The following is a 144,179-nucleotide window of genomic DNA, read 5'->3' on the forward strand; positions in this document are numbered from 1 at the left end:
TGAGGTTAAAAGTATAGATAACATGATTAAGGTTCATCCAATAAAATTAAACCATACATTACATTCAAACTTTCATTAAAACTTAAATCATGCATCTAATTTCATTACATACTTTAATTTCATTATAAACTAAGGAATATTTTCCATGCATACTTAATTTCATTGTCAATAACTGAATACATTCCATTATTCTAATCTACATTCTTTCACGATCTAAATTACTACATTTAATAAGATGACTACATACATGGATTTAAGATTAACTTCATCTAATCCACATTATACATTCTAACATAATTCCATCCATACATGCTAAACTAAAAAGGAAACATAAGAACATAAACATCACATAACACCGAAATGATATCGAAGTTCACCCCTAGTGGGCTACATCTTTGGGTCTGCTCAACTGCAAGACCCCTCTGATAATTAAAAATAGTGAAGAATACACAAGGTTCACATCATTTACAATCCTGCCATCAAGGCGAACATAAACCAATAATACATATGACCACATCGGTCAAATAAATACATGAATGATCCCTGAATAGGAAAGGATGCAACTGAAAATAATAAGAAGCAATTACAAAGATCAATTGGAGCATCCACGAAACTAAATCTTCGTAATCCATGGTCTAACATGAATATCAGTTCTCACAAGGGCATAGACATCTGGACAACTCCACAATAGTGATCCTATCAAGGATGACACAACAACACACTAGCGAACATAAGGGACAAGTGTCATCACATAACCTAGTATGGTTACCATGGCAGGTCTTCATAGGCTCTGACCCTATCCACTGGGTTACCCTGGCAACCTATTCCAAACCTCCAGCCCATCCAAGCCCCATGTGGACCCACACATCCTTTCGTGAAGACAAGGATGATGGTTTGCCATTTCAGGCCTTCTCACTGCATGCCAAGTCTGTACTAGCACTCATCCCATACGTGAGGCACAATTAACTTAATTAGTGATTCATTAACTAACTCTCTAATATGCTATTAGGTTATCATTTATTTAGACACACTTTCGATGGGTTACCCAACAACCACTTTGGGCGCGACCCCCAATCGAAAGTCACTTTCCCATATGACACTAGACCATAAACCAACAAATCTTAAAACCCAAGAATACACAAGGTCAAGCATATGAAGTTCAAAACGGAAGGAACACCCACTTAGTCAAACAAGACTTCATACGAGGTGCACTGACTGACGGTACTCTAACTATAGACCTGACCAGCTATGGTCAACCACGAATCAACATTCAACACTCGCATAAAGGACATGACCAATTACAATACCATCACAAGACAACAGACAACGTTTGAGATCAAGGACATAAACAAGTACCCAAATCAATCATACAACAGTAACCAACAATCATAATCAAGGACTTGCCATTTCATAAGCAAATGTGAATACATAAATTTAAACATGCATAGGCATAAACTGGAAAGGACAATCCTCTTTCTTATTGTTTAAACATTAAAATCCATCCAATTTTCTAATTGATCTAAATTTGATTGCAGTTTGTCTACCTTGTCTAGGTACATGACGCTCATGGTTTTCTAACTCACTAAAGTTCATCTTGCATCAGAAAATAATATAATCACTTCATCTTGAGTTTTCAACCAAAATCACATTAATATAAAAATAATATACACAAGACACTCAATGATATAAAATCAATTATCCATTAATCACATAAAAATATGATATTCATTTTCAAAATAAAACATCATTTTCATTCTATCTTGACACAGTTTATCTAAACTTATTTTCTTCTCGAAACCAAGATATACTTTCCAAAAACTAAAAATATGCATTTAAGGAAACAACAAAAAAAAAATAGATAAACATTTCCCAAAGAGATACCATTTCCTTGCATATATTAAAACAAATATACAAACTAAAGATATTAATTAGTATATATATCTCAATATATATACCTTAATTAATAAATTAGTAACTGACAACAATTAATATATATTTAAAAACATACACTAATTAATAATTAACAAAATAGAATTTGAATATTAATTAATGTAGATTCACCTTTATACAATTAATTAATAACAAACTAATCATAAATTATTATTTAATGAATAAATTAAATAATAATTAAAACTTTATTTAAAAATACTATTATTATATTATTATATATATATTTTTAACAATAAAATATATATAAAAAAAAATACAAAACCCAAAAGGGGTGGTGGTACCCACGTGGGCCCCTTGGTAGCCCATGCTACCATTGGTATTGGTAGCAGATCACTACCATTGGTAGCGTTGCTACCAACTGGTAGCAGCCTCTCCCTCTGGTAGCCTGCTACCTCCCCGTGTGGTGGGGGTTTTCCCTGCCACGTGGGGTTAAATTCATTTTTATTTTTAACTTCTTTAAAAAAAATACCAAACTCCCATTAATAAACAAATAGTCTTAGACTCAGAATTTTTTGAGAACAAATTTTCATTTTCAAATCCTCAGACACATATATAAGCATTTTTTTTATTTTTTATTTTTTATAATTTCTAAAAAACAGAAAATCCCCCAAATTTGCAGAGTCTATAGACCAAAACAAAGAAATAAATTTCCAGAACTTCTTGGTTTTCACATATTAAATTTTTTTAGAATAACCAGAATAACCGGACTAAAACAGACAATCTTTCCTCAACCAAATATTATATTTGGGCAAAAGAATCATTTCTCACACAATGATTCTAGCAAAGAAATTAAATTAATTCTATTTCAAATAAATTTAAATCTTTCCTTTCCAAAAGCATAAATAGAATAAATTTATCATTTAAAATTAACCATTTAATTGAACTTGCTACCAACTTGAATTGAGCAATTCTAATTAACGATTAATCACATAAAAAAGAACCTATTTAATTTAGTCCCCAAAATACTAATGTGTAAACACACATTAAATCAAATTAAATACTAAGGATTAAATACTCAATTTAACCACACACAAAACATGCAACCCAAGAAAGCCAAACAGACAGACAACCTGCATACCCAACCAAAGGGGATACCGACGGACGACTAACGACTGACGACGCTCACTTGAGCACAACTATGGTCAAACGAGGGTCTTATGACCACCTAATCCAAAATCTAAGGACTAAAGAGGTACACTCAAACCTGCGAATCCAGGCGGAGATGAACCTCGCACCCATGCGGTACTATACCTGAAATATCGTACAACCAAGAGTCATACATGTATACATATATATATTTAATAAAAGTGTTAGCCTGAGATTAATAACACGAATCAAGAGAACTAATAAGCTTCCATACAAATTGATGTGAAAACCGCATTAACCGATATGCACAATAATCAAAACATCTGACTACAACATTATAACATGATAAACTAACCAAGGTCAAACCAAAATTAGAATCTGATTAGGGCAGGGGTACTACACATTTGATGATGATCTAATCTGGCACTTGTTTTCCTAGATTTATATGGCATGTTAACTACTAGTATGCATATGAGGGATGTATTATGTGTTGTTATATGCATGTGTATATAATAGATGATGACTCCCATTGCTCTAACACAACTTTTCTCAAATGCAGGTATTCATGATCAAGGAAGCTACAGATGGATGCAAGTTGGGCGGTGAACCAAGGATAACACAAGGGAACTCAACTAGGACTCTTCATTCAGGCAATGACGAGTCACCCTCTCTTATGTACATTTATATTTTATGCATTTATAAATGCATATTGTTTTCCTTATGTGCATACATATTAGTTAGTCTCGCGGCTTGTTCGAGACATTACACATTCATATCAATAAAGACTGTTCTTTTTCAGAAAAATGTGTACTCTCATACTGTTCTGAATTGAAATCATGGTTTTTCAATATTCTTTTCTCTTTTGGTGCACACGAATGTATAATAGTAGAATAAATATGTACTTTTTTATGTTAAAAACACTAAAGCTCTACCTGATTGAGCTTGCTAGAAAAAATAGGTAATAGTTACTCCTCCTTCTCAATCCAACATGTCCAATTTCAATTCTTCTACCGAAGATACCATCAATAGTCTAGCCCAGACAATGTCTTCCTTGCAGAAACAAATAGCTTCCATGAACCAATCTAAGTATAATGTGCCCACATTTGATGTAACAAGCCCATTATCCAATGACATTGTCTAAGTTGTCCCTCTTAAACATGTGGAAGTCCCTCAATTAGAGATTTATAATGGAAAAGGTGATCCATTAACTCATGCGAAAACATTTCAAACTTTGTGTAGTGACTTTTCTCATGACCAAAGACCGTTGGCTAGATTCTTTTCTAGAATATTAAGCGATAAATCTTTGCAATGTTATTGTTCTTTGCCTCCTTATCCTATTACTTCATTTCAACAATTGGCTAATGCTTTCATTCAACAATTTCACAATAATATTGGTCCTAAAATTACTTTGACTAATTTGATGTATTGTAAACAAGGTTTTAAAGAAAACGTGACTGATTTTATTGATAGATATTAGAGATAAACTTCTCTTTTATGAGTTTACTTCCTTTACGCAGTCGTGTGCATTACTTCACAATTATCAACTTACCATGAGTCAATTAGTACAAGCCTCTTCAATGGCTCTAAGTGATAATTTAAGTGAAAGTGATCAACAACCTTTTGTGAAGTTCAAATTGAATAATAGATTCATCAAATTCAATGACAACAACAACACTCAAGTAGCAGCCGCAACAATAGGTGTGCCTCCTTTGTCCAAATACTTTAGAAAAGAATTCACTCCTCTTAATGAATCTTTGCATAGTATTGTTACAAAGGATTGTGTTGAAACTTACCCCTATTAAACCAGTTGATACAAATAAGCCTTGGCCACCTTCTTATGATGCCAAAGCCTTTTTCCAATACCATCATCAACCTAGTCATGACACTGAAAAGTATTATTCTTTAAGGAGTAAGATTCAAGACTTGATTGATAACAATACCATATTTGTGGCTGGTGTGAATGATAAAGGAAATAAACCCGTAGCTCCTCCTAATCAAAACCTTCAAATTTTCATTGATCCTTTACCTTCCCATTCCACTAATGTGATTGAGATTGTCTTGCCTTATCTCCTAATGATGTTGGCCTTGAGTCTAATAATGTTGTCTTTGCTATTATTCCTAAATCCAATGAATTTGTGTGAAGTTGGTACATCCTTGGCTCTCTTCCATGAAAGCGATCTCTTCTACTATTCATAAGTGTTTGAAATTTCCCCGTAACAGTAAAATCATAAACTGTTAATCATAGAATATATCAACCTACGGTGAGGCATGGAGATGTTTTTCTTGATTATTTTTTGTCTGAACAATTCCAACCTCTTCAACTTATAAGTGATGCTCTATTTAAATCATATCAAAAATGGAAAAATGAGATGATTTTATCCTTGAGTAAGCCTAGAAATCCAACACTTAATCTTACTCCAACTGATGATCATGTGCCTCTTCTTACGGTTAAGTCTATCCTTCCTTCTAAGTAATGCGATATTTGTTTTCCTAAAGAAGAATCTATTCCTTATCTTAAGGATGAGTCTATTTTTCCTCCCAAGGATAGAAAATTTCTTCCTCCTAAACGTCAATCTATTACTCCTTCTAAGGATAAACATACTATTCCTCCTAAGAGTAGACCTATTCCTCCTCCTCATGATGGACCCAGTCTCCTTCCTACACCTCCTATTCCTCCTTTATATGGTGCAATTCTACCTCCTACATCTTACAAAGGGAAGCGACTGACCTCTCCTATTGTTCAACCTAAAAGACCTTCTCCTATGCTTCCTCCTTCAAAGAAGAAAAGAAGCCTATGCCTAATGAACCTAAACCTTCACAACCTTCAGCTAAAACTAAAAGAAACTGTTGTGCAAGAGAATACCGATGGAGACGTCGTGCTAGAGATCATGAACTTGCTTCCCAAACCATTTCTTCTCCCAAAACACCAACTCTTGACATAATCACATTTCCTCAACCTTCTCCTAACCAAGAGGTTTAGTCGAATTCTCCAAGATGCAAAATGATTAAGACAAATGATGGTTATGTTAGGATAACTGGTGGACAACTGAGAGGGGGGGTGGTGAATCAGTTGTCAATAGATTATATTAATCAAACCACTTTATAACCATTAATCGGAGCACATAAACATTGAATACCGGAATAGCAAAAACAAATACCGGTAAGCAATAAAACTTAAGAATGAAATAGAGAATTAACACAATGCAACCATACCACATAACACCATGATTTGTATGCGGAAAACCCTATAAAGGGAAAAACCATGGTGGGAAGCCTACCCATAGTTAGATGATACTTCTATAGAAAGTATGTGATACAATAAGGGGCCTACACATGCAGGAAGGCACACTACCTAGAGCGTACTGCTCATTACAAAGGAGTCTCACTGACTATAGAGAGGTTATAACCACCTCAATATAGTTAGACACCAATCCAGAAGAATGAACTGCTAGAGATAGCATCTACCATGCCTGATTATAGTCTTGGTTAAGCTCAATGCCAAAGGCCTTTGACCTCTTACTTAAACCTAATTCGATCACCTATGATCGACCAAATCTCTTTCTAATATGATATTTCATTCCACGACCATGGACATTGCCACCACCATGATCTACAATGAGATCTTACATCAATTTATACAAACCCTAAGGCCTAAACCAATTAGGTCGGCCACCTAAAAGATATTACAATAAGATCATTACATACATCCATATTACAATGATATGCCATGTTGGCTTTAGACCAAAACAACATTAACCAAACCATAAAACATCCCGGTAACGTGTAGAGAACACGTTAACATGATACCGGTCCATAACCTAGATAGGTACCGAACCTAATCTAGGTCCACCACACCAAAATTATGTCTCCAATCACTCGATCATCTTTTGCATCCCGAATTCCATCTAGAAACCGCACCAACACCACTTATGCATCCTATCAAAGATTCTTAGTAAAAGCTCTGCCGGTAAACCTTAAACCCTTACTGGTAACACTAGTTCTTCTACTGGTAACCAGAACCTGTCTGCCGGTAACCAACCATAACAGCTAGTGTTGACATCAATGACAAAACATCAATGCAACACATAATCAATTCCTCCATATTGCCAATAGGTTCAAGTTATATTCCTATTAGATCTCCTATTTTTGTTAATCTTGATGAAGAAATAAGTGAGAATGTTGTTAATGATGAAAATGTTGATCCTAATTTTTATGATAATGAATATGAATATGTTGATGTTGACAATGATTTATCTGAGAAATTTTCAAGAGCATTAATCCTAGCTCCTAGTAACAAACAAAGTGACTCATAATTAGAGCATGGTCCTTGTTTGGAACTTGTGATAGCTCTATCTACTATGCTCGATGTTTCTCTTCTTGTGTGTTTTCCACCTTCCCGAAATAATGATCAACAAGATCGGGGGGTGGGCGACATGCAAGTTGATTAGCTTCATTAGAACTGTAGGTTCTCTCTCACTTGCTTGTTTGTGACCTTCTATTTGTCTATCAATCCTTCTATTTGTTGTCCCTAATTTTGTCTACTTGAGGACAATGCAAAGCATTGAGATCTCTTTTGGTCTCTCCTATGTTGATTCAAAAGACACACGTGCCCTTCTTCCATGGTGGTTTCCTTTCATTGGAGGATGAGGATAATTCTATGCATATATACACACATGATATACATTGGTTATCATAAAAAGCATACCGAATCCAAAGTTAAGTGAAACCACCACGTGTTTTGTGATCATTATCCTTTGATTTGTCCTCTCTTGGGGGCTTATTATTGTGATAATGTGCTTGTCTTTTTTAGTGTATCCTACCTTAAAGCAACAATCGCTTTAATGTGGGGGTATACACTCCACTCAATGATTTTATCTCTTGCATATCTTTATACTTAAAGTTACTTAGCGAACTTTGTCTTTTGCTTTGTAATTTTTGGTATTTTTTCTTTTCATGACTTATAGTAAGAGAACCTTACTAGTTTGTAGTCATGGTTATCTCTCTCTTTCTCTCATGATGTCCCTTTTATCTTGTTATTGAAGTTGTGAGATCCTAAAGTCCATTGGGGGTTTGGTGTATCTTTCCTCCTTGATGACTTGGTGAAAGTTTTTCAATATGAACCTTTTGTACTTTATCAAGAGTATGATTGACTCATACTCCTGCTAAAGTGGGGGCTAAGTGTAGCGTCCTAAAATTGCAACCCTTTGCAATTTTGAGTGCATTTGGGTCTTCACCTTAGTGTTTACGCTCCTTGGCTTATTTGAAGATCTGATTATGGTCATACACCTCAAAAATACCAAAAACCTTAATTTTCCACTCATTATGCACCTTAATCCTAACCCAAAATAGGGTAGGACTAGGGAGTAGCACCTTGGTCCTCACTAGGACCAGGGAGCAGCACCTTGGTCCTCCCTAAATTGGGCCCTTTTTAAACCCATTTTGGCATTTAAAAAATGAGCAGGATTCCCCTCTCCGTGTTGGCTTATGTCAAAAAATTAGCCAATTTTTTCGATGGACAAGTATATACAGGGGATTTCCCTTCTCATTTGAACATCTACAAGCAATAAAAGGAAATGAAGCACACATGAGATCAATCATTCAAGCATTCGAGAGAAATTGAGCATTAATCAGTCTTCCTAGAGCCTTGGAGCAACAATAAAGTCAAGATTCAAGCATTGAAGAAGATATTATTCATCCATATTTGTTGAAGACTTCATAAACCCTAATTCCACGTGGAGGCAAGAAAAACTTCACAAGTAGGTAGAATAATTCAATTTTCAAGCATAATTTAGCATCTTCCTCAAAAGGAGAATCTTTTATTATAGTCATTTCAGTTACATTCATTTCAATTTCATGGTTAATTCTGAAATCGGGGTTTGACCTAAGGCAAGCCCCTATTCCCAACCTTTTTCTCTTCTTTCTGTGTGAAGGAAATAGGTACTGAGTTGAGATCTTCAAAATAAGCATTATTTGCAAAGATGAATCAATCCTTTTCAGCGTGCAAAAAAGTAGGAGGACCAAGGTGTAGATCTAAATCTGTATATACTACTCAAATATAGGTGCATGCAAAAATCCGACATCTGTAGCTCAATGTTTTCTCAATTTTACCTTCATTTTCCAACATTTTACCTTAATTCAACATTTCAACTTACAAAAGAGGAAATCCAAAATTAATTTCAATCCATTCAATATCCAGGCCTTGTTTGACTTGTGACTAAATCTAGTGGATTCCCTTCCTCTTTTGAATGTAATGTCCTAAGCGAAAATATTTAGTGGTTTTCATCCCTCTAATGGTGGAAACCCTAAATCAATTTTTCCACATTACAATACCATCTTGGATTAGTGTAAAATTAGCAGGTAGAATAATATCCATATTAGATATAGTTTGCAGTAGAAAGGGGGAGCCTTCCCTTATAAATAGGGGAGACTGTATCTTGCCTTCTAAGAGATATTGTTTTGCATACTGTGGTGAAATCCATATATTGTAAGCCTTGTCGATTTTACAAAATTTTCTCCCAACACTCCCTCAAAAGCATAGGAAAAATGAACAACATAAATTGAAATGATTACCTTAGGTGTAAAACCCCTTCTTGAATCTCATGTAAGGTGATGTTGACTTACTCTCATGAAGTCCCGCAAAAGGTTAGTACGTCATGATGATAATGATGAATCATAAAAATAATAAAAAATACTTGATAATAGATCATTGGATTCTTGATGATGCCTTCAAAATTATTCACTTGATTGCTCTTGAATTCTTAGGATTAGAGAGAGATATTATTAGAAGGGAGATATCACTCTCCTTTATCTTATCCCTCGTAATTGATAAAATAAAATAAAATGCTATCATGTTGCTCCTCGCTATTTGATGTTTGTAGCCTTATATGGAGCTCATTATCATTCATGGTGGTATAATATCAAGTGCAATCATTCCTTGTCTATGGTAGCAACATCATATTATCTAGTATGGTTATCCTCATCTATAAATTGGGGGGGGGGGGGGGGGGGGGCGCAAGAATAATTGGTTTTTGAAGTTATGTATCCTTCTTGATTTCCCCCTTCTCTTCTCTCTCATGTGCCTTAAAATATTTGCATAGCAATATTCTAACATTTTAAGGGGGGCATATGGCTTCCTTAGCTATGATCTCATTTATGTGCCCCCTTTGTGGTGGTGTTGTTTTAATGATGCCCTCTAAGACATGCTTATCAATCCATCTCTTGTAATTTCGGTGGTCTATGAATCACCCAACATAACACAGATTATTGGCTAGTGCTATTCATATGATTCACCTTGATCACCTAGTATAACGGAGCTTGCTAGTTTGTGGCTATTGTTATTTTTTGCACTTATAGAGGCATTGGTGGTATATTAATCATGTAGCATAACATGACTTGCTAATAGTGGAGTTCATATAACTTAGCAATACACATTCATCTAGCATAACACAACTTGCTAGTTTGTGAATCAGTGTACATTGTGATCACCTAGCATGATGTCGCTCACTAGTTTGTGAGCATTTGTTTATGCTCCCTAAGGTGTTGGTCATCCATGGTAATCTAGCATAATGCAACTTGATAGACCCACGAGGGATTTTGTAACATGCTTGAACCCTATCAATAGAGCAAGCAATTGCCAAATTCATGTATTGTTGTTTGTTTATACCAACTAAATTCTTGCATATTTCTAATTATTTATTTCCTAAATATGTTTATGTTCTTCTATTAATTTCTTTCATGTTTTGTTATATGTATTCATCAAGTTCCTCCATGTATTTGTTACATTATAGAGATGATGCTTGGTATTGAAACAAATTTTCATACTCAGGTCTCCTTACATCATTGACTTGGAATCTTTGTTTTCTTTAGTGTTTATTATCATTTCCATGATATAGTTCACCATAACCTCCTATATACTTTGTTTTGTGTGTGTATGCTTTGTGCCTTGTGTGTATACTTCATTTCTTGTGTATTTTTTTGTGTATCTTGCATGTTTTCTATGTTTCTTGTATTTTTTGCTTCATGTTTGTTTCATGTATATTTCAAGTTTTTTTTGTACTTGTTCTATATTTATGCTTATTTTATGCCTTCTATGAATAAGTTTCATGTTGTGTATGATTATTGAAGAAGTTGAGAAATATAACTTCAAAGATCCCAAGAACACCTACGAGCAAAATACCTATCACAAGAGAAGAATGGAGGCAAAAGAAAACAATAATGGCTCTAAAAAAAAAGATTATCCTTCAAAGAAAGGAGAATATGCAACCCTAAAGGGATACTGTGTATTTAATAATTAGAATAATTATTAAATACCTACAATATTATTAAATGCCTAAGTTTAGCTTAAGTGTAGAGGATAATAGACTAATAATTAAATAAATAATTATTAGCTAATACATGATAACTCTAACACCCCCCCTTAAGATGAACTTAGGGAGTAGCTAAAAACAACTAAGGATTAAAAATGCATGTAAACAAAATGCATGAAAGTAACAATGGGTCCCGATAACTAGGCCTGATGAGGTACCCAAGTACAAAAGATCTCTCAGAACTGGAGAAAAGGAGAAAACCTCATGGGAAAAACTCCTCTCCTAAAGAGAGAAATACAAGTGAAGGACTGAAGAAGCCTCCAAACAAGAGAATGTCCCAGAAAAAAGGAACAAAGGATGAACATGAAGAACACCACTGAAGCATGAAGCTGCAAACACTGTCGAAGAATAACTGTTGATCTGAAGAACCTCCACTGAAATAGAAGATGATGAGGTAGAGAAGACTGCAATATGCATGAGTGCCCTTAAACAACACTACTCGAATCAGATGACAAACAAAGGCAAACAACTGAACTTGAAGATACAGATGCCAAAAAACACCAAAGTCTAAAGAGTTGATCAATCGAAGATGGAAGGTTGCCTCCAAAAAAGAGGAATGAAAGAATCTCTATATGGTAAATGATCCATCTCACCGAAAAAAGAGTGTCCATATGGTAAATGATCCATCTCACCGAAAGCATAGGTAACCAACCACTACATCCACCTAGTACATAGGAATAAATACTTAATACATAACTCACTCCAACGAACCAAGGAAGCATTAGAACCAACAACCAACAGGAGAAACCCCCCCATAATGCTGACAAGGGAGAGGTGACAGGTACACTGAAATTGAATGCCAAAAAAAACTGCATGACAAAGAACCAAAAACATCGAGAGTGCAGTAGAAAGTACAAACACATATAAAGGCTAGTGTCATGGAAGGAACACTCACTTTACACACATCATGAGGCTAATGTCATGGAAGAAACACTCGCATGACAAAGGTAGAGAGAAAACAAAGGCAAACATCAAATCCCCCCATGACACTTTATAATGGAGTGCGAGTACAATAAGGCACAAAATTGATGTGCAAGATCCCATAATACATATGCAATACATAGGCACTTTATCTTAGGGCATTTGCAAAAAGGAAAATGCTTATAAAATGATGTATAGAATGCTCAAAGAAGACAAAAGGATGGAAATACATGAATAACAGCCAAAAACAAGTAATCCCACACAAACAAGAAGCTTCCACGATCTCATATGTCCAAGTAATTCACCAGAGTGTGAAAACACAAAAAACTAAATAAAATATACCTAGAGTAAAATCTATAAAAAGTGCATGGATGGTTGTGAAGAGCTTTGAAACAATATTCCAATGCCGTTGAAATCGCGAAAAATGAAGAAATTGGCGAAAAGATATGAGCTCAAGACTGAAAACAACACCTCTGACTTCAAATGGCTATAAAATGTACCAGTAGAAAAACCAAGTGATAAAACCCACAAATATGGAAAGTAGACGAAACCAACTTTCCAACGATATCTCATTTGCCAAAAAACAATATCATATGCCCAAGTTATGGTGAAAAGAAAAAAAACCCCTCTTTTAGGGCATAAAGAGGGTCACAGGGGGCCATTGTGCAGTCCGTACTACTGACATCAGCAAATTTTTCTTGGAATATTCCCTGCCTGCTAGAGAAAAAAAAATTCGTTGCCTGAAAAAAAAAGTCGCTAGAAAAATTCAGCAGCTGCCGGAAAAGACGTCGGCCGAAAAAGTCACCAGCATCGGAAAAAGCTGTCGGTTCTGGAATTGTCACTAGTGTTGGGAAAGGGCCGCCATAGGCATTGGTGGAGCGGATGGGAGGCCGGAGGCCTAAGGGCACTTTGGTGGCAGTGGCCGGAAGGCGGCTGGGTCGGCAGAGCGGGCAGGAGGCCAGAGAGTGGCAACTCCTAAGGCACGAGCGGTGAGGGCAACGCCTGTTGCAGGTGGTGGGGTAGGGTCCATGACCTGCTGTGGGCCATACAGACTTGCAGAGGCCGTTGACCCCCCCATGTGCTTTAAAAAAAAAATTTTAAAAATAAAATTTCACAATTTTTTTTTCATTTCGGCCTGGGTATGTCGTAAAACTGCCCAATTTTTTTTTAGTTTTTTTATTTTTTAACGAATTTCCCAAAATTGAGCAAAAACCAATTTTTTTTCCAGAGGCCAAAGTTGTCCAAATTGGACAAATTTTATATGAAAATGGGGGTTTTTGGGGTGTTATGAGCTCAACGGTGAGGTCCGTTTGAGCCCAAAATTACCCAAAACAAAGAAGTACCCCAGATCCAAATAGAGAACTTTGAAAAAACTTGAAACCCTAGCCTCCAAAAATCTTTTGAAAAAACAAGAACAAACAACAACAGATCTGAGCTCTGATACCATGAAGAAGTTGAGAAATACAACTTCAGAGATCCCAAGAACACCTGCAAGCAAAATACCTATCACAAGAGAAGAATGGAGGCAAAAAAGCAATAATGGCTCTGAAGAAAAATATTATCATCCAGAGAGGGAATAAAATAAAAAGTACAATACAATCCTTATAAAAGGAGAATATGCAACCCTAAAGAAACGCTAAAGGGATAATGTGTACTTAATAATTAGAACAATTATTAAATACCTACAATATTATTAAATGCCTAAGTTTAGCTTAAGTGTAGAGGATAATAGACTAATAATTAAATAAATAATTATTAGCTAATAGATGATAACTCTAACAATTATGAATGACATTTTGATTTGTTAAGTGCCTTGACCTCAACTGCTTTATACTATACCATGGGTATGTGCATAAGCTAACATCCCACTAAAGTGGGAGATAAATGTAGCATTGTAAATTGTATATCCCTCACAATTTTAGAGTATCATAACAAAAAACACAAAAAATACAAAAAAAAAGTAAAAGGGAAAAAATTGATCTATGGTGAAAACTATTTCGATGGTGCCTTATTGTAGTTACCTTTATGAAATCTTAGCAAATAGGTATTGGTATGCCTTGTATACCTAATCCCATTAGTTTCCTTGTCTTGAAAATATGGGTCCCTCTTTTTGCTTTCTGTAGCTTTGTTTTTTTTAGTTTCCGCCTAGACACCCCGGAGTCCCGAGGAGTCCTTTGTTTGTTTTTGAAGTCCTACCCTGGAACCCCGGAGTCCCGAAGTAGGAGTTTGTTATGTTTGTTTTGATCCTGGAACCCCGGAGTTCTGAGGTAGGTTTTTGTTTGTTATGTTTGTCACGACCTCGGAACCTCAGATCCCCGAAGTCTTGAAGTCATGCCTTGTCTTTTTTGTATCGTTGAAGCCTTGGGACTCCAGAGTCCCGAAATCCCGAGTTCTTCATGTTTTGTTGTTAGTCACTTCGGAACCCCGAAGTCTCGAAATTTTGTTGTCTAGAAAATCCTGGAACCTCGGAGTCTCGAGGTTGTTTTGCTTTCTTTCCTTTTTTCACCTCGAAACCCCGAAACCCCAGAGTCTCGAGGTCTGTTTGTGTTTTTTTAGCTTTCACCTTGGAAGTCCGGAACCCTGGACTCCCGAGGTCTTGTTTAAGGCGACCGTACAAACGAAGTTTGGGGGGTATAAATAGGAGGAATGAATTTTTCTAAGTTCATTTGTGCACTCAAGTTTTTCAAACCTTCCAGTTGTGACCTCTCAACTTTGTGCCTCCGTGTTGCTGAGTTTTTGTGTGTTTTCTCCCACCAGGTTGGTAGATTTTTCTCCTTCCTTGTGTTTTTGTGTTTAGATCTTTTAGTTTTTTTTTGGATTTTCCTTTTTGCTTTCCTCGTTTTGCATGTTTTGTTCTTTTCACACACCCTAGATTTTCCCAACACCGGACCGCCGAAGTTCTGGGCTTAGTAGTTCTCATAAACCTCAGAACCCCAGATCCCCAGAGTTCTGGGCTTGGTAGTTCTCTCAACCCTGGAACCCCGAAATCTCGGAGTCCCGAGGTTGATTTCTTTTGGGTCATTCTTTTACCTCGAAACCCCAGAGTTCCAGATCATCTCAAAACCTATGAGTGAACTACCCCCAACCTCGGAACCCCGGAGTCCCGAAGTCCTTTTCTATTTGGCCACTGTTTTAACCTTGGAACCCCGGAGTTTCGAAACATCCTTTTGGTACTCGATTGAACTATCCGAGGACTTTGGAATGCCGAAGTCCCAAAGTCATCTTTTCCCGTTCATCCTAGAACCCCGAAGTTCCAGACTTAGTTTTTTTTTAGGCCTATACTAACCTCGAAACCCCAAAGTTCTGAAGTTAGTTGTTTTAAAAGGAAGTTATCTACCCCGGAACCTTAGAGCCCCGAGGTGGATGATTTTATTGATATTTTTAAGTATGCAATGGAATAATTTGTGATTCTTTCTTGTAGATCAGAGCATTTAGATGGACCCAACCTCCAACAAGAGAGGCAAGGAGTTGGAAAAGCTTCCTATAACCATGAAATATCAATATCAAGGGCATGTCTATGTTTCAAAGCTGGATGACCAAATCAAATGGGTGACAGATATAGATGTGAGGCACATCGAGTTGGAAGATATCAAAACACAATTGGACTGACCAAGACCAGAGGCCCCGCTGAGGAGAATTAAGAGATCAGGTCTGGTAGAAGCAATCATTTTCCCGCAATCGGTCCAAGCACCTGAATTCATTATGAGCATTGCATAATTCTATAATGCAGATACTAGAAAGTGCATAGATGATTAGGGTAGAACTCTGATTGATTTATCAATGGATATGTTGGGATTTGTGTTTGGCATCCCTATGAGGGATGAAGTACTCTTGACTACGGAGGAAGAGGCTGCTAAAGTATGGAATAAGAATATTGTTTCATACAAAAGACATGTGAACAAGAATTGGTTGGAAGAGGAAAGGAAGATAGGGCTAAAAGCCACAAACATTTTGAGGGAATATTTCAAGGAGCCACAACGAGACTTAATCATCATGCTGAGCAAAGCCTCCAGCAAGCCAGATTGTCGGCACTTCCATCCTTGGATGTTCCATTTTATGACAACTATACTAATAGGGAAACAATACTTTCATTGGGCCCAAATTATTTTTGACAACATACATAAGTAGATAAAGGAGGTGCATCAAACAGAGAAATTCTTCTTTACGTCCTATGTTATCTGGGTGGCTGTCCGAGCAGGTAAATTCCTAGGATTGCAAATAGAGGGCCAGCTAGGTGATGAGGAAGGGCAAAAGAAGGTGTGAGAGTATTACTCACAACTCCCTCTAAACAACACAAACACACATTTTAAAAAGAGTAAACAATGCCTTCCTTTTACCTATCATCATCAAACTCACATGTGATACAGGTTATAGGATAATCCCAGAAGCAATGACAATCATCAGAGAATGGGCATGTTGGTTCATTCAAAACCAACACTCTACATATATCAAGGTTAGTGGATTCACATGGAACCCTATCTTGTTGTCGTGATACTGCAATGATCACATTATATTGTTAGAATATGTTAGACAAATGCTCAGCCTTCAATCACTTTTGTCTTCAAAACACAACGTGTGTATAGATTTTTTAGTTTCTATTGGTTACTTCTCTTGTTCCAAGATTTAGGTAGCAAAGACAACAGAGCAGGAACTTCAAGATTTGAATCTTAAAGAATTTAATTATACAAGGGAGTACTATGATCCCTACGACAAGCTAAGACAAATCATGCCAAAAGCATATGAGGCGCATAAGTCTAGATTGGAGGATTTTTGGGCAAACCTCCAAGACAGTTTTGAAGTTAGAGAAACGAATTATTATAGACTGTCAGTACCACAAATAAGAAATTTTGAAATAGAGACCAATCTCCCTAAAGAACTAAGGGGTGATGGTGAATTATTAGATTCTGCATATAAGGAGTGATGAGTTGAGATATTAGCTCCTTTTATTCTTAAAATTCATAAGCTTTTACCATATTTTAATTCGTATAATGGGATAGTAATGATGTATTAGAGTTTGACTATATGCATTCTAGATGTTAATTGAACTCATTAAATCTTGTTTTGTCTTGGCTAATTATTCTTGTTAGTGATATCATGTGTGAAATGTATAAGTGTTTTGATTAATTAAATAGATATATGTGTATGCTTGTATGTTCTATATTTTTAATTGCAGGAATAAATAAGATGTTGCAGTGGCAATTTTTGTGTCACATCATGAAGGCAGCTAGAGTTATTCAAGGGGTTGTTAAAAGTTCAAAACAACAAAGAGAATAATGGGCGTAAGGAACAACAAAGGAATAGCAGGGCACACAAGACTCATTTATGTCTATCTTCAGCAAACATTAAATCTTGTAATACCGCCATGCTATATTCTTGGTTGCGGTTTAGTAGAGATCCACACTTTTAGTGGCTTAACTCCGTTTGTTCTCTTTCATAAATATTCTTCGCCTTGTTTCATCAGCATGACCTAGATTGTAGGGAGTAGTTGTAGTTTTCTTTTAAATAAGATTATGTGCCTCTTCTCTGAGGTTAGAGAAAGAGAAGGGGAAGAGAGACAAAAGATTTAGAAATAAAGTTGCAGAGTATTTTTAGCTTTCTTTCATTTTGTATGTTGTATCCACCTTTGAAAGACAATGAATAAAGTGATGCTATTCTAAGTATTTATAATTATCTTTGGAAGCCTGGATACACTCATCCAAGGGGGCCTAGTTGGTGAGTATTCTTGTGCATTTGTTAACTTAGTTTCCCTTTCTGCTGCAATAGTCGTTCTGGCAATTGACTGTTCCTACAGCCACTGGAAATAGATCCTGTGACTATTCTTGTAGCCACTGGAAATAGATCCTGTGACTATTCTTGCAGCCACTGGAAACATATCCCATGACTGTTCCTGCAGCCAAAGCAAACAGAGTAATTCCTCTTTGTCAGCTTTGGACTTAGTTAACAGTTCTTTAATTAGATTTTATGTTAATACAGAGTTTTCCCGTAGCCATTCAGTTGTTACAATTCTTGCTTACTTATTTCAAATAGGTTTAGTTGCTGCAGTAATGCATAATAGCTATTGCAGGAACTTAGTGCATATATAGTGCAGACTCATTTCAAGTAATATGTCCCTAGGTTGATAAACAAATGAACTTCAATTATGGAGATAATAACTTTACAGAGTGAATGTCCAAACTTCGGGTCTAGACTTTAGCTATAGTTATTGTTCCTATTGGTGAAGCAAACATTTTTGGCGCCGTTGTCGGGGATGGTTTCAAACTAAGAACCTGTTATGGTTATTAATTTTTAGCTTTCAGTATAGTTGTTCTTAATAACTCAGTTTGTTTAAAGTAATTCTCATGAATTTGCATGCATAGACGAACAAGAGATGCTCAAGGTAGATTCCTTCCCAGTCATCCTAACCATACAAGACTCAATCCATATGACCCCCCAGATGTAAATCCTTTTGCTGCACTATACCAAAATCCAGATAATTTGAACCCTCTTGAATTTGAACTTCTAGAGAACAACCTCTAGTTCCTCTTTGGAGCTCCTGAAGAGGAACTTCATTTAGTAACTCCTCCTCAAAGCCCAATGCAAGGAAATCCACCCCCCGGTGGGAATAACCCACCTCCACCCATGACTCCAACATTTGAGTTTCCTATTTTTGATCGGCATGATAATGTTGTTGGCATTACAGTAAGGGAGATTGTTGATATTCAGTAAGAATATTGAGAAGGTTGTTGAAGATTATTGATATTACTGAAGAAGGATGATAACTATCTTTATAACATTATTTTATCATTGATGTCAAGAGATTGATTATCTGATTCAGTACGATGTTGCCATATCTTGATAAGATTGATTAGAAGAGAATTAAGATGTTGGTAAAAGACACAGAAAGAATGTGATGAGTAAGGGGAGAAATAAGTTATTCAATGGGCAACTATTACCGAGTTAGACAATGATGAGATCATGATGTTTAGATTGTTTTGATATCCTACATATGTTGATGATTGTAAGGTTAATACTATACTATGCAACCGAGCAAAGAACCTAGTCGGTAAACCCTAAGGAACCTAGTCGATAAACCCTAAGGTTATCAATATTGGTTAATGAAGGCGGAATGTCTATCGAGTAAAGTTTAGTATTTACCGAGTTGCAACCGAGTTATGACAAGTGCGCATTGGATGGATAAAAGCATTATTTAATGAAGGACAATGATTAGTTGGAGATGTATAAATGATTGGTATGTCGTGCATGAAATTTGTTAAGTATCTATGGCAAAGGAAAATCGGCAGGAAGATCTATAGCGCAGATTGAACCACAATAACCTTGTGCAAGTTCCAAGAAAGGACTACAAGTCCTGAGGAAAGGTAAAACATTTTCAGATCAAAAGGATACATTGAACCTAGACAAGTTTGAAGATCTGATGGCTAAGATTGATCATGGGAAATGTGATCAAGGAGATTAAGCAATTAACAATTGTTTATAAATAAGGAATTGTTGATAAACAATGGATGTGGGCAAGTGTATGCATAGGGGATGCTACATAGTGATTACCGAGCACATAAGCTTGAAGACCTATTTGAATAATAGAGTAGAGAGCCCAACAGAGGGACAAGATAAGTCCTATGACTAGATTGTTTTGAGCAAATAAGAATCTGCTTTAGCATTTTAGATGTGAAGTTGCAGATAGATTTTTATTACTGTTATTTTGTAAGTGACAGAAAATCTCTTAACTGAGTGGACTTAACAATCTTATTTGTAAACCCTCTAGCAAGGTAACATTCTAGTTGAGTGTTTGAAATCCTTTAACAAGGTCACTTCTAACAAAGTGAAGATCCTAACAGATCGGAGGGAAATCCCTTAACCGGGTCACATCTAGCAATGTGTTTGTAATCTCTAATAGGATTTGCTTTTAACCGAGCATACTCTAGAAGAGTATATTTCTTAGTGGGTCCGAAATCCCACAGTGGTTTTTCCCTATTTGGGTTTCCATGTTAAATCTAGTGTTATGAGTGTTATGATGATTATGTGTTTATGAGTTTGCATGTTTAGCTGTTTTTGGTTATATTGCTGAAGTATAAGTTACCGAGGTTGAATCTATTGTTTTTATGGAAGATTAAGTTTGTACGATTCACCCCCCCCTCTCATCTTGTTAGCTATTGGTACTTGTACTTTACATTCAGTATCAAAACTATCAATTGGTATCAGAGCTTTGGACTCTAGAAGAAAAGTTTAAAGGTACTTGAGGCAAAGATCCAAAGATGTATAAAAGGGATGCACCGAAGTTGAACAAGTCAAGTTTCTCCACATGGTAGAAAAGGATGAAGCTGCATTTATCAGGAATTGGAGAATATGCAACATATTATCTGGAGAATGATTACATTGCACCGAGCACCAATCCTATGACCTTGGAAGAGATAAAGGCAAAGCAAGAACATATTCAAGCTATGATTGAAATTACATTAGCATTGATCGACTCTGAATTTAATGATCTAGAAGGCTGTAATGATGCAAAAGCAATGTGGACTAAGCTCATATCTGTGTATGGAGGTGATGAACATGTTCAAAGAGCAAATGTAGATAGTCTAAGAGGACAAATTGAATCCATGAGAATGAATGAAAGTGAGAACATAACCCAATACAGTACAAGACTAAAGGAGTTTGTCAATCAAATTAAAGGAGCAGGTGGAACTATTGAAGAAAAGGATATAACAAGTAAGTTGTTGAGAACCCTTCTACTAGCCTATGCTATTCGAGTCTCTGCAATCAATGAATTGAGGTCTGTACCTAACATGCCAGTTTTTTTAGTTGCTACTATTGGTAAGTTGCATGCATCTGAGTTAAGTAATTTTGATAACAGTGGGTCTTCAGTAAATAAAGTTGAATCTGCATTCAGTTATTTTCATATTAGTGAATCTGATGATTACAATGATAGAATGAGTAAGTACTCTGAAGGGAATCATAGTGGAGCAAGTGAAAGATTTCATAAGAATATGGAAGAAGTGCACAAACTGTATGAGGAAATCAAGAAGCAAGAAGAGTTTGAAGCATTATTAGCCAGAAGGTTACCGAGAGGAAAAGGTAAGTATAAAGGGAAGCTACCTTTAAAATGTTTCAATTGTGATAAGATAGGACATATGGCTTCTAACTACACTGACAAAGAATCTAGTGAAAAGAGAGAATACCGAGATAACAGGCAGAAAGACTACCAATATAGAGGACACCGAGACTTCAGAAGGAGAGATAGAAAGACATGTCTAGTAGCTGATGAGGAATCCAACGATGACAAATCTGATGAAACTGATACTGAGGAAGTTGTTTATGTGGCTATTAAGGGTGGATCTGATGAAGAGAGGTATGAAGAAAAAGCTCTAATATCTCACATAAATAATAATGATTCTTGGATCATAGATAGTGGATGCTCACATCATATGACAGGTGATAAACACAAGTTTGTTAAATTAGAAGACTATGATGGAGGCTATGTAAGATTTGGTAATGATGCACCATGTCTGGTGAAAGGTAAAGGATCTATAACACTTCTTGACAATGCTAAATGTGATGATGTATACTGGGTTGAAGGATTGAAATATAATTTGTTGAGTGTAGCACAGCTAAACAATACAGGATACCGAATAGAATTTTAGAAAGGAATTGTCAAAGTTCATGACAAGCATGGAAAGTTAGCTACTATCGAGACACAAACAAAAGGTAATACATTTCATCTTGACTCAACTCAGAACAAGTGTCTTTATGCAAAGATAGATGATACCTGGTTATGGCATAAAAGGTTTTGTCATGTAAATTTTGATAATCTAATCAAAATAAGTAAGAAGCATCGAGTGAGAGGTCTACCAAGTCTTGAAAAACCTGAGAATGCTATGTGTTGAGGATGCCAGATAGGTAAGATGACAAGATCAAGCTTTACAAGTAAGTCCTACACTTCTAAAGGAATTTTAGATCTAGTACATACTGATCTTTGTGGTCCTATGAAAGTTCAAAGTTATTATGGTGATAAATATTTCATATTATTTGTGGATGATTACTCAAGGAAGATGCCAGTCATGTTTTTAAAAGAAAAATCAGAAGCTTTTCAAATGTTCAAATGGTAGAAGGCAAGAGTTGAAAATGAAACAGGAAGACAGCTGAAATGTCTTAGATCTGATAGAGGAGGAGAGTTCACTTATGATGAATTTAACTTATTCTACAATGATCATGGTATAAAGAGGCAAGTATCTGCACCGAGAACACCTCAGCAAAATGGGATAGCCGAGAGAAGAAATAGATCAATTATAGATTGTGCCAGAACCTTGATGATAGAAAAGAGGGTACCTCAAACTTTTTGGAGAGAAGCAATCAGCATTGCAGTTTACACCCTGAACCGAGTTCAACTAAAGAAAAGAACTATGAAGACACCATATGCGATCTAGTATGACAAGAAACCTAATGTAAGTTATTTTAAAATCTTTGGAAGTAGATGCTATGTTCACAAAGATGATGGAAATGGAAAGTTCGATCAGAAAAGTGAAGAAGGAACATTTCTTGGTTATTCTTCTAGAAGCAAAGCATTTAAATGTCTGATCAAATCATCTAACAAAATAGTGGAAGTGCAAATGTGAAAATTGATGAATTTGCAGAAAGAAATGATGAAGGAAATTCTAAAGAACTAGAAGATTATGAAGAATTCATTTATGTTCAACCGAGAAGTCCTATCGAGAAAGCTGCTGAAGAAAATGAAGATAATGTCCAGTTACCGAGTGATGAAGAAGATCATACAGAATCTACTAAGCCTATATTAGCCAAATATGTCGGAAGACATCATGCATCAAGTCAAATTATAGGAGATAAGGATGATCCAGTGATGACAAGGAACAAACTAAGACAAAACACATGTTTGATATCTGAATTTGAACCGAGAATAGTGAAAGAGGCATTTAACAGTGAAGATTGGGTAAATGCTATGACATAAGAGATTGATCAAATCAAGAAGAATGACACATGGACACTAATCCCAAGACCAAAGGACAAAAATGTAATCGATACTAAGTGGATTTTCAGAAACAAGCTAAATGAGAAAGGTGAAGTCATTCGCAACAAAGCAAGACTAGTTTGCAAAGGTTATTCTCAAGAAGAAGGAATAGATTATGGTGAGACTTTTGCACCTGTGGCTAGACTTGAGGGAGTAAGAACATTGTTGGCATATGCTGCTTTCAAAAATTTCAAGGTATATCAAATGGATGTTAAATCTGCATTTTTGAATGGTATACTAGAAGAAGAAGTTTACATTGAACAACCCGAAGGATTTGTTGAAGACAAGAGTAAAGATCAGGTATGCAAACTGAACAAAGCTTTATATGGTCTGAAACAAGCACCTAGAGCATGGTATGAAAGATTGCACTCTTATTTAATCAAGATTGGTTTTATAAGGACAAGTGAAAATAGCAACATGTACATGAAGAAAGATGAGGACAATGGAATACTGATCTCAGCCATATTTGTTGATGATATTATATTTTGTGGTAATGACTCATGCAAGAATTTTGGAAATGAAATGTGCAAAGAATTTGAGATGTCACTAATCGGTGAGATAAAATATTTTATAGGTTTATAGATATTGCAAATGAAAGATGAGATTTTCATTACTCAATACAAGTACATAAAGGAAATCTTGAAGAAATTTGGAATGGAGGATTCTAAACCAGTAAGTACTCCTATGACTACTAATTGTAAACTATAAAAGAATGATGAATCTACATCTGTTGATGAGACACTTTACCGATCTATGATTGGAAAATTGCAATATGTTGTGCATAGTAGACTGGATACAGCACATGCAGTAGGTATTGTAGCAAGATTCTCTGTAGATCCCAAGGAAACACATATGACAACAATCAAGAGAATTTTCAGATACCTGAGAGGCACTGAAGATTATGGCTTAGTATATGAAAAAATGAATAATTTTGATTTAAAAGTTTATACTGATGCTGATTGGGCAAGCAACATAGATGATAGGAAATGCACAAGTGGTGGAGCTTTCTTTGTGGGAGTGAGTTGGCTTAGCAAGAAACAAGGATGTATTTCACAGTCAATAGCAGAAAGTTGAATATGTTGCTGGAGCATTGAATTGTATCGATATAGCATGGATCAAACAACTGTTGGAAGGTATAAATAAGAAAGTTACCGAGCCAGTAACTATATTCTGTGATAATACTAGTGCCATTAACATTTCAAAGAATCCAGTAATGCACTCTAAGACAAAGCATATATTTATAAAGTATCATTATCTCAGAGAAGAAGTTCAAGACAAGAAAGTTGTGCTGGAATATATCAGTTCAAAGGAGCAATTAGCAGATATCTTCACAAAGCCATTTCCAAGGGACACTTTTGAGTATCTCAGAAGCAAGTTAGGGGTCCTACCCCTATCTTCTATTCACTGACCGAGTTCAGTGAAAGCATCAATTCGATGAATCTAAATAATATTATGTGTGGATTGATGCTGATTTACGCACTTTAGAAGGTTTCCTAAAGGTGTGCAAAAAAAGTGAATAGAGACAAGTTGCTCTGACCGAGATTGAGATAATACACAACAAGGCAAATCACTTCACAGAGGAAGAAATCATGATTTAGTTCTTTTACTTTTTTTGTGTTGTCAAAGGGGGAGAAGACTAAATGGTTGGAAGGCTAAATAGTTGACTGAATGAAAGCCCTGAATGATGAATAACAAAAGACTAATGATAGGGGAGAAGATTGCAAAAACGGAGAAGACTGAATACTAGTCAATAGCTTAGAAGCCTAATGAAGAAGGGAGAAGACTTCAGAAGATTTTAACAACTCAAGGATAACAGGAGAAGTCTAACAACAATCTAAATCCAAATCAATTTGAATATCTTGTTGGTATTACCATTTAAAAGTTGGTTTTGCCATCAATGCCAAAGGGGGAGATTGTTGGCATTACAGTAAGGGAGATTGTTGATATTCAGTAAGAATATTGAGAAGGTTGTTGAAGATTATTGATATTATTGAAGAAGGATGATAACTATCTTTATAACATTATTTTGTCATTGATGTCAAGAGATTGATTATCTGATTCAGTATGATGTTGCCATATCTTGAGAAGATTGATTAGAAGAGAATTAAGATGTCGGTAAAAGACACAGAAAGAATGTGATGAGTAAGGGGAGAAATAATTTATTCAATGGGCAACTATTACTGAGTTAGACAATGATGAGATCATGATGTTTAGATTGTTTTGATATCCTACATATGTTGTTGATTGTAAGATTAATACTATACTATGCAGCCAAGCAAAGAACCTAGTCGGTAAACCCTAAGGTTATCGATATCGGTTAATGAAGGCAAAATGTCTACCGAGTAAAGTTTAGTATTTACCGAGTTGCAACCGAGTTATGACAAGTGCGCATTGGATGGATAAAGGAATTATTTAATGAAGGACAATGATTAGCTGGAGATGTATAAATGATTGGTATGTCGTGCATGAAGTTTGTTAAGTATCTATGACAAAGAAAAATCGGCAGGAAGATCTACAACGCAGATTGAACTGCAATAACCTTGTGCAAGTTCCAAGAAAGGACTACAAGTCCCGAGGTAAGGTAAAACATTTTCAGATCGAAAGGATACATTGAACCTAGACAAGTTTGAAGATCTGATGGCTAAGATTGATCATGGGAAATGTGATCAAGGAGATTAAGCGGTTAACAATTGTTTATAAATAAGGAATTGTTGATCAACAATGGATGCGGGCAAATGTATGCACATGGGATGCTACATAGTGATTACCGAGCACAGAAGCTTGAAGAACTATTTGAATAATAGAGTAGAGAGCCCAACAGAGGGACAAGATAAGTCCTATGACTAGATTGTTTTGAGCAAATAAGAATCTGCTTTAGCATTTTAGATGTGAAGTTGCAGATAGATTTTTATTACTGTTATTTTGTAAGTGACAGAAAATCTCTTAACCGAGTGGACTTAACAGTCTTATTTGTGAACCCTCTAGCAAGGTAACATTCTAGTTGAGTGTTTGAAATCCTTTAACAAGGTCACTTCTAACAAAGTGAAGATCCTAACAGATCTAAGGGAAATCCCTTAATCGGGTCACATCTAGCAATGTGTTTGTAATCTCTAACAGGATTTGCTTTTAACCAAGCATACTCTAGAAGAGTATATTTCTTAGTGGGTCCGAAATCCCACAGTGGTTTTTCCCTATTTGGGTTTCCACGTTAAATCTGGTGTTATGAGTGTTATGATGATTATGTGTTTATGAGTTTGCATGTTTAGTTGTTTTTGGTTATACTGCTGAAGTATAAGTTACCAAGGTTGAATCTGTTGTTTTTATGGAAGATTAAGTTTGTATGATTCACCCCCCCTCTCATCTTGTTAGCTATTGGCATCTGTACTTTACATTAAGTATCAGAACTATCAAATGCTAATCTCAAGAACATTCCAGCTTCTTCCCTTCCTAAATTCTATGGATTAGTGACAGAAGACCCCGACACTTTCTTGTTTGAGTTTGATGTCCTCTGTAGGAGTTTTGATTATACTATAGATGCCCATAGACTCAAAATATTCCCTGCCACCTTGAAAGAGTCAACTTTGAGATGGTTTATGAGTCTAGGGAGTAACACAGCCACTACATGGGATGAGATGAAGCAGTTGTTTCTTGTGAAATACAAGGATTATTGTAGAGGGACTGACCGCCATGGGGATGATATTTTTAGAATGACACAGAAAGAAGATGAGAGTCTAGAGGATTATCTAGAGATGTTTCTATTCAGTGTCAAAAAGTCCAAGCATAGTACTCCAAATGAAGAGTCTCTTAAGTTAATATTTTTAAGAGGAATCAATGATGAATGTGCGGATGCTTTGGATCTTATGGGAGGAGGTGACATAACACAATCAACATGGAATGACATTGGTCAAATTTGTCAGAAGTATTCCAGTTCTTCTTCTAAGAAGAGTAGGCATTTCAAGCTGGGGGTTTCTTCATCAACATCCAGTAATGGAGTTTCTTGAATGGAGCTTAGCCATTTGCTAAAGGATTTTAAGGAGGATATCATAAACAATATGGCTACTCAATTGGACACACTTTCAGCTAAAAAGAAACATGAGGAAACTGATGCAGTTCTTGCAGAATTCTGCCCACATTGTAAACAAAGGAAAAGAGACTGCAGATGTAAAATGGTTGCAAATCTGGAAGTTCCAGATTTCAAGACAATACAAGGTGATGATGAACAAGTTTTCTATGTTACTCAGAGAAGGCCAAACTTTCCAAGACAAGGTATGCCTCTTGATCCACTTTCATTTTTTGGTTATAGTAGAAATTCCTATGCACAAAATAATCAATGGCAATCTCCATATGCTCAAAATTTTGGAAATTATCAAAATTGGTATAATCCTCAAGGCCAAGGGCAACATTTTGCCAATCAAACTCCACAGTGGCAACATCCACAAGGAAATTGGTCTCAACCTTAGGGACCATGGCAACAATTCCAAGGGAATTGGCAACCTATCCTCAATGGAGAGGAGGTCAGCCATGGGCAAATCAGTCATCTGGTTATCAACAACCTATGCTGTAGCCACAACCACCTGCAATAATGCCTCCTTGTGCAGCCAATACTGTTCCACCTAAACCCACACAACTGCTCACTCAACCAATGCCAAATCCTAATAACAAGCCTCAGCAACAACAACAAGTTTATTCATCTGATCTTAATCAATACTCGACTTATTCTCTTTCTATAAGTGATATTCACCTCAAGTCTGGGACAACTTTACTCAACCTGTCTCCACCAGTTATAACTGAGATACAAAAGGAACAAGAAATCTCTAGTCCAGTAGCCCAAATACCTCAAAATCAACAAATACCCCCATTTTCTCAGAGGTTGCAAGCTAAAGAGATTCTACAGGGAGAGGAACTAAGTTTTGATATCATAGATCAGCTGAAACACGTATGTGTTAAAATTCCATTGTTACAAGCTATTAAGGATGTCCCTATTTATGGTAAGGCACTTAAGGAGGCATGTTTGAAGAAGCCTGGTAGAAAGAAAAAGGATCCATAAACAAGGCATGTAATGGGTCAATTGGCTGATATCATGTTAGGAAAGGTTTCAATTCCTAAATATACTGATCCTGGTAGCCCTATTGTGAAAATAGTCATCAATGGCACTCAGATAAAGAATGCTTTAATAGATTTGGGAGTAGCCATCAATGTAATGACAAGAGATGTTATGCAGAAACTTGACATAACCAGTCTTAGACCTACACATACAGTCCTGCAGATTGCTGACAGTTCCACAATTCGACCTGATGGTATGATTGAAGATGTGGTTGTTACTTTGGATTCTTGGGAGTATCATGCAGATTTTATGATCTTGTCTCCTAAAGCTACATTGGGAGGATATCTAGTTATCTTGGGAAGACCTTGGCTTGCTACAACCGATGCATATATTGGATGTCATTCAGGAGATATGACTATTTCAAATAGAAATACAATCAACACTTTGGCTCTGTATTCTCCTGCTCAGCCCTAACTTGATCAACAACAAGTTGTTTGACCTAATATGGGAGAATAATTTGAGGAAGGAGTTGACTCTGTCAATCATCTTATGATAATTAATAAAGAACCATTCATACAACTTCATGATGATGATTCAATTATGACAAATGAGTTAAGACAAGGACAACAGTCGCAGGAGTTAGTATCAAATATTCCAGCATCAGATTTTCCTGCAACCACTGATATTCTGCATACCCTGTTGCCGCAGGAAGTCTTCACTTCTCATCTTTCTGAGGCATCTCAGGTTGATCTTATTGTCAAAGTAGAAGTTGATCTAAACAAATATTTGAATATCAACAATCAACTCACATGAACTCAAAGAATAACACTAGTTGACTTGCTTAAATGTCATCAACACGCTTTTGCATGAGATTACAAAGACATACATGGCATTCATCCTACAGTATTTACCCACCGTATCTACATAAAAGAGGACTGTAGACCACTTAGACAACCACAAAGAAGAATTAATCCTGCATTAAAATAAATAGTTAAAGAGGAATTGCAGAAATTATTAAATGATGGATTTATCTATCCTATCTTGGATAGTCAATGGGTGTCACCTCTAGTGATAGTTCCAAAGAAAGGAGGTAAATGGTGGGTATGTGTAGATTACAGAGCTTTGAACTTAGCAACCAAGAAAAATCATTTTCCATTACCATTTGTAGATCAAGTATTAGACTCCTTGGCAGAGAAACGATACTTCTCATTCCTGGATGGATTTAATGGCTACAACCAGATTCAAATTGCTCCCGAAGATTAGGAAAAGACTACATTTACTTGTCCTTGGGGAACATATGCATATTTTGTTCTTCCTTTTGGATTATGTAATGCTCCAGCTGCTTTTCAAAGAGCAGTGATAAGCATATTTTTAGATAGCTCTCAGGACAACATGGAGATCTATATGGATGATTTTACCACCTATGGTTCAGAATTTGAAGAGGCATTGAAGAATCTGAAGAAAATTTTGCAGTGGTGTGAAGAGTACAATTTATCATTAAACAGTGAAAAGTGCTTCATGATGACGCAATAAGGTATAGTTCTTGGTCATCATATCTCTATCAAAGGAATACAAGTTGACCCAACAAAAATAGAAGTCATTCAAAACCTCCCTGCACCTGTAAAGCAAAAGGATGTCAAAAGTTTCCTTGGTCATGCTAGATATTATAGGAGGTTTATCAAGGATTTCAGAAAAATTGCAGGCCCTTTATATTCTCTTTTACCAAGGATATGGAATTAAATTGGACTTCCTCATGCAATGAAGCTTTCTTGAATCTCAAATATGCATTGACTCAAGCACCAGTGCTCAAGGGTCTGAACTGGTCCTTACCTTTTCATATTCATACAGATGCATCAGATTATGCCATAGGAGCAGTTTTGGGATAGAAGATTGACAATTTGGAGAATGGAATTTATTTTATCAGCAAGAACATGCAAGGGCTTGAGTTGAATTACACTGTCACTAAAAAGGAGATGTTACCAGTTATATATGCACTCAACAAATTCAGGCATTATATAAAAGGATATACGATATTTGTGCACATTGATCATACAACAATCAAATATCTCATGAACAAACCTTCAATTACAGGAAGATTAACTTGCTGGTTACTATTGATGCAGGAATTTGACATTATAATTGTTGATAAACTAGGTAAATCCAATGTAGTTGCAAATTATCTTTCTAGGTTTCAATTGCAAGATGATCCTGCAGCCATAGACGATGCTTTTCCAGATGAACATTTGTTCCTTATAAAAGCACACACACCCTGGTATGCTAATATTGCAAATTATTTAGCTGCTAATAAGATGCCAATTCATTTTTCTCCTAAAGAAAGAAGACTGTTAGTTGAGAAAAGCTTTAATTTCTCATGGATTGCCGATTGTTTATTTTATACTAGAACTGACCAAGTCATGAGAATATGTGTAAGAGAGGATGAAACATATGATATCCTTCAGCCATGTCATGATGAACCACGTGGAGAACATTTTGCTGCTAAAAGAACAACAATTAAAATACTTGGCATAGGATATTATTGGCCAACATTATATAAGGATGCAACACAATATACTAGAAAATGTGATAGATGTCAGCGCATGGGTAGGCCTACCAAATTTGATGAAATTCCATTATATCCCCACATATTAGTTCCACCATTTGATAAATGGGGATTAGATTTTGGTGGGCCGATTGATCCTCATTCAAATGGGAAATCTTATATTCTAATATGAACTGATTATGTCACTAGATGGGTGGAAGCATTAGCTATGACACATGCAAGAGATAATAAAGTGGCTGAATTTCTCTATGAAGAAATATTTACTAGGTATGGAGTTCCAAGAGAGATTGTTTCAGACCAAGGACCACAATTTACTTCCACATTGATTGCAGCATTGGTTAATAAATACAATATTAGGCACATGAAGTCTACCCCATATCATCCACAAGCAAATGGTCAAGTAGAATTCACCAACATGGATTTAGAAGCCATTCTTACTAAGACAACAGCTCTTCATAAGAAAGATTGGTCACATAGACTTCCTGAAGCCATTTATGTATACAAAACAACATGGAAGACACCAATTGGTTTTACACCTTTTGAAATGGTGCATGAAAAAACAACAATGATTCCCATTGAGTTTGAACACAAAACTCTTAGAACAACTTTACAATTGAATATGACTCTCTCCGAAGCACAAATAGACTATATTCTGAAATTAAATGCTTTGGATGAGCTGAGGAAGATGGTCATCCAACATACAAAACTTATTCAAAATCAAAGAGCTAAGTGGCATGATAAGTACATAAAGGAGAGAAAATTTAAAACACGTGATTGGGCACTGTTGTATGATTCAAGATATAAAGATACTGAGGGGAAGCTGTAGACAAGATGGTTAGGTCCATATGAAATAGATGAAGTTTTTACAAATGGAGTAGTTCACTTGACCACTATAGATCCAGTCAGATTCAAGCTTCTAGTCAATGGTCATCGACTACGCCTGTATCATAAGCCAACAACCAAAGAATAGTTATTGCAACAATTCACCAACCAAGATAAAACATCAGTTCTTGTAGCAACTGATGTAGTTCCTTCAACATCTGAAGAAGTTCCTGCAGCAACTAGAGAAGACATTAAGGGTGCGATTCCTGCAGCTTCAGCAAGGAGCGTTCTTAGAAATCAATAAAATCTTCAAGCATACTTTCATAAAAATATTTCCATGTCTTATGGAAATATTATTCTCCGATAATAATTTTTTTCATCCACGTCATCCCATTCCATCTCTCTGTCTATCACTTAATTCATGTCACATCATCTCATTTCACCCCTTTTTATTAGCTAATTGTTTCATGCAACATTTATTGGTACGACTGCAGGTATGTACATTGTTTATTTTTTATTAATTATATTTTATTATTTTGCTATGATTATTGCCTATTTTAATCCGCGTACCCTTCCCTCTGTCCTTTTTGCATGTGTGGACACATGCCATCATAAGTTGGGGGGGTTGTTTTGTGGTTTGATTTCAAAGTTGAGTAATTATTCATCCTTGTTAGTAATCTGCTTTAATTTTCCTAACATAATTTTTGAATAAGACATTCTTTGCCATGAGTGATCAGTTCATCCTACCGCCGAAATCATTGAAAGAAACTGGAAGTAAGTAAGGTATTTTTGAGCAAAATATTTTCAGTTCTGTGGGTTATTTCAGTTTCTCATTCTTTGTTGTGGAAATTATTTCGAGAGTCGAAATAGTCATGGGTGGAAATCCTATCTGCCATGAACATGTAATTCATGACATGTTGCTGCAGGATGTCCTATGTGAGCATTATTACCGTATGCATGGGTGGATTGATTATTTTCTGAAAATAACAGATTCCAATGAAGAAATTGCTTCTGAATTCATGCATACATTCAATGAAGGAGAGGCCTCTATCAAGGGATGTTTCTCAAATGGCATGGGGATTATTCGAGGATATACTGCAATTTAGGGAGGAAAATGCTCCTGTTGCAAAAGAATTAGCAGCCCAAGAGGAGGATATCGAAGAGCCCTCATCTCCTAGGGTTTTTGCAGAGGATGAACCTCCTATTGCCAATGAAGCTTTGACTGTTGCAGAAGAAATGGTGATGGAAACAAATATTGAGCAACCCTCCACTCATTTTCAAAGTGGAGCGACATCTTCTAAAGGAAAAGGGAAATAAGTAGAGACACACAAAGAGAGAAACCATAGTGCAACCTCAAGCAACACATGTTTCTCCTGCAACCAAAAAGCGTAGGCTAAAAGAAAGTTCTTCTGCAACAATGCCTCTTGCAAGAACTATTCCTGCAGCCACTCCAAAAATGTATGCAAGAAGGACTCGGCGGATTAAATAGAAAGTTAGTGCAGCAGGGGAAGTAGTGGAAGTCATTTAAGTAGAAACATTAGAAGAAGGGCATGAGATTCAAACAAAGATTAAATCATAGGAAGAACATGGTGCCAACAAACTTTCAAATCTAGTACAAGTAGCAGAACAATTTGGAGAAGCTATTGAAGACATCTCATGCCCTCAGGTAATGACTAATAGACCTCCTTCATCTCTCACTAGTTTGTCTATTGCACTTACATTTTATAGGCAGTGGGAGATAGAGAGGGCTAGGTTACATGAGATTATTGATAAACAACAAAAATAAATTGAAAAGAGGTATAATCAGATTGAGGAATTGAAAGCTAAAGTTGACACAATTGCTAGTATGGTTCCTAAGTTGATACAATGTAGGGCTCCTCCAAGGGTTTATGCTTTGCATCTAAAATAGCAGTATTTAAGTTTTAAGCTAAACCGCATTGTTAGAGACCTTAGTCATTATTTAGATACCCTAGAAGAATTTTATAGTGTTTATCAAACCTCTCCAACAGTTGTTAAGAATTTGTTATGTAAATTATATTTGCATAACTATGCTGTAACTTCTGACAGTGAGTGGAATCCCTTGTTATACATTGGTGACATTCACATAAAAGCATTAATGTCATGGGTGCAAAATGAAATCAGTATGGGGACTTAGGACAAAACATATAGAAATTTAGAATTTGATTGTCCATTACCACTTAGATCTGAAGCTAAGAATCAATGACTTCTTTATTATGATTGGCAGAAAGTGTTAGCAAGACTTGATGTAAGGAGCCAGGTGTTACCAATAAGAGAGAAAACATACCAGGAACCTGAACACTTGATTAAAAATGAAAATACAGCTGCAATGGACTGTTTGGTTCAGCGCTGGAATAATCTTCTAGAAGATTTAAAATAGGGTGAACCTCATTTACTGCCTAAATTTCATGTAGCTATACAAAGAGCCCCTAAATACATCCATTTGGGTAGGGTGAAGAGCAATAACTGGCTACCTTTGATATTTCAGCCACCTATCCTTATGTGGCCATTAATGGGATGCAGGGTTGCAGATAAGCCATATGAGGAGGCTACAAAAGAAGCTAGATGGGCCAGATTGGAAAAAATGAAGGGATTTTAATGGAATTTGGATACATGAGGGACAAGATAGGGAACTATTGGTGACTTGCGAGTAAATGCCCGAATAAGAAATTTTCCTCTTGCTGGAGGATCAACAAGACACTAATTTGGGGGACATGATGAGCTAAGATATTAGCTCCTTTTATTTTTAAAACTCATAAGTTTTTACCATGTTTTAATTCTTATAATGGGATCGTAATGATGTATTAGAGTTTGACTGTATGCATTCCAGATGTTAACTGAACTCATTAAATCTTGTTTTGTCTTGGCCAATTATTCCTATTGCCATGCAGATTATCTTAGGTGATATCATGTGTGAAATGTATGTATTTTGATTAATTAAAATAGATATATGTGTATGCTTGTATGTTCCATCTTTTTAATTGCAGGAATAAATAAGATGTTGCAGTGGTGGTTTTTGTGTCACATCATGAAGGCAGTTAGAGTTATTCAAGGGGCGGTTAAAAGTTCAAAACAACAAAGAGAATAATGGGCGTAAGGAGAAACAAAGGAATAGAAGGGTGCACAAGACTCATTTATGTCTGTCTTCAATAAACATTAAATCTTGTAATACCACCATGCTATATTCTTGGCTGCGGTTTAGTAGAGATCCACGCTTTTAGTGGCTTAACTCTGTTTGTTCTCTTTCATAAATATTCTCTGCCTTGTTTCATCAGCATGACCTATATTGTAGGGGGTTGTTGTAGTTTTCTTTTAAATAAGAGTCTGTGCCTCTTCTCTAAGGTTAGAGAAAGAGAAGGGGAAGAGTGACAAAAGATTTAGAAATAAAGTTGCACAATATTTTTAACTTTCTTTCATTCTGTATGTTGTATCGATGTTTGAAAGACAATGAATAAAATGATGCTATTCTAAGTATTTAGAGTTATATTTGGAAGCCTAGATACACTCATCCAAGGGGCCCCACTTGGTGAGTATTCCTGTGCATTTGTTAACTTAGTTTCCCTTTCTGCTGTAGTAGTCATTCTGGCAATCAACTGTTCCTGCAACCAAAGCAAACAGAGTAATTCCTGTTTATCAGCTTTGGACTTAGTTAATAGTTCTTTAATTGGGTTTTATGTTAATACAGAGTTTTCCTGTAGCGATTTAGTTGTTACAATTCTTGCTTACTTATTTCAAATAGGTTTAGTTGTTGCAGTAATGCAAAATAACTATTGCAGGAACTTAGTGCATATATAGTGCAGACCCATTTCAAGTAATACGTCCCTGGGTTGATAAACAAATGAACTTCAATTATGGAGATAATAACTTTACAAAGTGAATGTACAAAATTCAAGTTGAGACTTTAGCTATAGTTATTGTTCCTATTAGTGAAGCAAACAAGGAGCAAGAAATTGACAAGAAGCCTCTCTCTCCAATAAGGTGGTCAGCACAAGAGGATACAAATATAGACAAAGTAACTCAAACTGTTATAGATAGAACTAGGCAGTGGCTAAGTTTGAGGGTTAGGCCAAGCGCTTTGAAAGGGAAGCAAAAGAAATCTTCTTTAGGTGTTTCCTAGTCAAGGGGTTACAAGGAGTATGCTTGTAAGACAAGGTCTACCTCTCGAAAGAACACATCAACTGACCCAGATGAAACTGCTGAACTCGAAGAAATTATTGAGGAATTATTGAAGAAAGTCAAAGAATAAATGAGGAGGTATGAACTTTTAAAAAAGGCTGTAGATTTTGGAGTGAAAGAAGGGCTAGGAGTTTATGCCACTGGCGGAGGTACATCCTGTGAGGATGACAATTGGACAAACACCAAAAGAGGGCACTCAGGAGGAAGATGAACAAGGGAAAGACAATGAAAGCGCACAACCTCCTCCTCCTGATACGACAAGTGCATCCACTTAGCCTCCATTTACCGCTGCAACGCAAGCTTGAATTTTGACCTCAGTTGCTACTGCCCCTATGCCACCACCAACTAATATTTTTGTTGCAATAATAGTGCCTCCCATGACATAGGTGTTAAGACCTACCACATAAACAGTAAGCGTCCATAATATCAAATCAGATTATAACCAAGAGGACGAGAAACCTATGGAACAACAAGAAATTGGAGGAGAGAAGGAACGAAATGAGGCTAAAGATTCATAGGACGAAAGGTTGGTCTTAACTCCACAGGACCAAGAAGATTTACTGAAAGAGATAGCTGCTGAGAAAGGATGGATGAAATGGATAAAATGGCAAGATGTTCGAAGAAGAAATCAATGATAAGTTAGGAGAGTTACATAAACAACAACAATTGAATGTTGATGCTGCTCTCCAAGCTAGCCTGGCCCGTCAAATTGCTTCACCCCAGGACCCTAAGCATATAGAAGAAGAGGATAAAGATGAAGCAGAAGAGAAGTTAGACGTGTAGGTAATGACCGCTGACATCGTGCCTCATGAAGGTGATAAAGATAAGGATGTGCGCAATGGTTGGATTTCACCTTCGAGAAAAAGAAAAGGAAAGTAGTGCTACCAAAAGTTACACTACAACAGGCAATCACTGAAGAACCAAGGAAAACTAAGAAGGACAAGACCATATATCATTTATCAAGAATAGGTTATGGTGAGGTGATTATAGATATAGCAGTTCCTACACAAGCAAAAGGTCAGAGCTCTCCAAGGTAGCAAGTATCACAGTTGAAACTGGGAAAGCAGACTAAGTGGGGAGAATTAGATACGTTGGAATTGGCTACTAGCACCATCAGGGGGCGAATAGAAAAAGAACACACCTCCCATTCAAAGGTCAAGGCACAACTGGAACAATATAAGTAGTTGTTGGTAGAGATGGGCAAGCCTTTGGATACTTGTGTAAATGATAATTTACCTTCAACCTCGTCACTCCCAGAGGGAGATATAAAAGCATTGGTTGAGGTAAGACAGGTGGCAGCCACTACAAAGTCATAGGTACAAATAAATGCCTCTAAAATTAAACTATTTTTGCAAAACACCATGAAGGAATATAGGAAGGCTATGCAAGTTGGAAAAGCATTAGCTTCTTGCTCTCAGTAGTGGGAGCAGAAGCTCAACACTTTTAGCAAGCAGTTTTGGGTCTTGAATAAAGTTTTGAGTCTTGGGGAAGAAGAGATAGTAAGGGAGGACCTCTTGGGTGGAGACAACTATAATAATTTGTAATCTTACATATACATTTTGGAGTTGAAGATTGAAATGATTCAATAGTATGTGGGGGATATAATAGGTATTCAGTCTCCCCTCCTCAGGGTAGTGGAAAAGTATGAGAATTTTGTAGGATAGATATTAGGAGTTTTTGGGCTTGGAATAACCAATGCAGGAGGTATGGAGGAAGATGAGGTACTCCGCCAGTGGGATGCATATGAGACACAACATTTTGCAGCTCTAACTCAGTTTAGTGTTGCATTAATGTTCAAATATACATATTTGATAACCCAATGTCAACAGGTTGCAGAAGCAATAGAGGAGTTAGAAAGTGAAAGAAAGAATGTAGAGGAAGTTTTGAAAAAGTACAAGTTCAAAATTAAACATGTTACTGATCCTCCTATCGAAGTGATTGCATGTATCATCAGCAATTATAAATCCTATAAAAACAAGTGAAAGATAAACGTGTAGTTGCTAATGATAGCATGACTTTTAAAAGGAGTTTTTGCATGACCACCCTACTGAGACTTCAACTGCGCCTCCAACTTACGCTTTAGTTTTGAGAAATTTTTTGCATGATTACGAAAGACTGACTCATGCTGCATGGTCTTCGTAGTGCTCACCCAGTCTCCATTTCATAATAGTTAATTGGAGTATAGAGGCAGAGACTTTTAAGTCAAGTGCAACTCCTAGCTTTTGAATTTTTAATTTAGATTAGGTTTATTTCCTAGAAAGTAGGGCAGAAAACTCTATAAATTGAGGAGTTTGATTCATTTGTAAGTTTGAGGCCCACTTAGAGATTTTAGATTATTTTTGCAGATTGTTATGAACTTGAGTTATTTTTTGTGATACATTCTTTGAAATTAATACAACAAGAACCTTATAGATTGCCTGATCTATGCATATGTTCTACGAGTTCGTTCTTTGTAATCTAGTAATGTCTATTGTTTGAAATCAACAACTTGTTCTAATTTTATGTTTATTGCTTTATGAATCATACTGCACACATAAGTGGTGTATGAGAATTACTGGGATAGACGATATTGTGGTGATATTGTTTCCATGAGTTTGTGAGGTTGCCGACTTTGCAGGTTTATTGGAGGTCCGTTATTGAATGCTGATTTGGATAATATTTAATGATTTTTGGATTGTAGGGTACTAATTGAGTAGTTCATTAAGTTGTTATTGAATTGGTTTCATTACTATTTTCTTGTTTCCTCATCTTTTGCGATTATTTATAGAAGAATCTTAAATCATAAAAAAAAAAAGGAAGTTAAGTTATTAAAAATTATTGGGATTTAGTTTCAACCTGCAGGCCCCTTAACAGGTACAACCACATCAACCATTGAGTTGCCCATCACCGTCAAGACCCGATTATAGAGACCTTGGGAAAGTACCACGATGAACACTTATTTATAGGCGCCATGTGTAGTAAGCCATATCCACCATCTATTAGATTTCGATTCATTCTATCCATGATAAAAAAAACCTTTCATCGAGACACCTCCCATACCTACCATGGTTTGATGATTGTTGATAATTAGTGTCACCTATATTCATTTCATATCATAAGAAGGTACACCCATCCCATAATAAATAGGCCCTATACTTAATCGAGGGTATTTCCTCAACCTAGTGTTTGGATTGGATACTTAGAGTGAGTATTAGAGGGAAACTTTTTGAATATCACCATAACATCATCACATTTTATCTATAATAAAAATATCTACTTAAAACAAACCATAATAAACCTATCCCATCATCACCAACCATATCCATAATGAAATTTATTTTGCCTAGAGTTGAAAATCAAATTAAAAACAAAATAAGCACTACTTAACAACACTAAGATTTCACAAAAAAATATAAAAATAAAACTATTGCTAAGTTACCCTACTAACCGTTGATTAGTTGTTTGTGCTACCTGCCGAGGTTGCTGGTTTATTCTCCCAAATGTGTCTTCTTAGATGGGTCTGAGACTTTCTCATCTCAGATTCCCAGCTGGTTCTGTGGCCAGGGGTCTTCTTGTTGTATCTTGGATTGGCCTTTTTGCTTCACTTTTTGGGCACTTTGGCTTTGCTAGATGCCGGTAGTTTTGAAGGGCCCAACCTAGCTAGTTATTGTTCTTGTTTTTGGTTAAGGACAAGCTATGCTTTTGGTGACCTGGAGTCTTTTTTGGAGGTTTGGGGGTCCTGGGAAAACCCTTTGCTGGTTTTGGCTACCAGTTCAAAACCCAGATTCAAGGTTTGGGGAGCCTTTCAAAACCCTTTGTTTCTATATTGGGTTTGTATGGTCAAATGTTGTAATTTGGAGTTTATGATGTGGTTATGGGTGCCCAGATTCACCCATAGTTGCAGTTACAGGATAAGGATGCTTCTGTGTGTTTGTTCTTGGGGCTGATCCTTTCAGTCCTGGATTTGGTAGGCCTGCTGGTTTTCTATGTCTATTCTTTTTAGCAGCATTATTTTGCATTAGTTGGAAGCTGAAGAGTTAGATGTTCTGGTTTTTGGCTATGGTTTTCATTGTTAATATCTTTGATCAGCCTGCTTTGTTGGGTTCTAGATCCCGATAAAATCTATTGGGTTTTGGGTCCCTTCAAAACCTGTTGTATGGGGTTTCTGGTCCCCTTAAAACCTATTTTCCCTTAATAAAAAACTATTTATTAGTTGTCTAATCAACTTTATCCATCTTTAGTCCTTGTATCATGGCTTAATGGATGCATCCTTCCTACAATAGATGTTTCCCAACATTATCCTAGTTGAGCATCCATCATTTGAAAAAAAATCTAATGCTTGTGGATTTATATGGTCCATGATTCTTTTTATTTCTTGATTTATCATATGTCATGTTCCTATGATACTCAATGATATCTAAAAAATGATTAGAGGAACGATGATAGGGTAATGCTCATTTATTTTGTATGCCATATTTTGTGGAATCTTCTTGTAACATCTCTACGACAAATATGTTCCTTATGTGTGTTGGAATAACTTCTAGCATAAAAAATCATCCTATGCAAATAAGGTCATCCAATACCTTTTGGATTAGGACTAGATATCATTCTTTAATACTACTTCCTCACATATTCTGATAAGGTTCTAATGTGTCTGTTATGAATGAGAGCTTTCCATCTTGTTTGTAGAGTCAAAATCCATGCAAAGGATACCAAAGTCACAATGATTATGTCATATTTGTGTGTGTGTGTGTGTGATGAAAAAAACAAATAAAGGAAAATTTTCATATCATTTCCATGCCAATTCCATAGAAAATCCATCTCTTGTATATCTATTTCATTTCATCTCATAATTCTCTTCTATCTTCTTACTATTATTATTTCCATCATATCAATCATTATGGTTGTGTCATGACACAAAAAAACAATTAGATCCACTTGCTTTCAGTTACATCCACTACATTGCATACATCAACATGTTAGGTCATAATCATAGATATAATCACATACATAAACATTAGGTCATAATCATAACATCACATCATAAGCCCATAATGTCACCGCAAGCATATCATGAATTAAAGCATTTAAAATATATAATTATCATAACTACACATTATAATCATTCATAGCATGCATGTGCATTACCATAATACATAATATACAAGTGTAAAAAATAAAACAATCATGTAGATCTATCGACACTATTATATAAGATACATACATATATATTATCATATAGAAACCATTAAACATACATATGCACTATCAAAAATAGATCTCATCTCATATATATACAAAAAATACAATGTCATTATACATCATTGTAACGTTTATACATGGGCTATGTGAGCCATAAATATACATATGCATGGTGCCCCACAAACAAAAATGGTGAACAATCTACAAAAATGATACATATCATACACCCCTAGGACAAACTCCGACCCTTTGATTGGGTGGGTGATGGATGTTGTTACCCTACTAGTGCCTATCTCACAATTTTTGATGGTTGTGCCTTGGGATCCCTTGGTGGTTGCTAAATATGGAGGTGGTGGAACCATCAAACCTTGGTCGATTGATCTATGTAATCTAGATACCAAACAACTTTGTGACACAAAATTGGTAGCTCATCTCTCCAAAGGAAATCACTCTCATATAATATCTTATAGTATAAGGCCTCTTATGTTGACCAAGTAATCTTATCTCTAGTTGGTGTCATTGACCTTGCAACTATATCCTTGATTCATTGTATGGAAACTTATGCTCACTGATACTATACCACCATTGCATCCCTCTCAGTTTGTAAGGTATTGCTCTCAACTATATATTGAACAACTAGTGCATATAAGTTGACCACCTAGGCCTACAAGTATCACACTCAGATTGATCTCACTCTACTCAAACCTTATCCTGCTTAGATAATATAGTTGCTAGATACCTATAATTTATCTACTAAATCTCCATTTCCTCCCACCTCCTGCTGCCTAATCTCTATCTATTCCATGGGTCAATCCTCCACCTTCTACGTAACTCCTTGCTCTCTATCCCCTACATCATCCCTTCCATAATCTCCACTTGCTACTATTATGACATAATCTACTATTCCACACCCTTTGACAACCCCTGCTATCTACAACATCCTATCCACTATACTTGTAAATCATACTAGCATATGTGTCTCCCAACATCTCTCTTACTTAGTTGTAATTCCCATACCTATCATATCTAATCACAGATCCCACTATATAGGTGCCAATTCCTCAAAATTGGCTATGGAAATATCCACATTTATCATAGGTCCCCAATCATGCATCTCCTTGTACATGTGTGCAAACATGGTATCTCCCAATGGCATAACCTAAATCTGGCCAAATTGTCATAATACATGACCTACTATATATCACTCGACTATATTCATTGTACACTCAATACAAAATTTATGTTATTGGTAATAAGGTATTTGTTGTGCATCCTTAGCCTACGACTGATAGTTCTGATACTTAATGTAAAGTACAGATGCCAATAGCTAACAAGATGAGAGGGGGTGGTGAATCATACAAACTTAAACCTCCATAAAAACAATAGATTCAACCTCGGTAACTTATACTTCAGCAATATAGCCAAAACTGCCAAACATGCAAACTCATAAACACATAAATATAGTAACACTCATAACACCAGATTTAACATGGAAACCCAAATAGGGAAAAACCACTGTGGGATTTCAGACCCACTAAGAAATATACTCTTCTAGAGTATGCTCGGTTAAAAGCAAATCCTGTTAAAGATTACAAACACATTGCTAGATGTGACCCGGTTAAGGGATTTCCCTTAGATCTGTTAGGATCTTCACTTTGTTAGAAGTGACCTTGTCAAAGGATTTCAAACACTCATTTAGAATGTTACCTTGCTAGAGGGTTTACATATAAGACTGTTAAGTCCACTCAGTTAAGAGATTTTCTGTCACTTACAAAATAACAGTAATAAAATCTATCTGCAACTTCACATCTAAAATGCTAAAGTAGATTCTTATTTGCTCAAAACAATCTCGTCATAGGACTTATCTTGTCCCTCTGCTGGGCTCTCTACTCTGTTGTTCAAACAGGTCTTCAAGCTTCTGTGCTTGGTAATCACTATTTAGCATCCCTGTGCATACACTTGCCCGCATACATTGTTTATCAACAATTCCTTATTTATAAACAATTTCTAACCGCTCAATCTCCTTGATTACATTTCCCATGATCAATCTTCGCCATCAGATCTTCAAACTTGACCAGGTTCAATGTATCCTTCGATTTGAAAACATTTTACCTTGCCTCGGGACTTGTAGTCCTTTCTTGGAACTTGCACATGGTTATTGCGGTTCAATCTGCGTTGTAGATCTTCCTGCCGATTTTCCTTTACCATAGATCCTTAACAAACTTCATGCATGACATACCAATCATTTATACATTTCCAGCTAATCACCGTCCTTCATTAAATAATGCTTTTATCCATCCCATGCGCACTATCATAACTCGGTTGCAACTCAGTAGATACTAAACTTTACTCGGTAGACATTCCGCCTTCATTAACCGATATCAATAACCTTAGGGTTTATCGACTAGGTTCTTTGCTCGGTGACATAGTATAGTATTAACCTTACAATCAACAACATATGTAGGACATCAAAACAATCTAACAATCATGATCTCATCATTGTCTAGCTCGATAATAGTTGCCCATTGAATAACTTATTTCTCCCCTTATTCATCACATTCTTTCTGTGTCTTTTACCGACATCTAAATTCTCTTCTAATCAGTCTTCTCAAGATATGGCAACATCATACTGAATCAGATAATCAATTCCTTGACATCAATGACAAAATAATGTTATAAAGATAGTTATCATCCTTCTTCAATTATATCAATAATCTTCAACAACCTTCTCAATATCCTTACTGACTATCAACAATCTCCTGATATTGAAATACCAACAATCTTTCTTACTGTAATGCCAACAACGACTCACGATCAATTCATGGTTGCAAAAAGAAATAGAAAAGTAATGCCTTAGGTAGAAAGTTATTTAGGAATATAAAGAGTAAAAAAAATAACTAAAATTTGTGATGATCACATAGGGAGGAATTATGACTAAAAAAGGAAATACATACATTAACATCATTAAAATCTCTATGCTAATATAGAACATTGTGTAACCATTAATGATCCTTCATGCTACTATACATGTATACATATGAAAAACACTATCCCCACACTTTGTGCCAAATTGGTATGGTAACAATGATGTCCTCCCATTCCCAAGTGTGAAGTGCAAGGTAACATTGCAAGCCAATCCAACTCCTCCTCGATAGATAAATTGATGCACATGTCCTAATACAAATGTGCTAGTGCATAATGTCCTATGGAAAAATAACTCCATATGATACCATCCTCTCTACAACCCATCTCCATCCAATCATGAATCCCCTCGATCTCCTGTCATGTAACTTAGCATCCCTCCTATGATGCCTAATAACACCACTAAAAATCATCAAATATTTCCATTTCTCAACTCAAATCAATCTCACCATATGATATCCCTAGGTCATCTTTAAGTAATGCACATCTTAAGGCACTCTCCTCACTATTTATGTCACAAATAACTCACTCTTCATGAATGGGGATATGCACAAAATTCTCCACACACCTTTAAGAGTTAGAATAATCTCCCTAGTAGGTATGCAAAATGAGCTATGCTCACGGTGCCATCACTCAAAAATAATGTAATCATGCCAAGATCAGCCCTAATCTCAAGCATGAAAGTCAATTTTCATAGTTCAATTGTGCTTAACAACATACACTCCAACTTAGTAAGCTTATCCCACGATGTCTATGTTGGCAGGTGCTACTCTCTCAACATTAGTTTATCTAGTGCTATAATAAATATGCCAAATTCATTAGTTGTCAAATCCACAACCATATGAAAACCCTAGTTTTGAACAATTGCATAGCATCATGCACAATTGTGCATATGCTATCATGCAATTGCACCATTGTTTGACAATTATGTAGTATCCATATGCAATTATTCCATTTCTAGACACCTGCGCAACATTACCTACAATCGAATAATTACTCATAACAAATGCAATTTTTTGCAAATGCACAACCCAAAAACAAATGTGCAATTATGTAGTTTTGTTGTGCATTTATGCAATATCAAAATATATGCATAGTTTTAAGCTATAATTGTGCTAAATTAGCCCTAGTTGTGCTTTTGCAAAACTTAAATTTGGTGCCTAACCAATGCACCTATGATGCAACCTATGGACCTAAGGGATAGATACATGCCAGAGGCCCATAGTCCTATGGTCGCTTGTGTGTTCGCAATCGCTTTGTGTGATCTACCATAAGAATCCCTACCATCTTGTTGATTTCTCCTCACAACTATGACTCTAGAGGCCATAAACTAGAAAGATTGAGAGAATGCAAATGAGGACAAATGACCCCTCCCCTACCCCTATTTATAGCCCACTAGACCTTTGTCCATTCCTTGTGGCTTGTGTACATATTACCTTACCTTCACTCCAATAACCATTTTCCTTACGCTTTCACTCATTTCACTTTATCTTCTTTAGCCTAACCATTTAACCTAGCATGCCCATCCTTTCACAAGATTAACCTTAAAAAAATCTTGACCACTCTCTCAAGGGGGTATCCTACCTCCATCCCTTAATCCATTAGGGCACACTAGGGCATGCCATCAACAATTTTTATTCTTTTTCTTTGAAACAATGGTACTTTGAACATTGCCTTGGACATGGGCAAAATGTAAACACCTATAAATGACTGAAACATCCTTTTGTCATGTTTCATCATTATCCTTCTAATATTAATGAAATGATTTTTTTTTATATAATAAAGTTAATATCATTTCTCTCTTTCATTATTTGATATATGAATTTTGCCTCCATTTCCTCGAAATTTAATTAACTAATTCTTAATTGTTTAATTAATCCATTAATTTTTCATTTTTTATTGTAATTAAATAATATATAATTATTTTCCTCATGTACAATAATTAAATAATTTAATTATTAATTAAATTCATTTATATTTATCCATTCATAATTTCTATTTCCATTCAATCCACCTTTTCAATTTTAGAAATTCCACATGCTCAATTATTCATCAATTAAAATAATAATCCATTATTATTCATTGATGGACTCAAAATGACAAATTTATATTTTAAGTTGACTTAACTCAAGTCTTCATCCTCATCTCCATCTAATAAATCTATGAAAGTAATCTCCATTCATTTTCATTCCCCAATCACAATCTTTGAGGTTTTGTGTGATCATAATATTATTTTTGCTTGTGATCATAATATTATACTTATGCATCCACCATGTTCTTAAATATCTATTAGTAATTGTCTTTGGTAGTCAATCAGTGTTTAAAATTTTTCAAAATAAAATAAATTTTTGTTTTTTCCAAAATTGACATGCACAATTTTTAACAAAAAATATTTGAAAACATGATTTATTTCTCATCTAATTGGTCTACACTAATTTTAGTAGGCATAAAATTTAATTTTTATCAACAAAAATTTATAGAATTTCCCTCTAATTATTACTACTGATATCATTCTCCAAACATAATAAATATTCCAAATAAAATACTTTGTAAAAACATACAAAATTCCTTGTTAAAAGATGAAATGACATAAACTACTCACGTGCCTGTAGTGCAATTTTACAAAGGTACATTTTAATTAAAGGTTCATAGAGTTTTTTTTTTAGTTATGTTCTCTAAGGCATAAAAGTTTGATAAAAGTATTGGGTGCTAGATGTAGACACCTAAAAATGTCTCATTGATCATGTACTAATTATTCCTCTAATTAGTTAAATAATTCTTTAATTATTTAATTAAGTTAATTAATCTTATTCTTCTAATTTCATATTTCTTCATAATCTTACTAATTATTCTATTTTCTATTTCTATCATCATTTAATCATTTTAATCATTTTCTAAATATTAATTAAATATTTATTATTTAATTAACTCTGATTAATTTCCCAATTTAAATAATCTTTATTATTTAAATAAATAAATTCTCAATTTCTATCTCTAATCATCTAGTCATTCAACCATTTTCTAAATATTAATTAAATATTTATTATTTAATTAATTATGATTTAATTCCTTTAATTTAAATAATCTTTATTATTTAATTAAAAGTCCATTTCTAAAATAATTAAATAGTTTCTTTAAATTATTTAATTAACTAATTGATTCTTCTAGTTCTCCAAATTCTAATTTCATTTAATTTCATATTCTTCTAATTTCTTCCAAATTCAAATACACGTGCATGATTTCAAAAACCAAATTGAAAATCAAAGTCAAGTTCTAAATATATTCAAATACTAAATTGAATTAATAAATTCAATTGTTTGAATAAATATCATGCAAAGATTAAACTGATAATTTAAGTTTAAATGCAAGCACATGCTAAATTAATTAATTAATTAAATCATTTATCTCTTCAACTTCTATTTCCATCTTTTAGTTAGCTTTTTCTAAATTAAGCATTTGTGTCATCTTCTTTATTTCCACCAATCATTCTTTTTCTTCCTTCAATCAACTTTTTCTCAATCAGTTGACTCAATTAATCTATTCAATCTATTGAGTTTCACTCCTACAATCAGCAGTTCAACTATCAATTTTCATTTGAGCTCACCTGAGTTCCACCTCTTGATCAATCTGTTCCACCTTTCAATCAATCTTCTCCAATTTTCTATAAATTGAGCATCCAATCTCCATTTTCAAAAATCACGAACTTTGAATCTTTGTGTCACTTGCAGGTTACCAACGCAATATCTGAGAGCCATCATACCATAGAGAAGAAAAGAGCAATGGAATCGATATGCAATCTTGGAATAGGGAGTTTTAGTTTGATTTGAATGATTTATAATTCTTATTTCTTGATATTGCATCATTTCATTGTCTTGTTTGTTAGATTCTTTGATTAGATAGGGATTCGTGATTTCCCTTGATTTCTAATTGATATTTGAATAAGACCAATTTTATATGCATATACACTAAAAAGTTAAAAAATAAATTATTTAGTATATAAGAATTAAAGACATTTTTAGAAAGTTAAAAAATAAATTATTTACTTTAACTTTTATTTGAAGAGCTATTTAATATTTATATAAATATTATATTTCAATATATTTTTTAAACAATGCATCAAACTTACTTTAAATTTTATTTAACTAGTTATTTATTTTTATTTTATATAAGTAATATATAAATAGTATGTTATGTGTAGATACATAAATCTGTCCACTTAATTAAATGAATATTTGGTATTTATTTGATTATTTAACCATCAATCAATAATTAATTAAATTAATATTTAATTAATTCATCTTAACCCTCTTCTCCTATTAATTAAATAAATTATTCAATTTATTTGATTTAATTCACTTAACCAAATTCAGACCATTAATTAAATAAATAAATCATATTTATTTAATTTAATCTTCTCTCACATTTAAATAAATTAATATTTATTTAAATCCCCCAAAATCCCATATCTCACATTTAAATAAATTAACATTTATTTAAATCACCTTTATCCTCCACCCACTTGCATTTTCCTACAAATGCAAACAAATGCAAGTTGCACAACTATTTTAAATAAATAAATTATTTATTTAAAATCCGATTTATCCTCACCCACTTGAAACCTTTAATGGTTTCCCTTAAAGTCTTCAAACTCAATGGCTTCCTTCTAGAGTCTTCTTAAGCCTTTAATGGTTTCCCTTAAAGTCTTCAAACTTAATGGTTTCTTTCTAGAGTCTTCTTAAGCTTTTAATGGTTTCCTTCAAAGTCTTCAAGCATTCAATGCTTTATCTTCCTTTTTCTCATGTAAATAAATTAAGATTTATTTAAATAAAATCCAAAATTCACATTCACATTTAAATAAATTAATGTTTATTTAAATATCTATCCAAATGCAAATTACACCATTTAATTGAAATAAATGATTTTATTTCAATTGAAAATCCCAAAATTGCTCTCACTTGCATTCTCCTACAAAATCCACTTGCATGCCTAAATCCCTTCTAATTTTTCTAACTCCTTCTAATTAGCCTAATCCTAGCCTAATCATTGTCACATTCTTAAATAAAAGGAAGTCACTTCTCAAAAACCTCCAAAGTCTTCAATAACCATTAAAGGCTTTATGTCTTCAAATGGTTAACCTCTAAAGTCTTCCAAACCATTAAAGACTCTTACATAACCATTTATGGTTAACTCACCTTTTACCTTTGGTTAGAGACTTTCCTCTAACTTAACCATCCTTTTGACTCATGGGTCTCTTCAAAGCATTTATTTCTTTGATTAAGGTAACCATTTAACCCTTGCACATTCATTTATCCCTTGGATAAAAGAAATATCCATTAACCTAACCCTAACCCAACCCCCTAGGGTAACCATCATGTCCCCTCAAGCATTTAATGCTCCTTATCTCTCATCTCAAGCCTCCTCATGGTGACACTTGTCAACATGGGATTGGGTTGAAAGTCTCACATGGATTGAATATATTTCAATCCTAACCCTTGTTAAGATTGCTCAATCTTAACCCTTCATTTCTCCATTTCTTCTATAAATAGAACCCTTATCCTCAAGCAAAGAAGGAAGCATTAGAGTATTGTTGCTATACTGGTATTAACATAGAGCTTTTTCATAGCATCACTATCTACACTTGCATAGCATTTGTTTATCACATCCAACCATCTTGAATCTCCATATGGCATCCATGGCTAATGCTAAAAGCTGAGAGCTACACTCATTTGGGACTTGGAGAGGGGAGAAACAAGGGAGAAGTATCAAAAGGCATCATGGAAGCATCATAGGGAGGCTCTTCTCCTTTCTTTTGTTTTATTAAACTTCTTTCATGCTTTTTGAAATCTCTTTTGATATGTTTGGAATGGTTTTTAGTTCTTTGTATAGGAGTTGAGAAATACAACCCCACAGTAGCCTGGAGATCTTCTGCAAGCTGAATAACCTGTTACAAGGAGAAGCAATGAAGCAATAATCTGAAGAACACACAAAACACAGGAAAAATATTCTCAAAATATGAGAGCTCCAATTCACCAAAAAAGTATTGTGTAAAGATAATACAATGAAAAGAAAAAATAACCTCTAATAGGTCAAGAAACCCTAAAAAGGGAAAACCATAGGCTTGCACATAATAATTAATTAAAATAATTAATTATATGTACCTAATGTTAGCTTAAGTGTAAAAAGATAATTGGGAACTTAAAAGAATTAAACAAATATTGTTTAATTAATCAAGTAAAGACCCAATTACTCTAACACCCCCCCTTAAGCTAGACTTAGGGAGAAGCTAAAACCTAGAACAACTACAAAAAGCATGAAAGATGGGTCCCGACAACAAGGCCTGATCAGGTACCCAAATACAATGAAATCTCTATGAAATGGAGACAAAGGAGAAAACCCAGTGGGAAAAAAACTCCTCTCCAAAAAGAGATAAAAGAACATGCTGAAAGAAGAAGAAGGAAGGAAGGCCTCATAAAGACCCCCCAAGGACAACTTCCTTCACCCCAAGCATAGAGCGCAACTGAAGATAGCGCGGCGATGCAAAAGGTTTCGTGAAGATGTATGCAACCTACTCAGAAGTGGGAATGTACTCCATAATGAAAACACCATCCTGAATCAACTGACAGATGAAATGCATGTGAAGCTCAATGTGCTTCGTCCACTGATGCTCTACCTGGTTGCGGGAAATATGAATAGCACTCTGATTGTCACACCAAAGAATAGTGGGACTATCAGGAGGAAAACCAAACTCAGTCATCAACTGTCGAAGCCATAAGATCTCTTGACTAGCGAGCACAACAACGCGGTACTCAGCCTCTGTAGATGATAATGCATGAGCAGTCTGCTTCTTGCAAGACCATGTGATAGGACCAGAGCCAAGACAAAAAACAAAGCCAGAAGTAGACTTCCGATCAGCGACATCACCAGCCCAATCTGAGTCAGTGAAGCCAACAATGTGAGGTTCCCCTGATGTATAGTGAATGCCATGAGAACTAGTGCCATGAATGTACCTCAAAATACGTTTGGCAACTTGCCAATGACTCTCATGAGGATCATGGGAGAATCGAGAGATAAAACCAACCGCAAAGGAAATATCAGGACGAGTGTGAGTTAGGTACAACAAACTGCCAACCAACTGCCTGTAAAGTGTAGAATCTACTGAAGGAGTGGGACAAGCTGTAGTCAAAACAACCCCTGACTGAAATGGAGTAGAAGCAGGCTTGCAATCAAGCATGCCGAAGCGTTGAAGCATGTCAAGAGCATACTTTTGCTGGTAGAGAGAGATCCCATTAGAAGACTGAATCACCTGAAGACCAAGGAAATAGTGCAAAAGACCGAGATCTGTCATCTCAAACTGATCCATCAAGGCACGCTGAATATGCCGAATCATAGAGGATGAGTTACCCGTGATGAAAAGATCATCAACATATAGCACAAGAATCAAGATGTCACCCTCAAGAAGCTGAATGTAGATGGTGTGATCATAATGATTGTGGGAGAACCCAATGGAGAGCAAGAAAGAGTCCATCTTCTCATACCAAGCCTGAGGGCCCTGTTTGAGACCATACAATGAACGCCGAAGTCTGCAAACCAAAGAACTATCCTGCACAAATCCATGAGGTTGTTCCATGTAGATTTCCTCCTGTAGATCCCCATGCAAGAAGGCACTCTTCACATCCATCTGAAAAACAGGCCAACGCCAAGAAGCTGCAAGAGATAGTACAAAGCGAATGAAATTCATCTTGGCAACAGGGGCAAATGTCTTGGAGTAATCAATACCCTCAACCTATAAAAACCCCTTCACAACAAGACGGGATTTATACTTATCAATGGAACCATCAACAACATATTTAGTGCGAAACAACCAGCAACACCTAACCATCTTTCTGCCCTTAGAAAGAGGAAAGAGATCCCAAGTATGATTCCTCATCAAAGAAGAATACTCCTCCTCTATAGCACAATCCCACTCAGGGTGACCTGTCACCTCTGAAAAATTCTGAGGATCATCTGAAATAGCATGACTCAAAAGACTAGAACCCACAATATGAGAATGAGTGCGGCAAGTATCTGAAGGATCACCAGCCATAGGACCTGCCGCCTCAACAGTAAGGCGAGCCCACTTGGGCATCTGAGGTGGGGATGGTGGAGGTGGGGATGGTGGATCATTAGCACCATCATCATAATCATCCTCAAAAAGATCCCGAAGGGGTGCAGTGGTCGGAGTAGGCAGAGGAGTAGACATTGGAGTCGGGGTAGCCACTGTGGGAAGACGCTCATCAAACTGAACATCCCGTTGAAACAGGACCTCTCTGGAATATGGATCAAACAACCTATACGCCTTAACATCCTCACAGTAGCCAACAAAAATGAGTGGTCGGTTCTTCCGCTCCATGGCTTTCCTCCGAGCATCAGGACTAAAGGCCCATGCCTCACTGCCAAACACTCAAAAAAAGGAAACATCTGGCTTGTCATGAGACCAAGCTTCCTCAGGAGTCATATGTCGAATAGCCTTGTGAGGCATCCGATTCTGAATATAGTTGGCACAATTGATTGCCTTAGCCCAAAAAGACGAATCCATGGACCTGGACTGAATCATACAATTTGCCATCTCCCGTAAAGTTCTGTTCTTGCGTTTAGCGACACCATTCTGCTAAGGGGTGTAGGGAACAGTAAACTGATGCTGCAAACCATGCTCAATGCAAAAATATCTGAAAGCCTGATTCACATACTCCCCCCAATTATCTGTACGTATCCTCCGAATAGAATAGGCAGACTGCTTCTCTACATATGTCTTGAAGATTCAAAATGAATCAAAGACATCAGACTTGTACTTAAGAAAGTACACCCATGTGCGTCTGGAGAAGTCATCAATAAACGTGAGTACATACTTGGCCCCTGGAAAAGAAGGAGTGGGAAATGACATGAGGTCATTGTGAATCAACTCCAAGGGAGCCAAAGCATGAGAGGCTCTTCCCTTCAGAAAGGGATCTCTGTGATGCTTGCCAAGCACACAACCATGACAAACACCATCAGTACAGGAAATCTGTGGGAGCCCAAGAACAAGTGCCTGTGTACTCATCTGCTGAAGATATCTGTAATTGACATGGCCCAATCGCTCATGCCAAAGCTTACTCACTGAATCTGCATGTGCTATGAGAGATGAACTTGTACCCAAAGAGGGCTCAAATTCATCGAATCTATAGAGACGAGATATAGAATCCACACTACCAGTAGCCACAACCAAATCGGGGTCATGGAGGTCCCGAATAGCCACATCATGTGGTGAGAACTCAACTGTCTTACCAGAGACAGAGTGGCAAATCTGATAAATGGACAGGAGGTTCGTCGAGATGTCAGGGACAACTAGAACATCCTATAGAGTACCCCCATCCAAAGAGACAGAACCTAAACCCAAGACGAAAAGCTGAACTGAGTCACCCACTGCAATCTGTGAAATACCACAAGAGGCAAGAGAAGTAACCAATTGTGGAGTGTGTGTCATATGGTGAGAAGCACCAAAATCTAGAATCCATGTGGAGCCATAGATCGAAGCTCTAGCAGTGAGAGCATGACCTTTCCCTGTGGAAGGAGAAGATGCTTGAGGTGAGGAAATGTGATGCTGCAACATGGCTTCCTCTAAAGCCTCTAATCATTTCCAACACCTGAAAACTAGATGTCCTTCCTTGCCACAAAAACTGCAAGTGTCTGATGATTTCTTCTTAGTCTTGGAGGAAGACTCACCAGACTGTGAAGATTTCCCTTGTTTGGGAGGAAATGGTTTTGAATCAGATTTAGGAGTAGGCTTGGAGGAATTCTCACTACCTGCAGAAGGCTTCTTTGGCTTTGGTTTCTGCTTCTATTTCTCCTTCTCCTTAGAGGACTGAGCAACCAATGCTTTGTTCTTGGAGTCTAAGAGTGTATCTAGCTGAGAAAGATGAGACTGCTCACGAGACAATAGCTCACAAAAGACATCAAAGGTAGGCATGTTGAAATGAGTACCCAAGCCATCCATGGTGGAGTAGAAAGCAGAGGCAAAAAACTGAAAGTGATCCCAAAGCTTCGAAAGAATCAAATGAATGCACTCTGTATCAGTCTTGTTCTTTCCACATCCCTGAAGAACATATCTAGTAGTCTTGAATTTGTTCAAAAAATCCTCAATAGTGGGAAAGGAATCAGGTAACAAAGAAGTCAACTCTACCTCAATCTGTAATGCATGAATCTCATTGAACCTCCCAAAGAGAGAATCAAACTTCAACCACATATCTCAAGGAGTAAGCAACTCATCAAGGTGAAATAGAAGACTGTCGGAAACATACAAAGAGATCAAACCCATGGCCTCATCCAACTTATTCCGGTGCATAAGAATCTCATAAGGATGCTACAGGACTGGCTGAACCTCATCCAAAGAAGCCCACAACCCTCGTTCCCTGAGAAACCTTGTGATGCGGGGCTTCCAGGTGTGATAGTTGTGTGAAGTCAACAACTCAACTGAAGGATCTGCCATTAGAACAAAGAAAAATCTGCACCTGCACCTGCTTGTTGGTTGTTTTTATTATGTGATCTTTCAGAATAGACAGAAGATGCAGAAGGGTTTTTTTTTTTGAGAGTTTAGGTGCTCTTGATTTCTGATATAAATGACAGAAAGCGAGAAAAAAACACCCCCCCACAATAGAGAAACCCAAACCCTAGTACATAGTAATGAGAAGGAAGTAGTGCATAAGCAAAAAAAACTTCAAACTGATATCTCATGTACCTGGTCAAAATTCTGAGAAAAAAGATCATAAATCTGAATAGAGCATGCTGAGAGCTTTCCAACGCCTATTCATTTTTGAAAAACGAAGTTCGTTTGCCCATTCTACGGCCCCGAAAGTGCAAAAAAGGAAGCTAGACTTTGACTAGTAAAAAATATAGTCAAACAATAGATGTAGGAAAACAATGTACCACCATGAGGTCTGGCTCGGAATCACCTTTTCGACGTCTATTCATTCGCCAAAATCTGACTCCGGATGCACAATCTAGGCCCAAAAAACCAACCCCCTCTCAAAAAGACTAGAGAGGAGGGGTTGGTGGTGGTCCGGGCGGAGGAGGAGCTCGGGCCGGGTGGAGGTGGTGCGGCCCGGGCTGAGTGGAGTGCTGGCCGGGCGGAGCGGAGCTTGGCGGGGCGGAGGCGGTGCGGCCTGGTCGGAGCGGAGCTTGGCGGGGCTGCCGGAACGGACGACCGACGAGGGGGCTGCCGGAGCCGTCGTTGTTTGTAGCCGGCAGGGACCACGGTGACCGGAGGGTCGGTTGGCCAGTGGGGCCGACCTGATTGGTCCGCAGGCGCCGTACTGTGCCGGACAGTCAGGTTCAGTGTCCGAACCGAAACAAAAAAAAAAACTTTTTTTTTGAAAACCTTTTTTGCCCTGCAATTTTTGTGATTTAAAAAAAAAAAAAAAAAAAAATCCGGTCTGCATGTCGTAAAAATTCATTTTTTTTTCAAATTTTTCTCTTGATTTGCGTGCCAGAGCCGTACGGTTTGGATCTGAGAAAAAATTGCTCCTAGAGGCTCAGGAACCAAAATAGGTCGAATTTTATATGACCATAGGGGTTTTTGGGCCTTCTGAGCACGATGGTGAGGTCTGTTTAGGCCCAAAGTGCTCAGAAAAAGGTCAAACCCTAGGTACATAAAAAATCTTGAAACCCTAGATCTGCTTCCAATGCAAAAAAATCTCAAAAACAGGAACAAGTAGCTGCAGATCTGAGCTTTGATACCATATAGGAGTTGAGAAATACAACCCCACAGTAGCCTGAAGATCTTCTGCAAGCTAAATAACCTGTTACAAGGAGAAGCAATGGAGCAATAATCTGAAGAACACACAAAACACAAGAAAAATATTCTCAAAATATGAGAGCTCCAATTCACCCAAAAAGTATTGTGTAAAGATAATATAATGAAAAGAAAAAATAACCTCTAATAGGTCAAGAAACCCTAAAAAGGGAAAACCCTAGGCTTGCACATAGTAATTAATTAAAATAATTAATTATATGCACCTAATGTTAGCTTAAGTGTAAAAAGATAATTGGAAACTTAAAGAATTAAACAAATATTGTTTAATTAATCAAGTAAAGACCCAATTACTCTAACACTTTGTTTTGGTTTTATGGTTGAAACTAACTTATTAACATTGAACTTTGTTGTTGCCTTGTCCGAATTTCCATGACATAATTATGTTTATGGTGTACCTATTATGGGGTGATGATAAGGGTTAAACCTACATGGTATATTTATTATTGAAAGTTCATTATTCAATCTAACATGATATAGAAGTAAAGAATTTTAGATGATTTAATTTAATCTATGATACTGTATTACCTTTCTTTCACCTAGAATGCATAGCCTTACAAATTATGTGTTTTATACCACTTAATTTAGAAGAGTTGAGGAGAAAAAAAACTATTTTGCTTTATTAAAAAGGGTTAAACTAATTAGGTCAAACTTTTATTTAATCAAAATTAGACAATGAATTCAAGTACACAATTCTATTAATGAAGTTACCCTAATAACAAATAAAATAGAATATACAATGAGTCAATTTAGTCAATGAGTCGATTTTATAAACAATGAGCCAATTTTTTACATATATATAATAAGTCAAAAGTATAATACACTAATGATGTCTCTATCTTGAATCTTCAAGCTATCCCTTCCAAGCTCTCGTTCTCAAAATGGAAGGTAATTACACAATCACATTGAAGAATCTCTATATTCCCCAAACATTACTGTAGCATAAAGTATCTAATAGACTATCAAATTTTTGAAAGTATAGTACACCCGACTTTATTATTTGTAATAATGTTGATCATGATTGACCATTGCAATGTCATCAAAACTTGTACATTACATAAATTAGTTATAAAATGTATTTATAAATGTAAATTTTAAAACTATTAGAAAATAATTTCATAATTGTTTACCATCTTCTATTTCAATTGCATCCACTGTCCCTAGTGTCTGGTTAATATCAATACGAAACGGTAACCTATTTTGTCCACTATTTTGTTGATCATCTAAAGATGCAATGACATTTACATTTAACAAAACAACATAATTAAATTGCTAAGTGTAAGAGTACAACATGTAGTTAATGTTGGAGTTATCTTTTATTAGCTAATAATTATTTATTTAATTATTAGTCTATTATACTCCATGCTTAAGCTAAACTTAGGAATCTTATAATTCTTTAGGGTTTTCACCTTTAAGGTTTTAAGTATCCTTTTATAAGGATTATCTCTTTGTATTTTCATAACAACTGTAACTATTGAATTGCATTCTTGTTGCACAATCAATATGATTCCTCTTTTTTGGATCTCTGAATTCTGGCCTCCATAGCCTTTTTGCTTCTCTCCTTCTGTGACAGGTTTGCATGTAGGTGATCTTTGGGAGCTGTAGAGTTGATTTTTCCTCAACTCCAATATGGTATCAGAGTTCCAGATCTGCATGCCCCCGTTCTCTTCATGAGAAATTTTGGGCCTTGTTCTTCAGATCTGTATATTCAGAGGTTTGTGTAGTTATTTTTTTCTATTTCTGGGGGCAAATGATTTTATGGTACATTTTGGTGCCAAATGTACCTCTCAGTTGGATTCAAGAGGCCGTTTCCATGAATTTTGATATATAATTTGCCCATTTTCGGTGACAGGGGCATATGGGTCATGATTTTTATTGACATGTTTTTTCAAAGTACGAAAAACCATACGGTTGTACTTGCAAATGCGTCAGAAAATTTTCATCAAAAAAAATAATAAAAAATTACCCTTTATGCCCTATAAGAGGGTTTTTTTTTTCTTCTTTTGACCATAACTTGGTCATATGGAGGCGCTTTTTCAAAAACCTTATATCATCGAAAAGCTCTTTCCAAGCTCTATCCAGATCTGGAGGTTTGAACTTTTGATTTTGCTTTTTTGATGGCATTTTTTTTCTATCAAAGCCAGAGGTTTCTTTTTGCACTCCGAGAGACATACATAACTTGAGCATCCAAACTCCGTTTTTCAAAAACTTTATATCATTGGAAAGCTTGTTCTGTGTTCTTTCTATTCATATGATTTTTCTTTCCAGATTCTGCTCCAGGTATATTTTATTCAGTTTTTTTCTTTTCAACACTTTGGTGAATATCTTGGATGTTTCAGGTCGTAAGATCTCTTTCTTTGAGTATGATGTCTCGTCTTTGGTTGTTCTTTCTATTTCCAGTCTTGTATCTCTTCTGATCATTGTATCATTTTATTTATGCAAACACACTGAGATAAAGTGCCACCATGCATTGTATACTTGGGATCTTACACATCTTGTGCCTTACTGTACATGCACTACTTATAAAGTGCCATGGGGGGGTTGATGTTTGCCTTTATTTTTCATCTACCTTTGTCATGTGAGTGTTCCTTCCATGATATTAGCCTCATGATGTGTGTCAAGTGAGTGTTCCTTCCATGATATAAGCCTCATGATGTGTGTCAAGTGAGTGTTCCTTTCACGACACTATGTACTTTCTCTACACCTTCGATGTTCCTAGTTCTTCGTCATGCAATTCTTGTTGGCCGTTCTTTTTAGTGTACTTGTCCCTCTCCCTTTTCAACATTATGGGGAGGTTTGTCCTGTTGTTCTAATGCTTCATTGGTTCGATTGATCAGCTCTTCAGGCTTTGGTGTTTTATGCCATCTGTATCTTCAAGTTCAGTTGTTTGCTTTTGTTTGCCATCTGATTCGAGTAGTGTCATTTGAGGGCACTCATGCAAATCACAGTCTTCTCTATCTGGTCATGTTCTATTTCAATGGAGGTTCTTCAGATCAGTAGTTACTCTTCAATAGTGTTTGCAGCTATTTCATGTTTCAGTGGTGTTCTTCACACTCTTCTTTTTGTTCCTATCTTCTGGAACACTCTTGTTTGGAGGCTTCTTAGTCCTTCACTTGAGCTTTTATCTCTTCTTGGAGAGGAGTTTTGTTCCCACATGGTTTTCTCCTTTTTCTCCACTTTACAAAGATTTTATTGTACTTGGGTACCTCATCAGGCCTAGTTGCTAGGACCCATTGTTGCTTTCTTGCATTTTTTACATGCTTTTTTTAGTCCTTAGTTGTTTTTTAGCTACTCCCCAAGTTCATATTAAGGGGGGGTGTTGGAGTTATCTTTTATTAGCTAATAATTATTTATTTAATTATTAGTCTATTATACTCCATGCTTAAGCTAAACTTAGGAATCTTATAATTCTTTAGGGTTTTCACCTTTAGGGTTTCGAGTATCCTTTTATAAGGATTCTCTCTTTGTATTTTTATAACAACTGTAACTATTGAATTGCATTCTTGATGCACAATCAATATGACTCCTCTTTTTTAGATCTCTGAATTCTGGCCTCCATAGCCTTTTTGTTTCTCTCCTTGCATGTAGGTGATCTTTGGGAGCTGTAGAGTTGATTCTTCCTCAACTCCAATAGTTAATGTAAATAATATTGAAATGTAATTACCTAGAATGGTTTGTTGAAATATTTGATTGGGGATAACATTGATACTTGATGATGGTTGAGTTCCACAAATTGTACCTAGTAATTGTTTCATGAAGTGTAAAAAAGATGTTAGAAATAAATGCTTAGCAATATTACAATTAATAAATTAACAGATTTAAAAGTTATAAAATTACCATCTGTAATTTGCATTTCATTTATTGTCGACTGGTTCAGATCAATAGAGAATGGCAATCGACGTCGTCGACTACTCTTTTGATTGTCAAGAACTACATTCACACATTTCTTACATATTAGATAAAAGAAAGAATTATTACGATGAAAAATCTAAAATAAATTAGAGTAAATCTACTCACTATATTGTTCTCTGATAGTAACCATTTCTTCTTGTATTGCTATGCTTGAACGTCTTAAGACCCTTTTTTTCTTTTGTTTTCTACCACCTGTAGAAGGGAATTGGAATTCATCATGCTCCACTACTCTTTCATTTAATTCTTGATGAATGCCATTTCGTCTTCGATGGAGAGAATGACATTTGAGCATTTTGATAGGGCTAAACCATGGTGGTATTTGTCTCATGGGCATGTTCTCTGAGCCAGGGATCACTGTAAACTTTGAAGAGGAAGCAAGAGACACATGAAACTCTTTTAAAATTTTTTCAACACATTCAATAAAAATGAGTTTTTCATTTTGTCCAGTTGGTAGATTTTGGAGTATTGAATTCATATAGTTAATAGGACTTTGAAATTTATCATTGAAAGTGCTTGATGAATTTCGGCCATCTATGATAAAAATAACAATGATTCATTAAAATAATATTTACAAAAAAAAAATATTCAAAAAATTATGACATTGAAATTTACCAGTTATTTGGTCTTCACTAGTTGCAACCCCAATCACATCTTGATCTTATGATGGATTACAAACATCTGCAATTGGAATAATAGTTTATTAAGTTTAAGAACCACAAAAATCAATAAAAATTTATACCATAAGTCCTAACTTTACCAAGGATATTATTCTCATGACTAGAACTCCCTCCAACATCATGATCATCATCAATTGATGGAGTAACACCATCTGTAATTTAATGAAAATATTTTAGTTAGTGATGCTCTGCAAAAAGGATTAGAAAATCTGTTTGATGGCAACACACACAAGAGCACAAGAAACAAACGTTAGTGTTAGCAACAAAAGATTATCCTAAACAGGCATATCAAGAGAGATATTAAGCATGAAATAGAAAGCATATAAACATAGAATAAAATAGCTAATCAAGATGCTCAGAGTTGCTCCTCCCTTGTTCCTCTCCTCTCCAAGTCCCAAATGAGTGTAGCTCTCAGCTTTTAGCACTAGCCATGGATGCCATATGGAGATTCAAGATGGTTGAATATGATAAGCAAATACTATGCAAGAGTAGATAGTGATGCTATGAAAAAGCTCTATGCTAATGCCAGTATAACAACAATACTCTAATGCTTCCCTTTTTTGCTTGAGGAGAAGGGTTCTATTTATAGAAGAAATGGGGAAATGAAGGGTTAAGATTGAATGGTTTAATCAAGGGCCAAGTTTGAAAGTTGGGGATCCATGTGCACAATTGACACCAATAAAATGGCGATAAGTGTCAACATAGGATTGGGTTGAGAGAAGAGGTTGGAGGCATTAAAGGCCTGAGAAGACCTCATGGTTATCTAGAGGCTAAGGGTCAAGTCCAAATTAAGATTACCCACTGGATTAAGAGTTAATCCAAGGATAAACCTTTGTGCAAATGTTTAAGAGATAATCATTGTCAAAGCATTAATGGCCTGATGAGACCTTTGGGTTGGGTAGAGGTTGAGTCAAAACAAATGTTTTAACCATGTGGGAGGGTTTGAGGTAACCATTAATGGTTATTGGAGACTTTGGGGATTAAGTGGTTGAAGGTTGAAAGCCTTCAATGGTTATCAAAGACTTTGAGCCATTTAGTGGTTGAAGGTTGAAAGCCTTCAATGGTTATCAAAGACTTTGAGGGTTTGAGAAGTGACTTCCCTTTTGCTTAAGAATGTGACAAAGTTTAGAGAAGGGGTTAGGTTATTTCGAAGTGATTAGAAAATTCTAGAAGGGGTTTAGGCATGCAAGTGGATTTTGTAGGAAAATGCAAGTGGGAGAAATTTTGGTATTTTCAATTAAAATAAAATCATTTATTTCAATTAAATGGTGTAATTTGCATTTGGATAAATATTCAAATAAATATTAATTTATTTAAATGAGAAAAATAAAGATAAAACATTAAAATGCTTGAAGACTTTGAGGGAAACCATTAAAGACTTGAAGACTTTAAGGAAAACCATTAAAGTCTTAAGAAGACTTTAGAAGGAAGCCATCAAGTTTGAAAACTTTAAAGCCATCAAGTTTTGAAGACTTTAAGGGAAACCATTAAAGGTTTCAAGTGGGTGAGGATAAATAGGATTTTAAATAAATAATTTATTTAAAATAGTTGTGCAACTTGCTTTTGTAGAAAAATACAAGTGGGTGGAGGATAAAGGTGATTTAAATAAATTATTTATTTAAAATAATTGTGCAACTTGCATTTGTAGGAAAATGCAAGTGGGTAGAGGATAAAGGTGATTTAAATAAATGTTAATTTATTTGAATGTGAGAGGTGGGATTTTGGGGGATTTAAATAAATATTAATTTATTTAAATGTGAGAGAGTATTTAATTAAATAAATATGATTTATTTATTTAATTAATGGTTTGAATTTGGTTAAGTGAATTAAATCAAATAAATTGAATAATTTATTTAATTAATAGGAGAAGAGGGTTAAGATGAATTAATTAAATATTAATTTAATTAATTATTAATTGATGGTTAAATAATTAAATAAATACTAAGTATTCATTTAATTAAGTGGACAGATTTATGTGACTACAGTTAGTTTAGAGAATAAATAATAATCATTAAAATATATAAATGTAATACTTGAAGATCAAAAGAATCTTACCAACAAATTGATCTTGCTAATTTGTTTCTTTTCTCTTAATAAGATCTAAAATCTTCAACACATGCTTGCACGAGTTTCCTCTTTTTGCCCACTGGCAATCACACACATGCAAATTTGGTCCAAATTTCCTTACAAGGTACCATTTTGTTTGATCTGTTTGGCTTCTTATCTTATATGTGTCAGGGAGGAGGCCATATGGACAACAATCCACATCTACTATTGCTTTTGATCTCTCCAAAGCAGTCATGTAATATCTTTCCTTTTTAAAGTTATTTAAAAATCCAGATAACTGAAAATATCTTTTATTCTTATAGAATGGTTCTACCTTGTGAAGAAGTGTATGTATTAGCCAATCCATCCTCCTTGTGCATTTCTTAGAATGATCACTTAAATGGCGACTCTTGATTTGGAAGTGATATGACTCTATGGATGCATTGGTTTCTTGATTTGCATGATAGTTTTTAAGTGATATACTTAAAAACTAGCTGCGAAAACAAAAATCGCAATAAACAAAGAGATGTCACAACCTCTTGTTAGCAAGCGGGACCCACCAACTCGTGAATGCTCGGTCACATCATTGTCACGTCACCCGGTGCCTCCCACTATTTAATTTTTCAATGTTGTAACTAGATCTTTATATCTTTTCAAATATTCTTTTAAGGGATCCAATTAATATTTCTTTTTGAAATATATGCAAATTCAGACTTTTTCCAAACTGATAGTTTGAAAACTGGATTTTTTTATAGCATTCTTCATCTACACTTGAATTTAAGAGCCAACATTAAATTCATTAAATACACATATGACCAAATTAATATTTCAATTGTTATTATATATATTTATATTAAGTATTTAATTTTTTATATATTTTGTATGTTATGAGATTTATTTTAGATTTAAGTATTAATATAGATAATTTTTTTTAATATAAATATTTTTTAAGAATTTATTTTTTTATAAAGAAAATAAACAATACTAACAATCTAAATAGCTAATGTTGAGAATAAATTTATCAATACAAGCGTGTAATTTTACACACAGAACAAAAATCTCTTGCTTTTAAAAAACAATTTAATAGAATAAAGTGTAAAGGTGAAATTATAATTTTTTTTTGTAATTTTGTGCATATTTATTTCATGTGATAATATATTGATAAATTATAATTTTTTTATATTAGGTTTGATACACATTTTGATTTTGATTTATATTTGTTTATCTTCATTCGAATCCATTTTTTTTTATAGATTTATTTTCTATTTCAAAATTGTTTTTTTTTTTTTTTGATTGGCAATGGCCTGAAGCTGATAAAGTGTACATACCCAACCCCCCTTAAGATTTGAACTTGTGACCACTCTTTTAAGAGCACAAGTTCTCCACCACTAGGCCAACTTAGGTTGTACTCAAAATTGTTATTTTAATTTGTATAGATCATTTTCAAATAATTCAAGATTCATAAGAATAAATCCTAAAAAGTATATGATCTTAAAACTCCAAATTCATATTCAAATTTAAACTCCTTCAATCCTTTATATTAATTATTATGAAGTAGTCTAATACATTTTTTATACATTATTTGTGAAATCATGATATATAATAAAATTCAACGTGTATTAAAGTTTATATGGACCAATAATCATCATGCTCAAAAGGGTAATAATTACAAAACAATTAAATTCTAAAGAATATTAAAAAAATTAAATATGTAAGATCATCACATAGGACATTTATATGGTTGCAAATGTCGTCTTTAATATTTCTCATTGTCATTAATTTAATTTACCAAAGGGCTTGGCCTAAGAGAAATTGTTCACTTACCGAATCATTTTTTGTAGACACCACCTTAACATATGCATATATCTATAAGAGAATGGTGAGACACTTTTCATGATTATGTTCTATTAGTACATTCCCACAAAACATAGATCAATTTTGTGTATTACATCATTCTCTTTATCAATTTAGTGTTTGAAACATTCAACAAACTAAGATAACTAATCTTTCAACAATGGCAAAATATTCCAATCAACACCTACATCATCTATCCATCACGAATTCTAAGACTACGTACACCTATCCCTTTATTTAACTATAATACATACTTCAATTTCAATTATCTATTCTACCTCAATTATTAGATAATTATTTTTCTCCATTTGTTTAATCTATTTCTCTCTCTTTTCATCTCCCTCTCTATCTTCATCTCTACTTTTATCTACTATAAACTAACCACGCTATTAGCAGGAACTTGACGCTTTGCGTCTCTTGTTTTAGTATATGATTCTGATTATTTTGATGTATTTATTAGTTTAGAATTTAGTTTATTAAAATATTTTGTTATATTTCTCATAGATTTTTTTTAATCTAACTAGCTTATTCACCTTCAATAAAATTGTAAACTTGCAATTTGTCATTCTATTTTGAAATATATAATTTCACATTTCAAATTAGATAATCCTTAGACCTAACCATTACTCACTTACAAAACTGCTTAGTTTTAATTTCATATATCTAGGGCGAGTATTTAAAAATGTCATCCTGAGACATTTCATATTATGGGTAGTATGATTATAAAAATAATGCTTTGCAAAGGATTGAAAATATTCTTCTATTGATTTTCATATGCCTCATTCAATCTCATCATAATTTAATGAAAAATCAACTTTCTTCTATCAATTGTCATCCATTATCAAGTCATCATGTCAAGGTACACTCTACTACAAAATATCAACTAGCTTACAATAGCAAGATTAGCACTTTCTATAGAGATATTCATTTTCCAATTGATGTAAGGGCACGCGGTTGGAAAGTGAAATCCTACAAGTCATGAAGTTGTCTAAGTAATCTTTAGCATGTGTATGGAAGAAGAAAGGTCATGCAATGTCACACATTGTGTCATGAGTGCTCCATGATTGATAGACCCATATTATATGTTCATAATAGAAAGAAGATTGACAACGAATGGTGATAGTAAATGAAATATCCGCATGCCAATTGCACATGAGTGATAGATGACAATAAAACAAGACCAATAGCTGATTGTTGCATGTCATTGGATGATCCAATCAATATTAACTAATACATTTTTTAGATTAGCAATGAATTTTGTGTCTTTAATGCATTACATAAAGTTTGTAAATTTGAATGTTGGAGTAGGCAAAATTAATGAAAATTAGTGGGTTTCAACCACTAAAATATTATTATAAAATTTAATAAATAGTGGTTTTGTTTAAATAGTCAACATCTTCTCGATAGCCTCACAATAGGATGCAAATATAAATATATAGTTAAACTTGAGTAATCTATAAAGTTGTAATATTTGTCATTCAACTTAAATTAGAAAGTATTGTTTTCATACCATCTCATTGTATTTTCTTCCTTGTTGTGAGTATGTTCTTCATTGCGAGTCTCTTTGCTATATAATTGGGCATACCTTCACTTGGGACCTTACATTACAGTTGTATGCAATTTTGTCTCATGGCCTAAGGTTTTGCTTGTGTAGAGGTGAAAGTGTTATATGGCATTGACTAAAGTTTAAATTTAGGAGATTTTTATCCTCCATAAAATTTAAGGATGTGTAGATGTCCTCTAATCTAGCAAGACACAACTACCCCCTGGCATCCATGTTCCCCTTTTCTTAACCCCATGAGCTCATGGCCTTGCTATTTGTGGTTCATAGTTTAATGCATGCTCTTGCTCATTTTATGTGATAACTTGTGTACTTGTGATGACATTTCAAGAATGATATTAGTGGCTAAGACATTTTGATTATTGAGGTCTCTTTGGCTAGTTGACTTGAGGTTTTATTTTTGGTTTTTAGCTTTTGTGTTGTGTGTCTTTTATCTTTGTTTGTATTTTTTTGTCTTCTTGTCTTTGTCTTGTTTTATGTGTCCTTTCATAATATTGTGCCAATTAATATCCTGAGATTGAGGGCTTGGTTCCCCAAAATTAGTGATGTCTGATCTCCTTGTGATTTCGCTCCTAATTTCTCCTTTCTCTCTCATCATTCTACTTTACCATGAGTATTTGCATAAGCTTATACTCTTGTTAAATTAGGGGCTAAATGTAGCATTACAAATTATCACTGGTCCAGTTTATACCTCATGTTTGTACTCCCACTTTTGTGTGTCCTATCCTAATCCCGTATCTAGGTTTGTCCAGACCTGACTATCCAACTTTGATGTCATGTACACCTTTTGATGGGTCCCCACCCCCTTGGCTACTTGTCTTGGTCCTCCTTGCAGAAGGACTAGGGCGCTCCAAAACACCCTGGTCCCTCTCAAAGGGGCCCCAAGTTGCAATGGGGTAGGAGCTATATCTCCCTGACAACATTTGATCCCCAGGGCTACACATGATTTTTGGAGGTCAACCTAATCGGTAAATTACCTAGGGAACCCTATATAAATACATTATATCAATTTATTTTAGATCTAAGACTCTATCCCTATTATTTGTGCATCTATGAAGCATTCATCATCAAACATCTTTAGAGATTCAAGGCTACATATTCATCATTCAAAATTTATGGAGCAAAGTTACACAAATGTTCATGCAAGCATCTATGTGTGATTAGGGATTTTCATGTTCATGTGTTTGTCATGCCATTACATTTAACATTTGTGATTGCATTCAAAGAGCATTGCATCATCATCAATAATTGCATATATGAGGTATATTTCCCTAACATTTATTTAAGTATTTACATTATTTCATTCATGGTTAATTCCAAAGTTGAGGTTTGACCTAAGTCAAACCCCTATTCCCAACATCTTTTACTTTCTTTCAAAGTGCAAGAAATAGGTGTAGAGCTATACTCAAGAAATACGACAAATTTAATAGTGATGAACATGTCAACTTTTGACGGTAGAAAAGTTAGAGGACCAGGGTGGATCTATGCTACCTAGTCTCAAAAAATTAGGCCAAACTTCAAAGGATGGGTTTTAAACATCTCATTTTGATTAGATCTAGGTTGGTGGTTCTATGGGACATCTGTAGCTTACTATTTTAGTTAGATCACTTCAATAATCCCTCATTCTACCCTAATTTCATAATCAATCAAATTCAACTTAGAAAGAGGATCAATCAACTCCACACCCAATTGAAACGAATCACAAATCCCAATCTCTTTCCTCACAAGGATTGAGCCTAGAATAATTTGGTTCAATCCTCTTTCAATATATATACGAGTTTTTGGGCTAGTTAGTGGTTTTATTATCTTAAACCCTAATTCCTAATTTTTCGGACATTACATTATCTATAGCTAGGAAAGTATGGATTGATGGCATGGTAACTTCTTTTAGTAAGTCATTATGAAGTTTTTACAAATAACATTATAGTCCTATTGAGTGAAAGTAATGTTGAGCTCAAGAACTCATGGGTGGTTTTAGTTTTTATTTGAGACTAGTACTAGTTATTAAGCATATATAACGGTAGATGGTTATAATTAAGTGCTCATAATTAATTGAGAGAAAAGTTAATTTAGTTGTAAAACCAAGAAAAGACTGCGGGAGGTGGAATGAATGATTGGTGCAATCTGGATTTGACACAAAGAGAGCTTTCTCCTTAAATATGTGATATTCCTCAAACTATTTATCTCAATACAAAATCTTTTTAGTTGGATTTTAAGAAAATAGTTTCCCTTCAAAAAAAAAAAAACTCGTGTCTTACCATGAAAGGATTTCAAGAATGAGAATAAATTATTTTAGGCCATTTACATGTTAATGTTCAAGGACCCATAAACAATTTATTTTGATACTTCAAAAGTTTTTCATGATCATGTCTTTTTATTTTAATGCAAGCCTAGATAATTCAAGTTAGCAATTATTTTCTGCTTATGTTGTTAACTTAAACTCTCCCGTACAAAGAAAATGTTTATTTCAAAGACTAACTTCAATCCAAATCCCATATGATTTTGTTAAATTAACAACAATTCCCTCTTCCCTTGTCTAAGTTTACACCTTTTGCATCCATGTCTACCAGGGCTACACCACTTGACAAAAATCCTCTATTGTTTATAAATGTCGACCAAACCATTTACGACTGTAATATGTCCTTCCGTTATGCTTTGATGGATGTCTACCCTGTACAGAAGAAACTCCCATTTTGGCACAGGCACGGAGTACGCTGCAAATAAATACAGATGTAGATGGAAATCTCTTTGTTGCGTACGGTGAAACGTCTAGGCATGAACACTTCAGATTTGAAAGTTAACGACAAGGTTTGTTTGGACAAAACAGACAGTAATGGAATGTTCAAGTGAAAGGAATGGGCCCACAACCACCTAAGCGGTCAAGGCTTAGTGTGTGCTGTTTAAGGTTGGTTCTAATCTAGAGAAGTCGAATTCAAAATGCCCATTCAATCTATTTCTTTGACATCAATTTTAACATATCTAACTGATAGAGATAATAGTTGCAATGATTTGAGACATCACCAACCTTTGTCCATTGATGACAATAATGACAACTCTTGCAGGAAATATCCCCTTTGTCATTGATGGTAACCTCACAAATGACAACCTATAAAAAGCTACTATGTTGTTTAAGAACTTTGCTCCTCTATACAACTCTCCACCTTCATACAACTCCCACCTTTTAACATCAATAGCAAACAGATGGTTAGGCTACATTACTCTTTCAATTTACCTACTCACATTCCTTTCTCCGTTAGTCTTCCTAACTAAATCTTAACCATTTTTGTCATGATACCATGCATCTCTCCCTCTTGGTATTGCATCTCTCCCCCTTACTATAGCACTTTAGGGATGAAAAATATTACAATGATTATCTCTCCCTAAAATTGTGCTCTCGTAAACAACATTTAGTGACAAGAACATAGAGATATCACTCCTAGCTTCCTCCTGAATTACTCAATTTATTTTTTGGGAGGGGCTTAGTGAAGATGTCTATAATATTTTCTCCTATGACAATGTAATCCAACTTGACTTGCTATTTTATCTCTTAATAAACGATACTTGATATGAATATATTTTTTCCTTGAATGCATAATTGGATTATTTGATATGTTTATTGCACTTATGTTGTCACAAATAATTTAAATAGGCTAATCATGATCTACTTTAATGTCCTTCAATATTTGCTTCATCTAAAGCACTTGTGTACACATGATATTGCTGCTATGTATTCTACTACTATGGATAAAGACATAGAGACTTACTTCTTACTTAGCAAGGCACATGACTTTTTCTAAGGAAAAATGTTCCTCCACTTGTACTTTTCCTATCATAAACACTACTTATCCTATATGCATTTGTATATGCTATCGAAGTGAAATATTCACCTCTAAGATACTTTAGACCAAAATCCTTAGTCCCTTTTAGATACCTAGAATTTCTTTTAATTGCTTGTACACGAGTCTCTTTATGTGCAACTTCAAATCTCACCACCTTTCCTACTACTTACATAATGTTAGGCCTTGATGTTCTTACATACAATAAGATACCAATCATAATTTAATAAAAAATATAATTTGCTTCAAGAGATTCATTATCATTGCTCAACTTGCAACCTATAATCATGGGTGTACTCACTAGTTTGGATTTCTTCAACATCTCCTTGATGTAATTGGTTTGTGAAATGAATACATGCTTGTTAGATTGATAAAATTGTAAACTTAGAAAGAATGAAAACTCAACAAGCATGGACCTTTAAAAGTCCTTTTACATCTCTTCTTCAAATTCTTTGCACATTTTGTCATCACTACTTCCAAAAATTATGTCATCAACATATACCAAAACTATCAACTGATACTCACATTCAGTCTTGATGTATAGATTGCTATAAGCAGTTCCTCTTTTAAACCTTCTTGTTGTATATACTTATCTAGTTTTGAATAACATGCTTTAGAGGTTTGCTTTAGTCCATGAAGTAACTTTTGTAACTTGCATACATAGTCCCAATTTTGTGGCAACTGAAACCCTTCTACTTGTTCAACACAAGATTCTTCCTCTAAGTTTTTATTTAGAAATATAGATGAATCCACTTGATAGACTTTAAAATTATTAAAGATAAAAAATGCCAAGAAAATTTTAATAGCTTCTAATCTAGCAATAAGAGCAAAAGTTTCTCCAAAATTAATATCTTCAACTTGAGAACAACCTTTTCTTATTTCTTATCACTTGACCATCTTCATTCAACTTACTGCTAAATACCTACTTGGTGCTAATCAGATTTTTGTCCTTTGGTCTTGGAGCAAGCTCCTACATCTCATTTCTCTTAATCTAATTCCACTGTTTTTCCATAACATCAATCTAATACTTGTCTTTACTTGCCTCTTCAATGTCTTTAGGTTCTATCTTAGATAGTAGGAAGAAGTTTGCATGTTTTGATGCACTAGTAATGTTCTTCTAGTCTAAAATATAGCATTTTTACCACCAAGGATTTTATCAATTAGAAATATTGTCATTGATGCCAAGGAAGCACGAGTAACATGTTAAAAGTTGCCAAACCTTTATGTCAAGATTATTGGACATATTCTATTGGACAATTATTCTCATTGATGTCATTGTGCATAAATTTTGGTTATAATCATGTGAGTTTATTTTCTTGACATTTTAGATTAAATTCCATGATCCATCATCATGAAGAAGAGAGCAAGCCAAGAGAGAATAATAAAATAGATTCTATTATTTTCTCCTATCTTGCTCTCTTCTTCTTGATGATGGATCATGGAGTTTGATTTGAAACATTGAAACATTGAGGAAATAAACTCACATGATTATTACTAGAAGCTATGCACAATAACATCCTGGAATGTGGAAATTATATGTCTACAATTGTCATTGATGTCAAGATGGGATGCCGATTGAAAATTGTTAATATTATCATTACTTATCACTGCCAATAGAGAAGCAACATTGGGAGTATATATCAAAGTCAGCTATTCCTAACATCTACCACAATTGTTGATGATTGGAAGTGTCTATGTTAGGTTTTTGAGGTTTATTACTCAAAAGTGGTAAATTTAATAGGTTACATTGACTTTATTTTTGGCACTACATTATACCACCATTGATTATTTTAGCTTATGGTTTGGAAGTTAAATAGGGCTACACACAAAGTATATTATATTCAAGTTTCGAAAGATTCGCTCTACAAGATAGAGAGATGAAAGTGGTAGAGTGAACATTGTGGTTTCTAGTTGACTATGAAGCATGTGAAGGTAATAAGGGAACAATGGAGTCCATGTTAGGAAGTGCATTATATTTTTTTACTCCAATGCTAATGCATTTGATTTAGGGCCAAGTTGACTACATGTTTCATATTAATTTGAATAAAGGACATTTCTTTGGTCAATATGATGAGTTGCATATGTTGTTTAAATGTTCTAAGTCAGCATAAAATTGATAATATCATAGAGGAATGGGTGTATATCATCAATCATTTTTATGAAAGTAGCAATGAATGTAGAAAGTGAATATACACGGTGAAGTGTACATGCAAAAATGTAACATTTTGTCCAAATTGTGTGCATTGCAAATTAGATCAAATGCGTAGATGATGCAAATTGAATTAAACATATGCATAGTGTGATTGTAAAATATCCTCATGATATATTATTTTGTTGTTACTATATTCACTATAACTAAGGTTGAAGCCTCTTGATTTGAGTTGGTGCTCAGTGGCCACATTGTATCTCAGTTTGAGTGGATTGGTGTCTCATGTAGGTTGGTGCTGAAAATCAAATTGTGAAGGGATTGGTATCTCCTTTCAATATTTTTATTTTCTATGTGTTAATGCTTGAAATAGTTATTGTAACTTTTATATTGTTTTATGGTGTTGGATTTGGACAATAGATCCAAGCAACTATTCTCACTATGGTTTTTCCCTTATGGGTTTTCACATAAATCTAGTGTAATATTGTGTAAATGTGTTCATACTTGTATTTGATGCTATTAATAATGTTTTTATGATTTTATGGATGAGTTGGTTTCAATTAAAAAGTGTTTTAAAAATATTGATTCATCCTCCCCAATTGTTGCGTGTCTAACAATTGGCATCAGAGCTAAGTTCCTTAGTGAAGCCTGACAACTTGAGGTAGATCTTGGATGACACACATGGCAACACAAGAAGGTATTTCCTAAAAAAAGGCACCACTATTTGATGGATCCTTCTAGAGTGTAAGGATGAACGCTTACTTAATGTTATTAGGATTTGATGCTTGGCAATCTATTGCACATGGTTATGAAATTCCTAATAATCCTCCAAGAGATTAGGCAAAAAAGAAAGCTTGTGAGAATAATGTTATATTGGGTGATTTAGGTAATTTTGTCTATAGGATCACAGAGGAGATGTGGTGCAAGATTCACAATATCTATGAAGGTGATGACAAGGTAAATCAAGCAAAATTTAAGACCTACCAAGGATAGTTTGATAGTTTGAAGATGAAGGAAGAGGAGAATATTGTCAGATATCTTTTGTGGTTTGGTGAAGTTTTTAATACCATTAGAGGTCTTGGTGAAGAAGTGAAAGAATTGATGATTGTGAAAATGGTACTAAGATCCCTTCTCTCAGGGTTTGATTTAAAAGTTTATAAAGTTTAGGAAGCTAAAGATTTGAATACTCTAATAGTGGATGAACTACATGGGATACTGACTACATATGAGATGAGGATTGTTCATGATAATGTATGCTAGAAAAGTGGTATCAACCTGTAGGAGGAGAAAACAATTCAAACACACACATGAAACATTGCATTAGAGGTTAGAAATCCAAACAAAACAAAGCTAAATGAATCTAAACTCTTTAATATCGTTCCATGTTCCTCTATCTCCAAGGATCTTCAAGATTCAAGGTGGCTCTCAGCTTGGAAGAGCACTTGATTCTTTAAGATGACAACCTAAAGAACGAGATTTATGATTTTAAGATCTAAATGGAATGCAACCAAGATCCTAGTGATGATTTAGATATGAAACTAGATGATGATAGGATGCAAGATATTGATATGAAGCTTAAACTAGTATGAAAATGATACTAAGATGAAGCTAACATGATATATATAAGATTAGAATGCTATCAAAATGATCTAACATGCTATTCTATCAAAGAGAGATAATATGCTTAATGTTATGAGACTATAAGTTTGATGCACAAAGACTTCATTGTTTTGAAGAAGGAATGGGCTCTATTTATAGAAGAAACAAGGCAATGGATGGTCTGGATTGAAGGATCTAATCAAGGGTCAGGATTGAAAGTTATCAATCCATGTTCACAATTCTCACCAATGAAATGGTGACAATTGTCAACAAAAGATTGCTTGAGAGGAGATGTAAGAAGCATTAAATGCTTGAGAAGACATGATGGTTACCTTAGAAGGTAAGGGTTAAGGTTAGGTTAGGGTTATCCAATGGATAAAGCTTTTACCCAAAGGATAAATTCTTGTGCAAAGGTTAAAGGGATAACTATGGTCAAAGCAATGAATTCTTGATGAGACCCTTGGTTTAGATGAGGGTTGAGTTAGGCAAAAAGTCTCTAACCATGTAAGAAGGTTGAGTTAACCATTAATGGTTTGAAGACTTTGGGGACAAATTTGTAAGAGTCCTTCCAAATTTGGGGGTATTCAACAAGTTAGCTTGTTGAATGGATAAAGGCTTTAATGCATTTTGAAGACTTTACTCCAAATTTGAGAAGTGACCTCCTCAAATTTAGGGAAAAGGGATGATGGATGGGTTTGGGCTAATTGATTAGGATTAGATGGATTCTAGAAGAATTAGGAATAGGATTTAGGATGCAAGTGGGAGATGTAGGAAAATGCAAGTGGGTGAGGGAAAATAGAATTAATTAAAATAAATTGCTTTATTGCAATTTGGTTGCAACTTGCATTTGTAGGATTTTGCAAGTGGGGGGATTTTTAAATAAATTTAGATTTATTTAAATGCAAATGAGATTTTAATTAAATGTAGATTTAATTAAAATGGGAAAGGGGATAAATTGATATCTTTAATTAAATGTAAATTTAATTAAAATGGCTAGAGGGAGGGTATTTAGTTAAATGTAAATTTAATTAAATGGCTTAGATAGAAAAAGGGTATATTAATTAAATCTTAATTTAATTAATAGGAAGAATTAAGAATAACTAAATGAATAAAATTCACTTAATTCATTGTGCAACTTTTAGGTGTCTACATTTTGCCCCTCTTTGAGTTAACCTGTGAGAACATGTTGATTCAAAGAAAATCTATTGGATATGATGTCAAAATTTGATTGATATGATGTTGTGGATATGAAAATATTGATTTGATATGAAAAGTCGATATGATGCTGTGGATATGAAAAATTGATTTGATATGAAAAGTCGATACGATGCCCCAGATTTGATGAGCGATATTGATGATGCCCCAGATATGAAGAATTGATTTGATATGAAACTGATATGAAATTGATGTTGAGATTTGATATGATAATGCCCCCTCAGGAGATCGTTCATGCACAAAAGGCATGAATGATCTCTAGAAAGAAGAAGAATGCTATTTGAAAGATAGAAGAGTGGATAGTGATGACATGCATGGGTTTGATAAGATTGATTAGAAATGTGTGCGGGAAAAGCAGGCCGATAGAACTCAAAATGTGAAAAACGGAGCTCTATGGAGCCTTGCTCACACACCCACAGGACTTCTTGGTGCAAGCTATGGAGTTATGAAGCATAACTCAGCTTCCCAAGGATGGTTCCATGGTTCTCTATCTTGCACGGTCCCTCAAACCAATGTTTCTGCTCTCAGATCACTGAGCAAAAATGGTTTAGGGATGGCAAATGCAAGAACGAGGGATGCTTTTTGTTGATTTAATATGAGATGCATCCTAAGCTATGCATGATGCTACAAATGCAATAAACTAACTATAAGATGACAAGGTTAGCAAACGAACTATCCTAGCATACTATATTAGTTCATGATTTAAACTAAATGATAAAGAACATACTCTAAAATTGCATATTTAGATTAATTCCTATTTAAAAGAGAGGCTAAATGATGAGCATAACATGAGGTATGAAAGCTTGAATGGATTTTAGTATAAGTGTGATGCTAAAGACTTGGATGATCGAGCGTCTAGTTTCAGGAATGATACTGCCTGTATAAGACATGGATGATTGAGCGTCTAGTTTCAGGAATGATATATCCTGTATAAGACCGATCAAAACATTTGGTTTCAGGAATGATATATCCTATATAATAACTGATCAAAACATCTGGTTTCAGGAAAGATACATCTTGTATAAGACATGATAGAAGATAGTTTGGAAGAATGATGAAGATATGAAAGTGAAGAAAGATTCCATGATGATGCGATAGATATGCATGTGGGGGATGCAATGATGAATGATATGGATTATGTTTCAATCTGAGATTTTATGAGGATGATTTGATGCTTAGATAATAATGCTCTTGATTTTGATTATGTTGTGAATGTATGATTCATGATAAGAAAAATGTGATGATGCATTGCTTTGATTTATGAGATGTGAGATGTATCTTGAAAATGAGATGTATGATAATGATAATGATGTGCAACTAAATGAAAGATTAAAATGATATGCAACTTAATGCAAGATTAAGATGATAATGATGTGCAGCTAATGCAAAGCTTAATATGCATTCTCGTTCTCAATGTTGCCATCTATTGTGATCAAAGTGCCAGTGCTTCCTTTGTTTTCATCATCGAGCCTTGATTTGTTGAAAGTTGATACAAGAATCATGGTATAATTGAACCATAACAACTTGAGTATAGCTTACATGGATTTTGATATTGCAAGACGACACAAGCATCGAGGTATAATTGAACCAAGATGACCTGAGTATTGCTTGCGTAAACAGACAAGAGTTAACCTTTGTCCCATACAAATCCGAAATGTCCTCAGCGATATGCCACCTGATTGCTCCATAGGACAAATTTGCATGATAAAAGACTTCACTCACAGATAGAAGACAAATAAAACATCACATTCCTTCCTTGCTTCTCTAGTTGTAAGACATCCTGGAGGTGCTCAGGAGATATTATAAGCAAAAATTAACAACCTCTTGCAAATAGATCTTTGTTTAGTTGAAATCAGTTCAAGTTCGAGATGTCTAGCTTTCTTGCATTGGCGTTTGTCATTTGTTGGTTGTTTGATCCTTGTTGTCTTGCTACATGTTTGGTCTGATGTTGAAAATCTTGAAGGTGAAAGGCCCCCAGCGAGGTCAGAATTTTGCCCTTGTTGTTGATACTACTTCAATATGGATATGTACGCTGATCACCAAGCCATGGTGGTATATGATTTGGATAGCCAATTCAGATAAATCAAGGACAATGACTATGCTAAGTATGTCCAAGATTGATAAGCATTTTGTGAATTTCTGGTGATGTCTCAGATGGGTGGATATGATATGTACAATATGATTTGTGAAACATGTACTGCCATCAATTGGTAAAGATAAAGCTAACTATAATAAAATCCAGTAGTCATATTGATCTATGTCATTGTTTTGATTTGTTTGATGATTGATAGAAATGTCTGGTTTCAAAGAGTGAGTACCTCGTATAAGACCGATCTGTCTAGTTTCGAGTGTACCTATCCCTGTATAAGACATGTTGATCTTGATGTTGATAGATGGATTGATTATCAAGACTCAATGATTTATAGGAATATCTGGTTTCAAAGAATGAGTACCCCGTATAAGACCGATCTATTTGGTTTCGAGTGTACCTATCCTTGTATAAGACATGTTTGATGTTGATGTTTATTTTGAGTAATGAATTAATTAACAAGACATGTGATCAGTTTGATTGCAGACTTTGAGATTTTTCCTGTTGTTGATCTGATTTGATGGATGGGTCATGCTTTCATGTTTTGATTTTGTCGATTTTTAGTTTTTTGATATTTTGATTTTTTTTGACATTTTGGATATTTTGATTTTTTTTAGTTTTTTGGATATTTTGATTTTTTTAAAATTTTTTTTGGATATTTTGATTTTTTTGAGTTTTGTGGATATTTTGATTTTTTTGAGTTTTGTGGATATTTTGATTTTTTGAGTTTGTGGATTAGAAGAAAGATGTATTTGGTTGCCCCAATGTATAGAAAGACAAGGAATATTATGAATGGATGTTTGAACCATTGAGGTGGAAATGGATTTTTTTGTCCATAGTTTTGATCAAGATCAATGATGGAAAAGGGGATATGGATTACAGGATATGGATAAGGTGAAGCAAGATAGCACTGGATTATGGAAGCAATGAATAGATAGGATAGGGGATATGAATTAGAGTGAAGCAAGATTATAGATAGGATAAGGGATATGGATTAGAGGACATGGATAAGATGAAGCAAGATTATAGATAGGACTAGATGATAGAAGCAATGAATAGATAGGATAAGGGATATGGATTAGAGTGAAGCAAGCTTGTAGAAAGAACTAGATAATAGAAGCAATGAATAGATAGGATAAGAGATATGGATTAGAGGATATGGATAAGGTGAAGCAAGATCGTAGATAATGATGAAGTTAGATAAGGTAATGGAGATTGGAGGAAGGATAATGGGAGATATGGTAGGAAGAATAGACTGGATGAAATTTGCCCCCAAGCATAGAGGTTTCCATTTGCAAAAAGGTGATATGTAAGATTGTCACAACATTTAGCATCATCTGAATAAATGTTCTTGAACTTTTCAAAGATAGAGACCCAACCCACACATAGAACCTTTGGAAATTTCAACTGAACATTTCTAGCAACTAGGAAGTAGACTCAAAAGGGAAGAAGAATCCCAAACTGGATCAAGGTACTTAGTCTTTGATTACCCATGTGTGTGCAAGTGGGTTCATTCTAGCTCATATGATCATTGTAATCTTCAGAATCGAACATGGCTAGCTACACGAGTCACCCTGACTTCAAAACCATCTTGGATAGAGCCTCACTGCCAGCGAGCGTCCATAGCCCCGATGAAGTTATTGCTGTAATCTCACAAATATTGCTCCATTGCCAGCCAGGCATGCATAGCCCCGATGGAGTTACTTGCATGTTCCCATAGCCAATCATTTTGATATTGCATTTCATTGCATTTTGCTTTTCTTGATATTCATTTTCTTGCTCATGCTTTTGATATTTCTTTTTTTCTCTTTATTTTTCTTGCATTGGCTTGTAAGTGATGAAACTTACATGGGTTTGATAATTACAGTGGCACTGAAGCAAGATTTTAGATTTTTCACTAGCCATGTCTTCAATTTAAGAGATCATAATGATTTAGAGCAATCAATTAAGTGTATGAGATATAGTAATCAAAAGATGTCAGTACCAAGATACAATAAGTGGTTCTTTTCTAGATTGAGTATGTATCCCAACCAAAGAAAATGTTAAAGAGGAACAACCTCGGATTCTAAAGCATTTCATGAATAGATATCTAAGAAAAAGACTAAACATGAGATTCGAGCATGGGCAAGCATGTGACAAAATGACACAAAATACCTATTTCACAGATGAAAGATTTGTGCAAAGGATTGAATGATAGGGATTGAAGGATAGAAAAGAGGTGTTGGATAATAGATAGAATGTTTGAATATTTGTGCGAGGATAGAGGGAAATGTATTCAAGATGAGTGTTGGTACACAACTTGAGAAGTGATGAAGAGATAGAGGAAAATCAAATTTTGGGATATAAGGACCCAAAATAGATAGAGGAAATGATGGAAGAATATATTTGGGAAGATATTTAGATAGAGGGTTGAAAGAAGTTCGAAGATTTGTTCCTTTGTTGATCTTGCTTATGGATCATTTGAGGTGATGGATTAGTGATGGAGGGAGGTAAGGACCCAAGATAGATGGAAGGGATGAAGAGTTTGATTGTGGAATGAAAGGGCCTAAGATAGATTTGGAGGATGAAGAGATTGAATTTGGAATGAAAGACCCAGAGGATGAAGAGATTGACTTTGGAATGAAAGGACCTAAGATAGATTTGGAAGAAGATATTGACTTTGGAATGAAAGGACTTAAGATAGATTTGGAGGATGAAGAGATTACTTGATCTTGATCTTGACTTGGAGTAGGATCATTTGAGTTTGTACTTTCCTCTTGATTTTGAATTAGATTAGTGGAGGAGATGGAAGGGATATCATGCTCTTGCTTAGGAGGTGGATGTTGAATGCGACTCTGCTCTTGAGATGAAAGGGGATCATCATGGATGGAATACCAAAATTTTAGGGGATCATCATAAGATTCTTGACAGGTGGGATCTTGATAAAAAATGGGATTAGATTGGAGAGCCATGATAGCTTGATCTTGATTTATGTTAGGACTCATTTCCTTTGACTGAGTTTCCTTTTTCTCGGTTTGATGATGAATGGTCATATGAATGATCAAAGTTGATGTTTTTGATAGGTTGATGTAGAGAAATTTACTCCTTTTGGTAAAGGTCTTAGGACTAGGTTGTCTCTTCTTTAACTTAGTTTTGTGATGAAGACTTGTTCGTCTCAAAATATGAGGAGTGGTCATACACAAATGATCAATGGTTTCCTTCGATGTTTGGATTGAGATACTTCATTTGGAAACTTAAGTCTACTTTTATCAAATGAAGGTTTAGATGCCCCCTCACGATAAAGTGTGTCAAATGATATGGATAAAGTCTCCCAATATGGAAACTTGATTTGACAACTTAAGTTTTAAACTTGGTATGTTGTTTGTTTGATAGAATCCATTGGATGGCGGACCTTTTGATCAGTGTGATGATGTAACCTGATTTTGATAGGAAAAAGTGTTATCTTTAGCTAGTTTTGGATTTGACAACTTTTGTTCTAAGACTGACTTGTTTGATTTGGAAATGATTTCTTTGGTGTTTTGATTTGATTTCTTGTGATCATGTTTGATATTGGACCTGAAAGGATACTCAAGAAGTTTGAAAACTTTTTCTAGAAAGGCTTATTTTTCTCTTTGGTTTTCGGAGTTTTGACCATGCGCTAAGCCAGAGACTAGATGTGCTAAAACAAATTCTCAACGCGCTAGAGAAAAGACTCCACGTGCTACGCTACCCCCTGATATGCGCTAACTAGTTTATTTTTCTTTTGCCTTGGTTCAAAAAGGTCATGCGCCAATATGGACTGCCAATGTGCTAACTGTTAAACCCTACATGCTAAAGTTTGGCTTCCACACGCCAAGCTTGATGCTTCAATGCGCTAAACTATTTTCAAAATGCGCTACTTGAAACTGCTAGAATTGGATTTCTATGAAGTGCTAATGTTAAGACTTAATGCGCTAAGGTGAAGGTCTAATGCTCTAAAAGATGGTCCCCACACGCTAAGAAGTTTCTCTCATGCACTAAACTGCCCTGATATATTTTGACTTGGTTGTTTTTCTGCGATTTTTGGAATTTTTAACACTTGTGATTTTGATGGATGATTTTGTTTTTGGATACTCAAGCTTACTAAGTCGAATAGATAAAATCTTGATTACTTGGTTTGATATTCCCCTAATCTTGTTGGATGAAAGTCTTTCCTAAAGATAGTTGAAATGTTGATAACCATTTCAAAAGATGTTTTGTTGGATTTGGAAATCTTCTCCACTTTATGATTTTTCCTTGTTTGAACTCACTTTTGAGTTTGATTGTTGGATACTTTGCAAGATATTTTAACATGTGTGACAAGAATACATAGCACACATGAAGACAATGGTCATCCTAATGCTAAACATTGAGTGTATGTTCTCTTGAGGACGTGTTCAAATCCTCGATGTTATCACTGGTTTGATTTATAACAAAAGACACATTAGATAGACTCTTTATTCAAAGGTCATTGACAATATCATAGCTCACTAGTCTCGATACTCCATTAGCTCAAACAGCCTTGTCACCCCCTAGGGGGCGCCCATTTTTTTGCCTTTTGCTAGAAATTAACTTAAAGTGAATTGCTTCACAATTGAGTAGCTATCTTGGGAGATATATGGTGAGTAATCTTGGGGGCGGATTCTTCCCCACCCTTGCACTATGATATTGGCAATGTTTGGCAACTGACTCGGTTCAAAATTTCTAATGCTAAGGTTCTTAATCAGGCTTCCTATTCAGCCGTCAGTGATAAACTCCCTCAGGAGGCTTCCCAACCTTTAGAACAAAGGCTTTACGTATCTCAAGGATACTGGGGGAAGGCTAATTGCTGCGCGCAACCGTTGAAAAGGACTTTCGTCACTTTCCACTTTTGATTATAGTGGGTTGGAACACTTGGCTTGAAAGTCTTTTCCCACTTAGGTCGTTCCCTTCACACCGACCAAAGAATGACTTTAAGAGTTTTTCAACCCCTCGGGAAGGCAGGTCTGCTAAAGGATGTAAATGCTTGAAGTAAAGAAAGATTTTAAGAGTGGTCTGGCTTTTTGATCACCCAATTAAGGGGAGAGCATATACCTTCCACTTTCGAGACAAAACACACAAGTTCTTTTTAGCCTTTCAAAGCAATGATTTGCTAACTTCTATTTGGAGATGTTGCTCCAACAAGCATGATGTTCTTTTTAACTTTTCATAGCAAAGTGTGTATTTCCAAAACTTTTGTAAAACAAGCCTGGTCAACAAAGTAAATCGTGATGTTTAGTCAACAAAATTAAAGTCGATAGGGGAAAACTTTCCCTCTTTGCCTTTCACAAAATGAAGATGAGGTTCTTTTACTTTGCAAAATAAAGTGAATCCTTTTAAACACCAAAGGATGGTGAGATTCTTTTTAAAACTTTTGCCAAAGTAAAGATTGTTGGTTATTTTTACAGCTTCCAAAATGAAGTGTTTTTCCTCTAACCTTGCAAGAAAGCAAATATGAAGTTGTTGTTCTTTTTACCTTGCAATAAAGAAAAGATGAAGTTTTATTTTAAAACACCAAAAAGGAAGGCATGAAGTTCATTTTATGCATCCAAATGAAATGATGAGGTTTATTTTAACTTTTGCAAAAAGGAGAGTGAGTTCTTTTTAACCAACTTTTGTTGAAAGAAAGTAAAAAAAAGAAACTTAAAGCCTCTAAACTAACTCCTTCCCCTGCACAAAAAAGATTAGAACCTGCACATAGCCAGTGATCAAATGTTAGTGTGAGCTTACACAAGCCTAAATTCTGATCTTGGTTACAAATTTTACAATCCCGATCCTGAAATGCCCTGAAATTTGACTAAGTCTGAATTTTGGAGGATCTTCCAAAAACTAGATTTTGCATTATAACTCCTAGAGGTCCGAAACCCCTCTCAAACATCCTGACAATATATATGGAATATAACTTAAAGTATAAGAAAGAGAAAAGAGAAGAGGAAATGTCACTTACACTTAAATGTTATATTCCATATATATTATGCCTCCCACAAGCTTGGTTTTTGACTCTGCTACAAAGTTTTGCCTCTGCCAGCTCTATGCGCTAAACTATTTCACAGATGCGCTAAGAAATGATATCCATGCGCTATTATGTGCCCCCAATGCGCTAAGCTATTTTTTCGACGTGCTAATTCATTTTTTTCGCGTACCTGCAAAAGGTGTTAAATAAAAAAAATGATTTGATATATGGGGTAGAGCCCCACGGTGGGGGCCAGAAATGTATGTTTGAAAAGTGGTATCGACCTATAGGAGGAGAAAACAATTCAAACACACACATGAAACATTGCATTAGAGGTTAGAAATCCAAACAAAACAAAGCTAAATGAATCTAAACTCTTTAATATCGTTCCATGTTCCTCTATCTCCAAGGATCTTCAAGATTCAAGGTGGCTCTCAGCTTGGAAGAGCACTTGATTCTTTAAGATGACAACCTAAAGAACGAGATTTATGATTTTAAGATCTAAATGGAATGCAACCAAGATCCTAGTGATGATTTAGATATGGAACTAGATGATGATAGGATGCAAGATATTGATATGAAGCTTAAACTAGTATGGAAATGATACTAAGATGAAGCTAACATGATATATATAAGATTAGAATGCTATCAAAATGATCTAACATGCTATTCTATCAAAGAGAGATAATATGCTTAATGTTATGAGACTATAAGTTTGATGCACAAAGACTTCATTGTTTTGAAGAAGGAATGGGCTCTATTTATAGAAGAAACAGGGCAATGGATGGTCTGGATTGAAGGATCTAATCAAGGGTCAAGATTGAAAGTTATCAATCCATGTTCACAATTCTCACCAATGAAATGGTGACAATTGTCAACAAAAGATTTCTTGAGAGGAGATGTAAGAAGCATTAAATGCTTGAGAAGACATGATGGTTACCTTAGAAGGTAAGGGTTAAGGTTAGGTTAGGGTTATCTAATGGATAAAGCTTTTACCCAAAGGATAAATTCTTGTGTAAAGGTTAAAGGGATAACTATGGTCAAAGCAATGAATACTTGATGAGACCCTTGGGTTAGATGAGGGTTGAGTTAGGCAAAAAGTCTCTAACCATGTAAGAAGGTTGAGTTAACCATTAATGGTTTGAAGACTTTGGGGACAAATTTGTAAGAGTCCTTCCAAATTTGGGGGTATTCAACAAGTTAGCTTGTTGAATGGATAAAGGCTTTAATGCATTTTGAAGACTTTACTCCAAATTTGAGAAGTGACCTCCTCAAATTTAGGGAAAAGGGATGATGGATGGGTTTGGGCTAATTGATTAGGATTAGATGGATTCTAGAAGAATTAGGAATAGGATTTAGGATGCAAGTGGGAGATGTAGGAAAATGCAAGTGCATGAGGGAAAATAGAATTAATTAAAATAAATTGCTTTATTGCAAATTGGTTGCAACTTGCATTTGTAGGATTTTGCAAGTGGGGAGATTTTTAAATAAATTTAGATTTATTTAAATGCAAATGAGATTTTAATTAAATGTAGATTTAATTAAAATGGGAAAGGGGATAAATTGATATCTTTAATTAAATGTAAATTTAATTAAAATGGCTAGAGGGAGGGTATTTAGTTAAATGTAAATTTAATTAAATGGATTAGATAGAAAAAGGGTATATTAATTAAATCTTAATTTAATTAATAGGAAGAATTAAGAATAACTAAATGAATAAAATTCACTTAATTCATTGTGCAACTTTTAGGTGTCTACATATAAAACTTCAAGTCAAGAGGCAACATTCAAAGCATCAAGATAAATAGATTGACTAACTCCATTGATAAATCAGATCTCGAAGAAGAAAACTTTGTGAGGAAGCTTATAAAAGGATCTAATAAGTACAAAGGTAAGTTACCTTTCAAATGTTTAAATTGTGGTAAAATGGTCATTTTTATTCTAAATTTTCTTTAAGAGTAAAAAGTGATGAAGAAAATTAATACAAGATATATTAAAAGAGCTATAAGGATTCAAATCATAAGAAGAAGAATTTTCATAAGTGTAAGAAAATAATCTATTTAAGGAAGATAGTTATTTATCTGATGAGTGTGATCATTGCACCTCTAGGAGTGAAAATGAAAGAGAATATTCTCTATACATGACAATGGATATATTAGATGATGTTACAATAAAAGTGAATTTCAGAGATGAAGAAGAAGAAGTTGAAGTTAATTTAGAAGGAGAGCTCATTTCTACCCTAGATGATCTAAAGATAGAAAGGAAGGAAAGTCATGAGCAAAAATCTTAAAGAATCTAAAAAGAAAATTATAGGCTTGAAAGTTCAGATAGAAGAAGAAAAGATGATAGAAGATACACATAACAACAAAATCAAAAGAAAAAGAAAAGGATTGTGAAATACTTTAGCCAAACATTTTATCATTAAGAAAGGATTTAGAGAAAGAAAATGGTTAGGTAAATAAGAATTCAAATTTTGGAAAAATCACTAAGATTCTGGATGACATCATTAATAGTCAGATGTCACCCTTCGTCAAAATGGTATTGGATTTGATAAAAATTGGAGCACAAAGGCTACTAAGCATCTTAATAAGATAGTTGAAAAGGATCTTGATGTGAATGCCAATGGAAGTTAAAATGTTGATCAATCTAAGGAGGTTAAAGAACTCAAAAAGGAAGAAGATTCTTTCATTCAAGTTAATAGGTAGAACAAGTTATTGAGATGAGAAAATCTAGGAATACAAGCATAAAATACTAGGTTCAATGATTCCTTTTTTGGTTATTGTTTTACTTGCAATCAATTTGGTTATATAAGGAAATAGATTGTAGAAGGTCTCCTACAAGAAGAAGTAATTTTGTGAGCAAATGCATCTTTTTTTAATTTCAATTTCATATGTTACAAGTGCAATAATTTTGGACATAATGCAAGACATTGTAGAAGTAGTTTTGTGAACCCTCCTCAGTAAAATATGAAAGAAGACATATTAATAATCAAGATAAAAAATCTAAGAAGGCGTGGAAAATAAAACAAAAAGAACAAAGATATGAAAAATTAATGATTGCACTAACCGCATGTCATGTACAAAGTGATAAGAATTCATGGATCATCAATGGTGGATGTTCTAGCCGCATGACCAGAGACAAAGGCAAGTTTATTAGTTTGAAGAAGTGGAATGATGAATCGGTGAGACTTGGCACATTTATTTTCTATTGCTAAGATATCTAGAAAGGGCACCTTGAGTCTTGGTGGTGGAAAAACTAATAGTTATGATGTTTTGTATGTTGAAGGTTTAAAATAAAACTTATTAAGCATAAGTCAATTGTGTGTTAAAGTCTATAGTTTTTCATTCAATGCAAATGTATGTGAAATCAGAGAAATAAGCATTGATTATTGTAGAAGGAAGTAGGACAAAAAGTGATGTCTATAACCTTAGTGAAATAAAAGGAAATAAATGTGTCCTAAGATAGAAAGATGAAAGTTGATTATGGCACAAAAGGATGGGTCACATAAGTTTTGATCATCTTGTGAAGATCAATTCTAAGTAGGAAAATGGGGTTGCAAGCTGAGTAGGTTTAACCTTGGAGGAAACTCCTTGGTTAAGCGTGCTCGAGTTGTAGTATTGGGATGGGTGACCTCTCGGGAAGGAATAATGCTTCACCTCTGTGAGGATCACCTAGATGCAATGAGTGCTAAGTGTAACATTAATTATCATAAGAGATGGGTTCTTTTGAATCACTACTCATGAATCACAGGTCAATGAGTTTGAATTGAAAACTATACAGTTGAATCCTGATAGCAATAACACAATAAAATGAATACCTAAAATTGCAAAGTTTCCATACACTTTTTGTAAGGAATGTGAACAAGGATAACATACAAGAGAAAGGTCTTTGATAAAGGATTGTAAAAAACCATTGGATTTGGTTCATACAAACCTATCCATACCAATGAGGTGAAAGATACTTCTTGATGCTCACTGACGATTTTTCTAGGATGTCATGGGTTACCTTATTAAGAGAAAAGTTTGCTTTTGAGAATTTCAAGATATTAAAGGCTATGGTAGAAAATTATATTGGTCATATAATTACATTTCTAAGGCCTAATAAAGGTGACTAGTTTACCTTTGATGAGTTTGAAGAATTCTATAAGAAACATGGAATTAGGAGACATTATTTAGCTGCAAGGACTCCTCAATAAATTGGAGTGGTTGAAGGAAATAATAGAACAATTCTAGAGATGTCCAGAATACTTTTTAATCAAGATAAGTTGCTTGATACATATTGGAGAGAAGCTATTCAAAATGTAGTCTACATTCGAAATTGAGGACACATAAGAGTGAACAACACTAAGACACAATATGGACTATGGAAAGGTAGATTGAAATTCATTAAATTTTTTAGAATATTTAGAATTAAATGTTACATTTGAAGAGATGAACATAACTTGGTTAAATTTGGCTCAAGATATGATGAAGCTACATTTCTCGGTAATTCCACAAGAAGCAAGACATATAGATCATATTATAATAAAAAATTGAAGAAGATTGTTGAGATTGCTTATATGAAAATTATTGAGACTCTGCACTATGAGGTTGCATCAAATGATGAAGATAGTGATTCACATGGATCATATTTCATCAATGAATAAGATACTAAAAGTGAACCTTTAAGAAAAATTATAGAAAATTAGGCAAAGTGCACTTAGAGAGATCATTTGAAGTCAGATTCTAGGAGATAAAGACAATGAATCAGGACATCACTCTGAATATCTCCCTGAAAATTTGTCAAAAATGTGTTGGACATTGATGCTAGGTGCCCTTGACCCAGAACTTTAACTTCTGCAAAATATGGTTATGTGCACCTTTTTCTTATCATCTCAGATCTATAATTATTGTCTCTAGACATTGTCACCTATAAACACAAGGAAAAATGTTATTGGGTTGATGGGGGTTTGTGTAGGTCAAACCTCAGATTTGCATTAACCCTATGATGAGTTGAAATTAAATGAAAAGTGTACCTTAAAAGGGTATAGGATAGATCTAAAATTGAAATGCTAAATTAGAATGCAATAGCTTTATTAATCTTGCTTTGAAGTCTTCATGAAAAGGTTGGTGCTGTCATGAAGTAACTCATGGGTCTCTTCGTAGGAACTTGATCATGGATGTCATCTTGAATGCTTGAAATCTGAATACTTGACCTCTCATTAATTACTCTAATAGTGCTTGATTACTTGCCAAAGTGAATTTGAAAAAGTCTAATTGCAAACTTGTGGAAAGATGTTTCAAATGAGGGTGTAAGACTTGGTTTTATACCTCACCCCACAAAATGCGTTTGAAATTATGAAGAAGGCTAACATGAGAAATATATTCTTGCCTAAATTTTTTTAATTGTAAGAGAGTCCAAAATTGGGCCCTTTTGGTCTAAACAAGGGCGCTAGGCACCCCTGACCTATAGGTCAAGGGTGCTAGGTGTCCTTGACTAGTCCATTAGGGTTGAATCAAGGACCAATGAGCAGAGCAGAGAATGAGGATTGGAGATATGATGTTGGTGTGAGTAGAATTAGGCAATATTAGGGCATAAAAGGTAGAATAACCAAAATGAGGTTCATGTGAGGATGAAATTGTATAAGGATACAATTTACAATGCTACAGGTTCAAATAAAATATTCCCTTTCAAAACGTAATTTTAGCTTAAGGGCATTTGAACTTTGAATAATTCTTGGCTGAAAATTTAGGGTTTACAATTTATAATTGAAACACGCACTCAAACCCTATTTACCCACACACTTTAAAATGAAAATTCAATTTGATTGAATCTCTTAAGAATAGAGGAATTTACCTTTAACTAAATTTTTAGGTTGAATTAAATTTAAACCCAAACAACATGGCTTTTCAAATTAGCATTTCAGACACATACCTATAAATCTTTGATTTCTTTTTGAAATACTGTAATTGGTAGAGAGAATTCTTCAATTGCTTTGGTTCTTCAAAAAGGCTCTAGCTCTTCAAACAACTCTCCAAATATTTTGAAACAGTTATTATTTGAGAATGATTATTAAAACTGAGTGATTTACCCTTATTTACCCCATTTAAATATCATTTAAGAAGCTTAATGACTCACTAGTATGATATATCATTCATGACAACTTACATGACACTGAGGAAAGTTTAAATATTTTATGGGGATATAAAGGCACTTTATTCCCATCTTTTTCCATTGTGAAATCCACAAGAGAAAATGAGGGTCATTTCCCTACAATTCATCATTCCAAGGAAACTTTTAAAGTGGGGATATATAGTGTTTTTTGGGTTTGTTAAATATCCTAGAGTGGAAAAAAGTTCGAAAATCCACAATAAAAAATACATGTATTGAAAACTTGCAATTGGAAATTGATTCAAAGATGATTTTTGACCTTCCTAAGATTTCAAAGTTTGTACTTTTCTAACTTAATAACTTTTGAGCATTGAAAAAAATCATCACTTGTTCAAAATAAAAAATCATCACTTGTGTAATCAAAATGGGGCATGTTGCGAATACTGACAACAAATTGCTACCCAATAAAATAATGAACTTCAAGATTCACTTAATAAAATAATTTTTTCACATAGAATCTCCACTCATAACATTTCTTCTCTTGGTTTTACTTCTATAAAAAATAATTCCAAAATTGCAACTAAACCCTTTTAGTCATTCTAGCATGTGCTTTTGCTTCTTTCCCTTTTTTTTTAATCAAAAAAGTGCAATAATGATGATATTCATGTTAGGCTACATGATTTGGTTAATCCTTCTAATCCAACCCAGATAGCTTTGTTGTCAGTTAGGCATCTACAACCTTAGTAGAGATATTTGATAAACCCAAAGTAATTAAATTTTCTTTCTTTTCTTTTTTCCACGTTCATACTTCAATATTTATTTTCCTCATGATAAATATTTTAACTGTTTCATTAATTTGTAGACATTAAAGTCCCACTTTCAGGTTGGAAATCATAATAGTAGCAAAGATAACTTTGATGATTAATAAGCTTACACACAATCAAATCCAGAAACTACACAGATTATTGTCATGGATTGTGGAAATAGATAATAGAATTAAAGGTAGCCTTTTCAGTTTTCACCTAACATAAACATGAATCGTTATTCCATTAATTCTAGAAAAACTTAAAATTAATTGTATACATGAAATTTTACAGGATGTTGTAATTGTTATTAAACAATCATATTTAATTTAGTAAACATACGAAAGAGTAATATCATAGAAAAAAATCCTATACAAAAGTTTTCTTTTATGAATGAATCTAGGAAAAAAAGCAATTTACCTCATTTTATTGTCTTATGAGATATAGGACTTGTTTATCATGAGTTCAATGAATTAGCATTTAAAGATTAATTTAGACATGCTTCAACTTTGAATAAAATTTAGTGCATACTTGCAATGAAATTACCCATGAAACTAGCCATAAACTCTTCATGATTTAAACTCATGTGAAGCAAGGGTATTAAAGTCTATGAATTATGGACTATTGCTTGAGAAATGTCGCTCGCTTTCACTAAAGGTTGCAAAAAAGGGTGATTACAATTGATACTCCTACCAAATTGGTAGCATAAAAAATAAACTTACTTTTTTGGGCAACATCTTCGACTCATGCTTGCAGAGAATGATTTAAGAAAGTAATCTTGGTCATTACAACCATAAAGATGATCAATATAGAGTGAATACTAACATTATATCTTAATTTGTTGTATCTTTTATAGATAGGTGAAGATAATAGAGCTTACCGAAGCTCTATTCAACAAAGACTACTTGGGTTGTCTATAAGAAATCACAACAGTGACAGAACCTAGGGTACAAATTTCCATGGTGACTAACCTCAGAGATTTTGTAGACCATGGTGTTGTGATTCTATGGTTACCTTCCTTTCAAACTTTCAGACTATTAGCTTAGGAGAATATTGTGAAAAAGCAATGCTAGGTTGCATATTCTTGAAGAAGATGGAAGTTGATCCAATGTTCAGTGTGACCTAGAGTCACGAGTTTAGGGATCTTGTGCATAAGTGGAGAGGGAAGTGGCTCAATAGGATAGATGGATGATTACATCCAAGATTGAAAGAAATATCGATAATATGATGTAGGGCATAAGGCTCAAATTTTGACTGTATTAAATTGTCTTAAACACACACACTCACTACTCCAGGACTAGAAATAATATATTACAATTTTGTAACATTTAAGGGCTTAAAATCCCTACATACCTCATGTAAGATCTTTTAAAATGAATTAATATAAGTATCTATGTTACCGTTTGCTAAAAGAACTCCTAAAAGAATTTTTTTTTTTTAATATAATTACAAAATTTACAAGATATTTACAAAATTTACATAATTTCACAAAGACCCTCACAAATTTACTTACTACCTTAAGGTTGAAAGTAATACTGGCCATTAACAAGAATAGAGAGACTTTCTCATGTTAACATTTGCAAATGAAAAGTATTATCACCTAGAATTTCAAAAATTTAAAATTTGCCCACTCATAATTTGTCAAATTTCTCATCTCCCCTTTCCTTTCAAGGGCTTTATCCCAATAAAGTACCAAATTGAAAAATGTGGAAGGCCTTTGTTTTTGCTTGTTTGTCAAACCATCTTCAAATACACCTTGGTCAACATTTCATTTTTATTCTAGTTTCATGAGTTGATTTAATCTTGTTTTAGTCTTATCATGAACTTAAAGTATAGGGATTCTCAAATATATCAAGAAAATAGGATCTAATCAATAAATGAGATAATAAGGAGTTGTTTTTAAATTAATTTTGTTTCGAGTTGTAGTTAATCATACAATTTTTTTTCAAAGTTGAGAGTTCCAATCATTGGGGTTTTTGTTAAGTAATTTCTTAATGAAAGTAAGTAAATTTTTATTGGTGGATTCCACCACACGATTTCCCTTGGGATAGTATTTAGATGAAGATTTCAGAATAATCCCATCAAAAGCTTAATTAGACAACTTAAAAGAAGAAAAACTTGGTTCATTATCACAAACCAAGGCAAAAGGGCTACCAAACCTAGTAACCACATGTTCTTTTATGAATTTGATTACAATATCTGCAATACAGTATTTAAAATCTTGGGCTTCCATCCACCTAGAACAATAATTAGTGGCATTTATCATATATACATGTTGTCAGAGGAAGAAGGTGCATTGATTATATGAATAAAATCGAGACCCTATTGAGGAAATGGATGCATTTCGATCACCAGCTATAGAGGCATTGTTGGAAGTCATTCTCTTGCAACATTATAACAAATGTGGCAATTCTTGACATGCATATGTGCATCATGGAAACTTAGAGTGGGTCAATAATATCTTAGCCATAAAATTTGATGAGTAGTAATAGAACCTAAACCATGTCCAATTCTAAACTTCTCATGGAAGTGTGAAAGACTCTAGACAAATTCTTGTTTTCCTATACAATGAAGATAAATTCATTTATGATTTCTTTTGAACAATAGTGACCCCTTCAAAATATTATTTCCATAATTTAACCTCAAACATTTAGATGGAGAGGATAACATTGATGAAGTAGGCATTGGGTTACATTGTTTTACCATTCATCACATGATATTGACTCAAGATTATACTAATGAGAAGTAATCCTTGACTAAGTTTCTGCCAAAGTCTAATTTAGTGCAAGTGTTCTCTTACCAATTTTGTGGGTTTGATCTCCATATCATAATTGTAGTATTGTCACCCATTTCACTCTTTTTTTGCTCAATTCATTCTACATCAAGAGAATTTTAGTTCTTGCAGATACCTTAATTCTCAAAAGGTAATGCCTATATTTCTCGACTAATTTGAGAAGAGAAAAGGCTTTCTTTTTAACATTGGGGTATTTAAGTTCTAAATTTTTCTATGGGGCACTCATATAAGCAATTGGTCCTTTCTTAACAACACATGCATATTCTAAAGAAAATTTATAGATATAAAATGAGAGAATTGAATATGAACTAACCAACACTAGGGATTTTGAAATATCATACTTTATTTCCTCAAATACTTTCTTAGCCCCTATTGTCCAATCAAATTTAGCATATCATTCAAGGGGTTCTCAATCTTAGCAAAATCAATGACAAATTTTCCCACAAAGTTTATCTTCCCAAAATAGAACTTATATTACTATTTATAGGTTGGTGGCTAGATCTTTAGGATGACTTGTACTCTTTCTAGATCAATGGATATTCCATTTTCTAAAATAAAATGTCCAAGAAGCTTCCCTTTAGTTATTGGAAAAAGACACATTCCTTGGGGTTGAGTAATAATCCATACTCTTGACATCTTTAGAATAACTTTTTTAAGTCTACAACATGGTTTTCTCTCTTCTTGGAAAATATGATCAAATCATCAATATAAAGATGATACACTTCCCCACCAAAACTTTAAAGGCAATATCCATGCCCCTTTGGAAAGTGGATCCTATTGGAAATATGAAGGAATTGATTATGTGTTGCATTAATGTTTTGTCATTGATGTCAACACTAGTTGTTATGATTGGCTGTCGATAGATAGATTTTGGTTACTGGTCGAAGAACTAGTTTTACCGTCAGAAGGGACTATCAGTTGGATTCTACAGACATGTTTGGATCAATGGAATATGTTTGGTTTGATGTTTTTGCAGTATTTTTTGGTCAGTTAGTATTGACTTGGTGATCAGATGCTATCATACACTCTAGTAAGCCTATACTGGTAAGGGTTTAGGGCTTTACTGTCAGAGCTTTTACTGAGAATCTTTGACATAATGCATAAGTGATGTTGGTGCGACTTCTAGATGGAATTCAGGATGCAGAAGGTGATCTTTGTTAATGCCTCGACTGATTGGAGACATCACTTTGTCATGGTAAATCTATTTCGGTCCAGGGTATGGATCGGTATCATGTAACATGTTGTCTACACGTTACCGAGATGATTTATGGATTGGTTAATGTTATTTTGGTCTAAAGCCGACATGGCATATCATTGTAATGTGGATGTATGTATTGTAATATCTTTTAGGTGGTCGACCTAATTGGTTTAGGCCTTAGGGTTTGTATAAATTGATGTAAGATCTCATTGTAGATCGTGGTGTGGTGATGGTGGTAATGGTCATGAAATGAAATATCATATGCGAAGGAGATTTGGCCGATCATAGGTGATCTAATTGGGTTTATGTAAGAGGTCAAAGGCCTCCAGTATTGAGCTTAACCGAGATTGTAATCAGACATGGTAGATGCTATCATTGGCAGTTCATTCTTCTAGATTGTTGTCCAATTATATTGAGGTTGTTATAACCTCTTTGTAGTAAGTGAGACTCCTTTGTAATGAGCAGTACACTCTAGACAGTGTGCCTTCCTGCATGTGCAGGCCCCTTATTGTATCACATACTTTCTACAAAAGTATTATTTGACTATGGGTAGGCTTCCCACTGTGGTTTTTTCCTTTACCGTGTTTTCCACGTACAATTCATGGTGTTATGTGGTATGGTTGCATTGTGTTAATTCTCTATTTCATTCTTAAGTTTTGTTGCTTACCAGTATCTGTTTCTACTATTCCGGTATTCAATGTTTATATGCTTCGGTTAAAGGTTATAAAGTGGTTTGATTAATATAATTTGTTGATAACTGATTCACTCCCCCTCTCTCAGTTGTCCACCGGTTATTCTAACAATTGGTATCAGACTTTTGGTCTTCTTTTGTAGAAGCTTAACCGCTTGAGGTAGATCCTATGGCAACTAACAATTCAAATCCACCGGCAACTATTTTCAGAAGAGAAATTCGTAAGCTTGATGGAACAAACTATGGGATATGGAAAATACGAATGGAGACTCATCTTAGATGTCTTAGCAAGGATATTTGGGAGATCACGGAGAAAGGATATACACCTTATGATCCGACATTTGGCAATCCTGCTCCTGCAGAGCTGGACAAAAATATTGAAAATGATTGCAGAGCTAGAGAATCCCTCTTGTGTGCACTCTCTGATCAACAAATCATGGGATTGATTGATAAATCATTTGCAAAGGTTATGTGGGATAAATTACAAACTCTGAATGAAGGTGACCCTACTGTCAAAATTGCTAAACTTGATGGTTACCGGGTAAGATATGAGAACTTGAAGATGGAAGATAATGAAAAAATTACTACATTTATGGAAAGAGTAAATGAGATTGTCATGAGAATTCAATGTTGTGGAGGATCTCTGAGTGAAGATGAAATAGTTTCTAAAGTTTTGAGAGCCCTACCACCGGATTACAAGATGAAGGCTACTGCAATTAATGAATTAAGAATAATGGCAAACACTTTAGTTAACATAGACATTTTGATTGGGAAATTATCTGCTTTTGAGCTTGAAGAATTTGGACCCTCTAGAGTGGCAAAGTCTGAACCTGCTTTTCATGCATCATCATCTACCGACAAAAGTGATTGGAAAGCCCTATTTGTAAAAGAATTGGAAGATATGAGGAAAGAGGATGAAGAATTTGAGCAACTTGAGGCCTTATTTGCTAGAAGAGTACCTAAAGGACCAACAAGAAGTAATGATGAAGGAAAAACACCTTTTAAATGTTTTGCATGTAATAAGATTGGTCATTTTGCATCTAGATGTCTTGAAAGGAATGCAAGATTTGAAGAAAGAGTTAAGAAATAATTTAATCCTAATCAGAACAAATATATATTCAAGAAAAACAAACAATGCTACATCGCGGATGAGGAAGGAGTAAGTGATGACTCAGAGGATGAACCGACAAGAGACTCTGCTAGTGGAACCAACATTGGAAAGGAATGGGTGTTCTATGCTATAAAGGAAGATGAACTTGAACCGATTATCAAAAATGAAGAAAAGGCCCTGGCAAAAAAAGTTGAAGACAAGGATGAATGGGTAATTGATAGTGGATGCTCACATCATATGATTGGAGATAAAAGAAAATTTCTGTCCCTGCAAGAATACAATGGCGGTCAAGTCAGATTTGGGGATGACAAAGCATGTATGATCAAAGGTAGAGATATTATTTCTCTGGATGGCAAGCATAGTACTGATAATGTCTAATATGTAGAAGTTTTAAAGCATAATCTTTTAAGTGTTGGTCAATTGGTGGATAAGGGATTCCAACATCAATTCAAAGATAGAAAATGCAAAATCATTAACAAACCTAGTTTGGAGATTGCAACCGATACTCAGATTGGAGTTAATATCTTTCACTTGAACACCAGTGATAAGACATGTTTGATTTCTCATATTGATGAGAGTTGGTTATGGCATAATAGGTTGTGTCATGTTAATTTTGATTGTATTGTTAAGATTAGTTCAACAAAGATAGTTAGAGATATACCTAAGATTATAAAGCCTCATAATCTGGTATGTAAGGAATGTCAATTGAGAAAGAAAGTTAGAACTTATTTTAAGAGTATACATGATAAATCTGACGATGTGATTGATTTGATTCATATTGACTTATGTGGTCCAACAAGGACCAAAAGCTTTCAAGGTGATAGGTACTTCATGCTAATAATTGATGATTATTCTAGAATGATGTGGGTGAATTTTCTAAGGGAGAAGTCTGAAGCTTTTGACAAATTCAAGATCTTTAAGGCAAAGGTGGAAACAAAAACTAGATTGAAAATCAAATGTTTGAGATCAGATCAAGGCAGTGAGTTCACTTCTCATGAATTTAATAGTTATTGTGAGATAAATGGAATTAGGAGATAGCCATCTTCACCTTGGACTCCTCAGCAAAATGGAGTAGTGGAAAGAAAGAATAGCACCATTTTGGATGTAGAAAGACCATGATGATGGAAGACAAATTGCCTCACATCTACTAGAGAGAAGCAGTGAGTACAACAGTCTACACAAGGTGAAACCAGTAAGACTCCTTATGAATTATGGTTTGGACATACACCTACTCTTAAATATTTCAAAATTTTTGGAAGTAATTGTTATATCAAAAGGGATGATTCAATTGGGAAATTTGATCCTAGATGTGATGAAGGGATATTTCTTGGATATTCAATTCAGAGCAAAGCATATAGATGTTATAACAAAAGATTGCATAAAATTGTGGAAAGCACAAATGTGAAAGTGGATGAGAAATACAGAGATCAATCTATATCATATGATAGAGAACCGACAGTAGAAGTGATCATAACTGATCTAACAATACCTCAACCGATACAAGACACTGAGATAGTTATACCGATACAATCAAAAAATTCACCTGTGACTGATGATCAGAACAATGAACCTGAAGTTTAGAAGACACCAAGGTATGTAAGATTAAATCATTCTGAAGATGAAATCATTGGAGATAGGAACAAGGGAGTTATGACAAGAAGAAGACTGGCAAATGAAGAGGTATGTCTTATTTCTCAAATTGAACCAACATCTGTTAGTGAAGCTTGTAAAGATGAATATTGGTTAGAGGCTATGGAAGATGAATTAGATCAAATAGAGAAGAATAAGACTTGGACTTTAGTTCCCCGACCTAAAAATAAGAATGTTATTGGAACTAAATGGGGTTTTAAAAATAAACTAAATGAGGATGGTCAAGTTGTACGAAACAAGGCTAGACTAGTTTGTAAAGGATATTCTCAAATGGAAGGAATTGATTATGGTGAGACATTTGCACTTGTAGCTAGAATTGAAGTTGTTAGACTATTTCTTGCCTATGCAACATACAAGAACTATAAGGTCTATCAAATGGATGTTAACTGTGCATTTATGAATGGTGAACTTGAGGAAGAAGTATGCATTAAGAAACCTAATGGATTTTCACTGACAGATGACAAAGATATGGTTTGCAGGTTAAGGAAAGCATTATATGGATTGAAACAAGCTCCTAGAGCTTGGTATCCAAGGTTGGATACATATCTTTTGAAGCTTGGTTTTACCAAAGGCAGTGTTGACAATAATTTATATTACAAGATCACTGATGATGATATTCTGATTATGGAAGTATTTGTTGATGATATCATTTTTGGAGGTGAAGATAAATTGTGCATGGAATTCTCTAATAATATGAAGGATGAATTTGAAATGTCTATGATTGGTGAGATGAGATTTTTCTTAGGTTTGTAGATCACTCAAACTGACAAAGGCATTTTTATCTTGTCAAACTAAGTATCTAAGGGAATTGTTGAAGAAGTCTGGTATGTATAATTCCAAACCGGTAAGTACTCCTATGGCGACAAATGATAAATTATCTATCAAAGACACATATGCACCGGTAAATTCAACAAGGTATAAGTCTATGATTGGTGGCTTGTTATATCTAACTCAGACTAGACTAAACATTATGAATGCAGTAAGTATTATTTTAAGATATCAGAGTAATCCTAAAGAAATCATGAATGTGCAATAAAGAGGATATTTTGATATTTGCAAGGAACAACATAATATGGCTTATGGTATTCTAAAGATGATGACTTCACTTTATATGCACAGATGCAGATTGGGTAGGAGATATTGATGACTAGAATAACACTTCTGGTGGAGCTTTCTTTCTTGGAAAGAAATTGGTTTCATGGATCATCAAAAAATATCCATGCATTTATTTATCTATTGCAGCAACAACTAACTACACACAGGTCTTGTGGATGAAGAAAATGTTGAAGGATATCAAGGTAAATTGTAGTGAACCGGTAGTTATCTATTGTGATAACTCTCGAGCTATTGACATATCTAAAAATTCGGTATTTCACTCCAAGACTAAACACATTTCAATAAAATATGACTTTCTGAAGGAAAAGGTGGAAGAAAAGGTTCAAATTGGTTTATGCGAACACTAAAGAGTAGATTGCAGATATATTCACTAAACCACTATCTAAGGAATCATTTGAATATTTGAGAGACAGGTTAGGGGTATCTACCCCTTTGACAAAGACTAAAGTAATACTAGTTGGCATCAATCTGGTATGCATTTATTAGAACTATCATTCATTCCGAATTGATGAGTTGGTGCTACTACTTAGGGGGAGTAGTTAGCTTTGAGATTCACATGATTTTGATATCTATGTCATATCTTTGGCATTGATGTCAAAGGGGGAGAGTTATATATAAAAGATAATGTCATAATATGTCATATAGGAGAGAGATTCAAATCAGTTTCAGATTGGACTGCACTCCTCAAGGGGAGTTGCTGGGATTTTTCAATTTTTCATTGTTATATATTCTATGAGAAATGTTTGGCATTTCTTGGCACTTAGATGTTTTCTTTTTCACATCTAGTATTGCCATCAATGCCAAAGGGGGAGATTGTTGGCAATACGAAGGAATTGATTATGTGTTGTATTAATGTCTTGTCATTGATGTCAACACTAGCTATTATGATTGGCTATCGACAGACAAATTTTGGTTACCGGTAGAAGAACTAGTGTTACTGGCAGAAGGGACTATCAGTTGGATTCTACCAACATGTTTGGATCAATGGAATATGTTTGTTTTGATGTTTATGGAGTATGTTTTGGTCAGTTGGTATTGACTTGGTGATCAAACACTATCATACACTCTAGTAAGCCTATATTGGTAAAGGTTTAGGGCTTTACCGACAAAGCTTTTACTGAGAATCTTTGACATAATGCATAAGTGATGTTGGTGCGGCTTCTAGATGGAATTCAGGATGCAAAAGGTGATCTTTGTTGATGCCTCGACTGATTGGAGACATCGCTTTGGTGTGGTAAATCTGTTTGGGTCCAGGTTATGGACCGGTATCATGTAACGTGTTGTCTACACGTTACCGAGATGATTTATGGATTGGTTAATGTTGTTTTGGTCTAAAGCCGACATGGCATATCATTGTAATGTGGATGTATGTAATGATCTTATTGTAATATCTTTTAGGTGGCCGACCTAATTGGTTTAGGCCTTAGGTTTGTATAAATTGATGTAATATCTCATTGTATATCATGGTGTGGTGATGGTGGTAATGGTCATAGAATGAAATATCATATACAAAGGAGATTTGGCTGATCATAGGTGATCGAATTGGGTTTATGTAAGAGGTCAAAGGCCTCTAGTATTGAGCTTAACCAGGACTTTAATTAGACATGGTAGATGCTATCATTGGCAGTTCATTATTCTAGATTGTTGTCCAATAGTATTGAGGTGGTTATAACCTCTCTGTAGTCAGTGAGACTCCTTTGTAATGAATAGTATGCTCTAGGCAGTGTGCCTTCCTGCATGTGTAAGTCCCTTATCGTATCACATACTTTCTGCAGAAGTATTATCTGACTGTGGGTAGGTTTCCCACCATGTTTTTTCCCTTTATCGAGTTTTCCACGTACAATTCATGGGGTTATGTGGTATGGTTGCATTGTGTTAATTCTCTATTTCATTCTTAAGTTTTGTTGCTTACCAGTATCTGTTTCTACTATTCCGGTATTCAATGTTTATATGCTCCGGTTAAAGGTTATAAAGTGGTTTGATTAATATAATCCGTTGACAACTGATTCACCCCCCCTCTCTCAGTTGTCCACTGGTTATTCTAACAATTGGTATCAGAGCTTTGGTCCTCTTTTACAGAAGCTTAGCCGCTTGAGGTAGATCCTATGACAACTAACAATGCAAATCCACCGGCAACTATTTTTTTTGTATCAATGTTTTGGATCACACTCTATGATCTATCATTTTCCACTCTCCTTATGCTCTCTAACATCGTGATGATGGATCATGAATTGTGGTCTGAAATGTTGATCCATATAGTAACAATATATATCAATTTGAATATGCTTTATATATCTTGTATAAAGTGGGTAAGTTCTCTAGATTAGAGACATTTCAATAGAGCCTGTAAGTGTTAATGACATTCTTGGAAGTGTTTTTTGGTACAAAAAGAAAAGGAAATAATCGAGTGTGAAACCTCATTTCCAGGGAAGAAGATAACTAGTATTGTGAGGAACTTGGCTTGGTTGATGAATTGCATAGTTTAGAATGTGTGATTTCACCTATTTCATTATGTCAATATTCTGCAAATGTCCCATCCTTAATTAACTTGGAATTGTGTTGAGGGAATCGGTTATCTAATTTGTGTGCCCTAACATTTTCATGTTATGCTTGCATGTCTTTAAAAAAATTATATAACTGGATCTGCCATAGAGTTTGATATTATTATCGTTGTTCTTTGATGGGAGTCCTTGTTCTCTTTTTAGATTCAAGTTTGAATTTGATTTTACATTCCTTTTCATATTTCAAATATATGAATAATTCGTAAATATATTCTATTGTCTTGAAGTCTAAATGCATCTAAAATCTAGAATATATTATTGTTATGTATATTTAGGAATTATGAGGTTTAACGTTGAGATAGTGAAACATTAAGAGTGTTAAGGTTTTGATATCTATTAAATAGATTGTATTATTAAATTCTATTTGAAATTATATAAAAGGGTTAATGTGAACGCATTATTATTATGTTTAAGAATGTATTTCCTTCAAATTAGGTAGTTTGATTATGATTATAGATAAAATTTTCTTAAAAAAATATTGTCCATACATAGATTTGAATTTGAATTTTATTATATGACTTTGATAGGTTTAAGTGCAATATATGATAGTAATAAGAGGTAAGAGATTTATTTTTATTCATTTTTAAGCAATATGATAGGAAACTTACCAAAACAAAGATTAATGTTTAGCATATTTTATTAGCTATGATCAAGAAAATTTGAGTTTTGTCTTGAAATTATTATGGGACTCTTTTAGTATAATCTTTCTGTAGTGATTATTGCCAAGATGTCTCATAGTATCATTTTTTTTGAAACTGCCACACTTGAACCCTGAATATAATTTTATTTGGTATGCAATTCAATATATCATTATAGTTGTAGTAGTCAATCTTGAATTAATTGGTTAAGAAATTAAAGCCATTAAATAAAATTAGCTTATGATTTAATAATATTAAAAATATTGGTTTTACTATCCTAAGAAATATTTATGGAAAGGAACATTTTGAGATCTAGACAATTGATAGTATTTCTTCATTTGAAATCCAATATGTAGATTGGATCATGAAAACTAGGAAGGTAAACATAGGAGTAACATATGCCATAATTTTCGTCTACTAGATTGTATTTAAATAGTAATATATCATGAATGTTATTGATGAGTTTATCTTACTGATCATAGATTATCAATTGTAGCAAGGGAAAGCTATCTTATCTTATTTTTGTGATTATTAGTCATTAATGCATTTTAACTTTCTAATGAATATCATAGTTTATATTATTATATGTGTAATATTGTAAACCGTAACTCCTTACAATTTCACACTCCTTTTTGGGATCTTGCTTTAGTGTGCCTCCTTTTGGGTTATTTTTAGCCTATTTTGGCCTTATCTCATCCAAATTGTCATCATATGCTTATGAGGTGATCTGATCCAATGTCTAGGCCTATGCACTCTCCAACCACCTTTGTTTGATCCCTTTCTAGCTAAAATATGGTGCCTAATGCCTTAGTCCTAGTGGAATATAGCACCCAACACCTTAGTCCCTCCAAAAAGAGCCCAAATTTGACTATTCAATTCTCACCATTCATGATTAGATCCTAATATTTTAATATGACCATTGGAAGTTAGCCTAAAAATGAAAATGTCTTGAGAACTCTATATAAAGGCATTGTCTCTAATTTAGTTGATCATCTTTTCATAATTTAGAAATATCATTTCAAGAGCAAGTATTCCTTCATTGAGAAAAAATCCAAGTACAAAGAGCATCAAGCTATATCAAGCTATCTTCAAGTTTGATTTTATGAGCGACTATGCTATGAATTTTTCATGTTATTGCATCAACACTTGGAGGACTTATCTAAAGAGAATTGCATCACCACAATTATCAATTCCAAAGGTATAATATTTACAATTCAATATTTCATTTTAGATTTAGCTTCTTCCCTAATAGGTGTAAGCTCTCTTTTTAATTAATCATTATTGTAGTGGAGGTTAAAACCTACACAAGGTTTTGACTTAGGCAAGCCCCTATACAACACAACCATTTTTTCCCTCTTCTTTGTGTGTAGATTACAAATTCAACAAAAAAAGGTTGAAAATTTGCATAGAACAGACTAAGACAAATAGTTTCAAATTTTGAATAGGAGATAACTCATGGAGCATGCCAATTAGCACACATATTTGACACTTTTTGGCTAAAATTTAGAAAGAGTAATCTGTGAAGCATCTTGATCTAGAATATGAAGTTTTAGCTGATAGAAGCACCCTCAGGACTATGGAACCTAGCACACTAGTCTTGAATTTTTAGGCTTAGATTTTAGTGACAACTTCTTTTCTACATCTCATTGCCAAATCTTAGCTTAAATTTTGATTTACAACTCTGTATCTTTCTATTTAAGTCGAATATTGCCAGTTTTGCATCATTTTATCTAGTTCTTGCATCTTCAATCTTATTATATCTAATCAAATTTCAAAAGAGAGAAATCAGTCACGATGCTCAGCTCTTTCATAGGATTGAAGTTGATCCTAATTGATTATTTCCTAATGAAAGAATTTTGAAATGGTTCCTAATTTGCATTCTTATGCTAGACTCCATTTTCTTACATTTTAGTATTAATTGGTAAGGCATTGGTAATGTTGGTATGTATGTGTAATGTTAGTATAAGCATAATCATCATATATGACATTGGTAGTTAGTGGTAGTTGCTGCAACTGTTCAACCCTTAACCACATTGCAATCTTATATATATGTACACACCAACATTCAATAATATTAGTCAAGGTTTCTACCATTGCTTCTTCATTTGGTATTAAAGCGATTTGCCAATGAAAGAAACAAATGGATGAGTTGGGAACTACCAAAGTGATAATAATGTGTATGTTACATACCTGTGAGAGTGCATCAAAGAACAATGATTAGTTGTATAAAATGAAGTTTTCTTTTAGTGATAATTCAGTTTGCAATAATGTAGCTATGCAAAGAAGCCTTGTGAAGATCTTCTAGTGCTTGTGAGTGATGCCTGTGACTAAAGATGTGAGAATGCAAATCATTCCAAGTGTTGAAATCTGTGTAGAAATGGTAATGGCAGGTTGGAGCATGTGGATGTGATAAATATTTGTTGGGCAAGTGATTGTAAGATTGTTTAGTAGATTGTAAAATTGTGATGTTTTAGATCATAGATTTGGTTTAATAACAATGAAAGGCAAGGATTTAGAGGCTTCTACATCTTCAATTAAGAATGAGGCTAGTGTGGAGATATTGTCATTGTCATTTTGATTCCTACATTGATTAAAGGTATAACAATGGGTTTGAATTCATATATCCGATCATATTTATCTTTGTAGTGTGGGCATAGAAAGGAGACATCATTGATTTTTTAAAAGCATGCATCTACTAGTAAGGCATTGGAATTGTTGGTTCCCAAATCAACAGATCCTAGATCCTAGAGAAATATCCACTAACTCGTAGATAGAACTAGGATAGGTTTTGGCCAACGAACAAGATTCAACACAAAAGCTGCAATCTTCTACTCTTTAGGCTTTGCAGGACCTAGGTGGGTACTATTAGGTCCAAGAGACAACTGAGAGGGGGGGGTGAATCAGTTGTCTAATAAATTCAAACCAAACACTTATTAATCGACTTAATGCTTAATACCGGTAAACTAGTTAAGTATGTTGGTAGACACTGTTAACAGAAAATTGCTATATCGGTAAGAATTAATGCATGAAACATAAACACAAAGTCATCCACAACACATGAAACCAATATTTGTACATGGAAACCCTGTAAGGGGAAAAACCATTGTGGGAAACCTTACCCACAATCAAATGATACTACTGCAGATAGTAGGTGTACAAAAAGGGGTCTACACATGCAGAAAGGCCAACAACCTAGAGCTCACTGCTCAATCACAAATGGGAGTCACACTGACTATAGTTGGATGGTTAAATCCAATAAGAATGTATTGCACAAAATCACATCTTCATATGCTGGATTCATTACCGGTGTAATGCTGATATGCTTCTACAAAAACCTAACTTCACCTTCAAATGATGTCTTCGTGTATGCCTCTGCTTGATCTCGCATATACCTTCACTTAAATCTTTTTCGCATCCCACACTTGATCTTATAAATAAGATCTTACATTTATACCATACCCTAAGACCAATTTTAGTAGGTCGGCTCTACAAGATATTACAATAAAAACATTTTACAAATAATATAATATCCAATGCAATAACCGATTAAACATGTTGGCTTAATGCATTTACAACAATAATAAATCATCTCCATAGCGTGCCATGCTGATCTGGAAAAGATAAACCTGCCGGTGTAACCCTAGATAACCTGGACCTATTTGCCGGTAAAAGAAAATATGCAAATATGAATATACCAATGATTATTATTTCAAAATAAAGTGTCCACATGATGTCTTCGACATTACCAAGTGTCTTCCATGTCATTCCAGATACCGGTGAACATTATATCCTGCCGGTTAACCATATATCAGTAACTGATGCACAGATTACTGCTTGCTGATGAATGTTGCTGGATCTCCAAAGTAGGTGTATTCAGTAGGTGTTGACATCAATGACAAAACCATACCAAAATACCAACAATCTCCCCCTTCGACATTGATGGCAACAGAAGATGGAAAAACCATCACAGTGCCAAAACAGAAATGCCAAATAATATCTCCATTTCTCCCCCTGGGAGTAACAATACCAATTTCTCATACCAATTTCTCCTTAGATGTATTTTTCAAAATTTCTTCCCTAAAAATATCTTTTACTAAAAGATAATGTGTTTTTCCATAGATATCTCTCCCCCTTGGACATCAAATGCCAAAGTCACAAAAGGTCAAGTTCATACAAAATACCAACCAATTCAATATACCAACTACTCCCCCTGAGAAGTAGCTTCCTCATCAAATACCAGAATAAAGATTTGTCCATTTAATTCCTGCTAGTTGATGACAATCATCAGTTGTCTAAGTCTCTACCGGTGGTGGTATGACTCCGAGCTGATCTCTGAGATACTCAAAAGTTTCCTTAGGCAAAGGTTTTGTGAAAATATCTGCAAGTTGTTCTTTAGTATTCACATAAACCAGTTTTATCTCTTTTTCTTCAACTTTTTCCCTTAGAAAATTCAGTTTGATAGAAACATGTTCTGTTTTAGAATGTAATACCGGATTTTTAGATATATCAATTACTGCAGTGTTATCATAGTATATAGTAATAGGTTCCTTGCATTTTACCTTTATGTCTTTCAACATTTGCTTAAGCCAAATTACCTGTGTACAGTTTGTTGCTGCTACAACATATTCTGATTCTGCTGTTGATAAAGATGTACAACTCTGTTTCTTACTTAACCAAGAAACTAATCTCTTTCCAAGAAAGAATGCTCCTCCAGTGGTGCTTTTTCTATCATCCACATCTCCTGCCCAATTTGCATCTGTATATGCACATAGATCAAAATTTTCATCTTTAGGATACCATAATCCAAGATTTGCTGTGCCTTGTAAGTACTAGAAAATCCTTTTCACTGCTGATTCATGTTTTTCCCTAGGATTACTCTGAAATCTAGAAACTATACATACTGCATTCATAATATCAGGTCTGGTTTGTGTCAAATACAGTAAACCTCCTATCATAGATTTGTATCTGGTTGGATTAATAGGTGTAGATTCATCCCTTTGAGATAATTTGTCATTTGTAGTCATAGGTGTGCTTACCGGTTTAGAGTTCTCCATCCCAAATTTCTTAAGTAGTTCTTTCAAGTACTTAGATTATTTCTCCAATCATAGACATTCAAATTCTTGCTGCATTTCAAGAGAAAATTCTTGACATAATTCATCTTCTCCTCCAAAGATTATATCATCAACAAATACTTCAATAATCAAGATGTCATCATTAGTTACTTTGTAATATAAATTGCTATCTACATTTCCTTTAGTAAAACCCATCTTTAAAAGATACTTATCCAATCTTGCATACCAAGCTCTTGGGGCTTGTTTCAATCCATACAGAGCTTTTCTTAATTTGCAAGCCATATTATTGTCATCTGTCAAAGAAAATCCATCAGGTTGTTCAATATAAACTTCCTCTTCAAGATCTCCATTTAGAAATGCACATTTAATATCCATTTGATAAACTTTGTAATCCTTGTGAGCTGCAAAAGCCAAGAATAATCTAACTGCCTCAATTCTGGCTACCGGTGCAAAGGTTTCATTGTAATCAACTCCTTCTTTCTGAGAATATCCCTTACACACTAGTCTTGCTTTATTTCTGACAACCTTACCATCTTCATTAAGTTTGTTTCTAAATACCCATTTGGTTCCAATTACATTTTTATCTTTAGGCCGGGGAACTAATGTCCAAGTATTATTTTTCTCAATTTGTCCTAATTCTTCTTCCATAGCTTTAACCCAAAATTTATCTTCACATGCCTCATTGATAGATAATGGTTCAATTTGAGAAATAAGACATACCTCTTCATTTTCCAATCTTTCTCTTGTCATAACTCCTTTAAATTTGTTTCCAATTATATGATCTTCAGAATGATTCAGTCTTACATACCGGGGTGTCTTAGTCTGTTGTTGTTCTTCAATTACTGTGGAATCCTCTGATGATACCGAAGTAACTGGATTGTCATTCTATACCAGTGGATTCATTGTAGGTTCATTTGTCATAACTTCAGTTTCCGGTTCAGAGTCTATATACCTTGAAGTTCCTCTAAATTGTTCATCAATTTTTACATTTGTACTCTCAACAATTTTTTGTAATCTTTTATTAAAACATCTATATGCCTTGCTCTTAGATGAATAACCAAGAAATATTCCTTCATCATTTCTAGGATCAAATTTGCCAATATACTCATCTCTTCTAATATAACATTTACTTCCAAAAATTCTGAAATACTTAAAAGTAGGAATATTACCAAACCATAGTTCATGAGGGGTCTTACTGGTTTCACCTTTGATGTGAACTTTGTTGAATGTATAGACAACAGTTCTTACTGCCTCTCTCCAGTACACATGTGGTAGATTTTCTTCTGATAACATACTTCTTGCTGCATCCAAGATAGTTCTATTTTTCCTTTCAACAACTCCATTCTGCTGTGGTGTCTGAGGTGTTGATAACTATCTTTTGATTCCATTCGCTTCACATAATGTATTAAAATCTTTAGATGTGAATTCTCCTCCTTGATCTGATCTTAAACATTTGATTTTCTTACCGGTTTCATTTTCAACAATTTCTTTGAATAGTTTGAACTTCCCAAGTGCTTCTGATTTTTCTCTGTGAAAAGTAACCCAACACATTCTAGAATAATCATCAATAATTAGCATGAAATATCTATCACCTTGTAAGCTTTTAGTTCTAGCTAGACCACATAAATCAATGTGAATTAAATCAAGAGCATTATTGGATTTTTCTGGAATACTTTTGAAACTAGCTCTAACTTGTTTTCCAAATTGACATTCCTTGCAAATTGTATTATGAGGTTTCACAATTTTAGGTAGATCTCTAACTGCCTTAGAAGTACTGATTTTTACCATGCAATCAAAATTTACATGACATAGTCTTTTATGCCATAACCAACTTTCATCTATATGTGCAATTAAGCATGCCTTTTCACTGTTATTCAAATGAAAGATATTACCTCTAGTCTGATTACCGGTTGCAATTTCCAAACAAGTTCTATTCATGATTTTCCATTTTCCATTTTTAAATTGTAACTGAAAACCCTTCTCAACTAATTGACCAGCACTTAAAAGATTATGCTTTAATCCTTCAACATAGTAGACATTGTCAGTGTTATGTTTACCATCAAGAGATATTGAACCCTTACCTTTGATTGAACAGGCTTTGTCATCTCCAAATCTTACTAAACCTCCATTGTATTCTTGAAAGTTCAAGAATTTACCTTTGTCTCCAGTCATATGATGTGAGCATCCTGAGTCAATAATCCATTCATCCTTTGATTCAACTTTAGCTGCTAGGGCTTGTTCTACCAGTTGAGCAGTAGGTTCCGGTTGAGCAGTAGGTTCCGGTTGATCTTCTATTATAGCAACAAAAACCCATCCATTGTCTGCTGGATCCTCATCAGAATAATCAATCACACCTTCATCAGCAATGTAACAAGATTTATCTTTGTTCTTCTTAAATCTGTATCTCTGATATTCAGGATTAGGTTTGTATGTTCTTTTAGCTTCTTCTCTTAGTCTAGCATGTCTATCAGGGCATCTTGAAGCCATATGACCAATCTTATTACAGTTAAAACATTTAAAGGGTGCTTTACCTTCATACTTACTTCCAATTGGACCTTTTGGCATTTTCCTTGCAAATAGTGCTTCAAGTTCTTCAAGCTCTTCATTCTCCTTCCTAGTTTCTTCAAGTTCTCTTGCATAAAAGGCTCTCTAGTCTAATTTGCCAAAAGATGGAGCAGATGATGTTGATGCTTTAAAGGCCAAATTAGTCTTTATAGTAGCAATAGGACCAAATTCCTCAATTTCAAAAGCTGAAAGTTTTCCAATCAATGTATCCCTAGTTACTGATGTATTAGGCATTGTTCTCAATTCATTTATAGCAGTAACCTTCATTTTATATGCCAGTGGCAAACCTCTTAAGATTTTTGAAACAATCTCATCCTCACTCAAGGTTCCTCCACAACATTTGATACCCAAAACAATTTCATTTACTCTTTCCATAAAAGCAGAAATCCTTTCATCTTCTTCCATTTTCAGATGTTCATACCTGACTCAGAAGCTTTCAAGTTTTGCAATTTTGACTGTGGAATATCCTTCATTCAGTGTTTCCAAATGATCCCAAATAGCTTTAGCAGTAGACCTATCTGATAATCCCATGATTTGTTGATCTGATAATGCGCTCAAGAGTGCTTCTCTTGCTTTGCAATCATTTTCTTCATCTTTGGCTAAGGTAGTTGGAGCAGTCTGACCAACTACAACAGCAGTATAACCATTCTTAGTAACTTCCTATATGTCTTTACCGATGCAATTCAGATGTGTCTCCATTCTGATCTTCGATATCCCATAGTTGGTTCCATCAAGTTTAGGACTGTCCTTCTTGAAATAATTAGTAGACATTGGATCTCCTCAAGTTGTTAAACTTCTACAAAAAGAGGACTAGGCTCTGATACCAATTGTTAGGTCCCGGAGACAACTGAGAGGGGGGGGGGGGGGGTGAATCAGTTGTCTAATAAATTCAAACCAAAAACTTATTAATCAACTTAATGCTTAATACCGGTAAACCAGTTAAGTATGCTGGTAGACAGTGTTAACAGAAAATTGCTATACCAGTAAGAATTAATGCATGAAACATAAACACAAAGTCATCCACAACACATGACACCAATATTTGTATGTGGAAACCCTGTAAGGGGAAAAACCACGGTGGGAAACCTTACCCACAATTAGATGATACTACTGCAGATAGTAAGTGTACAAAAAGGGGTCTGCACATGTAGAAAGGCCAACAACCTAGAGCTCACTGCTCAATCACAAATGGGAGTCACACTGACTATAGTTGGATGGTTAAATCCAATAAGAATGTACTGCACAAAATTGCATCTTCATATGCTAGATTCAGTACCGGTGTAATGCTGATATGCTTCTACAAAAACCTAACTTCGCCTTCAAATGATGTCTTCATGTATGCCTCTGCTTGATCTTGCATATACCTTCACTTAAATCTTTTTCGCATCCCACACTTGATCTTATAAATAAGATCTTACATTTATACCATACCCTAAGACCAATTTTAGTATGTCGGCTCTACAAGATATTACAATAAAAACATTTTACAAATAATATAATATCCAATGCAATAACCGATTAAACATGTTGGCTTAATGCATTTACAACAATAATAAATCATCTCCATAGCGTGCCATGCTAATCTGGAAAAGATACACCTGCCGGTGTAACCCTAGATAACCTGGACCTATTTGCCGGTAAAAGCAAATATGCAAATATGAATATACCAATGATTATTATTTCAAAATAAAGTGTCCACATGATGTCTTCGACATTACCAAGTGTCTTCCATGTCATTCCAGATACCGGTGAACATTATATCCTGCCGGTTAACCATATACCAGTAACTGTTGCACAGATTACTGCTTGCCGGTGAATGTTGCTGGATCTCCAAAGTAGGTGTATTTAGTAGGTGTTGACATCAATGACAAAACCATACCAAAATACCAACAGGTACCCCTGTTGCAATGTTTCACGACATTTCAACTTTACATGGACAAACATTGTAGTGTATAGAAGATGATTTCAATGAAAATATAGCAAGGAAAAGTATGATATATTATGAATTCTGGCTTGAACCTTAGTTTGAACTACTTTGCTTGTATTGAAAACTGGTTCTAATCTATTCTACTCCTAATGTAGAAAAATTGGAAAATGAAATATAAAAAGTGAAATAAGAATGTTGAAATGATCACAATACCCAGAAAATTATGACCAGTGCCTGTTCAAGGGAGATACAGAGTCAAATAGAAGGTTTAAAGACAAAAACTATCATAGTATCATCATTAAAGTTCAATACTAAACATCGAAGACTTTCTTAAAATGCTCAGACCGAGAACGTATTCACAACTTCCTCACAAAACCTCTCACACAAATGTTGTAGTATTCAAGACATAATTTAATTCATTTACTTGAAATGAAACCTATCAAGACATACACATTCTCCATTAGAGAAGACAAATTGAACATGTTATTAACAAAACAATTCATACAACACCATACAAAAGATATGAGCAAGAAAATCAATGTCCTCTTTATTGATTTTTAGAATAAAAATGATACATTCATGATAAATTGCCGTGCTCAATAAATCTGTAAAAGACTAACTCTCATAATATTGCTTCAGATCTATCCTAGTACATACTAAGCAAAATTTCAGAATCATTCTTCTTGGCCCTGAATTTCCTTTTATAACACAAGGGAGAAAAAAAAGCCTCAGGCCAAGAAGACACATGTCAAAAGTACAAGATATTACAATTCTCCCTAAGGCCTCTCTGTCCTTGCTAACATGTGTGCACATCTCTTTGCTGCAATAAATACAAGTGGGTGCTAAGAGGGCATCATTATGAAAACTTTGGGCTACAGGTCTGGAAAATCACCCCTTCATTGGTACCTTGACACATGCCTTTGTCAGGATCTGAAGTATACCTTAGTGCCCGATGGTAGGTAACTTGGAGAATAGTCCTTGATGATTGAATGCTTCTACCAGTCCTGCTCAAAATTAGCAACCTGCACAAAAATTTAAAGTTACAAAATAGGAGAAAAAGACTAGTCTTCTCCCTTAGGCTACTCTTCCTCCAAGGAGCAGTACTTTTTATGTAGGGCTTCAATCTCATCCAATGGCCAAGTAAAACCCCTCAAACTCTGCAACTTATTTATTGCCTCCTTTATTCTATGGGCTGGCAGACTTATGACCTCCAAAGTAAATCTATGGTACATGAAATCTACCTCCATGATCTTATCAATGATATTGAAATGTGAGTCACTTTGGGCCAGATCAGTAGCTAAGGAAGTCAAAAATGCATTTATGGCATCTTAGAAGCCTTGCTTCCACTGCTCTAAGCTCTTGCTTTGTCCTTTGCCTGTCAAAATTGTGGGGATATCCCACTTCTTCAAACCTTGGAAAGAATCAATCATTTTAATCATTGTCCTTTTCTCATCTTCAATGTTAGTTAATTATTTGATTAATAAATTAAATTTTTTCCAAGTCACCCCTACAACTTGGGGTGGAGAGGCCACAGTCTTGACTGCTGGCATGATTTATTTGAAGTCTTGACCTTTTGGCATCCAATTAGCACTAATTGGTTGAAAAAATGAAAGAATTTCTTCCAGCTGGCGGAGGAGCTGTGAAGTCAAAGAATATGAGGTGTGCACCTCGCTTAATTTCTCAATAACCTTATTTGCCACCTTCAAAAGTGAAGCCTTTCTAATTTCAAAATAATTGTTCTTAGCTTCATCCTTGACTTGCTGTAATTCTTTATTCATTTTTTCCAATTCTTCAAGCCTAATTCCTCCTAAAGAATCTGTTGTTACTTTCTTCATTTGCTCCTTCAATGCACAATTTTCAATGAATAATTTGTTGTAATTTTCATTGAGAGATACATGCATATCCTTTAATCTTAAATGCTTTTTCTCAAGATCATCTACTACTAATTGAGAAAAATGGACTGCATGTGAAGTGATTGCTACGATCTCTGATGCAGTGGTGTCTTCTAGGGTTCTAATTATTGCATTCACTGTCTTTTGTTGTCCACCTTGCAGAACCATAGGCTTTTGGACATTCAAAGCCTTTGATCATAGAGAAAAAGCCTTTAGGCCTACGTTCACCCTAGACCCATGATCTTTGAACTCTTTTGCTGCATAATTTGATCTAACAATTTTTTTTCTCAAAGTCCCAACCATGGACAAGAAGAATGCTACTATTTCTAATCATCTCCTTGCCTTCCTCAAGTGTGCATCTGAAACTATTCCTATCAAAATTTTTGATCTCCTCATCAGATAAATCCTTCAATTTTTCCCAAAGGTAAAAATATTTGAACTCAAGAGAGTTCACAAAATTGTCATTTGCTATGAACTTTTTTAAGGCAATGATCCTTTCATCATTTTCCTCCTCAACATGGATTGTACTCAGGATAATGGCTCTATTTGAGTCATTTAGGACCTCAAAAACCTCATCTTCATGGAATATTTCCCGAGGGGGAGAAGGGGGTGGCACATTTGTATCAAAATCCACTGGTACATCTACAAAATCAGATATTTTTGCCTTTCCCTTTTCAACCCTCCTGACCTGTTCAGTTGCCTACCCAAAGGTTCCAAGAGATGTTCTTTCAATTGTTACTGTATGCCCCCTCACCTTGTATACTATAGGGGTAGGGTCAATAGGCTTTGTCTCAAATTTAACCCCTTTATCCTTGGCTTCCCTTCTCTCAATTTCCATCTTTATTATATCATTTGCCTTTCTAAACATGAAAGACATCTTGGAAAAATCATTCTAGAATTTCCTGTAAAAACCTTCAAAATTGGGATCCTCTTGCTTCCTTTCCCACTCAAGCTTCTTCATGAGCTCCCATTTCTTCCTGTGATGTTATGCTTAATTAGAGTGATCATTTCTTATTAAATCATCTTGCCCATCAAATGAATGAAAATAGCCCTTCTCCTTTAGCTTGTACACTCTGAGGTCATTTACACATCTCTCAGGGCCAAAATGTTGAGCTTGGGCAACCTTCAACCTGTAATTCTTTACTAAGAAATCCTGCACCTTTTCCAGGGTATCACATCCTACAGTGAATTCTTCAAAATTGATCACCCTAGGGAGGAGTTTCCCTTTCTTATCTATTGTAATCTATGCCCTCTCCATCCACATTATTTACCAAATTAATTCAATGAATGATAGCCTAGGAGAGACAAAAAGTGGCAAAATATGGGGTGCTTGTCACAGCCATATACCTTGATGATAGTGTAGTTGCCATACAAAAAGAAGTCCCCAAAATTGTAGATGTAAGCTCCATCTAGATATACCATTCCTTCACCCCTGCAACTCCTTATCCTCAAAATTTTAATAATATTCTTTGGTAGCCTAGACAACTTGACTCCAAGCCTTATCAAAACTTTCATGACAAAATGATGAAAGAAAACAAAATAACAGCCAAACCTGGATCCCTTGTCCCACACCTGGGTCCATCTTTGTATTGGCCATGGAAGACCTATGTCTGGATCATATGTACTTATTGTCAATTTTGGGCCCCATTAAACTCTGTTTTGGTAAAGAATCATATGACACAATAAAGAATAGTGTCTGCATTCCAGCTTCTCTTTTTATTTCTTGCTTCCATTAAACCTTCATGGAGTTTATCATGAATAATAGCTAGAAAATCATAATAGCTGGATATTGATGGAAATAATCATGAAATCTATGGGAATTTGAGTAAGCCTGAAATCTACCCCAAGAACCTGCCCTAGTGCATAGTAGGTCTTAACAAAATAGGTCTCAAAGCACTCTAATGTGAAAGGCTTCCTCTTAGATGGTAGGACATCATTCTTTGAATTTTTGAAAAGTGTCCTCATAAAATGAGGAACAAATTCCTTTCTATACCTATCCTTTTCTTATTGGTAATTCCTTTTTTAGATTATTTTTGTTGATTTATTTAAGGGTAGACTTGTCTAAATTAAAATAATCTACAATAGCCCTATGCAAAATGTCCAATAGGACATAGCCATCTTCAGATATTACAGTTCTGCTTGGGGGGTCATAGGAAGCAAATAGCTCTCTTATTAACATTGGTTCTACAAAAACATTTGGTACTACTAGCTTCCCCAAGTTCAGTGTCTGGGGATTTGACACCGGGACATGTTTGTCTCTATTGCCATAAAAGGAATAAAATACATCCCACCCTCTCTCCTTTGTAAATGCATTCCTACATCCTACCTCTTTGTCATGAAAGGCAATTCTGATACTGTCATTCATAGAGTACCCCTCAAACAATTATAACAGGTCTTGATGGAGACTTCTTGTTTGTCTAGTCGGCCTCTTTGCAGCCTCTAATCTCTGTTCAATTTCATGCTACAATTCCTCTACAGTCTTTGCAGGAGCAAGAGGGGTAGTTGGCATTGTTTTTGGTTTCTCTATTTGAGCCGATGACTCTCCTTTAGATGCTTTTCTAGGTCTCATGGGAGATTTGGGAGTTGGCCCTTTTGCAAGAGCAATTTACCTCACTTTCTCAGTAGGGTAGTCTCTCTACGGGGTTTTCTCTTGAGGAATTGGGATCTCCTCACTGGGTGGGTTTTTAGTAGCAGGGGTACTTTCTGCAGGAGGATGGGCTTCAGTGGTAGGTGTTTCAATGGAAACCTTTTGGGTAACCCTTCTCCTCTTTTGAATTGGTTTCCTAGCTTTAGGAGGAGGGGTAGGCTCATTCGAAGACTCACTGTCAGAAACAATAGTGACAGTCTTTTGAACTATCTTTTTCTTTCTCTTCACAACCTTTTCCTTAGGAGGGGAGCTTGCTTCGACCTCCTTAGAAATTTGCGGGGAAAATTGAGGGCTTGGCTCAGTAGCAAGAGAATTTGCAATTACTGGCACAAGTGGAATTACATCAAGGGGAATGACATGGGTAATCTCTGGCATTGCCGAGCTAGTGCCAACTCTAGGGATATTCTCAGTAGTGGGAGTAGCAGAGTCCTCGACAGGGGAGGCCATTTTAATTTTAAAAACGAAGGAGAGCTTGGAAGATTAAACATAGACACAAACCCTACAGACTCTAGAGCAAACACATAAGCTTTGTGTATCACAACTACAACAACCTAGCAACTGCACAAGGATGGTGGAATAATTAACTCACTAGTCTTCCTTGCTGGGCTGAATTTGCTGGAGGACATGTTGATTTGTTGAAATTCGCTCTTCTTCTCGCTCAAGGATGCTCTGAATTCTTCTTCGGATGCAAGGTATGGGAGAAAATTGAAGAATTTCTCTTTTATGGCAATGTCATTAATTCATCTGTGTCTGACAGAGCCAGTCCTTGGAACCAAATTTGAATTTCATCCATTGATCATGAGGTGAACGATCGAGATTACCTTTGACAACCTTTTAATGATGACATGGAATTTATTAGACTGTCTTGGCCAACTCATACTTTTCAAAATTTATGTCGTTTGAACTTGCTTTTATGATTTTATGCCTTGTACCATCTCTACGAGATAAGCCTTCCTTAGATTTCTCTTCATTTCCTTATCCCGCACCACCTTTTGCTATCTTGACAATCCTCACGGGATAAGGTTTCCTTGTATTTACCTTTTCCTTTTATCCCGCAGCACTCGAAAAAATTCCTCTTATCCTCGCAGGATAAGGCCATGCCACCTTTTCTTTATTGACACCCTTTTATCCTTATCTCACAACACATTTGTCAACGTTGTTTCTTCCTGTGGGATAAGGCCTTTGCATATCCTATGAGTATCCTCTTATCCCGCATTACTCATAACTCCCTATTATCTCTTGCTTGAAGGCGCTCCTCCTTGTATCTCGCTTCACGCAGGATAAGCCTTATGATCTTTTCCTCTCTTATCCCGCGATCCATCTCTTATCTCCGCGAGAACGCGCAAGATAAGAGATCGTATCGATCTCGCCTTGTAATCCCTATCCCGTGACCATCATTGAGTAGAAGAAAAACCTTGCGGGATAAGGTTCTTTGCAATCCCCCGTTACCTCTTATCCTGCACTATTATTGTATTGGCCTATGAACATTGTGGGATAAATTTTCCTTATACTTCTGAGCTATTTCTTGTCCCACGGGCCCATTAGGGCCGCCTGAAACCATTGCGAGATAAGACCTTCCTCTCTGCTTCTTATCTTCTCTTATCTCGCATGGTCACACTACATAGTGAAAACTTCTACCATATCTGCGAACATTCCTTATATCACACAATCCTTTCACTATTATGAAATGACTGCGAGATAAGGATCCCTTTATTACCTCTATCTCCTTCTTATCCCGCAGGGCTTAATCACGACATTGAAGATGTCACAGGATAAGTCTTGTTCCTTGAGCTTTGCAAATTCCTCATCTCGCACAGTTGAGACCTCTCATTGAAAAGCTGCGGGATAACATTTCTCTAAATTTCCTTTGGCACACTTATCCCACACAACTATGAAACTAAAGAGAACACTTAGGTGGCTCATTTTTAGCACGTGGAGACTAGTCGAGGGTAAAGTGATCGTGCTTGGGGGACTTCCTAGAGAAATTTTAAAAGGAAAAACTGCGGGGACATTTAACACTTAGGCATATAATAAAAAATTAAAGTGATAGCCTCAAGCGGTGACTCCTAGCACGCAGGGCTAGTGAATGAATTCCAAAGGACCCATCTGATGACGACTTTAAACTAGGTCACCGGTGATCATAAGTCAACTACGAAACATAACACTACCTGGGAGAACAAAGGAAAAACTTAACAACTCTAAAACCCTTTTCAAAAATCTTAAACCCTAAGTTCCAACACATAGGCATGACACAAATAAGACCAATTTTAAAACCTTCCAATAGAAATGTTTAAAAAATAATGCTTTCCTAATAGTATGCCACCCAATATACACATCGACTAGTGTATATTTTTATATGTATTGTTTTTGTAACCATTTGGAAAGTATTTGTTGTTAATGTTTGAAAGGAAAAAAGAACAATATTATAAACCTGAAATGTATGCTTGACATGAAATTTGAAATCTTTACCATCAGCTTGTGTGAAGTGAAACAAACAAGTGGCTACAACAGAAAAAGAGTTAGTTGTGATCACCATAATTTGTTTGGAAAGAAGGAAGTGCAAGGATAATGTGGTTATAGGAAGTTGCATGCCCTATAATATATTTACTCTTCTATTTGAGAATAGATTGTTACAATCTTCTGCTTTATTCTAGAGTGAATGACTGGAGATTTGATATTGGATATATTTCAAATAAGAGAAGTTAGTTATTAGTTATTTGTGCACTTGTTGAAATATTAGATTATATCATTAGTTGCACTTGATATTGGATTTTGGAAGAAAAGATGTTCTTCTAATGAGATTTTATTGCCACTAGTTTTTGATTAAGGTAAATGGGTTTTACAGGGATCCGAAACCCAAAAGTTTTACAAAAACCAGAGAATAAGCATCACAGTACAAAATCAACAACAAAAGCTAAATGAACTTGGGCCAAGCCCACAAAATAAACTAAAAACACAAAAAAGACTATGACTAGAAGAAATAGAGACCTATTGATAAGAATGCAACATATCTGCATTCTTCTGAATAAATTTCCTGTTGATATCCTCCAACTCGTCCATGATAAATCTAGAGATGCCTTTCTCCTAGTTCTTGCTCCTGGTATGGGTACACAAACCTGTTGTAGTGTAAGAATGAGAAATCTGATCACTTGCACCCTTCATTTTCTTTTTCTACTTGGATTCTGAAGGAGTCACACTGGTAATGGGATCAACCCTGTAATCTACAATCATATTATTGACCCTCATCAAGCCTTCAAAACTATTATTCATGGCGGCCTTGCTGATCTCAACCAAAATTTTCAAACTTTCTTTGATTTATTCCACACTCACCTCCAAATTCCATATTCTTTTCTCATGATTTGATTTCATCTTGTCCATGTCCTCACTCACTTTCTGGGTCATCTGGAGGAGTTTCTCCGTATTACTGGGTCCAGGGTTGTCCGTAAAAGTATCCACAATACCCTTTATATCCTCTTTTAACACTTCAATCTCCATGCCCATCTTCCGAAGAAAATCCAATTGATTGCTGGCCACAAAGGAAATGCATTTATCCAAATCTGGTTCAGTGACAACCCTCCCCTATTTCCTAGGACCAATGTCAATGGGGATTTTGATCTCAATATCTTGTTCACTATCTTTATTGCCACCCCCTTTCTTGATTTGGGCTTCTTAGATTTGGGAGAAACAAAGTCACTAGACTTGGTCCCCAAATTTTTATATTTGCTAGCGGCCCACCTAGTGTGCTTGTTGCACCTACTACTACCTGTCATAGGGGTAATATTCTAAATGGGGCCCTCACTAGAAGGCAAACAATACTCGGGGTTGTCAGAAAAATCTTGATCGTACCAGTCCTTGGCAAGCCCACTATCTTCCCCTTCCAAATTCGTGTCAGAAACCACCCGAACCTTCGGTTTAGAAGAAGAAACATGGGTTTTCAGAACAAGGGATGACTTGACTTCATGGGCTTTGGCATAATCCATAATAAGCCGAATAAGGCCCTCTTGAAGGACCAGATTATCCACATTCTCTGCATGTTTCTCCACACTATGCCTTAAAGAAGATATAAGATAAATTGAAATGTAATTTTTTTTATCGTGCCTGAAGTGATTCAAAATGATAAAGTGGTAGGAAAAAATGCTCGCATACCAACCATCAAGAGTGATGTATCTCATGATAACCTTTGCCACATCAGCCCAAGGCTTCTGAAGATCCTTTCAATTGTAGCCACCATCAACCATCTTTTGAACCCTATTCCGCTCCTTCTACTTGTCAAAGAAAGTGGAGTTAGCTTCTTCAATAGATTTCCGTTCTCTATAAAACTTCCTTCCCTCCGTTTGCATACCAGTAATTTCAGCAATAAAATCTTCATCAATTCTAAATTCAGCGCCATGGACCTTAAGGATGCCATTATCCCAACCGCTCACAAAATCTTTAGTATCACTCGACGGATTCCCCTTCAACCTTTCCATATACGGAACCAGGCCCCCATCCAAAATATCATTCCAATTCTCAGTAAACCTTTTCCAGTTCTCAAAAGAGGTGGGTTCCATCCTATTCTTGTAGCCCCCCATGAAATGCACAATTCTAAAAGTGCAAGAAAACATACCCAGAATATAGAGTAGCAAGCCTAACCAGAAATAGGCGAAGCCTCTAGAATAGCAAGAATTGGGAGAAGTGAAAAACTTGCACCAAGAGATATTATCGCAATGACATTCTGTCATTATGAGTTGGTAATGAGTGGCCAATAAATTTGGCATCCTTTCTAGTCATTTCGCACAAGTTTCTCGGGAAACTTTCCATTTCCATCCACCATTTAACCTCCACATAATCCACCCCAAAATTTGCCATATAATCGGTGGGGGAATTCCCTTCCTGATACGTGTGAGAATCTTTAAAATCATCCAGATTGGCAATCATGAGATGACAATCTTTGATCAAATGCTTGATTGTCCAACTTGGCTTCTGGTGTCTATTAAAGCATTTGATTATATTCATCTAATCACTCTCCAACCAAACACAGTTAAACCCTTCTCTAAATGCCATATGCAAACCAACATAATCCGCGTAAGCCTCAGAGTAGTGGTTTGTCTGGGTGCCCAAGGGGAGCACCATTGCTGAGACAAGCTTAACATTTTGATCCCTAGCCACTCCCCCACTAGTTAAATGCCACATTATGCAGATTGCATGTAATTGGTGATTTCTAGTTTTGAGAATTATGTTGGTTAATCAATTTTTTTATCATGGCTACACAAATTATTTTTCTTGACTTGGTTTTTGGAGAGTACCTACTTTTGGTAGGTAGGATATTGGTAAGGATAAGTATATGTATCAAGTGGAAGCTTTGGAGTATGGGGTTATCGATGGAGTAATTGATATGTTTTCCTTGAGATGTGTTAATCAAGTAATCTATCTTCTTCTAGTGCTTGAATACGTGTCATTCAAATTGCAATAATAGGGACTATCTTTGTAATACTTGATGAGGCCTCAAAAGACTCATATAAGATATCAAACATGGATAAAGTATAGTAGGGTCTTCTTGGAGGTTGGTGACATCGAAGGATGGGGGAATTTCTATCATCCCAAGTTAGCTTCTCACTTTAAGATGGCGCTTTGCGTGATAAATATTTTTGGCTTTTCTTTCTTGCTTTCCTTTGGATGTCCTTTTTGATATTGACAAATTTGAAGAATACATGTATTGTGAAGGTTATATTTTGGAGACAATTTTGAGATTTGGTGTTGAGCTCAATATGGATTGTTGTCCAGTGAGCTTCAGAGTATATGATTGAGAATTATACCATTTTGTGGTCACTAGACAATGATAAAGATTTGTTGCATCTCTTAGGGATTGTTGTTGAATATTTAAAGACTTTGTGAATCAAGAGTTAAGGACTGAGAGATCAAAAACATATCTTGAAGCTACACCTTTTCGATGGTCAAGAGATAGCTTGATGGAGCCCTGTTTGGTTCAAGATTTTCTTCATTAAGAGAAGATCTTATAAAAGTGTATTCATATTATATAATTAGCAAGTTTTTTCATGTAAGCCTTAATGAGGGGTCCCAAGTAGATAGGGTGAAACTTGAGGTTTGGATATTACATTTGTGGGAACAATATAATAAGGGGGTAAATGTTGGTGTAACTATGTAATGTTAGTGTAAGCATAATCATCATCTATTACTTTGATAGTTAGTGGTAATAATTGCAATTGTTCAATTGTTAACCACATTGTAATCTTAAATATATATGTACATGCCTACATTCAATAATATCAATCAAGGTTCTTACCATTGTTCCTTCAGGTAATCTATTGCCATCACATGTTGACATAAAATTATGACTCATCATTTATTGGTTTAAGTAATAGCTCATGAAACATTGTGTTATTTAAACATGATTTGAGGTCAATTACATATGCAAGGTATATGCTTTCATGCATGATTGATAAATAATTGTAAATGCATTTTTTCATGTTTGCACATACTTGACAAGTAGACATTATGTTGCTTGACTTATTTCTAGGTATTTTAAATGACGTCAAACAAGTGTTGGATATAGAATGATAGAGAAGGGTAGGTTTCTATTTCAAATACACCTATAGATAGTTGGTCCAAAAATATGCTTTAGCTAAATCTTATTGATCAATAGTAAATGCTTACTATTTGATTATTTATTCTCTCTCTACCATATAATGACATTGTTACATTAACATTTAGAATGTAAATAATTATGATACACCATGTTCCATCACCATGCCAGTTCTAGATTACTAGGCATCCTTGTCTAGGTTTGGGTAATCTTATCATGAAAGATTCTAAAGAAGCTAATGCTTCATGGTTGGATGGTAAAGTGCTTCGGAAATGTTCTCACATGTGGTGTTCTCATACAAAGGTCACATGTTAGGAGTACATATAAGGAATGTTTTTGTTTTTTACTTTGTGTACTTTTTATATTTGACCTTATGATCTTCATGTAAAGGAAATAGTTTCCTTATGTTTTTCGTAGTTGTTGGATTTTGTACTTAGACATTTTGTTCAAATCTAATAACATGTCTCTATATTCTTATATTTTGATCAAGTTGGTTCAATTTATATTAAATTATGTGTATTTTATGTATTTTGTCATTTTAATATTGTGGAGGTCCTTACAGTTTCTTATCATGAATTCCTTCTAAATGCTTGGATGAATCTAAATATTTTTTAATAGTTTGATTAATCACAATTTTGCAGCATGAGCAAGAATGTTCACTATTTCAACGTGAAACCATTAAGGAAGGATCAAATGCTCTATTTTGACTAACTTTTTAGAATTAAAATGTTCCTTTATTTATTCTATGAGGTGTCTCCCAAATCTATTAAAATTTCCTTCTTCATTTTTAGAAGATGATACATTGTTAGATTCAACATAAGCTTTGGTGCTTTTATAAATTTTAAAAAAATTTATAGGCTCCACATGAGTAACCATAATTTTCTTTGAATAATTAGCTTTTGGGAAATAAACACCCAAATATACCTCATAATACAACATTTCATTGTTTTTATTACACTATGTGATCACATGTTTCATTCTTGACTCTCACTCAATCCAAATTTGATCAGGCATTCCTTTTCATGGTAGCCATATAAGAAACCCATTAGTTTGCATCCAAGCGATATGATAAAACCTTTCATTTCATGCATTACTATTTGCGTTAAAATATTTCAAATAAGTATATGAATTTTTACAATTATTTATGAAGTATTGAGTGACAATTGCATTATTGTGGATAAAGGACCTTTGAGGATTTGAGCTTTGCAATCTATATCTAGCCAACTAAATTAAAACAATCTAAAAAGTAAGGATTTATACTACTATTACAATTTCCACTTAGGGTAGACTCTATAATCTTGGAATAGGCACTAATCTCATAACAAAAGGCCAACCACCCACACCATTATAAAATAAAAAATATTTTAAAACTTATTTGCTTATGCTTTAGTTTATTTATTCTACCGTTATGCACAATTGATTGTTATGAACGTCTTTGCTAAAAATATTATGAACATGTCACAATTTAAAACTCTAGAGTGATATTGTATGATGTTTTCTACTAGGTTAATGAACCTATAAGTTAATTTCACTAATTATATCTAAAGGGGCTTGTGACTAGGTCTAATATTTAGCTATATCATTTAGCCTACTTGGATGATAGTAATATATTTATATTTTGCATGCATATTAAACATTAAAATATAATAATAATCAAAGAAATAATAAAATTATCATTGTGTGGGGTTCATCTAAGTATTTTTAACTATTTTGTCCTTTGAGATATCTTTGGGATTTCCCTCCCAGGCTTGGTAGGGCTCAGAGTGTATAAGAGGTTCATAATCCTCTTATTTGTTGGCCTTTTCAATCCTTAAATTGAGAATAGGTTTCTTCCATGAGTACTAAATTTTGATCACATCATTTATGTTTTGGTAAGAATCTCAGGCTAATAAAATAGTACAAAAAATAACACCAATGGAGTGATCTTATTCTATTTTGTTCATAAATAATTTTTATACTTTTTTTCATCCATAAATTTCCATTTTCATTTCAGTTCATTATTTTTGTGTTCTTATTCTTTATGCCATGTTTTTTGTGCCTTCATATTCTCATCTCACCTTATATATTATGGTTTGTACTTTCTTTCCCTACTTGGAAATATCTTTCCTATGTACTAGTTTTACTCTTTCTTATGTATTATGCTACAACTTTTCCCAATGTTTCTTGATTATATTTTCATATTTTGATTGACCATAAAGTTTTTTCATGTTCCATTTTTGCCATTTATCTTTATACCTTAGTTCTGTTTGTCATTTATCTTATTTCTATATGTTTTTTAATATCATATGACCATTCATATGTATATCTACATACATACATACATACATACATACATACATACATACATACATACCTATATATATATATATTTTCTCCATGTTCTTTATGCTTATTATACCTACCAACTTATCATGTAGATTTTCTATATACATTTGTATGTTCTTATCTAGGTGCCATGCTTATACCATATGTTCACATTTCTTACATGTCTCTAATACTTAACATGTTTATGTATTATAATCTTATGTTTATAATCCTTGTGATGTTTACCACATACAATTTTGTGTTTGGGATCCTTATCATGTTTATCACTTATTTTTCCATGTTCACAGTCATTGTGATGCTAATATATTATATTACATTTTTTTTAATTGTACATGATCCTTATGTAGTGTTTATTTTACCATGTCACATGCTTTATCATATTTATATCTTTTTCCTTTTCCTCCAATTCCTTGTATATTTTTTATGCAACAAATTCAAGGGATCATATATGTTACTTGTGTCCATTAGATGAATTGTGTTTTATAACATGAAAGATCCAAACTTTCTCCAATCTCCAGGGGAGGTTTTCTTCATTTTTTTAGGACTCTTCTTGTCTCACTCTTCTTGATAGCATGCGAGTTTTGTATTAAACATACAAAATATCTCACTCTTCTTTTCTCTTCATTTTTAGTTTTTATGGATAGTTAATTTGTAGATAGTGTTTATTTTAAATGAGTGATATATTCTACTCATTGCATATCTTTTCTTATTTCTATTTAACATGTTTTTGATATAGTTCTATTGAATAACAATTTGTTATTTTATATAGATTTGATATCCTTTGAGCATAAAAAAATATCAATTTATGTCTTGTCTACTTATTTTAATTGGACATGCATCTATTAGAGTAATTAGGAAACTTTATCTAATTATTTATTTAATTAGATTGTTAATTACTTTTACACTTACGCTAAAATTAGGTGCTTTTTTATCCAGAGTTATGCTTTTCTAGCATAAGTTCACTTAGTGATACTTTATTTTAGCTGTAGTTGAGCTTTATTTATCTCGTCTTTTCTTTTCTTTAGTTCTCCTAATTTTAGGATTTGGGGATCTCTTGCTTTCTATAAAGAAAGCCTTTATGCATTGTACTCAGTATTCTTGTGTGCAATCAATACATAATTCTCATGTTCATATTGAGCATATTATCTTTGCTTGATATTTTTTATGTGACAAATATTTTGCTTGTAGATGATTCTTGACTACTTTGGTTCTATCATCAAATTCTACACCATCTACCTTGTAATCTAAATACACATCAAAGCAAGGGAAACATATAATGATAAAAATAGAATACTTGTGCCCTATTCCCTTAAGTTTTTGGCCTAGTTCAATAAGAGTTTCTTAAGTGTCAAAAATAGCTTACAAGTTGCACATTCTTAGATGAGTATAACTCTTGAAATAAACATAATAATTTATCATTTATTCCTGTAGACTCATTCTTTTTTTTTTTGCTTGGTAAAAGGCCAAAGCCATATTTTATTAAATAATAAATAAAATTACAATCTTCGCTCAGTGTGGGCGCCGGTAGGAAAGAGCAGAGAGGAGAAAACCTTCGGCCTTGCCCGGGACCTTAAGTCCAGTCAATTACTGATACTAAAGCTCTACATCATTTACTGCATTATATATTTTCCTTCACAATCCTTCATTTTGGGCAAAACAGGCCCATCACAGGTAATTTCTATAATCTTCCTTGTAAAAACTTGCCTCCTTTACCATATTTCACTGCCTTCTAACTCACCCTATCACCTGCAAGATAGACTCTCAACACAACCTTGCTGCAAACCACTTCATGAAGTGTTAGTGCAAAAAAAGAAATAACTACTTTTATATCAACAAGCTTATATTATACTTTCCACTACTGTTAATGCAACCTAGGCTTCTTTTATATTGAGTCAGCATAGGGATCATACTGTTGACTATAATATGAAAGATTACCTAGGTTGCAATAACATTTGTGAAAGGTATCCCTGCATATACCCGAAATTTCCATCTGTCATGTTATCCATGTTAGTACCTTAATATTCTAATCACAATTGTCTCTTAATGTAAATGATACAGTGAAAACTAAGCCAAATATGCAAATGTTATGGAGATACTTCCTGCCTATACACCTTGAAGATAGATATATCCAAGCTGCCATAGGTCATACCTATTTAGTCATATCTGAGATGCTAATATAAGAAAATTATCATTAGAGTATATGCATTTCTGAAAGATATATCCCGATTATAACCTATGCTACTTCAGTATATATATGTCTGTAAATGAAACAATATCAGTATCCTTGCCCTTATTTATCTATATTATAATAGAGCCATACGTTTCTGAGTATATGTCCTGTCCTAATCAACCTTTTTGTCAAAATACATTCATAATCAGTCTTATGTAATATGAATTTTACTATCTATAAATCCTTCTACCCTATGTATTAGAGCAACTATATCTGAATACAAAGAAAACCTTTTTATGAAGATATCATCATTCATCATTATCATCTGCGGCTTTTGTGCTAGAAGCCTGTGCCTCCACAGCCCCCATGTCAATAGGGTTTTTGAATTGTAACGGGGTCCAACCCTCATGGATCATATAGTTTACCCACCAATCTCCTTTTGGTTCTTTTACCACACCAAGCCATTGTTTGAGGAAAGTGATATTCCTTGTTATATCTGGTTGCCATTGCAGAAAGGATTTCTAATCCTTGATGATAAGAATGGGCCTCTTGAAATATACTTTGAGTGATTCTCCTTTGTCTATGGCCTTCGAAGCTCTGACGTAATCTTCTGGATAGGGGATACAAATATTATCACCAACACATTTAATAGCCAACTCTAGATTTATCAGGTATTCATTATTGAATATTAACCTGCATAATGAGGCTGTATCTGCATTGTCCTCTCCCATTATGAGTAATATGGTTACAAACTCCGCAGGGACATCACTATTACCATGTTTCCTATGCTCTGTATTCATAATCTCATTTCCCAGAATCCTTTTGGTTGCATGGATGACCAAATCATCCTCCAACCTCAGAATAACCGACCAATATTTCTTAGATATCTCTCCCACAAAAGATATCTCTTGCTTTTTTGGGCACAAGCAGATACCATAATCCATTTGTTAGACACAATGCACCACCAAGAGGGGGGGTGAATCAATGGTTCTCAAACTTTTATTTTTAGCTAACCTATGTGAGCATATCGGTTAATAGATTTAACTCAATGCAAAATTACTAGTTAGTGGGGAGACCAACACAAATGTAATCACACAAGGGACATCACATAACACCAATATATACAAGGAAAACCCAAGATAGGAAAAACCTCAATGAGCAATGCTGCTGGAGTCTACTACTCCAATCCAGCCTCACAATGAAAACTTAGTTACAATGTTTAGGGCACCAACCCAAGGAGATACAACCCTTGATTTAGGGAACCAACCCAAGGAGCACCAACCCCTGATTTAGGGAACCAACCCAAAGGAGATACAACCCCTGCACTGAGATACAACTCACTGTTCACAATGAAAACATCAATTACAAAAGTAGTTATCTTGTTACAAGTGAATCTTGCAACCATTTCTTATACCTTCCTCTACCAGTGAGATACTTTCTCTGCTACACTAACTCACTCTTCTGTTGCTCTCACCTGCTTCTCTACTGCTGGAAAACTTTACCGGTACACCTCTTCTCTTCTTGTTCTCCACTGGATCTCCTCCTCACTGCTCTACACTTTACCAGTGCTATACTCTACTGGTCCATTGTCTTCCTTCTCTGCAACTCTCTTCACTTTTGCTCTGCCAGTATAATCACTACCAGTTCTACTCTTTACTCTCCCTCTTATCTCAGATACTCGTCGAGAACTTGGCTGATTTGCTCTCACATGTAGAAGTAACACTCAATCACTTCGCAGTAGCACTATCCTCTTCTCTTCAGCAACAACTTAACTATGTCTTTGGCCTGCATATTTATAGATTAGTTTTCCTACCAGAAGCTAATTGAAAATCTAGGTGGTTAGGGTTTCCTCATCACCCTCAAGGAAAACCAAATCTAATAAGATCTTCCCCGATTTGATCTCCCAGACAACCAACTGTACAAGTCCGCCAATAATGCGCCTTCCAATACACGTTTTCCAAATGTAGCAAACACGGTCATGTATCTTGACCCACCTCTGTCAAAATGCCATTAATGTTTCTGCTATTTCCTCCTCGAGGTCTTCTCACAGTTTGATATTCTTGCTTCAATCCAAGCGCCAACAACTCCCCAATTCTTCTCTGTTGTTCATTCTTCCTTGAGCCACACTTCTCTGATCCGATACCCAAAAATCATGGGATCCATATTCAATACAGACTTGTAGAAATACCTATCTCTACATTGTACTTCACCAATCTTTGCGAGCTTGCCACCTTGACTCCAAGAGGCATCCATGTCGACCAACTGCCAACAAGGCTCTTCATGTCGGTCTAGATAGGATCACCAACCAAATACTCTACCAATTCCTCTTTCCTGCCGATTTTATAACCATGTCGGTATCTCACATTCTATCGGTTAACTCCTCATGTCTGCTCTTTATTGAATTGTTGGTGGAATACCAAAAAAATCTCCAGACATGTCTATCCAAAGCATGCTCATTCCCACAAGGTGGGAAGACATCTACATCTGCACCTTGTCCATATTGTCTATGGACTTACATACTGATAAGAACTCTTGATAACACTCTATCATCAATCTTCAGCAGACTTCATCTTCATTCCGACCATTCTCCTCTGAGTGCATCTGCTTAGTCTTGCCTTCCCCTTGATCAACTCTAACCATATCAGAACCGGTTTGTCAAAGTGACAAACACATCACTCTTCATCTGTATCGGCATCTCAACATGCCTTCTTAGTCGATCCAGTGCATATCCCGGTGGAGTGGCACCTTGTCTTCTGCATCCTGCAATGCACACATGTGACTTCCTTGTTTGTGTAGCATATCTTCAAACAGGCACATGTGATCCGGTGTGGGAACATTCAATGTCAGTCATTGCTTCTCATGATGACTGCATCTTCATTAGGTGGGAGTCCTGTTATCCTGCAACCTTACAACATGCCTGTGGTCTGTTCATTCTTCTCCTCCAATGTTGATGTAATTTAGGTAACATTCTGCCTCTTCATCACAAACAACATCCAAGAACCTTGCTCATCCTGCTTGTACACTGGTCATGACCTTTGCAAACTAACAACCACTCACTTGGTTGATCTGACTTCCCCATGTCAACACATCACTTACTAGTTGACATCCTTTCCTTACCGGTGATGCACTATACTGGTACCGATCACCTTACCATTCCATTCACACAAGTCAGGCACCAACTTGTGTATTGGTGACTCCCGGGATCATCTTCCTTACCTTACCGTTGTTCTACAACACAAGGTGATATCAAAGATATCTCAACCTTTACTCCTCCTTGACAGTGTTGCACATACATCTCTCATACCGGTAGTCATCTCATACTGGTTGACATCAATGACAACCCAATGCCAACAATCACCCCCTTTGGCATTGATGTCAACTCATGTAGTATCCGACATACTACATAATCCTTCTCCCCCTTTCACTGATCTATGGATTCTCAACACATGTAGTATGCAGTATACTACATAATATTTCTCCCCCTTTGACAATAATGGCAAAGGGCATTGTCAGGGTATCATTGCTCCTTGTATTTACCAGGCACTAAAATAATTATTTCTCCACCTTTGTCTTTACCGGATGTCTCTCCTTATTTGATACCAATTGTTACATTTTGTTGCATTTTTCTCAAGTCACAACACTTGAGATGGAGGACTCAACTATCAACTGACACCAATTGAGCATGCAAATTTTATATCATTTGTTAAACTACTCAATTTTAAAGGGATGTGCCAGTAAACACTACTCACCTGCCGGTCAACCTGCATCACCTTCTATTTGATCCCAAAAATCTTTAGGAATCAAATGTGATTGTACTACCAATACAACCAGCCAATTGACAAGTAGGAATCAAATTTGATTGTACTATGAATACAACCAACCACATGATAGATAGATACCCCTTGCAATGAAATTCTCCTGGGTATTCCTACTGTGACTTTTCATCATCTGCAGTTTTGGGTGGTCAGTGCACTTACTCTTCTAAGTTCAAGCATCCTGGCTTTGTGTCATAGCCACTTGAACTCCCCCCGAGTCATACATCTCAGGTCCTTATCTCCAGTGAGGTCTAATACTAGAGCTCCAATTGTCTTCATGCCGGTTGAGCTGTGCAACTGTGATCATCTGATGATCTTTCAGTTCCATTATATCTACCACAACCTATGACTTGATCTTGGATGAACACAATGCCATACAATGTCATCATTAAGTCATAATTTCTAACTGGTTAGCCCAAAAATATGCATGCCTGCATGATCAACCATCGGGCCAACATATGTCATTCAGGTCTTTTCCAATACCACCTAAGACATGAACTCCACATTCCATTCTACCGAGGCTAATGCAATGATTTCTAACTTCATTGTCTTACATAACCTGCAAGTACCTATAGGCATCTATGCCAGTAAAATCTTGCACATACCGGTCAACATCTGATACCAATTGTTAACCTCCACTTATTGACACATGCAGTAGTGATCCAACATTGATTTGTAGGTGTGTAGTTAAGGAAGCCTCTACACACACTTATCATATCATTTCCATCCTTCATATCGGCAATAACATGTTCTTCCATGTTGCCTTCTTCACTAAGGGGGTGAATGATAAATTCAATGTGCTACTCCCCCTAAGATCCTGCATCTCCTTTAGGCCTTAGGAGATATCACCTATGCAATGGGTGCACAATGCTGGTCCATGGTCTTCTTCCTCCATACCTGCTTGGTCTCATTCTTCTTCCCATTTTCAGGCTTGGGAGCAAGTCTTTCCTTCTTCTGCTGATGGGTCCTTCCATTTCCTGATTCTCCATCACATCTAGAAGTAGTGCTATAGTAGCACACAACATCCATCCCAACTTCATGTTTGGGGAATCTCTTGACATATCGGTTTGACCATCTCCTTCTGGTCATGTTGCTATGATTGGCAACCAAAATCGGTGGACCTCTTGCTCCTGTAGGGACATTTATCATTTGGTTCCATGCAGGTCTTTATCTTCCATATGCTCTATATTCACCTTTCTGCAGAGCATAGTTATACCGGCCACCATGTGACTGCAGGTTCCTCTTCCTGCACCCAAACTCTCTATGGCCAAAACTGTTGCAGTTAAGACAAACAACATTTGCATAACCAGGAGAGGGGATATGCACATATCTACTCTTGGATACATTTTTCTCATATGCATGATGTCCATGAGATCCTATATTATTCTTTCTAGACCTCTTTCTACATTCCTTTGCCCTATGGCCATAAGCATTACATGAAAAGCAGTAACCAGTAAAGGATGGCATATGACTTACAAATTTATTTTTCCATGCATGAGGAGATCTTACCAGTTTAGCCTCTCCATTTCTTCTTCTTTGAGAATGGATCCTTGGTTTTCCATTCTGTGTAGCTCTTCCATCCGGTCTCTTCTTCTCCCACACTTGCTTTGCCCTGTGGGTAGTAGAATTACTTTGTCCATTTCCAGTGGGAGGTCTTCTTTGCCGACTTCTCATGTTCCTGCTTCTAGTGAAATTGTCTTCTCCCATGTTCCCTTTACCTTTGGGATCCGTATTGTTCCTCCTTCTTGCAGCACCGATCTTCATTCTTGTCTGCAAATCTTCACTGATTGTACTTAGATCAACCTTCTTCTGGGGAGCATTTCTCATTGTGAAGGTTTGGCCTTTGTTTTCTCAATTGGAGGAGACAAACAAAATGTCATTGTGGGGGACATTCTTGCTGGTGGAGTATTCACCGACACCACTTCCTAATCCTTTAGTGTCCTTGGCATGCCTTTTCTTTTTCAGGATTTTGTCCAAGGCATCACTATTGCCATCAAACCGGATTCTTACCTTGAGCTCATCCTGACATTTCTCAAGGTCATTTTTGAGAGTCTCCATTTCTCCAAGCAACTTCTGATATTCTTTATCTTTAATTTTTAGCCTGGATTCTAGATCTTCACACCGACACACCTTGGTGTTCTTTGCTTGAGACTTCAACTCTGAGATGCATTTCTCAGATTTCTCAAGGCATTTTGTCAGCCGGTTCTGCTCTACTATAGCAACATTCTTGAATAGCTTGTATTCATTTCTCAAGTTCTCCCTTTCACTTTTCTTGGAGTCCAAGACTGATTACAAATCATCAATCAATCTTTTTGTCTCTTCTAGTTGAGAGGTCAATAGGCCAACCTTTTGGTTTGACACATCAAGGCAGGTTCTCAACTAACTGCAATCCTCATGAACTGATCTTTTATAGATTTTATAATCATTTCTAACATTTTGAAGCTCTTCTAAAGCACTTACCAGTTCTCCTTCACTGTCAAATAGATATTGATGGATAGATCTATCTATCTTGTCTCCTTCTTCCTCATCATCACTACCAAATACATCTTGTCGGTGGGCTCTATTTGCCTTATCACTTTCAGATGTGTGCACCTCATCTTCAGATCCTTGAGCCATGAGGAGGTGGGCTCCTTCTTCATCAATGCTGTGACTGCTAGTGGATCTACCTTCATTATCTGCACATGTATCTACTGCAATGTTCTTCTCACTTCCACACACAGATCCGGTGGTGCAAGGTTCATTTCCATAGAGCTTCCTTAGTCTATCCCATAGACTCTTTCCTGATTTACACTTATCCACCTGTGAGGAGACATCACCGGTGAGCCCACTGAATATAGCCTTCATGGCTTCTTCATTGCACATGCAACTTCTTTCTTCTTCAGATCCGGTGGGACGACTGACATTCTTAGGGAGACCTTTGATAACTGACATCCATACATCAAACCCTAGAGAGGATAAGAAGACTTCCATTCTACAACTCCAAATAGAATAGTTTGAGCCATCAAACACAGGAGCAGGGATTGACATTAAACAAACCATTGTGTCCTTAAGCCAGAATCTACCCAAGCTGGAGAAAACTCGTCTAGCTGGGAATCTACGCTTTGATACCAATTGTTAGACACAATGCACCACTGAGAGGGGGGGTGAATAAGTGGTTCTCAAACTTTTCCCTTTAGCTAACCTATGTGATCATACCGCTTAATAGATCTAACTCAATGCAGATTTACCAGTTAGTGGGGAGACCAACACAAATGCAATCACACAAGGGACATCACATAACACCAATATATACGAGGAAAACCCAAGATGGGAAAAACCTCGGTGAGCAATGCTGCTGGAGTCTATTGCTCAAATATAGCTTCACAGTGAAAACTCAGTTACAATGTTTAGAGCACCAACCCAAGGAGCTACAACCCCTGATTTAGGGCACCAACCCAAGGAGCACCAACCCCCAGCTTGTTTATGGGCTTCAACCCAAAGGAGCTACAACCCCTGCATCAAGCTACAACTCAATGTTCACAATGAAAACATCAATTACAAAAGTAGTTATCTTGTTACAAGTGAATCTTGCAACCATTTCTTATACCTTCCTCTGTCGATGAGATAGCTTCTCTGCTACACCGACTCACTCTTCTGTTGCTCTCACTTGCTGCTCTACTGCCGACAAACCTTACCGGTACACCTCTTCTCTTCTTCTCTACTGGATCTCCTCCTCACTGTTCTACACTTTATCAGTGCTATACTCTACTGGTCCACTGTTTGCCTTCTCTGCAGCTCTCTTCACTTCTTCTCTGTCGGTATAACCACTACCAATTTTTCTCTTCACTCTCCCTCTTATCTCAGATACTCATTGAGCATTTGGCTGATTTTCTCTCACATGCAAAAGTAACACTCAATCACTTCGCAGTAGTACTATCCTCTTCTCTTCAGCAACAACTTAACTATGTCTTTGGTCTGCATATTTATAGACTGGTTTTCTCACCAAAAGCCAATTCAAAATCTAGGCGGTTAGGGTTTCCTCATCACCCTCAAGGCAAACCAAATCCAATCAGATCTTCCACGATATGATCTCCCAGACAACCAACTATACAACTCTGCCAATAACGCGCCTTCCAATACATGTTTTCCAAATGTAGCAAACACGGTTATGTATCTTGACCTACCTTTTCATTTTGACACTGTTGTGAAGAAATTTAGTGTTTCTGTCTCCATCTTCTAGCCACATGTCTCTAGATTTCTATTTCCAGTATATCTCTTCCCTAGCCAAAATATCCTCATATTCACATAGAAGCTTTTTTTTCGCCTCGTATGTTTCTATGGTCATCCCGTGTTGCATAACAACGTTATTCACTGTTTCCAGCTCCTTTTCAATTCTTGTCTTCTCCTTGAAGATGTTTTTGAATTTCTTTTTGTTCCATTCTAACAGTTTGTGTTTAATCTCTTTCAGTTTTGAGACAAGACAGTACATTTTAGATCCTACAAAAACACCTTCATTCCACCATTTCTGCATGTTAGGGAGGAAGTCTTCAAGTTTAAACCACATCCGTTCGAACTTGAAAGGGAACCCAGTTTGCTTTGCTTCCCCCATTAGTTCTAATAGCATCGAGTAGTGGTTAGAGCCTGACCATGGCAATACAATAATTTTTAAATAAGTTTTGAAGTCAGTCAAGTCTCCTTTGAAAAAAAATCTGTCAAGTGTTTCTGCAATGTTTGAGAAACCCTTTCTTCTGTTATTCCATGTGTGAAAACCCATATCAGTCCTGATTTCCAAGAGGTTATTGTTATTTATCCAGTTTGCAAAGTCTCTTTGTGGCTGACTCATGGTTCTTATCCCTCCACTTTTATCAGTTGTGTATAAGATGGTGTTGAAGTCACCACCTATGATGATGTGTTTCTCATCCTGGTTTTTTAAGAAATGTTCTATTTCCTGCGAGACTAATCTCTTCTTGTCTATTGGGATTGGACCATATACATTTAAGATAATAAACTCAAGGTTTAGGCTAAGGGCTCTTACTTTACCCGCCATCCAGTTTTGCATTTTGGTATGGCATGTAAATGCAATTGAGTTCTTTTTCCACATTATTCCTAGTCCACTCGATGCCCCTATAGACTCCACCATTTCCACCTACCATTTGGTGAATTTTCTACTAAAATTGGCCATATCAGCCTTTCCCAATTTCGTTTCTTGCAACATTACTAGGTCCATAGAAGATTTCAGCATGCTACGCTTAATTAAGCATTATTTGTTAGGAGCCCCCATACCCCTAACATTCCATGTTAGTATATTTATTCCTTTACTGGGGGAGGGGGGACTTTCCCGGACCCAACAGGGTTGTGATTTTGGCCCACCCCTTTGCTTCCCCATCCATTTTCCTCTTGTCTAAAAAAGACTTCTGACCTCTTTTGTTGATAGAGGATTTTCCACAGTCTTGAGTTAGTTTATCACCTCCCATCTGGAGGATGCCTTTGTTATGCAGATTGATTTGGTTATTGTCTAATATCATATTGTTTTCCCCTTCATGCATACTGATCACTTCGTTAATAATGAATTCTCTCTCCTCATTTGCATTCAATCCTTTCACAATAGGGGAATAGTCCTCCGTATTGGGAGAAACTACAATATTTTCATCATGAGCATCTTCAGTTGGGATATTGCTCAAAGAATGAGTCTTAAGGGGGGTCCTTCACATTCTAAATTGGGAGTGATGTTATTGTTTGCAACATTTGTCAGAGCATCTTTGAACACCTCTTCCACAAATTCTTCTGCTAATTTCCCCATTAAGTTCTCAATAATGTTGTTTAATTCTGTTTGAATTTAGTCCTCATGTGCATAAGCAGGGGGCTCGTTGTTATGTTCTATTTTGTCTGTAATGTTTCCTACACGTAGGCCTGAGGAAGGAAGGGGAGTTGCATTATTATCAGTCTCTTGATGACCAGTGTTTATGATAAAACCGCCCATCTCATTATTAAATTGTATATCTACTCTGTCAGTCGCTTCTCTATGCTTATCTATTTTCTTAGCCTCAGGCTTCTGTATGCTAGGGTTAGACCTTTTGCAAAATGCTAAATTTTCAAAAACCGGGCCATGATACCATACTGGATTTAAGATGTAATTACCATCTACCGTATCGAGGGTTATGTTATTTAAATTTTTCATGCCCTTATTTACTTCTATTAAAATTTTTATATCAGATTTTTCCGACCAATTTGCTTCTACAGCTATGAATTTGTCCAATTTATCCCCAATTTCTATGAGAATTTTGGCATGTATTAATTCAATGGGAAAATTATGAATTTCAACCCATTTCGATGCTGACTTGAATTCAAATTTTTTAGCATCGAATTTGGGTTACCATTCAATAAAATTAAAATTAACACCTATGTAAAAAACTTGCTCCTCATACAATAGCTTAGATTTCAGAGACTTCTTATGACATTCAATATAAAAAAATATTAGCTAGGGTAGTGATACTTACCTACTCGTGGAGTGTTTCTTTCCACCATTCAAATATTCCTGTGAGGGGTTGATCATTTCCTCTCTATTTTGCAAAGAGCCTGTGCTCTTTGCAGTAATTCCTTAATTCCATGGCGGCCCTGGGAGTCGAGATCTTAATGCAATCCGAGTTGGGAGTTACCAACTTTAGGGCACATTCGCTCCTTGTTGCCTCAAGAGCATCACTGCTACCATGGTTGAGCGAGTTCCCCATCTCCGAAGCAGGCTCTAAATTGTTTATATTAGGGCGTCAGTATGGCATTGTCTTTCCTCCATCCTCGACAAGTTTTATGAAACCCTCTGCATGATAGATGTATGGTTGAGAAGTTCGCAGAGGCTTTTGAAGGGGGTGACCTAGGCCAGATGTAGTTGGTCGAAATCCTAGAGGTATATGGTTTGCTTTAGTGGCGCAACCTGGGATTCACGAGGTAATGGGGATGACCCACACATTTGACAGCTCTGGAGTCCTAGCCTGCCTTCTTTCCGCCCTAGCAGCTCGCCTGCTTTTCACCAGTTGCCATGTCGAGGTTGGTTGTGTGGAGGGGGAGCCCTACCGGTAGATGGAGGCCTTCCAGCAGTATTGAAACCCTTTCCCTAATGAACGCATTGATCGCCGAAATGCAGAGAGATTTCATTCCCAAAATATCCAGATCGTTTCATCCTTTTTATGATATTTTTAATTAACAAAGTGTTTGGACATTTCATGTAATGGACATTCTCTTCTAATAAAAGATTTAACAATATACAACTCATAAAAAGTATTTTGATGCTAATTAATTGATTGTTAATTAATTGTGAAAATCTTGGTAGTTACCATTACAAGGTAACAAATCTTTTACTTTTCAAGTAACCTATCCCTATAGACTCATTCTTAATAGAGTTATTATTCATCACATTATATTTTCTTTAATTGAGTCATTTTTGTAGTCATAAGACTAAACATGCACTTTCTTAAAATTTAAATTTATCATTGTCCACCAATATACTAGCCATGAGAAGCTAATCTAGTGCTTGCTTTGTCAATCTGTAGGCTCAAATTTGTTGTATTTAAAGATATTCATTCATTCATTTGAAATCACTTACGAATGTGAGAAGATTGTTTAGATAAAAAATACTTGAAGGAGAATCTATTTTGTATTTGTTTTCTTGTGACAAAATATTAGGTTCGTTACATTCTTTCTTACTATTTTCAATCTTTTTCTCAACTATATAGCTAATTTGTTAGGATTGATTAAGGAGAAATTAACCTTGGTGATTTGGCAAAACCTCAATAGGTGTTCCTAAATGCTACTATTCCTTGTGCACATTCAAACATAAAACAATTTATGTTAGACGAATTCTAATAGTCCTCTTTATAATAGTTTATATTTGTAAGAGGTTGGCATTTAGGTTTAAGACCACACTCGCATAAATAATCTAGAATGAAAGCAACTAATTTGCAAAATTCAAAGTCTTTATTTAAAATTATGAAAATTCTAAAATATTGATGAATTAGATCTTAAAATATGACAAAATAATCTTATCTACATCATTATATCTCAAACTAAATATTATAATTAATTTATATTAAATTAATTATTAATAATAATTTATTTAATTAGATCAATTATTACTTAGTTAAATACATTGATTTGTATCGATAAAAACATGCATGATTTGATTAATCTAAATAAATTAATAAGACAAAGGAGAATTAATTTCAACTTAAGATGAAAAGTATATGATATCAAGAAAATTCAAGCATTGAAATTATTTGCGAATAAATTACTTTTAAACCAAATACATAAGAATTGTAAATTTCTATTGGTAAAAATTAATAATATATATTTTTTGATAAATAATTAAATTATATAAATATTGACTTTTTTGTTTTAAAAGAACATATTATAATTTTATAAGGGGGTGTATGTTTAAATTAGAAGTAATCTTTTAGTTAAGTTGTCACGAGTACGAACACATAATTTATCAAAGTCACATAGAGTGTAATCAAAGAAGATACTATCATTCTCACAACTTGAACTTAATGAATTATATCATCCTCCTTATCAATTAAGCTAAACAATTAAAGTGCAACCCTTTAATATAACATGCTTTTTTCTTACCCCTTGTCATATAAACTATACTTAAATATCACACCTTTCAATTGTCAAAAAATCAATAACAATTCTACATCCATCTCTATCAAAAATGGCAAATAATAATATGAGTATATGCTTAAATTAGAAGTCATCTTATAGTTAAGTTGTTACAAGTAGATGCAAGTAATCTATCAAAGTCATATGAAGTGGAATCAAAGATGATTCTATCATTCTCATTACTTGAACTTAATGAAGTGTACCATCTTCCTTATTAATTAAACTAAGCAATGAAACTAAACAATGAAAGTACAATTCTTCAATATGATATTAATTTTTCTTATCTATTGTCACATAAACTATACTTAAATATCACACTTTTCAATGAAACTAAACAATGAAAGTACAATTCTTCAATATAATATTAATTTTTCTTATCTATTGTCACATAAACTATACTTAAATATCACACTTTTCAACCATTAAATAATCAATAGCAATTCTACATCCCATTACATTTAACAATTGAAATAAATCAAAGCTATAAGATTTCCACAATCCATTCCAATCTTGTATGCAGTTTTTGGATTTGATCGAGTGAGAAGCTTTTGAACATTAATGTTTCGAATCACACTTCATCTGGATGCAAGAGAGTTCAAGTAGTTGAAAGATAATTAGTTGCCTTGGTCTACAACTCGCTATCTTTCAACTCCTTAAAACGCAACTCACTATCTTTCAACTCTTTGAACTCTCTTGCATCGTGATGATGAATCACAGAGTGTTATTCGAAACATCGATGGTAAAAAAATTCTCATACAATCAAATCCAGAATCTGCATACAAAATTGATATAAATATAATTTAAGAATAACCAAATATACCTTTATTATTCTAAACTTTTCATTATCCATACACCTATGGCAGAGCCACTGCTACTTTCACATCTGTCAGTAACTTTGAATAATGTGAAACTATTTACAATTCTCAATTCCGTGCAAACGAGACACACTTATCTATTTCTTGCATCATTTTCTGATCCTTTTCCCACTCTGCTAACACCTGGCCCAATAAATTCATAAGATAGACACACATTTTCTCTATTTCTTCCATATCGATCTATACACCACATGGCTGTCATGATTGTGAAATGGATATTTGGCCAGCACTAGCGGATAAAATCTTTGAATTTGATTTTGTTGTCCTCTTTCCCAGTGCTATTCATTGAAGTTGGGAAAAGTTGCATGTGATACAAAAGCTATCAATTCAATGTACGTCGACTGCCACCGACAAAATTATCTCGCCGACCAATTTCACAAGCAAAACGTAATCGACTGTTAAAATTATTAACTCTTCCCACGCCTCTTTCGTTGTATGCAACGAGATAATCGTGGAAGTGGAAAGAGATTTTGGACCACACAATTAAAGTTCAATTCTTATCCATCTACTCGTTAAACAAAGAAGGGAATCCGATATTTTTTCCCTATAAATACCATCTATGAATTCTCTGGGAGTGCAGAAATTTCAATTTGTGCTTGTTTGATACAGATTGAAGAAGAAGAGAAAGCAAGAGGGTAGTGTATTTTAAGCTGTTAGAATGTTTCCAGGAGGAGGACCACCACCACCAGGGGGACCGGGAGGACCACCGCCACCAGGGGGACCGGGAGGACCACCGCCACCAGGAGGTCCAGGAGGTCCTCCCCCTGGAGCTCCTGGAGGGCCGCCTCCCCCTGGAGGACCAGGCGGACCTCATGGAGGTCATGGAGGACATCATTGCGGCCATGGAGGACATGGAGGTCGTTGTTAAGTCTGATTTCTATGTGCAAATATATGTAATAAGCCATACAATAGAGGCAGGTGAACTAATTGTGAAAGGACTGCAAATGTTGGAGTTATGTTATGCTATAGTCTATGTATGCTGAACTTATGTATTAATGTGGTGCAACTAATATTGAATATATATATATCCTTTGATCTCTAAATGATTGTGAATTACTTAAATTTCAGTGTTCCATATATAGAAGCTTCTGTAATCTTGCTTTAATATTGCAACAGAAATTTCACTTTATATTTAGAATAACGTCTCTGAATGTGTAGATGAAGATGTTTCAAGCTTGATGGTGTCCATAATTCATTCTGTTTAGAAGGCTGAATAAGGGGGTCGTAAAATTATATAGAGTAAAACATTGTCCTGGTTCAGAATTGCCTTTCATTATCACTCTTCTGAACAGCATGTAAACTTCCGAGTCAGTCCAATGGGGCTTTTTAAAACGTACTTTATGCCCTGCCTTTGTGTCCTTACCAGCTCTACCGACCTATGATATGACAGATGGTTTATCTTGAAGATATTTTTTATGATCAAAATATGTAAAATTAATCTTTACAAGATTAAATTGTGATAAGATAAAATAATTTTAAAATGTTATAGTTATTTGACTTTGTTAGTGTTCATGTAATATTACTTTCAAAAAAGGATTTAATCTCCTTTTATATTAATTAGGATACTTACCTCTCGTACCTTACATAAAGTTATCCACTCTGTTAGATGGCTTTCACATTTTATTCCTCTATAATTGCTATGACTAAAATTGTAGGTTTGTCGGCAATAAACAACGACACCCCATTAAGTGTGCCCCAAAATTTATACCCAAGTTATTTCATGACAATGTTGTTTTTCAATTTTCTAAGTTTGACAATGATGTCATTGGTTTGAGAATTTTACCTTCATATAATATTTTTTTGGGAAGGGTCCTTGTGATGAACATTGGTTCACCCTATTTTAACATATTTAAATTTATAACAAAAAAACAATTTTTAAAATATAATTAAACATTGATTGTTACTCTTAAGGAAATAAATGTAAAATGTGACTCATTTATGATATTGAACATATATAATAATTCATACATCTTACTTGAATTTATCATTGAGCGAGGTCAAAATAATAATTTCATTCTACACATAGCACTGATCAATATTTCTTTACACAAAGTATATCTTACAATATTCCATTCATATCACAATGTCATAAATACAAATTTATAGAAGTATCATTTAATACATGCTATATACAAAATGCAATAATTTTTTTAAGTAACGAGTCTTCAACATTCTTCAATCATAAGAAGGAGAGAATCACTTGAACACTTTACCTCCAATCATAGACCAATAGTTACTCACATACCTTCCATCAAGAATCGGCCTTAAAGGAGATAAATATAAAATTTAACTCATTTATGTTATTTATTCATTTAATTCAATTGATCATATATTTAAATTTAATTCATTACATCTTACTTGAATTTAGCATCAAGCGAGATCAAAAGAATGATTTCATTCCAGACATGGCATTCATCAAATTTCTTTACATAAAGTATGTCTTACAATATTCCATCCATATCACAATTCATAAATACAAATTTATAGAAGTATCATTTAATACCTACTATAATAATTTGTTTGAGTAAAAAAGTATTCAACATTCTTTCATTGCAAGAGGGAGAGAATCACTTGAATAATATTCCCCCAATCATAGACAAATGGTTCTTCACTTACCTTCCATTAGAAAGTGGCCCTAATTTTTATGAGGGTAGTAAATAAAGGGATAATCATAAGCATCATGCCATCTAAGAACTAGTGCTATGTCTATCTACAAACAATTTGTCATGTACAACTCTAGATTCCCTCTAGCTAAGTAAAAGAAAAATCACAAGCTTAAAAATAATGGCATCTAGAAATGTTATTGTATGAGCCCAAGTAGAGCCCCAGAAGGTCCCCAAATGAGAAATGTTTAGTAGCATCTATAAGCATATTGAATTCATAGGAAACTAAGGCATCAAAATAAAACTTTGATTGCAACACTATGAAGAGAACGAACTTCTACCCTAAATAAATAAAAAATATTTGCAAAAAAGAGTCCGAATGACTAGGATATGACCTCACAAAGTCGATATTTCAAATCAAAAGTTGTATTGGAGAGGAGGGCCTAAAGAGGGGTTGAATTGCTAACACCATTAGACGAATTGCTAACATGATCATAGTGGTTGACAAAATAATCTCATCTAGAATGAAATATGCTCCAATTGGCACTTAACAAAATATTCTTTAGAATATTCACTAACTTGGTGAATAGAGAACATTCCTTAGAATGTTTTTCATCGACAAAACTACTAGCATGTCTACTCACTATATGCGTGGAAAATATTGCTATGCCATGTGGCACTTGTGATTCCATCTAGGCATAGCTATACTTGCACCTATGTAGGTCTATGCAAGCCTACGCAGGCAAAAGTTTTGATTTTTTTAAAATTTTATAATTAAAACAAAAAAAAAACTTACTATTGGGATTGAGCATTTATGGCATTCACATGATCATGGAGGGCAAACATTTTTGAGGCCTTGAGAAAGTGCTCAATATTTGATGAATAGATAGTTGATCTTTAAATTCTTGGCCCCCCTTGGACATGATGAAAGGGTCATCTAAGACCCAATTGCTTCAAAATTGTAGCTACCATCCAAATCTAGTAACCACCTCCCAATTTTAAACCCTCATAGATCTAGTCTCTGATGTTTGATTTGGATAAAACAAAATGCAAAATTGACTTTGTTGGACCGTTTGAACACAATGGTAAGCTCAGATTTGCATTAGAAAGCTCTAATTTTGACCTGCAATACAAAGCCTCAATAAGGACCCCCCATAATTTGGTATTTCTATCACACCTTTTTGATTCTCAAGTTTAAATGGAAACACAAGAGAATAGAATACTCAATGATTCAAGAAAATATAATACCTACACTCAAGAACTCTAAAAAATACTAACCAAAGGTAGCCAACAAGCCTTGATACCATGTTAGATTTGGCTATTGAGATAGCCAACCAAGATATAGAGGGATAACAAAAAGCATAATGAAACGGGAAGATCAATATGGCAAAATTAATTTATATTCCTATCAAGAATGCAAATAGGATAAATATATAGTGTATGAGAGACCCTTGGTTGTATATGTCAAGGTGAGAGATATGATAGCATAATATTATGACAAGTGTCTTAATCTTATGATATGACACATAAAGTGATAACTATATATCCACTTAAGTGGGAATTCCACTTAAGTGGGAATTCCACTTAAAGTGGGAAGAATCCTATGTGTTCCCTAAGTAAGCTTAAATAACACATGTG

At 35.0% G+C, this 144,179-nt stretch overlaps 2 protein-coding genes across 2 annotated transcripts; one reads left to right on the forward strand and one right to left on the reverse strand.

The window, feature by feature from the left end:
• Nucleotides 1–55,109: 55,109 nt before the first annotated feature.
• On the reverse strand, nt 55,110–113,063 carry LOC131873977 (uncharacterized). Its single transcript, XM_059217170.1, has 2 exons — nt 112,574–113,063; nt 55,110–55,387 (listed from the first exon to the last, which is right to left on the reverse strand). The coding sequence occupies exons 1-2, from the start codon at nt 113,061–113,063 to the stop codon at nt 55,110–55,112; spliced, it is 768 nt and encodes a 255-aa protein (XP_059073153.1).
• Nucleotides 113,064–137,020: 23,957 nt separating this feature from the next.
• LOC131873978 (uncharacterized) lies at nt 137,021–140,806 on the forward strand. The gene is made up of 2 exons (XM_059217171.1): nt 137,021–137,213; nt 140,607–140,806. Exons 1-2 carry the CDS (start codon nt 137,021–137,023, stop codon nt 140,804–140,806), a joined length of 393 nt encoding a protein of 130 aa, XP_059073154.1.
• The last annotated feature ends 3,373 nt before the right edge of the window (nt 140,807–144,179 follow it).

This window comes from Cryptomeria japonica, chromosome 3 (genome assembly GCF_030272615.1).
Source record: "Cryptomeria japonica chromosome 3, Sugi_1.0, whole genome shotgun sequence".
NCBI lineage: Eukaryota > Viridiplantae > Streptophyta > Pinopsida > Cupressales > Cupressaceae > Cryptomeria > Cryptomeria japonica.

Coding starts and splice junctions, on each gene's coding strand:
- LOC131873977 (XM_059217170.1), bottom strand. CDS start 113,063: ATGGTTCTGCAAGGTGGACAACAAAAGACAGTGAATGCAATAATTAGA. Junction 55,388..112,573: donor TGCTAATTGGATGCCAAAAG/GTCAAGACTTCA, acceptor TGTCCGGCACAG/TACGGCGCCTGCGGACCAAT.
- LOC131873978 (XM_059217171.1), top strand. CDS start 137,021: ATGGCGGCCCTGGGAGTCGAGATCTTAATGCAATCCGAGTTGGGAGTT. Junction 137,214..140,606: donor CTTTCCTCCATCCTCGACAA/GTTTTATGAAAC, acceptor GAATGTTTCCAG/GAGGAGGACCACCACCACCA.